Raw genomic sequence first — 144,179 nt, forward strand, 5'->3', positions numbered from 1 at the left:
TATTAGTTTAATTGTATAATTGTTTTATTATTTGATTCAATGATTGAATAATACAAACTTGTTAAGCTAACATGCAACCTTTCTTGTTTACATTTGCTGAAGATAAAATAAAAAAAATATATATATAGTTCTATTAATTTGGAATTTCTGACTCTGTATTTTTAATACAATTTGAAAAAAATATCAGGCACGTTGCATCGATTTTGAAACCTGAGGGGAGAGGGTGGGGGTAAAAAAAATTTCTAAATTCCAAATTTTATTTCATGTGAAGGGATGTGACGGTACATATTGTCGTTCTGTTCGTATTGTCGTCGGTGGCAATATGTACCTACCCACATTGCACATATTGTCGTCCATCGGTATACTTATTGTCGCCGGTGACAATTCCTTACTTTCCTTCTGCATAATGGACGATAAAGTTAATGTACAGTCAAGCATCGGCACATGCTGTCGTCTGCGACAATATGTACTGTGAACATTTGCAAATTTTGTCGCCGATAAATTATTTCATACAATTATTATTGTTGTTTTGAGTTCAATACGATGATTTAGCCACCTGAACCCGAAGGGCGAGATGAATATTGTACATCAAAGATGGCTAAATCATCGCATTGATCTCAAACAGCAATAATTGTTTTGATATATAATTCAATGATGAAATGATATAAAATCATTAAGCAGTTCATGCCATCTTACTTGTTACAAGCCAACTGCAATGAGAGAATCAGTGTTAAATAAACGTTACCAGTCGTATTAAATTGGATTTTTTGAAATCAACTCCAGTTGCTATGATAATAAAAGAAATAATGTCAGGCTCTTTGATAGGATCGATTTCGGCGGGGGGGAGGGGGGGGGCAATGGGGGCATTATCAGGAGAAAATCTTTGATTAGCCCAACGAAAATAGAATTCTCTTTACTTCAAATTTTGTTTGATGTTTGGTGGGGTTAGGGGTGGGGTATTAAGAACCATTAGTGAGGGACCAGCCTTTCAATGAACGTTTTTATTCTAATTGAATTAAAAGTAAAAATTTACGTTCAGGAAAAAGTGTTGGGGGGGGGGTCCCTTCCACCCCAAAACCATCCCCATCCAAAATTATATATTCCCTAATGTTATGCTCACCTGAGTGAAAGTCGGTAGCAAGTGAAATAGCTTTCCAAAACTATTGGTATCGAGAACATAAATCCTTATATTCACCTGGAAAATCACATGCATGTGAATATAACGTAGTGTTTTTTTCTTCTTTGTTGAATCTCAGCCAATAGGAGATATGAATTATTCAATTGTGTAATCATAGCGAATATTTACTAGGGCCGTGAAGAGATTGACAAACACACTCACACAAACACGCACGGAGGGAGACAGACAGACAGTAGAATTACTCGCAATAATGAAGGGAGAAAATTTTGTGGTAAAAATTTTTTGTCAAGGATCGGTGTACACGACTATGATTTACAAAGATTTCAGAATTCCTGAATATTCTCTTTTGTCAGTTGTCATTATATAGAGTTTTTGAGTTCAGTAGTAATATGTATCTTGATAATATTTTTTGCTATTCTTATACATGTGCCAATGTAATTATGGATGGTGGTCGGGGGGGGGGGGGGGTTCCACATTTTAGCTCACCTGAGCTGGAAGCTCAAGTGACTTTTTTAAATCACTCTTAGTGGAAAATAATCAAGAAAAGTCAAAGATATGGTAGAGTCATTAAAATCTTTTCAAGAACCACAAGACCAAAAAAAAGGTGAAACTTGTATGGAAGCTTCCTTACTTGGTGTAGATTTTAAAAGAACTGCAAAGCCATAATTAAGGAACCGTACTAAAGTGGAAAAATCCAATGGTAGAGACTAGAAATATTCATTTTTTATCAAATCACGTCCGCTGTATATAGGGTTGGGTCACAAAAGGCGATCAGAAATTTACATCCGAATACATGTACAGTGTATAGGGGGGATCTTAATGTAGAACAGCAGGCAAAGAGTTTCTCAGGTAACCCATGTGGCTCATGACCCTTTTGATTAAAAGTCTTCTCAATAAACCTGCTTCCATAGAAGCTATAGCTACATGTATGTGATATTGGTTAAATCTTCAAAAGCATTGGATATCAATGTAAGTTAAATTAATAGTAGGATGCAATTAATTTCGATAGATATTTCAGACATTTTAAATTAAAGAGATATTTCATGTATGTACAACCTGTCTTCTAGCAAGCCTTCTTAACTTTCCTCATCATTTTCATCATTAGCATTATCTTAATATGTGCATTCAGGGTACTCAAATTTTGTTGTATGCCTGCAATAAGATAGACCGACAGACGACAATATGTGGAGTTATGGAAGGTACATAAATGTCGCCGGTGACAATATTATACTGTATCAAAAAGGAAGATCAAAAAGCCTTTCCACGAACATTTTACATGTATACTTAACCGATAGTAGACATCGTTCAGAAAAAAGTGCCCCCCTTCCCTCTACGGGTGAAATAACTTTTCAGATCTAATTTTATCCATTAGGAAGTTCTCAATTTATTTTTTAGTCCAATGTAGACAAAATTCATGAGCTGCAACAACGTAGCCCTCTCCGATTTTTTTTTTTTTTTTTTTTACATCAGATGAAAAATATTGAAGAGGGCTACATTATTTCAGCTAAAAATTCATATTTTCACCTGGAAAGTCACGTGCAGGTGAACTTAAAGTTCATGTTGTATTTTTTCTATAATGTTGGATCTCAGCCAATCAGAGAGTTAAGATTATTAATTCATATAATAATAGTGATGGCCTTTGCTTTCTTTCATACTATTTTTTCTTAATAATTCTTGTAATATGTTCCCTTTTTTCCAAGACAAATCTCCCACCCTTTTCTTTATAATTGATACATTTCAGCACACCAAAGTGCTTGCTGGGATCATGACATTTACAATTAAAGTTAGTAGTTAAAATTATTTTCATATAAAAGAATTATAAGGCTTGTAACCTCACACTCATAACCAGATATCATTGAGATGGTGGCCATCTCAAAGTGCCCCGCTTTCAAAACCGAACATGAAAAGGTAAAGTAGCTGAAAAGAGTTTACTTTGAAGAGGAACATTTGTGTACTATTAAGGGATGTGTTGTTCGAGTCTAAAGGGCTTCTATGTCATCCTTGTTATAAAAAAAAATGGCATAAAGATCACGAGTGCTCCATACCCTCTATCAAAAGACAGCACACAAATCACTAATGTTGCATATCCTCTATGAAAATTGTTGCATATCCTCTATCAAAATATGGAAGGAAAATCACAAATGTTCCATACCCTAAGTCAGTTGGTAAAGTTTGAGGCTAACTGGACTCAAGGGAAAGAAATTATGCACCGAACAAAGATTTTAGACAGAGAGGCTATTTTTGACCTTGACCCTTGACCTAGAAACTTTGTTCAAGGTCACTGCACATCAATTGACCAGTGGCACTCTGCGAGTGAAGTATGAACCACATTGGACCAAGGGGAGAGAAGATATGCTCCGGACAAGGATTTTTCATATAATTCTGCTATGACCTTAACCTTAGACCTAGAAACATGGTTCAAGGTCACTGCACACCCTTTACCCAAAGACACTCTGTGGGTGAAGTATGAGCCAGATTGGGCCAAGGAGATAGAAGATATGCTGTGGACAAGAGATCTCGGACGGACGGACAGACAGACCGATTACTATACGGCGCCCGCAGAGTGGAGCCCTAATTAATTAATAATATCTGGCAACATGCAAGTAAAGAAATTCTGCTGAATATTTTAAAGTACTGTATATACTCCTTAAGGATACTATAATTTCATGAACCTTTCTCCTTCCACACAGGCCAACATTGATATTTGTGAAAGCATAAAGTAAACAATTCAAGACAGTGACATGTTTTATTCCATTCTTTGCATAGTCATTTCATCATGAAAACATTTGTACATACATGACTGTATAAAGATAAGGAATTATTTTCATTGACTGATTTAAAAATTCTTTAAATTCTCAATATATGAAAAAATATTCCTTTACAACTGTTTCTATCAAAGTGCTTAACATTAATGAACCTATTAAATGAATGCATTACTTATTGAATGATTATTTGATAAAATGCTCTATTTAACTTCTTTACTTATCTAAAGAAATATGCACTCTGATTTAACAAAAGTATATAAAGATTTATACACAACATAGTTTATATATATACCTTTCAAACACTAATTCCAAGACTTTCCCAAACTTTCTTCATCTTTAAATCAAGAAATATTTTTTTTATTTCTCATGCTCCAATACATAAGTGTATACTAGTACAACACAAATAACAGAGACAAAAATATTGTTGGACAATCTTTTTTTTGTATATTGCTGCATTGTACTTTACACAGGTACAGTCCTTTTTCTTGCAATTTTAAGTATAATCATAAGCATTTAATGTCCAAACAATAAAAAGCTGTTTTGTTGGTGTTACACAAGATGTGATGGTTTTTTAACATTGCCCTTGCTCTACATGTATACATGATGGAGGAATTGTGATACAGGGAACACAGTTGGAACAAAAGTCATGCATGAACATGCATTTAATATAATTAGTAGGCAAGAAAATCCATTTCCAGATCTGTGTTGTCGCTGACAACTTGACATAATATTCAAAACTCTTTGAACTTCTTTTCTTTTAATCAATGTCTTCATTTTTTCTTCCTATATATTGATTTTAATTTTTTGATGGTAGTGCTTTGGGTGTTGTTATGTAAAGATAAATCGGAAATAGGCAGTCCTCTTTTTTCCCCTGTTGTTTGATGTTTTTAGGTAATATCTGAAAAGAAAGCATTGGTCATGAGCATTTAAAGCAATGTAGGAAATATCAGCAAAAAATACAACTAATTGCCAATTTTTGTAATTGCACACCCCGCACCCGAGATGTAAATTGCATTTGGCAGTATTCTAAGTTTGTCAAATGGCACAGAGTATTTGTGAAATACCAACTACAAAATCATGATCTTAGTAGGCATTCAAATGATAAGCATATTAGAAACTTAAATATTATAAATCTCACAGAATGAAAAGACAACAAAGATGTCCATAGGACATGAATGCCCAGTCGCGGGTATATTAGTAATGCAACATTAAAAGAGCTATATAAACCCCCCCCCTTAAATGTCATATTTTTAAAATTTCTTGAAATGTCCTGAATTGTATATATTGTATGAACTAGATGTGTCGAACGCCATGAATGCCTCTGCAGTTAATTTCTTAATTTTTTCTAAGTTCAAGAGAGATAACTTTGTCAAAAATCATCGGACCATGACCAAATTTGAACTTGACCTGTATTTTTTGGTAAAATACCTGCACATGCAATTTCAACCTTATATATACATCCCTACAAAAGTAAGAGAGTGGAAACTGAACATTTCTATTTTTTCTAAGTTCAAGAGGAATAACTCTGTCAAAAATCATCGGACCATAACCAAATTCGACCTTGACCTGCATTTATAAATATATCCATATGTCAAATTTGCGTTGAATGTGTGCAACTGTTGCAGAGATAATGAATGGGAAGTGAATGATGATGGAATGATGGAACAGAGTAACACTATATTCCCCTGCCCATTTTATGGCGGGGGCAGAAAAATCAGAATTAACAAAAAATATCGTGGTTTCAAAGCAGGTCATTGGCAATTTTTGTTTCTAGGACACCACAGATTATTTAGATTTTGTGTTATTTATCAGAAAGAGGACAAAATGTACACAATTTGTTCAATTTTTACTCTAAAATTTAAAAAGCGCAAATCTGCTCCATAACAATATTAACATATTTCACTGATACAGTCCATTATCATCTTACAAAAGTTATGGAAAATTTGACTATAGGTCATCTTCCTGATGTCATATCTAACATATGATGTCATGGCTGATGAAAATATATCCCCCTGTTTTAGAACATAATTATGCATTTCTCTGTCAAAGTTTGATTTTGGGGGCATTAATATCAATTGGTCATTATCAAATAGTAGTGTATGAATTTTGACTTTTACTCGACACTCAGGGCCAATGAGCAGTGAGGGATCTTTATAGTGCCAATGCCTGCCGTGACACGGGGCCTCAGTTTTTAAGGTCTCATCCAAAGGACCCACAACTTTCACTTCAAAGTGCTGATCGCATGGCAAAGGAACAGTTGCTACCCATTTTTTTATCGACTTAGGTCAGTCGCAGCCGAGATTCGAACTCACGACCTCCCGATCACGGAGCGAGCACTCTACTGATTGAGCTACTGTGAACGGTCTTCAAAATTGAAATTGAAATCTAAAAAAAAAGATATAGTTGATAAATTCTCACCAAATTCTGTTTAAGTGTATAAGCTTATGTAGAAATATCTTAAATGCTTTCTTTCAAACTAAGCAAAATACAAATTTTAGAAAGTGAGGTCAAAGGAAAGGTTAAAGTAAAAAAAGGTTGATGCCCTTCAAAAGCTTACTTCATTTTGTATCAGCATATGAAGTTTGATAACACTGTCCAGAATGGTTTCTTAAAAACTGAGCTAAATACTAATTTAAGAAAAGTGAAGTCAAGGTCAAAGGAAATGTCAAGGTAAAAAAAAATGTTGATGCAGTTGAATAGCTCTCATCAGTATGTATCAGCATATGAAGTTTGGTAAAAATATCTTGAATAGTTTCTTTAAAACTGAGCTAAACACTTATTTAAGAAAAGTAAGTCAAGGTCAAAGGAAAGGTCATGATCATGAAATGTTGATGCAGTTGAATAGTTTTCCTCCGTGTGTATCAGCATATGAAGTTTGATAAAAAGATCCTGTCATAGCTTCTTTGAAACTGAGCTTTAAACTGTTCTAAATACAAAGCATAACGGAAGGACAGAAAGACGGAAGATAGACATGACAAACTCTATATGTCCTAACCATATTCATGTATTCTGATGCAATGTATTTAAAGACTCATCTATAAATGTCTTTATAGTACTGATACATGTCCCCCAAAAATGGCTAACCAGTAATCTGAAATGAAGAACTTTGCGATCTTGCTAAAAAAAATAATAATACAGTCAGGGTTTAACACTAAGGCACGTCAGACCAACTTGGTTAAATGAATGGTATGGTTGTGTGCAATGTATGTGAACTAGACATTTTGGTCAGGTTGATAACTGTTAAATCCTTTTCAGTCTTTTGAATAAATATATACAAAATTGTAAAAAAAAAAATTATCTTATTTGTACAAATGTAAGCACAACCTTTGCTCTACATGTTGAAATCCCTTCATAACACAATTGTTATTTTTAGCAATAAAATTTTTTATAATATATATTTTTAGCTGTAGTAGACAAGTCTGGGTTGAAACGTATCAATTGATATGGTATAAATACTTACCAAGTAAAACTTTCTGTATTTATTAATATTTAGGATAATCATTTTAGTAAAGTTTGTTGAATGTCTTTAAGGCTCATAATTTTCATGTCCCAATTAATGAACCAGACTCAAAATGGCTACTCTGTCAGAATCTTGACATGCATGAGAGGTAGTTTCAAAAGTTACCAATTAAAATTAACAATTATAAGAAGTTTGGTCAGGGCAAGTGATTTTATGGTTAGTAATTCAAATTATGGAAGGTAGCCTGACATGTCTAGTACTTGTTAAAATAAATGTCAAACCTGATACTCAAACCCCGTTATCTCGAACTATCCATAGAACTGTGGAAAAACTTGGAGATATCGGGAAGATTCAAGATGTTAAGGGCAGTGCTCCAAGTCACACTTCCTACCAGGTCGCTAAATGACGACCTAAACTTTTTTTTGGTCGCCATTTCAGAACTTCTGGTTGCAATAAACAAATATTTCACTCGCCATTGTGAAAACATTTTGTGAAAACACATTTACATGTAGCATATAGTAAAAGCAAGGAACAACACTCATTTATGTACCTACAATGTCTTTTTAAAATTTATCAAAGATTACTTATTACTGTGACTTAATAATTTGCTAGGCTGAAGAAACCACTCATGAAATAGTAGTTCATAGAACCACCAGTATGGTTGTGCAATGAAGAACACAAGTGTTTTATCCTAGAATTAAAATTAATGCAAATGAAATTGTAGCAAGTTTGCCTGATGCATAAGTTTGAACTATACAGATCTGACTTCGTCAGCTGTTTGTTATGTTTATTTTATGAACCTATGTGTTAAACAGTTGTTGTCCACATCACCAAAACATGATGATATTCAAGCTATATTAGCCAAATGCTCCATTAACAAGATCAGGTTTTAAAAAGAATACAACATTTTGACAGCTGTTCTGTTGACTGTACAGCATGCTGGCATATCATTACGTAATCTCAGTCTTTGCGACGCTTAACAAAGTTTTAGGAATTTCCTCAAACATTTTCTTGACAGAGAAGCTTGGGAAAAAAGTAATCTTGATCCCAATCATAAAAATTGACAATCGCCAGCCCAAATTTTCTCAGTCGCAATAATGCGAGTTAGTTTTAATTTCCAGTCGCAAATTTAAATTTTTGGTCGCAAATGCGACCATTTTAGTCGCAACTTGGAGCACTGAAGGGTAAAATACTTATTAAATATAATAAAAGATTGGGACTTAAAAATTACTGACATATCCACTGTATTCGAGATATCAGTATTCAAAATACCTATGTTTAACTGCAAAATCATGTATTCTGTAAATCAACTATTATTCCCGACAATTTTTATTCAGGATTCTTTACCCTGAAATCCATCTGCAACAGTAAGCATTAATTTTTCCAGTGAAGGAAACATTCTACCATAATACAATAGTTGTCACAACTTATGATTGGTTTGTGATGAGAAATATTTCTAGTAAGTAATGAAGGTTGCAAAAATTGCAGATCTTTCTTGCAGGCAAGTTAAAGTTGATTTACAGTATATCATGTTTATATACTGAACTTTACAGGGTATAATAATCAAATCTTACCATTCAAAGTAATTTAATGTTTCCCTAAGTATGACATCTTCTTTCATCAACTGCCATCAGAAGTTCGAATACTTAAGCCAGTTCCAATGTCCTCCTTTGCAAACCCTGGTATTCCATGTGAACTGACATTGGGTCTCCATCTGATTCTTAGCCACTCCAATTCTCCCCATATCTTCAAAGAGAAAAAGAAGTCAACTCTACCTAAGATCAATAGCTTCCTTAAGCTGAAGTCTTCTTAAATAAAAGATGATCTAAAAGAGGTTTAATATACAACAATGCTCACTTGAGCCATTTCAGCTCTGCTGTTCTTCAGAAACTTTTTTATCTCCATGAAAAATTGTGACCTCATAATGTGACCTAACCTAGCTCCAATAATACTGCATCTTTGCTTGCTTTGTAACATACAAATTAATAATTAACAAGCACTCTGAGAGTATTGCATTAGCAATACTAGTCCCCTACCGCCAAGTGTAATCTGGCTCCCGTTAAGAATTGAAAATGCCATAATTCCGTCAAAAATCAATGAAGCAGGACGAAATGCAAATTTGATCCACAACTTATCAAGGTAAAGTCACATAACAAAAATCAGCTCAATATCTGAAAGCGTTTAGAAGAAAATTGCGGAAAACCCTTAAAAATTGAAAAGGCCGTAATTCTGTCAAAATCAATGAAGCGGAACGAAATGCAAACTGATCTGTAACTCATCAAGATACACTCACATACCAAAAATCACTCAATATCTGCAAGCGTTTAGGAAAAAAGTACGGAAAACCAAGTGGGACAGACAGACAGAGGGACAGACAGACAGACAGACAGACGGACAGACTCAGAGGAAACCTAAAACTTATAGTCCCCTCCGGTTGCACCGGTAGGGGACCAATTACTAAAAAAAAAATTGCGGGGGGGGGACTACTTTAACACTTTCCACCACCATACATCCAATACATGTTTTTAAACCCAGAAAGACCAGCAGGGGGAACAACGTAAACATGTGGCATATTTCTCTCTTATAATGTACAGTGGGGTATTTTTTGTGTGGAATGATTATTTTAGGGTTTTACAGATTTATTCCTATGGTACACCTGATAAATAAGTGTAATAAATATAATTTCTGAAAAAACTGGCTTTTGGAGAAATGCATTATTTTACTTCACATTTACATTAAAAAGTGTAATAAATATAATTTCTGAAAAAAAAGTCCAAGTCCTAAGGGAGGGGGGGGGTCCTATCCATAAGTACCTGTGCTGTTGACTTGTGGGGAATAATTTTCACTTTTTAGCCCTGTTGACTTGTGGGGAATATTTATCACTATTGACTTATGGGGAATATTTATCACTATTTATCATTGTTGACATGTGGGGAATATTTATCACTGTGGGCTTGTGGGGAATATTTATTATCATTGTTGACTTGTGGGGAATATTTATCATTTTTGACTCGTGAGGAATATTTATCACTGTCTACTGGCTTTTGGAGAAATGCATTATTTTACTTAATATTTACATTAAAAATACAAATTATTTTTTCAATAAATATCTACCAAATCTAAATTTAAAGAATCAATCATCATATAAATGTACTGAAACTAAATAATGTTCATAAGTCCTCTAAATCAAAGCACATTAAACATGTTTGATATGCTGCATATAGAGTTCCCTTAACTAGATTTTAATTTTTTCTTGCATAAAACTGTTTTCAATTCAGAGCTTATAAGTCAGTCTATGCGAAAGTTTTTTTGACCACACTGGACATTCAGTCCTGTGTAATTTTTAATTAATGCAATGAATACAAAGGAAAAACCTCTTAAGTATAGGCCCAACAGCTTTTCTTTTACCAGGGATCGCTCCCACATAATTCTGTAGACAGTCCATGTGTCTTAATGATGTTTATTTATGCATTTGGAATTGTATATTTTCTACTTATAAAAAAAAACGTTGAAATGACTGCGTCGAAATAGTTAAGCTCAAAACCAAACTCTGAGACATCAGACATTCCGGTCCGGTGTAAAAATAACACATCAGGCCAGAGGCACTGTATCCAGGGATAGACATTAACTTTCAGATTCACTTGCCCTTTGGGCAAGTGATCTCAAACTTTGACTTGTCTCAATGCAAAACTTGGTTGCCCAAAATTAGGAAAGAACTTAATAAGCAAAAAATTAATTTCTGTAAACGTTATGATAAGAAAAAATGTGATCAAATATCAGTATATACATGTATACCAGTCAGTGAAAAAAAAAAAAATGATGCTGCATTTGTACATAAATGTATACAACTGTACTTGTAAATTTAACCTTCTAACACACACTGCCATGCAGCAATAACCATTTCCTTTTAATTTCCTTATACATGTAATAAAATTCATATTTTAAAAAAATTATTTTCGGTAGGATCCTTTTGTGAATCGTGATTTTCAGAGATAACTCTGAAGCAACGCTAAAGGAAGATACATGTAGTTGCTACGAAACATACATCTTATCTTGATCAGGATACATTATGTTACGCTGTACATACATTCTGTGCGTGAATAAATAATCTAATTTCCTAATAAGAAGTTAACAAAATATTGTTAGACGTAGAGCTTATTTACTACAAAGGAAAATAACGAACCTGATTTTAAAATGAATGGTATAATCCAGAAACGCTACCAAGGAAACATTGTCAATCAGGTGCGTGGCGGAAATCAAGTGTTCAATTTATTGTTTTATTAATAAATTAATGTAATCTAAATAAATATGTGCATTTGCATGAACAAAATCACTTGCTCGATCGGACAAGTACTTTGACAATTTCACTTGCCCAAACTGAGAATTTACTTGTCTCAGGCAATTGGACAACCATTAATGTCGATCCCTGGCACCAATTGATTACTCTCCATTATAATCAATCATTTATTAGTAGATATTGTAAAATTTTCTGATAATTCAATATTTATCAACATGGTTATATCTTCACAAAGAATTTTGGCTGAAGTAAGTCGGAGGTTAGAGTGATCTGTTCTGAATGAATCATGGTAATATTGTTACCCTCATCATTAACAACATATTTTGCAATGGGTAACATCATATAAATAGTGCTTATTTTTTAGGGTAAAACAAGAGGCCCCTGGACCACAATGCTAACCTGAGTAACTTTGGCCCCGCTGTTCTTCATCTGATTTCCCCCCTTGTAATACCTATTGTGGCCCCGCCCTACCCCAAGGGGTCATGATTTGAACAATTTAGAATCTTCCACATTAGTTTCAGCTTTTTGGTTCTTGAAAATAAGATTTTTAAAGATATTTTCTACATATTTCAATGTAAAACTTGGATTCCCTATTGTGGCCCCGCCCTATCCTAGGGGTCATGATTTGTATAATTTAGAATCTACACTACCCAAGGATGCTTCCACATAAGTTTCAGCTTTTCTGGCTAAGTGGTTCTTGAGAAGAAGATTTTTAAAGATATTTCCTACATATTTCAATGTAAAAATTGGATTCCCTATTGTGACCCCGCCCTACCCCCGGGGGTCATGATTTGAAGAATTTAGAATCTACCCTACCCCAGGATGCTTCCACATAAGTTTCGGCTTTTCTGGTTCAGTCGTTCTTGAGAAGAAGATTTTTTAATGACCTCACCCTATTTTTGTCTTTTCTTGATTATCTCCCCTTGAAAGGGGGCTTGGCCCTTTATTCTTATAATTTAAACTCCCCTTCACTCAAGAATGCTTTGTACCAATTTTGGTTAAAATTGGCCCAGTGGTTCTTGAGAAGAAGTTGAAAATGTGAAAAGTTTACAGACTGACGGACAGACAGCTAGAGGGATGACGGACAACGGGTGATCAGAAAAGCTCACTTGAGCTTTCAGCTCAGGTGAGCTTAAATGACATACTGAGAGAAAAATATTTTCAACTGATGCATCAGTATGTACACTACAGTGTATTATACAGCTGAATGTCTGATTGATAAATAAAACAAAAAAATTCTACATCAGAATTAATTTAAAAAGGCATTTAAACACTCTGCATAGGTTTTTTATGCCAGTCCTATACCCCAAGGAATCATGATTGAAAAAAAAAAAACAAAAAAACTTGAGTCTACCTGAAGATGCAACCATATGAATATGACTAACCAAGGTTTTATTTTTCTTGAACAGTTAATTTTTATTTAAAGATTTTTCCTATGTTTTTCTATGTAAAACTTTGATCCAAAATTGTGGCCCCACTCAACCATTACACCTGGGGTTCATGATTTGAACAAACTTAAATCTGTGGCAGTGCTACCTGAGGATGCTCCCATATGAATATGACTACCCATGGTTTTGCTGTTCTCGAGAAGACATTTAAAGATCTTTAGCTATATATTCCTCTGTAAAACTTTCATTTCCCATTGTGGTCCCGCTCTACAAAGGGGTCATGATTTGAGCAAAACTAAATCTAAGGGCAAGAGAAAGAAAAACCCCTGACCCTAGGGCCATGAAATTCATAATTTTGGAACTCAGGAAGAGGCACTTTGCTCATTTAAAGACAGACGATACGTTCCTCAATATATATAATTTTTTCTAAGATTTTGTCATTGAAGTATTGCTACTTTAACATGTTTACTCACAAAAAATTAAGGTACCTTACCAGGCATTTGTGCAAGATACCAGAGGATGTTTTTCCTATAAAGTCCTCTTGGGAAAAAACTCAATTAGCCAATAACACATTTTTTGGTCTTTCATTTTTTAAAGACAATTAGAAATCAGTTTAGAAATCAGAAGGTTATTAAAATTTTGAATATTTTCCACATAATTCGAAGGAATACCAAAACAGATATTTGAGGAATGTATCGTCTGACCTTAATAGTCTGTCTGTTTAATACCCAGGAGAAGAAAAGATTTTCAAAAATATTAAGGAATTTTCACTATATAAATTCAATAGACAACTCCATCTTCAAACATAAGAGCTGCTGACCCTGGAGCTACAAATTTCACAGATCTGGAAGAGGTACCCTTGATTAATATAACCATGGGCTCAGTTTATCTGCTTTATACCGAGAAGCAGGAAAGATTTTCAAAAAATTAATGCATTTTCACTGTATATTCAATAGAACCATGCCTTAGCACCAGAATCCCGAACCAAGTGGCCATGATATTCACAATTTTGAAAGAGACACTGTTACTTATCATAACTATGTACTAAGATTGGTATAAATCTGATGCACATGATCAAAGAAGGAAGATTTTTAGAGAAATAATGCATTTTCACTATATAACCAATAGGGCCCTGCCCTAACACCAAAACTAATGACCCCTTGGGGAATAAAATTCAAAATTATGGAAAAGGCAACTTTATTCATCATAACCATGAACTTCGTATTGTTTTCAACACTCAGGAGCAGAAAAGAAATTTTCAAAGAAATAATGCATTTTCACTATACCTGTATTATCCATAGACCACACCCTCCAACCTCTCATCCAGGGGCTATGAAATTCACAATTTTCAAAGAAGCACCCTTGCTCATTATAACCTGCACTTAGTTTTTTCACCTTAGTAATCAGAGACAGAGAAGAAGATTCCCAAAGAATTAATGCATTTTCACTATAATTATCACTAAAGCCCCATCCTAACACCACAACCCAAGGGCCATGAAATTAATAATTTTGGAAGAGGTGCTCATCATAACTTTGTACTTCATATCCAGGAGCAGAGAAGAATATTTTCAAAGAAATAATGCATTTTTACCATATTTAATCAATGGAGCTCCACCCTTACACCAGAACCCCTGACCTTGGGGCAATGAATTTCAAAATTTTGACAGAGGGCTTAATGCTTATTCAACCATAGCAGCAATTCAACTGCTTAATTTCCAGTAGTAAAAAAAAGAAGATTTTAAAAGATTGAAATAATTTTAATAAGTTTAGCCCTATCCCTCAGGCCAAAGGGAGGGGGGGGGGGGTGGCAGATATAATGAAATTCAAAATTTTTATTCCCCTTCATCATACTAGATATTGGTTGAAATTGGTTCATCAGTTCCAGAGAAGAAGCTAAAAATATTCAAATGTTAAAGAAGGATGGACAAAAGCAGATAGCAAATAGGTCAGTGAGTGACTTAGGTTTTCATTTGAAAAAAGGGCTAAAATTAGCACAGAGTTAATTGGAGTTTCCTTTCAAGTAAGATCGATTGAAAACAAAAAAAGTGCATTTCAAAGACTGAATAACCATAAGGTCAGCAAATGAAGTCAGTGAATGTTTTTTTTATGGTAATGGAAGCATAGATTTCAAAATGAGAACTTAAATGATAATTGTTTACTTATGATCTATTACTGTAATCTTGACTTACCAAAGCCTTCTGTCACCATACAGAAATCCAGACAGAATGCATTCAGTTATATACTTGTATCCTCCAATTCCATGCAGAGTTGTCTGTTTACACATCTGCCTCTCAGTCTCCAACATTTTCAAGAATAAAGTCACCTTAAGTTTGCTCTTGTTGTGAAAACTCCAAAATCTGCAATAATAGTTTTGCTCTGCATTACACAATTTAATTTAATTTTTTTCATCAGTATATGTGTATATTTTTACCCATGATTACAAGAAAAGTCTACATCACTCAACACCTGATTTTTGACCCCAATAGCAAATATAATTTGTTAGTGCTCTCAATACAACTGACCTTGTCTCGACACACAAGAACAGTTAAGAAATAAAATATATTATTATACTTTCATGTTAAATACTAAAATCTGATTGGTTTAAACGCATTTAACAATCCGTAATGTTACCCTCAGCGTTAGCAACACACTTGACAACGGGTAACATTAAGAAAATATCACATGCGTTCAAATCATGCGCGTACGGTTCACCGTAGAATTCTCAAAACGTCGGTTGTGCGTTTGAAAGAAGCCGAATTAACGACGTCAATAAAAGCTTGCGTCCGATGTAGCTTACTTGAAAACAACAAACGACAGACGAAACATCCTTGCGAGTGCAAAGTTTAGATGATAAAGGACTTTTTGAGTAGCAAACAAGCAATAGAGAGGTTGGTAAATCTTTTCCGAAGCTTTCTTATTGAGAAAAATAGAACTGGGGAGTTTGAAAGCTTTCTAAGCGTGAACTTAACGACGATCTCCGAATTTTTTTTATGACATCCGAAATCAATAAGACATTCAGTATAATAAAATAAATAGTGCACGTTTTCGAGGGTAACAGTTGAAATTGACACCCCTCGGAAAACCATTGTCAACCTCCGCTGACGCGTCGGTTGACAATGGTTTTCCTTGGAGACAGAGTGTCAATTTCAACTGTTACCCTCAAAAACGTGCACTATTTATATAATATGTAATCTTTGCATCAACTTAGATAGTTTTAAAAGACATTTTGCTTTATCTGGAGGGGCGAGATCAAGTCCGACATCTGGGATTGAATCATTCATCTTTTTTGTACTGTTTAAACTTTTCACATTTTTTTAAAAAAATACATGTACTGGTATAATTTAAAGATTGTGACCCCTTGAACTTTTGAGATTTCAACCTTTTCTAAAAAAAAAATTTGAAATATTGTTCATGTCGATAACAAATAAAGTTGCAAGACTGGTGCAAATTTAAGTATCATGTACACAACAGGTCTTCCTGGTTCTTCTTTTCTTCTTCAATGAGTACCTATATGATGATCACCATCAATTTGAAAGCAATTGAGTTCATCAAAAGCAAACATTTTTATAGAGGTGGGACAAAACAGGTAGATCTTGTGATATGATACGTATCTCAATACATAAACAAGTAACATGATATGATATGTATCTCAATATTATAATAAATATATATGAAAACTATAAAATTAAAACTAGAGTGTTTCAAGGAACACATGTGTCGCCTGCTCTGTAGCTTCCTTAAAGGTGACAAAAATCTAAAATTGGTCAGCTTTTTATTTACTTTTAGCATGATAGTTCAATACATGCATTTGCCTGCAGAGAAAAACTGGCACCTATGGATAGTATAAGACTCTGATAGAATCTGACAATCAAAGAAAATATGGTTCTTTAACCCTCAAATGAATAATTTAATTGAAATTAATTAATTATTAGAAATATCTACTTATCATTTTATTAAGACATATTTCCAACAATTAATCCTCCAAAACAGATTTCAGTCTGTCCTTACTGCAATTGTCACTCTACACGATCCATGGTGGAATACCGATCCCAATGTATTTTCATTGTAACTATTTACATATGTGTTAACTGAATTTCAGGCCTAGATAATAAATTGTGGGTTTCCGGTTCCCCATCAACCCTAAAATATATGAGCCGACCCTGAAAAATTTATCCGCGGATATCTTTCCAGAAGTAAACAATTCCTCTTCACTATTAGAAATCCCAATCTCGATCACTTCGGTGTTAAAATAAAATAAAATGTTTTCCCTACCTACCTACCCTATTTTTTCTCGGGTTGGAATAGGAAACACACTATTTATTTATCTTGGCCTCATACATTTTCAAAGTACATCCATTGTGGAATAACGATCCCGATGTATTTGCATAGTATTTAATTAAAATATGTGGTAACTGAACATCATACAGATTCAAATTACAGTATCATGAGCTCATAAACATGTATAAATGCTAATTATCAAAATCCTGTCTCTCAAATTTCAGAAGTCATAAATTAAACTAAACTTCCCGAGGTATTTTTTGCTGGTATTTTTCATATTGTGTTACGACAAACATGCTAAATGGCATAGAAATACCTCTTAAATGTCAAAAATATGCTGTAAATCAGCCCTATGAACTACATTGTATTTTGAAAAGTAGGTCAAAGGTCAAGGTCAAGAGGTCGGTAATCATGGTAATTTACAAAAGCCATAGTGCCTAGCAATATATGTGCAAAATATAAAATCCATACCTCTTACAGATCTTGAGATATAGGGTGTGACAGAAGGACAGACAGATGCCAGGTAAAGTGATCTCTTAGTGCCGCTCTGCTCTGCAGGCGATACAAAAATTTAGCATTTCATTTCAATGTCTTTGACAATAAATCAAGATTCTATATCAAATCAAATGTGCTTTGAAATTGATACTTGAAGTTCATCAATTTCATTGACTAAAAATTTACAAAACAATATTCCAGGGCATATTTACTACCGATATTCGGACTTATTTTTCAAGAGAAAATTTCCCCTAATATCCCATTTTCCCCTTTTGATGAGTACAAAATTCCCCTTACAATAATGAAAAGCACAAATAATTTTTTTTCCTTCAAAAAATTTTCATCAGATGTGAAATATGGTATACTTTGCTATTTTATGCACTCTAAATGTCATTAAAATGCTGAAATTGGGCCCCCCACATGGCCGTAGGAACCGGGGGGGGCATGGGGGGGGCATGGGGGGGGCCATGCCCCCCCAATAATTTTGCTGATATATAGAACACTATAGAAAACATAGCTGCTACATGCTTGTGCCCCCTCAATAATAACGTCTGATGACCTTTTTTTTTTTTTTTTTTTTTTTGCTTGTCAGGGAATTTTGGTAGTTGATAGTGCCCCTTCAACTGAAAATGTATGGTTGTGCCCCCTCAAAGTGAAATTGCTTCCTACGGGCCTGCCCCAGCAGGGCTTGCCAGTGAAAGTGGCCCACAGACCCCAGCTGATTTTCCCAATTTCTCCAAAAAGGGTAATTTCCAATTTGTTTCAAAATTTCAATCCAAGCTTTGTTATTGGCTGTTAGTGCAGATGGCCACTAACAAAATAATATTAACTGTTGTTACGATTAACTGTTAACGATACTTTTTGATGCTTTACATACTGAACTTTTCTCTGTACAGTACCATCTTCCGAGGATGCTCAAGAGTGAAAATGTTTTCCCTCTTATCTATGACTTATTAGATGTAAAGAGTGTTTACAATATCAATATCATCTCTTCACTTTGTACAAGCAGCCATTTTCAATTTTTTGATAGGTCGTTCATGTATCGTTTCGTACCGATATTTCAATGCATGTATCATAAACCATAACTAAGCCAGAAAATATCAGTATGTATTGGTTTATCGATATATCATCCCACCTCTACATTTTAAAAAATTAATATTTATATATAAGATTATAACACTAATGTACTAGAGACATAATTTTGTGTCTTTAACTGAATTTGAACCCATCCCTGGCATGCCAGTCCATTGTTCTATCAATTGAGGTACAAGTTTAACCCACAAGCCTAAGCCAGTATTAAAGAAGCTGTGTATCATACACTACCATACCAGGGTTCGACACTAACTTTTTCAGGCTTTAGTCCAGCCGGACAAGTGCTTCATTACATTTAGTAGTCCGCACGCGATTTTATTAGTCCGTCAAAAAAAAAGAAACATCAATGTTTTTAACAATAATTTAACGTGACAATTAATATACGTATTATTTTTTGAAATAAACAAAGTATTTACGTGAAATATATTATACCACAGATTCATTGAAATCTCGCAATCAGCAATTACGATTGTTTTCCCGATCTCGTTTTTTTTTTTTTTTTTTGTCTTTACATTACATGCAGAACGTCCAACATCTTACTTAAAAGTGTCATACTAAATCATGATCGCTAACACTTTATACTTCATATCGATCAGTCGGAAAAATTAAGCGCTGAATTGACCTGGCTTTTGCGTAACTACCCACCACAGCTAGAAATCTAAAAAATACACACGGGGTTTTCCAGTAAAAGTTGTCGAGAATCGGACATCGGTAATTTATTCATATTGTTTTTCAGTTTTTATTGGTCCGTTCGGACTAATTAGCCACATATTTTATTAGTCCGAATGAAAATGTATTAGTCTGAGACTAACGGACTAACGTTAGTGTCGAACCCTGCATACTAACACAAGTATATAAAAAAAAATAACTGTTTTGAATCCTTAGTTATTTAATAATGTTCCGTAAGTGATTTATCATCATGCTCACTTTAAGCTTTTTTTATTACTTGTTCTGAAGGGGAAACACCTTCTTTAGCAGGGTTGTCCCTAAGAATTGAAATAGCAGGGGACATTTAAAAAGTAGAGGGGTTTTTCGGGTTCCTCCCTAACGGAGGGGTTGAGGGGGAATACCAGAATAAGCGGGGGATTACATCATTATAGGTGGGGAAATTCCCCGGCCCCCGGATTTTAGGGACAACCCTGTTTAGATGCAAATTTATAACTACAGTGAAGCACGCTTATAATGATGGAAGTGCAAGAGACAGATGAGTATGCTTTGTTATAATTTATTTTACATATATGTATTAAGTTTACAATATATTTTAAAGTCACTGGGATTGTAAGCGTCAATTCATTAAACATGTTTGTGCTTTACTGTAGTGCTTTTCGTAGGCGCTCGTTTTATAAAGTACATGCAAAGAGGTACAGCGTCCTTTCCCACTATTGAACATTTTCAGAATCTCAGACACCCGACAACATGCAGACTTTGAACTGCAGACTTTACACTTAAGGAAACATGTCAAAAGAGTAATTTGAATGATACATTCGAGTATATTTTATTGAATTTGATAATCAAATTTTGTTCTTATTTGTACAAGTTATACATCTCTACATAAACACATGGTGTGGGTGGAAGGGAGCAAGGAGGCTGCCCCCACCTTTTTCTGAGAATACTTTTTTGCTGTTTCCCAATAACTTTTTTCCTTTTATAAATCAATAACAACAAACTCCCAACAACAAATAGAAAACAAGGATCTTCACAGGGGCTGACAAATCCCATTGCCCGATGCCCGGGGCTAGTGAATTTTAGGGTTGGGCTAGTGAAATTTTATCAACCACTTGCCTGTGGGCAAGTGACTTAAAAAAAAATTAAATCCACGTATAAGTCAAATAAACAACTGAATAAAGCTAGGCACAGGGGCTTGCATTATATTCTTATTAGGGATGTCAACGAATAGTCGACTATTCGACTATCAGTCGATTGGACCGACGATCGAATAATGAAACGACATTCGAATATTATTATTATTATTATTAAATAAATGCAAAAAAGTGGGATAACGAGATGGAATTCTCATCTCAAAACCGAGAAACCCTCAGTCTTCAGAGACAGTCGATAATTTTCCTCCACAAAATATTGATTTTCCATGTACATATATAGAAAGTACACTAATTGTTAATGCTTCACAATCGTGAGAATTATTTGTCCGTATTGTTTTTGTAGTAAATTAGGGATCAAATTACTCTGTTTTCTTTGTAAAAATATTAATTGACGTTGATCCTAAACCGTGTACCAATTATATTTAGTTATTTCAAGATTGCTCAAATGCAAGGAACAGACCATAGCCGTGCTTTGTTTTGACACTTCGATAATTATTAAAACAATTCGCTTACATTTTACGAATAGTAGTAACAATCAATAATTGAATAAGCAGTATATAACTGTGTAACAATATCACAAGCACCTGATGTTTCATGATTCATTACGTGGTGAGCTTTAAAAAATATCGGCTGGCAATTTTTAAATGCTTTTTAATGCTTACTAAAATAAAAATTTACTGTGCAGACCGATTTATGAATTCGATCGACGGGGAAATTTGTTTATATAATTATGCTTTCCACACGTCACGTTGCATTAATTTTGATGTTACATTTTAAATACATTTAAATGAAAGGGTTTTTGAGTAACAAATACGTCATATACCATTGCGAATATTCGACTATCGTTCGAATAATGCAATCGAATAATCGACTATGAAAAATAAATATTTTGACATCCCTAATTCTTATAGTATAATTACATATATAATATACATGTATATGTAATATATATATTTATCTTCCTATTTTTTGAAATATATATATATATATATATAGTATTAATTTATGGTCACGATGGTGGGGCAAGCAAAAATTCAGGTAGGGCAAGTGAATATTGACCATGCATTTGCCCTTAGACAAGTGCCTAAAAAATCTATTTGTCAGCCCCTGCTTCAAGAGCTAAGAAAATTTTATAAACTTGTATCTTTATATAGATACATGTATGTTATGGAGGGCACAATCTGTAAATAAAAAGTGAATATTAAATTTTTCTTTCTTTTATATATGTATCAGTCGAAAACAAGATATTCAAAAACAGCTTATGGAGTCAAAAGAGTAAGGGCGAAACGATTACACGTGTAAACCGCGACATTTCGATTAAATGCTCTAAATGTTTACAAATTGAGTAAACGTTTACACAAAGGTCATTATCAATGTATATCAGAAGTAAAGATAAATACAAACAAGTTGTTTTATTTCATATTTACCAATGAAATTATTGTTTTCTGTTTTAATCGATACCAGAAACATTATTAAACAGAACTACCTAAAACCCAATACCGTCTAACATATTTAATTCCGATTTCTGAGTAGCGAATACTAACGATGTATTATGATTTTATTTATCCAAGTATAAAACTTGATTTACTTTGATTAAATAAATATACACTGTAATACGTTTTCCCCCATCTTTGAAAAGTGTTTCAATACAGTCAGCAGATCGCGGTTTACTTACTTCAGGATTAAAAGATCCAATTTGACAATGCTTCTTCTACGTCCAGTATGTAGCCAAATAAACTATTAAAGCAATATTGTGTGACGGTGTAAAAAGTGAATGAGTTTTATGTGCTTCTATCTTTTCGTCATAAAAACCAACAAATAAATAGTTATAACAATTCATACTTACATTATAATGAAAGAATAGAGTATTAAATTAGTGTTTCATGAGTAATTCAACACAAAATATTCTCCCGTTTAAATGGTAACATTTCGTTTACTGCTGTTCGTTTTAACGTTTACAAAATTCAATAAACATTTCACCCTTACAAAAGTGTTACATTTATCAATAACATACAGTGCATATTAGAATACAAAAATATGAAAAAGATGTCAGACCCAGATTTATCAAGAAAAAAAAATGGAAAAGAGGGGAGGGGGTCCATGCCCCAACTGCCTGTGGCTTCGACAAGCTCTACCACTTAGCTTGCTACACTTTGCAACTGGTAGAGCTATATAGTAAATTAAAGACAGATTTATCAATCTAATAATTTTTAACACCTGAATACTAGTACTGGTTTACTGGTTAACTTATTATATATCTTTTCATGGAATATATCATATCACTTGCACCACCTTTTATTGAATCTGGATAATAATTAGATTTTATAGGTTGTATCCTAGCTGTGCAGAATCTCAAGTAATATGTGATTAATATCTTAAAAGTTTCATTTGGGTATTCTTTCATTCATAATATGATTATTAGAAAGCAAAAATTCTATAATAGGAAATGTATGTCATCTCTTGAAATAAAACTCCAAAAGGCTTATTTTTTTTAGCTTAAGACCGTTCACAGTAGCTCAGTCGGTAGAGCGCTCGCTCCGTGATCGGGAGGTCGTGAGTTCGAATCTCGGCCACAACTGACCTAAGCCGATAAAAAATTAGTAGCAACTGTTCCTTTGCCATGCGCTCAGCGCTTTAAAGTGAAAGTTGCGGGTCCTTTGGATGAGACCTTAAAAACCAAGGCCCCGTGTCACGGTAGGCATTGGAATGATAAAGATCCCTCACTGCTCAATGGCCCTGAGAGCCGAGTGAAGGTCCAAATTTGAAGCCCTTCACCGGTATATGGTGACGTCTCTATATGAGTGAAAAATTCTCGAATGGGAATTAAAACAGCATACAATCAATCAATCAATCAATCTCTTAGCTTCATGAGAATTGCATGATTATCCTGTTTGTTATTTTTTATACTCAGGTATTGTAAAAAGTATGGCCCTTTTATCTTATGAGAAATGTATAATTCATAATTAAGCGAGAATTCTTTTTAAACTTACCATGGAAGGTGTAGATCTTCCTTTTAACACCCAATCATATCTATGCACTATATTACTATGATTTAACTATGCTACAACAAAAAGTGGGGAGAGGGCAAGTATGCAGCCTTCACCGAACATTTAAAATATTTAACAAAATTTTCACTCTCTGATACTATAACACAGTGTTATAGCACTGTGGATAGCACAAATGTTGTGATTTGAACGGTTGCTTTCTCAATGGCTCCGCCTTCACTAACGGTCGCACCATCTAACATATTTCTACATGCATGGGCATGTTTCGCCAAAAAAAAAAAAAAAAAAAAGGAACAACCTTCCAACGCCTATCAGGTCCCGGGGGTAAAATATTGAATATAAATTTCCCCCCCTTTTTTTTTTTTACAGGATTAGCATTATAAAATAAAATCGACGATCTGAAGTGGGCCAAAGTTTCACGTTACACTACATGGTTGTTACTTTTCTACTACGAACTACATGTACATGTACTACTATATGCATTACTTCACGCATGATTTACGTGTCTAAAACTAAGCAGGTTGTTGTAAGCCTAATTAATAATAAAAATCTAACTATAGATGTACTTACCGCATGACTGTCACCTCGGAGCCGCCATTACCCGCAATAAGTTGGTTTTCCGCTCCTTGTTAGCCTTTGAAAGTTTACGATGTTAGGGGGACCAGTTTAAACCCCGCTGCATTCCGAATGAACATTTCCCAGCATCCCCAAACATTCGTTTTACGGTGGAGTGAGAACACAGAATGTGGGTTATTTTTACCGACTTATGGGGATTTTTTCGAAAATAAAAACAAATCGATTAAATTTTATCAGTAGACTACGTAGAATCCAAAAATACCCATGACCATATTTGTGGGGAACGAGAGATTTCCCCACAATTCTCAACTTTCCCCGGAAGAAAGGTCCTTTGTCAGGTGTGAGTTCCCCACAAGTCGGTAAACGCGGGTGCTATCTCTCTTTCTCAGACATGTAACATATTATTGGGCACTTGTGCGTACATTTTGACTTATTCTTAGCATTTGAAACAGTTCTTTCTTAGGTGTATGTATGGTATAAAATAAAGAAAAGGACAACAACTTACCATCTTACTACATTTTCAACAAATGAAGCTGTAAATAACACATTCTTGCACCATGTCAACATCCGTTTCTAGAGGAAATGCGTGACCTCAATATCCACAACTTGTACTGCATTGAATTCGGATTATTTTCTCTCATTTTATGAGAAAACTCGTCAAAATATATTTGAATGCAAAACAATACTTATATTATTTACCAAATCACATTGAATTACTTTCGTTGAATTTTCAGGATTTTTTGTAATTTTAATTTGGAAAGAACGACTACTCCCTCGATAAACTGGTTTCCTGCCCCGTGATCTTGACGCTAATGGACGAGTTTACCATGTTAAATCCCCGTAGACTTTGAATTTACCGCCGTGTCAATACACCGGTTGAACTCGAGGGTTCGGATAAATGCAGGAAGTTTGGAAAAAAAATGATCTATCGATCGAACCTAGTTTGAAGGCCAAGGTATTTATACATTTTGAGATATGAGGCGAAAAGTGAGGTCCTTGGTACCGTGGGACAGACTATTAGTATACATTTAGCATCTTACTTCCGCGCTCCCTAACTAAGCGACAGTGATCCGAGTCAGACTATATCTAGACGTTAGGTGGTTGAAAAAAGTAGCAGTTCATAAAGAAATGCAGTATTTACACTTGTCGTATAAATATTATTTTACATCTAGTTTATTTATTACCCAGTGCCTGTGTCCATATTCATGGCAAGCTGAACATTATGAAAAAATATACGTCATTTTTGAAAATTGACGTCACAATGGTTTCGCCGATCTATTTGGCCTTTTAGGAAAATGGACCATTTACATGTACAAGGACATGATTTTCTGAGCTATTATAGTGAAAATTAGAGGCTAAATTTCCAAGTTAGAAGACAATTAAATTGGCAAAATATCACAATAGATTTAAGGATACACCAAAGGTTTCCAAATGCCAGAATTTAATTTGCATGTAATTCTTTCATTATCAAAGATAACATAATAAAAGTATATATCATTTGAAAGTTTGTTAAATTTACTATTTAATTATCCTAATTTCAACTTTGATTAATAACTTATTTAAAAATTATTTAAATATTAATGTAAATTTTAGTGCATAAATATTTTATTAATCAACTTTTTTGTATTTAACCCCTCAAAGTGGTCATTTTGCCTAAAGGTAGATTAAAGATTGAACTTAAAAACTGTATATCGATTTTTGATACATTTTCTAATTCAAAAGTTACAGCCATTTGCCCTTCAATGTTACCAATTTATTAGCCTAATTTAACAGTTCACTCAATAATTCCAAAACTAAGCTAGATATCAAAAATCTGAGATACAGTTTTGTGACCACACATTTGAGAAGCAACCCATCCAATTTTCAGAGAAATTGGTCAATAAATAAGGGAGCTGAATCCTTTGAAATAATACCACAAACTGTCTGATCTTACTTTACAGTAGAGGGCAAAAACCCATTACACAACAAAATCTGCCAAAGCTAGGAATATATGACACCTTGGAGATTCAGCTTTGGATACCTGTCATTAGCCATATTTCCCATGCATATTCACAAGAATGGGAGGTTCTTTTCTCTATTTAGATGCTTTTAATAAAGTAAAAATAGGTTCAAATCTGAATCAGAAAGATTTCCCGGCAAAATGGCAAGAGCTAAGCTCCACCTCCTATTTTATGGTCATCAGTGATCTGTTAGATCTCTTTCTCTAAATCTAGAGTCCCTGTAGTTTAATTACTGATAACCTCTGTGTGGCTAGTGAAGAATTCCCCAAGTGGTCACAATGATTTATTGCGTCTTTCACGAGCAGGCAGTCACAGATCAAATCAGAAGCTTCAATAACGGGACATTCACATGAGGCAGTTTTTATGTTTCATTATTGTTAAATAATTAGAAAATCATTTCATAATTACCAAGAATTTAACATGCACTATAAAGCAGTGATTAACTTCTTTTTCTTGGCCAAATATCTCAAAATTGTTGAAAATCTTGAAAAAAGCCTTTGGTGTATCCTTAACAATGCCCCTCTCAGTATAAAATATGTGCAATGTAGATCAGTTCCGAAGATAATATAAATGTTTTATCAATGACTTCAGTTAGCTTTTTTGAAGAGTTCTATAAAAAATACCCGTAAAATCATATCAATTTATTTTGGTCAAATCCATTTCTCGAGATGGTCAAAAACACTGAAAAGGGTAATATCCGAATCTGCGCGCACATGCAAAACTTAAATTCTGACTTGTTTACTAAAACAGATATTAATCTTTGCTAAGAAATGATAAGTATATATCCACTGATATCTATGCATAAGTGAAATATTCTCGAACGGCGCTCGTACATGTAATGCAGTGATCGTAGAAAATGTAGCTGATTTTATTCTTGTTAATTATTTCAACTGGAGGGAAAAATTAAAATAAGATATAAACAGGGTGTCATAGAACATAGAAAATGATTTATTTAATAAATGAGCATTGGATTTATTGTGAAATGGATTCCACGGTGCTGGATTTTGTAGAAAATGTCGTTCTCACCATGCTTACTGGTTATTGAAATAATGACTTCCAGGATATCAATATCAACAATCTAGTACGTACATGTATTCAAAGGCGGATCCAGCACCAGCGTGCCGGGCGTCCCCCCTTTTTGTTTGAGATATTTTTTTTTTTTTTTTGCTTGTGTACATGTCGTTTGTTTAACCTGTCTATACTCTCAATTTATCCACACGTAACGTTCAGGCACGTAGTTTCCCTGCTGATTCGAATTGGAAAAATATTTCATGTCAAAAAATCTTAACCTACCCCTTACATGTGTAAATGGTAAAGTTATACTTGAAATTTCATCACCACGATGAACATAATGATACTTTTCCCACGACAACTTTTTTTACTTTTTTAATTTTTGTCATCTTGAAAATATACATTTAATTAATTATCAATAGACTGAATGTGGAACTATTTTGATTTAATTTCTACGCCTACAATATGTGATACAGGAACTAAAAATATTTCATGTAATCAAAGTCCCCATTGAATAGACCCCCCCCCCCCATAAAACATGTAAAAAAAAAAAAAGTACTCAAAAAAAAAAAAACTGTACTGTCTGCTTCTTTTCCCCCGAATAACACAATAAAATTAATATTGCTTTCTGTTTGTTATGAACAAAAGGCCATCTACTTTCAAGGGTTAACTTACGTTCACAGTATTAAATTGTGGTATTCTTAACATTATATTAGACCAAGATAAAGTACATGTAATTGAATACAGTATTTACATATTGATTACCAATATAAGTAAACAACAGTGAAATCTGTTCACTAACACTTGATTGTCTTTGAACAATTTTCCTGGGGAAATAATTTAAGGCAGGCACATTATCCTTGAAATAATTAGACTAGCTCATAATGTACACCTTTATATGATAAAATGTTCTCAAAGTCTACAAAATGTTTTTTTTTCCTAATTGGTGTTTAGAGCGTCCTTAAAACAACGCTTCCTTAGGTTGTCATAAAGGTATCGATTACTTAGAGGAAGTAGTAAGGGACCCGCAGGGGGGGGGGGGGATATCCGCATCCTAACACCCACCACTTGTATTAAATTCATATAGTATAATACCAAAAATATGAAAGTTTAAGAAAACTTTGTAACGTTTGTAAGATATGTAGGAAGGTAAAGTGACATCCCCCCTTTCAAAATAGGTTTTTCAGGTTTGGGTTAGTTTTCTTTTTTTAAATAAATTTTCTCCTTTGGGTGTCGATCTTTTATTTATTTATTTATTTTTATTTTATTTTTTTTTTTTTTTTTTTGAGTTGGTATGGAACACATCACTCCCTTTTCTGGGAAAAATTACAGGAAAATTCCTCAATTACGCTTTTTTTCCGCGAGCCGGCATTGCTTTTCCGCGAAAAATCCTTCTTCACCGTGAAGTACTATTATTTTTTTTCTTTTCCGCGAAATCCTCTATGAACCAGGTAGTACCTTTTGCTCCTTGTCTACCACAGGGATGAATTTATGTGAAAGTCTCTTAAACATCGTTAAAAGACCAAGTAGATTGTAGGTCATCTACGCATTAACCTATACATCTTCACAATGTCAAGGTTTTGTGAAATCCTTCCTATTTGAAAAAAGGTTTGAAGAGAAACTTTGACATTGTGAAGATGTATAGCTTAATACGTATAAAACATGCATCATTAAAACATTGTTTGTCTGTTCAATAACCCGTACTGTACATGTACACTCCTTTTTTTCCCTTATGATTCAAAAAATTTCAAAGCCAGCCATACCGATTGATTTAAAGATTTGTCTTTAATTATGAAAAATAATTTAGAAAGCATGATATCCTATCACATGTATACCAATACATTGAAATGTACGTTTATGAAAATGAGATTTAATTAACGTACATAATAAAATATACATGTAAGCTGGATTTGTTTTTAAACATGACGTTAAATTCTTGTTCATGACATCGCATAAAGCAACGTCAAAATATCGCAACGTTATCGTAAACTATGCTACCTTTACGTTTATATAAAACAAAAATAAAGCTTTGTTCATGCATATATTGATAATTTCAGGAAAATATATACTCTCTCAAAGAGTTTTGAGGAATATTATTTAATTTTGACACGGGGCCGAATTTTGCACCAAACGCACCTTGTCCTTTCAATGAAATTTTCTTTCAGATAATATTGTCCACAGGCATCGCCCACAAAGATTTTGAGATATATGATTTTTCAAAGAATTTTACACAACATATCCGAAAATTAAAGTGGACGACGGTTGTGGACACTATTTTCTTAAGGAAAATAACCCTTGAAATGGGTTAGTTTGAGGCTCTTTCTGTTTAAAATAGAGAAATGCATCAAATTAATGACGCAATATTTCCAAAATGGTACTCCTTCATGCCACATTCTTACCCGATTTATCACAGTCATGTACTCAACTAATATTTGAGCCAGTTTCAAAACTTTTTGACAAAATTTAATTTTAGGGCACAATAAAGCTAAAACCGTACCTTCTTCTTTGTCAGGAGTCCAACCGCAACGTGTTGACTCAAGACCCCTGACGTTGTGAGGATGATTTTTAATCAGAATTTATAATTAAATTATTATCCCCTCACAACGAAGTTAGACAGGATCTATAGTAATGCGCTTGTGTGTGTGTGTGTGGGGGGGGGGGGGGGATGAGTGTAATGGAAGTACGCACGTAATAATTTGTATCGAGATCGATGTGCTCTCTTGCGAGGGGGATGCTCCGCTTTGTGCTACCCTTGTTTAATTTAAGACTCGAAATAAATTTATTACATGAAATTCTAATGTACGAGGCCCATGAGCGACAAGCTCACCTGAACATTTTATGCTCAATTTGATACATGTATTTTTATGTAAATTACAGAATAACTATTGTTCCTTCTTCACTAGATACTGTGGTATACGAAGGACAGTACATTTAGAGGCAAATACTTGCGCGTGGGTATTATACTGTCTTTTGACAGCATCTTATTTTATGTACTAGTATTTTATTTACCTTCTGAACAGAAAATAAACTCACAATTAAACCACTGCCAAATAAGTTGTCACAGGACCTCAGAGAGACTTCGCAGTTAACCTACATATAAAGGGTTACAGACAGGATGTTGACCTTGGTGCATGCAATTCTTATCAATCCTGACATCAAAGATTCAGCCAAAATTCTATACATTCAGTTCTGCCATAGCCACATAACTTGGAACGGCAATGACTAATATGAAATAACCAAGATTGCATCTTGGGTTGGCCACGATTTACATAGAACACATGATGACTTGAGGGTCTCCATTTGGCTCTCCATACCAATTGTATTCTTTATAAGAATGTATTGATTTAAGCTAGATGCCCGAGGAGTGTAAGTGCTTCATTCTTTGTACAATATGGGCGTAGAGAGTGGCAGTCAAGTACAGAGTTTTGATGGGGATATCGCAGAGAAGAGCGGCCCACATCAGCGTAATACAAGCTTGGTATGAACAGAACTGAAAAGAAGCATGTTTAAACAGCAATTGTTAGGACTGTCTAGAATTTTATTTCAATTGATCAAATACAGAGTTCTAAGTAGCATTAAAAGGGTGGACATACCGGGTAATCAAATTTTATGAAGTCTGCATCTTGAAATTGATACTTGACATTTAAAACCCAACATTACCAGAAACTGCGACTGTCTTAAAATTTCATTCTACAGCAGGATTTTGCAGGCTATAAAAATGAAATAAACAAAAGCAGTGTGTTCCTTCAATTTTAAGTGCGCACACACTTGGATTTCTTAAATTTCAGTCGTATGTCCTGATCATGCATAAATATTATCACATTTAGGTTACTAGTTATACTCACAGTGCCATCACATACCATACATCACTTCCTCAAATATGACTTAGTTTAGCGAATAATTTATTCTCTCTCTCACACAAATATCATTTTGACAGTGCACAGTTTCTAAATCGAACTCTCTTCTATAAAATATATCTGCCACAAAATTAAGAGAAAATTGTACTAAGTTACAAATATCATGAAACATCGTGTACAACAGTCGGTGGATCTAACATTGTTTCCTCGTAGGAGGGTGGAGGGTCTGGGATCATGTCTAAGTTTTTGATTGCGTCTTCGTACGACGGAAGGCCTTCTGGATATAAATGCGCCATGTTTAATTCACCCCTCCCTTGTTCAGTGTCATTTGTAGTCTCTGCTCTTCCTGTAATGTTTCGAATTCGCGAGATCACAGTTGAAACCCAAGTGTTTGTCAGGAATGTTTGTAATTGGTCGTCTGTTTCTTGTGCTGCCTGCTGGTCGTTGGTTTCTGGGGCGTTTGATTGGACCATTGTATTCACGTGACCTCTTTCAGCATCTGATAAACTTGCATCATTTGTTGGCGACTCTGTTGTTATGCGTCTGGTGTCGGTATTTTTTACCCTACATCCTCCATTTTTCTTGCAGAATAATGCACAATACAGCATTAAGATCACTAAGTGACCAAGTCCAGCTGATATCGCAACGGCGAGAATGAATTCCATGGATTTTTATCACATATCCCTCTAAAGATATTTCTGTACCCAAGATGGCATTAGTTCCCATAAAAATCCTATGCATATCTATAAAATAAAGGAACAATTAGCATTCAGTAAAAAGAACGTTCTTTGAAATGTATTTGCCATCAGATTTCGACGTTAATTTCAATACCACTTTTAACTTTTGTACAGAAATTACAAGAAACACAATTGAGGGTCATAAGATTCAGAATGCGTCACACACAAAACTAGTTATAATTGTAACGGGGACCGTTACAGATGTTCCCCAAACGCTCCCCAACACCCTTTTGGTGTCTTATTTCCTGTAAGCTTCATTAGATAAGCCAATGAAGTATATTGATAATTTTTGCATTTCACGCGCGCGCACGTGCATGCATGTGCAGGATGACCATGTCATCTCATCTATACTATTAATGCATCTTTATATTCTCAGTATTAAAACATTTCATCAAAAAATAAATAAGTTCCAGCTATATCAAGTATATTGGTCATCTTAGCATTGCACGCATGCGCACCTGCATGCATGTTCATAATGACCATGCCATTTTGTCTACACATATAATATGTCGATTTATTCTTAGTATCAAAGCTTTTCATAAAAAAAATATAAAAGTTATGGCTACATTAAGTATATTGGTCATTTAACACATTGCACGCGCGCGCATGTGTATTCATGAGCATGATGTCCACATCATCTTGTCTACACTTTTAATATATCTGTATATTCTTAATATCAAAGCTTTTCATAAAAAAATATAAAAATTACAGCTATATTAAGTATATTGGTCATTTAACACATTGCACGCACGCGCACGTGCATGCATGCATGCATGCATGTGCACGATGACCATGTCGTCTTGTCTACACTTTTAATATATATAAAAATTTTGAGTATCAAAGCATCTCATCAAAAAGTATAAAAGTTACGAGTATATCAAGTATATTTGTCATTTTACGCTTTGCGCGTGCGCACACGTGCATGCATGTGCATGTTGACCATGTCATCTTGTTTACACTTTTAATATATCCTTATATTCTGAGTATCAAAGCATTTCATCAAAAAATATGAAAGTTACAGCTATATCAAGTATATTGGTCATTTTACGCATTGCACGTGCACGCACGTGCATGCACGTGTGCTCAAAATGACCTTGATTCCGCAAATCTACATAACATGCCTATTAACCCTAAAAAGGTTTCACCTCAATCGGATGAGTGGTTGACGAGATCACTCGCGGACAAAAAAGTACCCAGGAAGAAGAAGAAGAAGAAAAATAATAATAACTAGAAACTCATTACTAGTAATGAGAAGGTCTTCCGTTATACGACTTCCTGTTTGCATGAACAGGTCTTTTCCAGCGTCGGAATTAGCCTAAAACTTACGTAGAAACAAAATAACGTAAAATAAATTACTTTTTTGCTTCGATTCCTGTCACGACCGGAAGTAATGACGACACACGATATCTACACGATGCAAATGAACTGATTACTGACTATAAGTCCTGAAAGTTTTAGACTACAGTCTTTTACTGTTGCCGAACAATTGTGAGAACAAATTCTAATTTTGAGGACAGGAAAACACACGACCGGAAGTGAACTGAATAAAAATCTCTGAATTTTCTCTTGACTTTTGCAGTATCTACGGCATATGTAAAAAATATTTCAAATACTTATCTATAAGTGATATTTATGAGAAAGTTAAACCACGAAATAACGTCGTTTATCTCTTAAAACCGGAAGTTTAAAGTTTCTGTTTCCAGTGCAATCTTACATATTTCAAAACAGCGGAAGAGAAGCAATAAAGTGATGAAAGTTTTAATTTTAAAAAGAAAAGTTGAAATTTTCGATTTTTTCGATCACTTCCTGTCACGACCGGAAGTGACAGCTGACGCTTTTAACCCTATGTGTTTTGCCTTCTCACCAAGGTTTTTTACTCCTATAAGTTTGGTGTCTTAATCTCATGCTGTTTCCGAGATCTCGCTGAAATAACTTTTCATATTGAGGACAAGAAAACACGCGACCGGAAGTGAATTTTACTAAGATTTTTCACGTCACTCTAGACATCTGAAGTCTCAATAACATATATATAAATCATTTCAAGAACTCTATCTATAGGGGAAATGTATGGGAAAATTAAAAACCCCTTTTATGTAGTTTTTCTCTTATAACCGGAAGTTGTCGTTTTTTGTTTCCGGTGGGACCAACACATATCGTAACTGTGAAAAGGATACAATTATATGATGTAAGTCTTATTCCAAAAGAGAAAAGTTGAAATTTTTGATTTCTTTGATCACTTCCTGTGACGACCGGAAGTGACAACTGACGCTCTTAACCCAAATGGTTTTGTCTACTCCTCAAGGTCTAATATTCCTATAAGTTTGGTGTCTAAATCTCTTACAGTTTCTGAGATCTTACTCGGACAAGTTTTCAATTTGGGGACATTTAAACGTGCGACCGGAAGTGAATTTTACAAAGATATTTGACGTCACTCTAGACATTTGCAGTCTTGATAACATATTCAAAAATCAGTTCAAATACCTTACCTATAAAAAATATTTATGGGAAAGTAAAATACTAAAATTATGCAGTTTTTTGCTTATAGCCGGAAGTTGACGTTTTTGTTTCCGGTGGGACTGACATATTTCGAAACTACAAATGAGATTTAATAATGTGATGCAAAAAAAGATTCAAAAAAGAAAAGTTGAAATTTTCGATTTCTATTATCACTTCCTGTGACGAACGGAAGTGACGGCTGACGCTCTTAACCCAAATGGTTTTGCCTACTCCTCAAGATCTATTAACCACATAAGTTTGGTGTCTTAATCTCTTACCGTTTCTGAGATATGACTGGGACAAAATATTTTTGAAAAAAACGGAAATCGGACATATCTGACGACCGGAAGTGAATTTTGAAAAAATGAAAAAAACGCCTGGGCGTATTTTTATTTTCTATCATCCCTGAAAATTTCAAGAAAATCCGTCCAGCCATCTCTGAGAAATCGCCCGGAAAAGAAAAGGGGAAAAAAAAAAATAATAATAAAGAAGAAACAGTAGAATCACTATAAGGTCTTCCGTCTGAAACGGAAGACCTTAATAAACAGTACAATCACTATAAGGTCTAAACTATAAGGACTGAAACGGAAGACCTTAAATAAACAGTACAATCACTATAAGGTCTAAACTATAAGGACTGAAACGGAAGACCTTAAATAGAAGAAACAGTAGAATCACTATAAGGTCTTCCGTCTGAAACGAGAGACCTTAATAACAGAATGCGGTGTAAGGTTCACGTCAAAACATGGTTGACGCAAAACAATTCCTGAATTTTCCCCTTCAATTCGAGCATTTCTGCATTGGACAGGGCTGATGGTTGTTTATGAGATGAAAAACTATGTGTAAGCTTTCTTAGTTTAGCGGAATCAGGAACATTTTCGGCGTGATGAATAATTTGTTTACAGTAGTGATGAGGCTTTCGCGCACCTGCAGGAGCGGATCCAAGGATTTACAAATGAATAAAATTTAATAGAAATGAAGTTTTAATACTTTTAAATATTACTTAATGAAATTATTAATATGCAAGTAATAGATATACGAGAAAACGCGAAATGCTAATGAATGCAGCTGACAATCACTACTTTCTAAAGATAAATTAATTCTAAATAAAATAATTATAAATTCTAAAGACAAAACAGAAGAAGAATGAATGGTAGTAAAATATCAAATCACATCAGGGGAACCGAACTTTATTAATGAAACTCTTAAGAAGTTCCTTATAAGTTGTAAATTTTATATCTGTGTATTCTACCTGGTTTCTTCCAGGAAGGGGGGGGGGGGGGGTCTTGAACATAAACATGTAAATTAGCATTACTTTGTAGAAAGAATTAAGGCTTATAATTTTAAAAACGTCAAGAAGAGTTGTTTGTGATATGAAAGTCAAGGTCATTTTATAAAGAATGCAAAACATAAAAGCGAAAAAGAGAAAAAGGGGGTGGGGGTGTAAAGATGGCAATGTCTTCTACAGTTGACAAATATAGGGGCGAATAAAATGCACACACACATATCATATACAACCGTTTTTATTTAATATAAACTCGTTTCCATGGCAACGGCAAGGTTTTTCTGGCCTATCCCAATCACCCAGTAGGTTTTAACTCTACACCAGTTCCTACGTAAATGAGCACTGAGCAGTCCTCGCAAACTATATATACGGGGGAAAAATCAATATTCTGTAGTGTTTAAGAAACGTTGGTCCTACGTTTTCGGAAATTCTAAGATATTTAAAGATATTTAATTCCTTCTTAATCCTATCAGGAAACTGGTAATACGTAAAATCTTCAAAGAGGGGCCTTTACATACCCTATGAATATTACAGAAAAAAGAAGTTAGAAAGACGAAGAAATAGAAAAAATCGACTTTTTAATCCAATTTCTGTGACGACCGGAAGTAATGACGACGGAAAGAATATTCATGGTGACATCTACAAGTCATTATCTATGATATCTGACAAAGTTAACTTTCATATCTTAAGCTGTTCTGGAGAAATGGAGCGGACATAGTCCTTTACCAAATTTCGTCTATACAATAATATTAAGAATATAACAGAATGCGGTGTAAGGTTCACGTCAAAACATGGTTGACGCAAAACAATTCCTGAATTTTCCCCTTCAATTCGAGCATTTCTGCATTGGACAGGGCTGATGGTTGTTTATGAGATGAAAAACTATGTGTAAGCTTTCTTAGTTTAGCGGAATCAGGAACATTTTCGGCGTGATGAATAATTTGTTTACAGTAGTGATGAGGCTTTCGCGCACCTGCAGGAGCGGATCCAAGGATTTACAAATGAATAAAATTTAATAGAAATGAAGTTTTAATACTTTTAAATATTATTTAATGAAATTATTAATATGCAAGTAATAGATATAGAAGAAAACGCGAAATGCTAATGAATGCAGCTGACAATCACTACTTTCTAAAGATAAATTAATTCTAAATAAAATAATTATAAATTCTAAAGACAAAACAGAAGAAGAATGAATGGTAGTAAAATATCAAATCACATCAGGGGAACCGAACTTTATTAATGAAACTCTTAAGAAGTTCCTTATAAGTTGTAAATTTTATATCTGTGTATTCTACCTGGTTGCTTCGAGGAAAGGGTGGGGGGGGGGGGGGTCTTGAACATAAACATGTAAATTAGCATTACTTTGTAGAAAGAATTAAGGCTTATAATTTTAAAAACGTCAAGAAGAGTATTTTGTGATATGAAAGTCAAGGTCATTTTATAAAGAATGCAAAACATAAAAGCGAAAAAGAGAAAAAGGGGGTGGGGGTGTAAAGATGGCAATGTCTTCTACAGTTGACAAATATAGGGGCGAATAAAATGCACACACACATATCATATACAACCGTTTTTATTTAATATAAACTCGTTTCCATGGCAACGGCAAGGTTTTTCTGGCCTATCCCAATCACCCAGTAGGTTTTAACTCTACACCAGTTCCTACGTAAATGAGCACTGAGCAGTCCTCGCAAACTATATATACGGGGCAAAAATCAATATTCTGTAGTGTTTAAGAAACGTTGGTCCTACGTTTTCGGAAATTCTAAGATATTTAAAGATGTTTAATTCCTTCTTAATCCTATCAGGAAACTGGTAATACGTAAAATCTTCAAAGAGGGGCCTTTACATACCCTATGAATATTACAGAAAAAAGAAGTTAGAAAGACGAAGAAATAGAAAAAATCGACTTTTTAATCCAATTTCTGTGACGACCGGAAGTAATGACGACGGAAAGAATATTCATGGTGACATCTACAAGTCATTATCTATGATATCTGACAAAGTTAACTTTCATATCTTAAGCTGTTCTGGAGAAATGGAGCGGACATAGTCCTTTACCAAATTTCGTCTATACAATAATATTAAGAATACTAGAAACTCATTACTAGTAATGAGAAGGTCTTCCGTTATACGACTTCCTGTTTGCATGAACATGTCTTTTCCAACGTCGGTATTAGCCTAAAACTTATGTAGAAACCAAATAACTTAAAATATACTTTTTTGCTTCGTTTCCTCTCACGACCGGAAGTAATGACGACACACGATTTTTACACCAAGCAAATGAACTGATGACTGACTATAAGTCCTGAAAGTTTTAGAGTTCAGTCTTTTACTGTTGCCGAACAATTGTGAGAACAAATTCTAATTTTGAGGACAAGAAAACACACGACCGGAAGTGAACTGAATAAAAATCTCTGAATTTTCTCTTGACTTTTGCAGTATCTACAGCATATGTAAAAAAAAAAAAAAAAAAAAAAAAAAAAAAAACATTTCAATTACTTATCTATAAGTGATATTTATGAGAAAGCTAAACCACGAAATAACGTAGTTTATCTTTTAAAACCGGAAGTTTAAAGTTTTTTTCCGGTGGAATTTAACATATTTTAAAACAGCGAAAGGGAAGCAATAAAGTGATGAAAATTTTAATTTTAAAAAGAAAAGTTGAAATTTTCGATTTCTTCGATCACTTCCTGTGATGACCGGAAATGACGGCTGACGCTTTTAACCCTATGTGTTTTGCCTTCTCACCAAGTTTTATTACTCCTACAAGTTTGGTGTTTTACTTTCATGCCGTTTCCGAGATCTCGCTGAAATAACTTTTCATTTTGTGGACAAGAAAACACGCGACCGGAAGTGAATTTTATTAAGATATTTCATGTCAATCTAGACAACTGCAGTCTCAATAACATATATAAAAATCATTTAAAGAACTCTATCTATAAGCGATATGTTGGGGGAAATTCAAAACCCCTATTATGTAGTTTTTCTCTTAAAACCGAAAGTTGTCGTTTTTTGTTTCCGGTGGAACCAAGACATCTCGTAACTGTGAAAAAGATACAATTATATGATGCAAGTCTTATTTCAAAAGAGAAAATTTGAAATTTTCGATTTCTTTGATCACTTCCTGTGACGACCGGAAGTGACGACTGACGCTCTTAAGCCAAATTGTTTTGTCTACTTCTCAAGGTTTAATACTCTTATCAGTTTGGTGTCTAAATCTCTTACCGTTTCTGAGATCTCACTCGGACAAGTTCTCATTTTGCGGACATTTAAACGCGCGACCGGAAGTGAATTTTACAAAGATATTTGACGTTACTCTAGACATTTGCAGTCTTGATAACATATTCAAAAATCAGTTCAAATACATTATGTATAAAAAATATTTATGGGAAAGTAAAATACTCAAATTATGCAGTTTTTCACTTATAGCCGGAAGTTGACGTTTTTGGTTCCGGTAAGACTAACATATTTCGAATCTACAAATAAGATGCAACAATGTAATGAAAGAAAAAAATCAAAAAAGAAAAGTTGAAAATTTCGATTTCTTTGATCACTTCCTGTGACGACCGGAAGTGACGGCTGACGCTCTTAACCCAAATGGTTTTGCCTACTCCTCAAGATCTATTAACCGTATAGGTTTGGTGTCTTAATCTCTTACCTTTTCTGAGATATGACTGGGACAAAATATTTTTGAAAAAAACGGAAATCGGACATATCTGACGACCGGAAGTGAATTTTGAAAAAATGAAAAAAACGCCTAGGGGTATTTTCATTCTCTATCATCCCTGAAAATTTCAAGAAAATCCGTCCAGCCATCTCTGAGAAAACGCTCCGACAAGAAAAGGGGAAAAAAAAAATAATAATAAAAAGAAACAGTAGAATCACTATAAGGTCTTCCGTCTGAAACGGAAGACCTTAATAATAATAAGAAACAGAGTAAAAACAATATGTTCCCCAACTTCGTTTGGGGAACATAATAAAGTGCTTTGAAAAGACGTCTGTGTGCGCAACAAAATAAATAAATGTAGTTTTCACGTTAAATGTATTTAACAACAATGCAGAAAATCTTAATAAGCAGAGTAGTAGTAACTACACGGTTTTTATAACTACAGAACAAAGTAAGTTAAAAGCATATTGGGCCCATTAATAATCGGAAGTTTGGAAGTTTAATCTGACGAGACTGTAGCTCTAGATACTGATATATACTAAGAGTTAAAATAGTTTCACCTGGACTTGAAACACTCTTAAATTTTATATTTACAGAATTATGTATTCCGTTGTTTTCAGAAGTATTATTGAAATCAAATCAACGCTGCAGGTACAATTGATAACATTTTGAAAGAATTTTACAAATTATTGTAATTTAGTAACCATGGCAACACCTTTCATCAATCTCAAACCAATAAAAAGAATTATGAACCCTAGAATAGTTTATTTGTAGACTTACTTTTATTGATATCAAACGAAATCTAGAGGAGGAGTAGAATGTTTAAATTGTATTTTAGTTACCATGGCAGTCCCGTTATTGCGCAAAGACATAGTTTTTGGGTCGCCCGCGTGGCGCAGTGGTTAGAGCGTCTGCTCTAGAGTCGCGGAGGAAGGAATTGATCCTTACGTCGCGGGTTCGAATCCCACTGTGGGACGTGAAGACCGGTCCTTCGGATGAGACCTTATAAACCAAGGTCCCGTGTCGCAGAAGGTGCTGGTACAAAAAAGATCCCTCACTGCTCAATGGTCCTAAGTGCCGAGTATAGGTCTAAATTTGCAGCTCTTCACCGACAAGTGGTGGTGTCTCCATATGAGTGAAAAATTCTCGAGAGGGACGTTAAACAACAAACAAACAAACATAGTTTTATGTTGTTTACAGTATTTTTGCTACAGAAATTAAGATCTTTTATGATGAAAAAGGTCGAGAAAACAGTGATCATCTCATAAATCCAGTAAGGAATATCAATTGTGAACAGCGCAAAAAGGACCACCTGGAAACACCGAAGATGGGATCAGGTGTCTAGGAGGAGTAAGCATCCCATGTCGATCGGTAACATTCCCCGTGAGCCCCCTGTTTTGATCAGATAAACGGAGTAATCAAAATTATATATAGTATAAAATCAATGGTTTGACAAATGCTACAAAACATGAAAGTCACAGTCCGACCAAGCTGTGGGTTGTGTTTTGCAAATAAGATTATAATAACGACCATAGAAATTGCAAAATGCTGACTTTTATAAACGGTATTGATGATAGCCCTGTACCCTCGATCACTTCATTTGTGAAATGCATGCTTCGGTGTAAAAATTGATCGTACTTAGAACATGCGTGTTCTTGCCTACCAAATAAGGTAACAGTGAATATTACTAAATCATCTGGGGAAGTTGTCTTTTATTTATTTAAGTTCACGGGAATATATCGAGTCGAGTTATGAATGAAAATGAATATTGATAATCATAATAAAACGTCGTTGATATTTCTGAATGACAAATTGGAGATCACGGCAAGAGTTCTCTTTTTTGATGAAGAAGCTTTTTTGTGTAACTTCTGCACGCTTCATAAGAATAACACAATCGAGTCGGCTAATAAAGGAGCACAAGTTGTTCCCATGTTGTTGTGAATTCCAACAGATTTTTGGAAGGCCTAGTATCCAGAGAATACATAATTATTATCTACGAGGAACTCTAGCATCTTTTTAATATCAACTTCAAAGTATTTATTGTGGAATCAGAACGAATTTCATAACAAAGTAGCTTGTAAATAACCAATGACAAGTTATTTATATCATAATAAACGTTCCATTTTAACCTAAGAAGAAGTTGCCTGTGATGTCAAAATTAAAGCATGCTCGTCAATTTTCCTAGAGGGATGGTTACATGTAAGTGTTGAAAAGACTTGTTTGGATGATGTTAATGTTAGAGAAAAAAAATATATTGTGATTTCATATTTTATAGAAATTGATTGGGTGGATTTGTTGTTGTTGTTGTTTTTGAATATCCACATTTTGATTTACACCAATTCTTGAATATTTTGTAGCAGAATACGCCTGGAGTTTTCCTTTCACATCAGTTGATATTTTTGTGAGGAGTGAAGGTATGGGCTATATAGGTAGAACATTCACGGAATCCTGCAATGTATCTTTGTAAGGATTTTAAGGAAGTTTTGGAATCCTGTACCAGTGTTATTACAGATACTCAAATTCACTTCCGTTAATTGGGACATTGAAAATTTTTGAAACCGAAACGTAATTTTGAAGAATTTTAACTTCTGAAAGGACACTGTGGGTACAAGTTAGATAACAAAAATATGAGGTTAAACCATTTTTTCTGAAATGCAATTGTCATAATAAACCTTACAGGCATACTGTGTTGTTACAAGCTTTGGAAGTTGGAACCAATTCATATTGTTTTTAAGTCTTTTAAATTCTTTTATCACTTCCATTCTACTGGAATGTTATCAATAAATACAATTAACTCGAAAGATCGCGTTTGAAAACACGGTATTTGTTCCAAATGCGATTGAGGCTATATGAATAAATCTTCATTGTCGGCGGCAAAAACTTAGCTTTCCTAAAAAAAAAAAAAAATATCTGCTTCAGTTTATGAAATGAGTTTGTTTCTATAGTTTCACATTTTCAATTCTTTTAATATTAATAGAATCCATTATTTTATTTATTTTTGCCTTTTTTTATGGCCAAATCGTGAACACATATACATAATTTTGTACGCGATATAGTCTGCTAGTGAAGCAAGTTCCATTGAATGCAGATCTAAAATGTATCATTTTGAAAGGTTTTCACAGAATTTTCTATATGTAACCAAACTGAGAAATTAGTAACCTTGGCAAAACCAATCATCGAAATCAAAGATCCAACTAAACTACAGTAAAACACGCTTATAACGAAGTGCCAGGGAGGACGATTTTGCTTCGTTATAATAGTAATCTGTTATATCCATAAGTTCACAGTATATTTTAAAGCCACGGGAATGAAAATCGCTTTACTGTAAGCGTCAATTCATTATAAGTGTGTTCGCCATAAGCGTGTTTCACTGTATATGACATCTGAATGACTTCAGCTTTTCGTCGTCAGTTTTTCGTATACTTGCTGACACTAGTGCACAAAATAAGCGATATGGCAAATGATCTTGCAAAGGGAAGTGTGTCAACTATCAGATCACTTCCGCAGTGTACTCAACAGGTACAGAGACAAGACTCTGTACAGGACCAGCAGCATTGCAGCTGACAAGCCTAACTCGTTCTATCCATATAGACATTCTTTTTATCTTATATCTAGCTATTAAATTAATTAAGAGGATTCTTAAGTGTTTTTTTTTTTTGCAGAATATTTATAATTCATAAAGGGTTTCAAATGATATACACGTATACAAACATAATCTGCTGATTATTAAATATTCTCTTGATAAGAAGGATCAGGGGCCTATATACTAGTATATAGGTCCCTGGAAGGATATACGGAAAGTAAGATTTGGGTCAGACTGTTAATATATTTACGGTCTTCGACTCAGGCCTAGGAAACTCTTCCACAAGGGGCACTATACACGTTATAGGTACTACGGAACTTAAAATGAATATAAAAGGGGGAGGCCTTCATTAATAAATACTTTGCTACCGAAACCCTAAATAATTTAAAAGCATAGGGAAAAATGTCCATTCATGTACAGAAAACGATTACTGCTTACATCTTTAAGAGATTCCCACACATCGGAGGATTCCAAATGAAAGGAAAACTGGGAACAAGGAAGTGGACAAAGTTTAACATTGAATTCAAAGATAAATTACTCGTTGCTTTGTACAGAGTGAATACGCGTGCCAAAGGTGTCAAGAGTTCTGTTCCAGAATTTGACCAGGTGAAAATAAACATTTAACCATACACCTGTGAATTTTTATAAAGTATATATTGTGATAATATTTTGAAATTAAGAATGTCATGAATACTTACACTAATTTACGTAATATTCCGTTCACATACAGGTAAACTATAAACTTCCATTGTGTCTTTTGTTTGTTTACATTGGACAGTCAGCTGATCGCTGATAAGATGGCAAATAGGTAAAAATCCTGCGTTACCTCTCAATATCAATGAACGCTGAAAAAATAACTTTAAAAAAAGTCCTTTTGCTATTTATTCGGAAAATAAAATATCACTTCAAATTACAGGGATATATCTTATTTCAGAGAGATATCTCTAGAAAAACTTGGATATATCTCAACTTAAAGGGTTATCTCTCTAAGAAAGAGATATCTCTTTACGTGACCCCCTAAATTTCCAGTCAGGTGCTCTACCAGCTGAGCTATCTGGCCACCGGCGATCGAACCCGTCTGACCGCCATAACTGTAACCAGAAAGAATAAAATGTGATGGACCAGACCAGGATCCAAACATGGGCCCCCTGAATCACTAGTCAGGTTGACCACCAGGTCTGACCTTCCTTATAGGTCAAAATGGCTCCTCCCTGGTAGGTCTTTCACCTGTCACTTCCAGGGCATGGTCAACGCACCAAATATAACAGGGAAGGAGAAATATGCAATGGATCAGACCAGCATTGGAACACGGGCCTCCTGAATCACTGTCAGTTACTCTACCAACTTGAGCTATCTGACCATTGGTGATCGAACCTGTCTGATTGTCACCATAATCATGTGAACAGTTTACCTGTTACATGTAAATGAGTATAAAAGAAGATTATATTTGATATAACACAAATAGAATTTTCATAATCTAATTCAGCTTCTCCCTGAGGTCTGAACCATGGGCCCATTGGCCATGAATTTCACATTTTTTAAAGACAAGGTAGCAGTTTGCCTGCTAAATTCCTATGAGTAGAGAGGTATTTCATATATATGACCAACTACGTCCCAGCCTGTGGACTAAACCATAGATTCAGGAGCCATGAATTTCAGATATTGAGTCAATATTTTCGGTGAAATTAGAGGGAGGTCTGTAGATGCAGATGGGTGTCCAAAACTTACTTGCCCAAAAGGCGCCGAAGCTCAGTAGGGCTAAAAAAATGACTCGGAAACATCTCACAAAATTTGATACGTTTTCTTTTGTATCGTTATACCTGTAAATATTTTCTTAAAACGTATTTAACACAAGAGGCCCATGGGCCACATCGCTCACCTGAGCACATTGGCTAGGCAAAAGCACAAATCAGTTCAGTATTGAAAAGATTATGGGGGGGGGGGGGGTTGGGCTTGAATTTTAAACTACCTGATGATGCTTACATGTCAGTATAACAAATGGCTTTGTAATGGCTTTGTTGTACTTGAGAAGAACTTGAAAGTTTTCCCATATATTCCTTTGTAAAAATTTGATCCACCACTGTGGCTCCTCCCTATCCCAGAGGTCATCATTTTAACAAACTTGAATCTACACTACCTGAGGATGCTTCCATATCAATATGACTAAGCATAGCTTTACAGTTCTTCAGAAGAAATATTTTTTCTATATGTTCTTATGTAAAAATTTTTAATCCCCCATTGGGCCCCACCCTACCCCCGGGGGTCATCATTTGAACAAAATTGAATTTACACTAACTGAGGATGCTTCCATATCAAAATGACTAAACATGATTTTCAGTTCTTTAGAAGAAGATATTTTCCTATATGTTCCTATGTAAAATTTTCTATCCCCCATTGTGGCCCATCCCTATCCCAAGGGGTCATCAATTAAAAAACTTGAATCTACACTACCTGAGGATGCTTCCATATCAGAATGACTAATCATGGCTTTGCTGTTCTTCATCAGAATATATTTTCCTATATATTTCTATTTAAGACTTTGATCCTCCATTGTGGCCCCACCCTACCCCAGGGGGTCATGATTTGAACAAACTTGAATTTACACTACCTGAGGATACTTCCACATAAATATGATCAATCAGGGCTTTGCTGTTCTTGAGAAGAAGATTTTTAAAATATTTCCTATATATTTCTATGTAAAACTTTGATCCTCCATTGTGGCCCCGCCCTTCCCCCAGGGGTCATGATTTGAACAAACTTGAATCTACACTACCTGATGATGCTTCCATATAAATATGACCAATCAGGGCTTTGCTGTTCTTGAGAAGAAGATTTTTAAAGATTTTTCCTACATATTTCTATATAAAACTTTGATCCTCCATTGTGGCCCCGCCCTACCCCCAGGGGTCATGATTTGAACAATTTGAATCTACACTACCTGAGGATGCTTCCATATAAATATGACCAATCAGGGCTTTGCTGTTCTTGAGAAGAAGATTTTTAAAGATTTTTCCTATATATTCCTATGTAAAACTTTGATCCTCCATTGTGGCCCCGCCCTACTCCCAGGGGTCATGATTTGAACAAACTTGAATCTACACTACCTGCTGATGCTTCCATATAAATATGACCAATCAGGGCTTTGCTGTTCTTGAGGAGAAGATTTTTCCTATATATTTCTATGTAAAACTTTGATCCTCCATTGTGGCCCCGCCCTTCCCCCAGGGGTCATGATTTGAACAAACTTGAATCTACACTACCTGAGGATGCTTCCACATGAGTTTCATCTTCCCTGGCTCTGTGGTTCTTGAGAAGAAGATTTTTAAAAGATGCCATTAATTTTTCACTAATTCTTTATTATCTCCCCTTGAAAGAGGACATGGCCCTTCATTTGAACAAACTTGAATCCCCTTCACCCAAGGATACTTTGTGGCAAGTTTGGTTGAAATTGGCCCAGTGGTTCTTGAGAAGAAGTCAAAAATGTGAAAAGTTTACAGACGGACGGACAGACAGATGGACGGACAGACGGACTACAGACAAAATGTGATCAGAAAAGCTCACTTGAGCCTTCGGCTCAGGTGAGCTAAAAAGTTGTGATAATTGATGAGAGCTTTCATTTGATATCAGGAAAAAAGGGCTGACCCCTCTATTTAGGGGCCCAGAGGGGCCAAAAGGCTTTTATCTATAACTCTTTAACGATCAATATTTTGTTATGAATTACTGTAGCAAAAATGTTTATACTAACAATTTGCAACTATATAAGATTTTGATCATATTAATATTATTACTAATCAAGGGGGCCAGAATACTAAATCTTTGACGCTTTATATCTCGAAAAGGGAAATATTTTGATAAGCAGTATTGAACAAAAGATGTTAAAAAATAATGTTCTTAACAATATGCACCTTTCAATTTTTGCAAAACGGCCCCATTAAGGACTTCAAGGGCTGGCCACTATATATTTCTATTCTAATATCAGGTTATACAGAAATAATTTGTGTTCCGTTTTGGATATTAACCAATCAGAGGTTAGAATACAAACAAAATTAAATTATTCAAAAATAGCAAACAAATTACGAAAATGGACAAAAACATTTATGCAGTTATTGTAACATACTAAATGCAATATGAAGCAAATCTCATTACTTGCAAGTTATCAGATATCATGGTTCACATTTACAAATTCATAATCATGAGTGGTGAATAACAAAATTCCTTTATGCTACTTCATAGTTCAACACTCAGTATCATGATCACCTGACTAAGTAACAAAGCCTGACCTAGACATTGCAGCTAAAATTAAACATTGACAGTCACTATAAGAGATACAGTGCTGTACTTCACTACTTCATTATCTCTGATTTTTTTCTTATTGTTTGCTTCTTACTTTTTTTTTAATTAGGAAATGGATTCTAAAAAAATATAGACACCAGAAAGTTTTATAAATTTATTTTTGTTTGAACATTAACATAATTCAAGGTATGACCTGTACCTCTGAAGTATGTAACAAAAATGTAACAAAAATAGACATTTAATACCTTTTTTTCCTTTTAGATATTAAATCCCCAAGAAATGCAACTTATTTTATAAAAAAAATCATGATATTTTTCCTCCCAGCCCATTAAGGGTTGTATATATAGCTGGCATCAATCTAACTTGTACATGTATATTACTGTATCATTTCTTCTCTACCAGTAAAAATCCTCCGTCAGAAGATTTACAAAATTTTGTTATCAGGTGATAAGAAAACAAATGGTAAATTCCTTTTCATGATAAGAGAAGCTTAACCTCATCTACTGAGCTGGAATGAGAGATGAAGATTGTATTGAGGTCCTTTTAGATCTACAATTTATATACTAGTAACTTCATATTAAGAGGTTATAAACCCCTGAATACTTGAACAACATACAGAAATAAAGTCAGTCTGTCTTTTGAGCTGCCTCTTTTAACATTTATTACAACACAGATATTTTTGTTTCATCTTCTTCGTTTTGGAGGCGGGACATCAGGAGTAGCGGGACTGGCATTTGCTGAAGGCGTGTTTCTCGTTCTTTTCCTCTTTGGTGAGTTTTCTGGAGTGTTTGCATGAAGAACATTGCTTGTGTGTTTGTTTTCAATTTGCTTGGATTCATTTTTCTCCGATTTTCCATGTTTTGTTCCTACTGATATAATAAGTAATGCAGTGAGGTGGAAACACATTAATTACATGATACATGTAGTGATTCCAATTTTAAAACAAGAATCCTGATTTATACATATATACCTGAGTCAGATTTTGATTCCGATTTAAAACATACATGTATACCTGATTTAAAACATACATGTATACCTGATTTAAAACATACAGTATACCTGAGCCAGACTTTAATTAAGATTTAAACATATTCCTGAGTCAGACATTGATTCTTATTTAGTTATTTACCTGAGTCAGAAAGCATTTACCTGAGTCAGACTTTGATTCTGATTTAAACATATTTCTGAGTCAGACTTTGATTTAGTTATTTACCTGAGTCTAATTTTGATTCTGATTTAAACATTTACCTGAGTCAGACTTTGATTCTGATTTGTCTTCTTGTGAAAAATCAGTAGCATTTCTGGAAGTGTCTTTGACCTTGAAATCTTCTCCAGGGAGGTCAAAATCAGACTCTTTGTTTGGGAATGGTATGATTTCTGATTCATTCTTAAGAGAAATAAATTCAGAGATTTAACATATTGTATAGTACCAAATTAACAGGAATAGCCATGATCTATGTTTATTAATCATTCACATTGCTGAAGGGAAAATATGGAGAAAACCAAAGCATCACAAAAATTGTGCATATTATACTTTTTTTATTACAGTGAATCTCATTTAGTATGAACATTGATATAGTGAATTTACACTGTTGAATCCCCTGTAAAATTCTTTACAATTCTTTGTCAAATTTTACTGATTTAATGAACTCAGATATAGTGAATTTACGGATATGGAGAATTGATTTTGTGTCCCAAGAAGTTAAAAATAACGAAATTTACATATTTTATAACAAACTTTTAAAGATCTTAATATTAAAATATTGATCTGAATTTTTATGTTGTAATTTTACATTTAAAATTCAATTCATCCAAAAACTTTTGCACTCCACAATAACTTTTGTATTTAATTCTTCCCAAAATACATTTGGTAGGCATACTTGAAGGAAAAAATCTATATTATGAAATCGCTATACACATATATAGTTTTAGAAATTCTTTTTATGGATATAATGAATTATGTATATAGCAAAGTAAATTCACAGGTCCCAAGGACTTTGGAATAACCAAGTGTTACTGTATTGTTATTTATTTATGTAAATATGTTATACAGTCAAACTTCATTATCTCAATCTCAATGGGACTGAGAAAAACTTTTAGATATCCAAAGGTTTGAGATATTGAGAGTAAAATACTTAAAAAAAATGCTTGGGACTTCCAAATCACTTCAACATATCCATGGTATTTGAGATATTTGTGTATTGTGAGATACCACAGTTCAGCTGATTGTGTATACTAACAAACATCAATATAAAAATTAACGGTAGCACACTATAACTTGCAGATGCCTGCGACTAGCATGAGATGGTGATCATGATTATTGTTCTAATGAATACAGTGTGAACAGACCGAAGGTCAACTTTTAAGATGTTAATGGCAATATGTCTTATGTTGAACTAAATTCAACATACCAGTAAATAAACACATCAATAATATGTGCAAACAATCCTGGACTGAGATGTGCAGCTTGATTAACCGATGTCTGTTTAAGGTTTCTGCATTTATAACCAAGTACTAGACTAACTGCTTTTGAACAGGTGACATTTCTATAGTTTAAGAACATATTCTTAACATTGTTAATATATTTATGGATTTTTAACATAGCAATTGTGCTTGAGAAGTATTAAGTGATATAAGAAATATCAATACAAGAGGCCCATGGGCTATAATGCTCACCTGAGTAAGTTATACCCTGCTAGTCTTTTCAGATTTTTTTCTTTATATGAGAATTGTTACCCCATATTGTAACCTAGCTCTATCTTAAGGGGTCTCTGAATCTACACAACATGGGAAAGCTTCAACATCAGCATGACTAACAAGGCCTTCCAGTTATCAAGATTTTTTTTTCTATTATGACTCAAATAAGGTATAATCCCTATCAACCACCCCTGCCCCTATAAGCGCCCCCTAGGTCTTTTTCAATTGTCAGGAAATAAGGCCCCCCCCCCCCCCACAGTGATTAAAATCATCTAGAATCGTATCGAAAGTGTGCCATAATTTGAAGAAAGTGAAACTGAAACTTGATTATTGGGTAACTCTTACATAAAGTATTACTGATAGTGAAAGATTTTTAGAACGACCTAATAATTATGTATTTCTGAAAGTGAAAGTTACCTTCAAAATTTGTTCTCCTTGTCTATTCTCTAATTTCTTGGTGGAAAAATGAAACATTTAGCATAATTTGAGTGGATTATCTTAACTTAAAGGAAAATTAGACAATCTTTTAGTTGTTCTCTGAATTCATTTTTTTTTTCCACAAGATTTTTTGAAGTTAAAATATGACATTAAATATCATAAAGAGAATACCAAAATAAATGCCCCCTTTTCGCAATTTTCTATGCGCCCAGGGCGGTTAATAGGGATTATATGGTAACTCACAAGATTTGAATAGAAATCTCACACCGAGCACTCTGGTGTTTAGAATTTCATTGAACCTAACTTCCTGTTGCATTAATTACCTGATTCATGTTAATCAATAAGACACCAAAGATAATTTCTTACCAGTGCCTGTAAGTCATACATAGAACTAAGGTGATCCCAGATGTCTTTGGATGAAATTTTCCTGCTGGATGAGCTGTTCAGCTTTTCATGAATAAACAACATTTGAAAATGCTTGTTAACACCTGTAAATAAAAATTACTCTATCAGTTATGCAGTCTTTTATACTGCAACATTGAACGAGCAATAACAACAAACCACTGATGATGATTTGATTTATTTGGAGTGGTGTATTTAAAAAAGTCACACTTTCCTGACGCAATACTGTGGAATCATTTTAATTCGTGGGGGTCAATGTTCGTGGACAAGCAAAATTTTACTTGTTCGAGGGGACATAATTTCGTGGGTTACTCGTTTATACGGTAGATTCAATTAATCAATATGTTTACAAAATAAACGTTCGTGGGGATGTAAATTCGTGGGTAAGGGTGACCCACGAAATCCACGAACATTGGTCCCCCACGAACAATGATGATTGCACAGTAATTTTCAACTTTGCACTGTTCTAAACACAATCGAGGGAAAAATTGCTTTTCAAAGTGTGATTCCTTCAGAGCATTTACAATCAAAGTTCTTAAAGTTTTGGGCTATTTGGGACCAAACAGTTAATTATGAAGGAAGGCCAATTCTGGTGAACAAGAAAATTGATTGGTAATAATTCAGCAATGTGAAGTAATCATACTTATCTATGACTTACCATACATGACATTGTGCAGCTTTTTAATTTCATGCAGTCATATTTACGACATTGCACCTTTCTCAAATATTGTGATTTTAATACAAAATTAACATTATCTGTAATGCCTATGGGTCTGAAATTGTGCTTTTACGACAATAATTAGGAAAAAAACAATCAAATGGCTCTAACGACATCACTGTTTTCCGATTTTGTAAGCAATGCATGACGCTGAAGAATGACATATGACTCGCTTGTATATTCAAAACCTCCATGGATATATATATTTTAATAAAAACTGTTGACAGAACATCAAAATAAACATACTAGGAATCTAAACATTGCTATTTTTTACCAAAATAATTCATCTGTGCAAATAATTCATCTGCACAGAAATATGCATATACTGCAATATTGCAATTTTAGAGGTATTGGGCATTGTAAAAATAAACTTTGTAACTATTCCTACACCAACCTAGATGGTCAACTTTTTTGAAATTTCACAATTTGGCGACTTTTTACAATAAATTTCATGTACTTGGCTGAAAAAGAAATCTCTAGGGCAGAAATAAAAAAAATATGGAAAAATGTGATAATTTGGCGCTTTTCTAGCAAATTCCCATAGGGTCCTATAGTAAAATTTGACAATTTTTGAGATGGCCCCATAAGAAAGCGGGACGGTAAACATTCGTTAATCTTAAAACAATTAATACAATAGTACATATTTATTCAAGAAAATTTATCAAAATCTCTAGGGTAGAAAAAATTAGACTTGGCCTCGATAAATAAATCATGCTCACAATTTACAAAAGTACCAGATGCATAAAACAAAATGCCAATTGCAAGATATTTGTAAGACAATGAGTGTTCAATTTCATTACCTTTGAATAAGTTTGTCAATTTTGTATTTTTATAAAAAGAATTTCAATCTTTGTCTATTTTAATTTTACATTTAGACAATATTTATGACAAAAATTAGACTATTTATTTAGACAACAACAGAGATCCCCCTGACTTGATGACAATAATACAAAAGCATCAGCACACAGTAAACAACTAAGAGATTCATTATTAAGAGAAACTTGGTCATCTTGACAGTCAAATTTATCTGAATTTTAAATAGATTTGGACTAAAGTTACCTCCCTTATTAAGAAACCTCTCTACACCCCCCCCCCCCTCCAGCAATCACAAGCGTCTAAATAGCGTAAGTTCAATATAATCATCACGATCAGACAACTTTACGTCGCAAAATTAGATCAACTATTACATACCAACTGGCTTGTGACCCCTCATCGCATGAAACAAGCTTACTTCTGCGTCCACAGGCCAATTTCCTTTCTCCAGTTCCACCATTTTTATACTCACTTACTTTCGTATAAATAGTTTTGATTTAGAAAATAGTTTATTGAACCTTTTAACACTCTACTGCATTTACATATTATTATTGTTATTAATAATGCACTATATATCAATGCTTTTAAAAAATCATTCCTGAAACCAACGTGTATAAGTTTTTTACGCAAGTAAATGATATCTAGCTTTACTTGCCTCCATGCGGCAGATTTCCCTCGAAATTTCAATTTGTGTGCAAGTTTTATCGTGAATAATGTATGAAGAGGAAGATTGGGATGCAGAATTAGAGGGCGGAACAACATCAACTATAACAGTAAAACCTCAGTATTGTGCTTGGGATAACACCTACACTCAGTCTCCCTCTGGCAGTCAACGGCATTCACCACAGAAAATGCAACCTGAAAGTTCAAACGGATTTGTACGGTCACGGGGCAGAGGGAATTGGTCTACAGGGAGATCTGACAGAAGTGACTGGCGAAATCGTGACGAGGAAGATTCTTTTGAAAGCAGAGGGTTTGGTCGAGGGGATAGAGGGCGGGGTAGAGAAAATGGGCATCGCGGAAGACGGGGAGGATCATTTGGTGGTGGACGGTCACAGAGAAATGAGAGCAGTGATAGATCAAATGGAAATAGCTCAGCAGTGTATGTTGAATCCTCCCTAGTAGGAAGAATCATAGGTAATTGTAAGGATATTTGTTGCAATGGAAGTAAATACAATAAGGCCAAACAAAAAAATATGTGTGGTTCCGGTTACACCTCCAAAAAAATTAGGGTAGGTAGGTAGGGATTTTTTTTTTTTTTTTTTTAACAAAATGATTTTCTTAATTTTTCTAAATAATACTTATCACTACTTTGCAAATGACATTTAGATGTGGTGTGATAATATACTAGTCAATATTGGTAGGGGACACCTACATGCTAGCTTGCTTTGGATTTAACACTAATAAACACTTGCACTATGTTGTGCAAGGGGGCCGTCATTGCTGAAACTAAAACTTAAACCGGAGCCATTGATGGAAATTGGGGGAAATTCCGGAAAACACATGAAAATTGCCAAAAAAAAGTTTAGGGTCGGGGGTATAAAATAGGGACGGTCGGGTAACCGGAACCACACATATTTTTTTATTTGGCCTAAGCATGAAACCATATGAAGCAGAACAAGTCCAGCTCAATCTCTTGATTAGGTTTGGACCAATCTTCCAAATGGGATAGAATATCCAAACGCGTTATTATGACCCAATTGAGCTATAAGTAAATACATGTATTCCCAATGGGCTGTACACTGCAATATTTTTTATCTACAATAGAAAGACTTGTACGTTTCCACAAGATGTTCAGTGCAGTGGTAAAGAACAATATATATACTTATCGTGTACTCTGAAAGAAAATTTACATGGTATTCATCCCTATTTATCATAATAGCTCATATCCTGAAGTATGTGCTATGTATTGTGCATAATGACCTTTGCAGCTGCAATGTCCACAAATTAACAAAAGTGTCTGTGATTTTTAGCTCACCTCAACGAAGTTGGGGGAGCTTATGTAATACCCTCGGCGTCAGCGTCCCAGGTTAAGGTTTTTGGAGCAGTTTTCTTTTCAAGTACTTCTATGGCCAATATTAGTCAGAGATTCATGGAGGGTGCTTCTAGTGTGTTTTATTGTACCAGTCAAGGTTTCAGATGCTGCGATTTCAGCTAAAGAATGACCAGGTTAATGTTTTTGGAGCAGGTTAAAGTTTTTGGAGTAGATCTCATTTCCAAGTAACTATAAGCCCTATATTGACCAAACTTGCATGGATGATACATCTAAGGATGCACACTACTGGACTTGCTTGGATGCTGGATCTGACCTATATTTTCCGGATGAGTGACCAGGTTAAGGTTTTTGGAGCAGATGTCATTTCCAAGTAACTAAAAGCCCTACATTGACCAAACTTGCATGGATGATACATCTAACTAAGGATGCACACTACTGGACTTGCTTCGGATGCTGAATCTGACCTATTTTTTATGGATGAGTGACCAGGTTAAAGTTTTTGGAGCAGATGTCATTTCCAATTATCTATAAACCCTATATTGACCAAACTTGCATGTATGATACATCTAAGGATGTACACTACTGGACTTGCTTCGGATGCTGAATCTGACCTATATTTTATGGATGAGTGACCAGGTTAAAGTTTTTGGAGCAGATGTCATTTCCAATTATCTATAAACCCTATATTGACCAAACTTGCATGTATGATACATCTAAGGATGTACACTACTGGACTTGCTTCGGATGCTGGATCTGACCTACATTTTCCGGATGAGTAACCAGGTTAAAGTTTTTGGAGCAGATGTCATTTCCAAGTAACTATAAGGCCTATCTGAACCAAACTTGCATGGATGATGCATCAAGGGACGAACAATCTCAAAACTTGCTTCGGATGTTGGATTAGACTTACATTTTCTGGATGAGAGACTAGTTTTAAGCTTTCAGATAAGTCTATTCCCAAGTAACTCAAACCCTATCAGACCAAAATTGCATAAATGTTGCATCTAGGGATGCACACTCCTAGATTATTAGTTTAGTGTGAGACTTTGCCTTACTTAAAGACAACATTCGTTGAGGTGAGCTCTGTAATCTCTGATTACCTATGTTTTTTCAACAAACAATCTGGTAGATATCTTGAACAATTAGTTATCACGATATGAAATAATCACAAATGGATATGATCTTTGTCATGCTTCAAACTTGGATTAAATATATAGAGCACCATTACAACTTACATTGTAATGATACATATCTTTCAGAGGAAAAGAAAATGTAATTAGTTGCCAAAATTGAATAATATCATCACCTTTAGATAGATTCTTTAATTTTGTGCATAATCTATGATATATTTTACAAACTAAATTCTCATTTTAAATAATTTGAGTTTTTTAAAAAGAGAACTGCAAAAGGTGGACATTTATTAAAAGACAGTCAAAAAAGTACAGGAAGTATGACATTTTCATATATACGGAAATGCAGAATATTTCTATTTGCATACTTACAAATACTGTTGGTTAATTGGGAAGTGCACTGGTTTGAAAAAATCGAAATTTGAAATTGTAAACTCCCTGTTTTTTTACAAGATAAAATTTGAGCTTGAAAAACACAACTGCACCAACAAATATTTGATACTCATCAGAAAATGCTTGTAGGGTTAATTGAACAAGAACATGAAGAAGGTGAGTTCAGCTCCATTTCATGTTCATGGAATACAAAACAATCTTTTCTTTTAACATGTAAGACGGGGATTACCTATGAAAGAGACTGATATATATACCCTCTGGTATGATCTGATGCTTGTATAGGCTAGAGTTTAATGCCTTGTTTCTTACTTAAACTACAGGCAAAGGTGGATCTAAAATCAGAGAATTACAGGACAACAGTCAAGCAAGAATTCAGGTCTGTAAATATATCAGCAATAACATGTTGCCTGTTGTAACAGATGAAAGAACTTTGGATATGAATTCATTTTCAACATACATTAACTAAACTTATGTTACATTTTAGTCACACTTTTAAATAATGCATAATTCTAATTATGCAACCAGTAGAGTTCTCATGTTAATCAAATGAACATCACAAGTCCATTTCCTCTTTGGATTGTTTTCAATGACTGCAAATACCTTTTATATTAAACCATATTATTGTGGTGGATATTTTTTAGGTTACGAGAGAAGAAAATGATGACGGAGAGATTAAGGTGGATATATCAGGATCTCCCGAGGCCATAGCAAAAGCTAAAGAACTGATAGATGAAACTATCAACCCAGTGAGCAGAGTGACAAAATCTTTTGGAAGTAAGACAATGTGACTGAGTATGTATATGTAGCATCTAACACAGTTAACAAATCATTGATTCATTCAGCCTTCAATCATGACTCTCTTGAACAGAATCTGTTCATTTATTTGGACAATTGTAGATCCCGCAAACTAAAGAATCAAGTGATCGTTTGATACTGTTGTTTGTTTTAGGTCTTTCTTCTTTCTCTTTGTAATTCTTCACATTTCAATTTGCCTATAACAACTGCATACCCAATGTTGCAAGTTTGAAAGATGTTCTTCTGACAAAAATTTTGTAACGTTTAAGTAAACAGACAAAGTTTTGTATGATTTAGACAGGGTGAGCTGATTATACATGTACTTGCACCTTTGCTCAACACTAATTTTGAGGTATTGTTCCTATAGAAGTCTTAATCCAGACTATTTCTGTGGAATCCAAAGTTCACAGTCATTCTCCTTGTTCGCTCAGACATTATTTGGAAATCCTGTACATTGCCCATTATTTGTATTAACTTAATTAACAGGTACTTACAAATATACAGTAAAACATGATACTAGCAAAGTGCCAGGGACCAACAAGTTTGATTTGTGACAAACATAATTCGTTATGTCCTTTCAGTTCACAACAAATTTTAAATGAAAATCACTTCGCTGTAAGCGTAAATTCATTATAAGCATGTTCACTATAACCATGTTTTACTATATTCGATATGTCTCGTTTATTTTGTATTGTAGATGTAACTTTCATTTGTATTTGTGAGATTTACAGTTTGATGATTCATTTTGTGTCTTGCTTCTTATTGAATGAACATTGAGGTCAATACCAGTTACAGAATTGAGGAGAACTTTCGAAATGATTATTCACAAATAATGTAGTTAGCCTATTAAAGTAATTTAAACTTTTGTAGGGATGAACACTGATCAAACGGATTCCAGCAATGGCAGTAACCCAGCACCGATGATAAACTGGGCGATGATACGAGCCAATAAGGAGGCCAATGAGAAAATAAAATTTGAAGGTTCTGTCACAATTCTTCAGGAATTCCATGTTTTTTTGTGATCTTTTTTCAATATTCTACATGTAGATCTGTCACAAACACCTTTATTCCTTGTCAGCCATCATAAATTTGTGTCACGTTCACACCTTATATTTACTGTTAATACAACAAAGTCAAGAACCATGTATTCATTATAATGTAAATCTTCCTTTCATGTAATCTGATATATATATCTAGGTCTCCCAGAAATAAGAAAGAATTTCTATATAGAAGATCCAGCTGTAGCTAACATGCATCCAGAGGAGGTGGCCCACATAAGGTAGGGGACCATTTGTTTCCGAAACTTCATAAAAATCCTTACAAACAAAGATACATAGCGGGTTCCAGTAAATGTTCAACCAAGCCTCTATCTTTACTCCTCACTAAGATATTAACAGTGGTGAAGGAGAAACTTCAAGAATACTGTGCAACAATATATTCGAGAAGTGGTGTAAATCAGATGTGGATACTTAAAAATTCCAAGGAACTTTTGGAAAATTTGAAATCACAAGATTTTACCAAAATCAACAGCTTAAAAACTTACGACTTTTCAACTTTGTACACAACCATTCCCCACGATAAAGTCCAGGCTTTTTGATATCATTGACAGCTGCTTTTTCAATAAAAATGGAACTCGTAAATATACTTACCTTGTCATTGGTCATTTGCAAAATTATTTTGTTAAAAAACATTCTGATTGTTCACACAAGTACTCTGAAGTTGACATTAAAATGATGCTTGAGTTTCTGATTGACAATATCTATGTGGTTTTTGGAGACCAGGTCTTCCAACAATCTATTGGAATTCCCATGGGTACCAATTGCGCCCCGTTATTAGCAGACCTTTTTTTTGTATTCATATGAAGCAGAATTTGTCCAAAATCTTGTACGTGAAAAGAAGAAAACACTTGCTGTGGCCTTCAACTCGACATTTAGATATATCGACGACGTATTGTCAATTAACAATAGCTATTTCCATTCTTATGTCGATATATCCTTGTGAACTTGAGATAAAAGATACCACGGAGTCTGACACATCTGTTTCATATTTGGATATTTTACTTGAAAAAGACGTTAATGGTAATCTAACAACCAAGCTTTATGATAAACGTGATGACTTTAACTTTTCAATCGTCAACTTCCCTTACTTATGCAGCAATATACCTTCATCACCTGCATACGGGGTATATATCTCTCAGTTGATTCGATACGCAAGAGCATGCTCTACGTATGTACAATTTCTAAAACGAGGTAAATTATTGACAAATAAGTTGATGAAACAAGAATATCAGCTGTCTCGTTTAAAGTCATCATTTCGTAAGTTCTATGGTCGATACAATGACCTTGTCAGCAAATACAATTTATCATTGAGTCAAATGCTGACTGACGTTTTTCACACTAATTGTTAGGCCATTATTTACACACTGAATTGTCGACGGATTTTTCCGTTATTTCCCGATCATGACAAGGAGCACACGGCGGGTGTGACCGGTCGGCAGGGGATGCTCACTCCTCCATGGCACCTGATCCCACCTCTGATGTTTGAAGGTCCGTGTTTGCCCTGCTCCCAATTTGTATTGATTAATGGACTTTTGAGCTTGAATACTGTTCGTTATCTCCATATATTTCATGCACAAGATTTCCAACCTCCTACAACCTACTACATAGGACTCACTGCGGGTGTGACCATTTGACAGGGGATGCTTACTCCTCCTAGGCACCTGATCCCACTTGTGGTGTCTCCAGGGGCCCATGTTTTGGCCATGTTCTTGATTCATTTTGTCTACAGTATTTAAGAGATTGATCACTGTTTTTCGTCTTCACCTTATATACATGCAGGTAACTGCCCTTATCTGGCAGGTGGTCTTACTTGTATATTATATACATGCAGGTAACTGCCCATATCAGGCAGGTGGCCTTTTATATATATGCAGGTAACCGTCCCTATCAGGCAGGTGACATTTATATAGTTACATGCAGGTAACTGGCCATATCAGGCACGTGGCCTTACTTATATATAGTTACATGCAGGTAACTGCCCATATCAGGCAGGTGGCCTTTTATATACATGCAGGTAACTGTCCCTATCAGGCAGGTGGCCTTACTTTTATATACATGCAGGTAACTGTCCATATCAGACAGGTGGCCTTTTATATACATGCAGGTAACTGTCCATATCAGACAGGTGGCCTTTTATATACATGCAGGTAACTGTCCATATCAGGCAGGTGGCCTTTTATATACATGCAGGTAACTGTCCCTATCAGGCAGGTGGCCTTTTATATACATGCAGGTAACTGTCCCTATCAGGCAGATGGCCTTACTTTTATATACATGCAGGTAACTGTCCCTATCAGGCAGGTGGCCTTTTATATACATGCAGGTAACTGTCTATATCAGGCAGGTGGCCTTTTATATACATGCAGGTAACTGTCCATATCAAGCAGGTGATCTTACTTTTGATGTACATAAATGTGATTGCCCATAGCAAACAGGAAATACAAGTCAGTCCTTAGCATTTGTCTTTGCAGATGTTTATTTTGATTAGAAATAAAGCAACTTATTGTTCAAATGTGATTTTTATAACCTTTTCAATTAAGGTAAAGGAATTATTAAGAATAGGATATTTGTCCATCAGGAAAAAATTATGCAAGCATCCACTATTTTCAGATGTTTTAAAATTATTAAAATACTAACACATTTTTTGAACCTTCCAGTCTAAACTAATTTCTAAAATAAATGCTCTACTGTTTGTTTTTTGTTCATTACAGAAAGACAAATAACAATGTTATTGTGAAGGACCTGAGTAAAGAGGGAAATAAAAGGATCCCTAATCCAGTCAGAACCTTTGAGGAGGCTTTCCAACATTACCGTCAGTCATATTTAGAGTTCTAATGACAAATCTGGGACAATTATATGAATGTATTAATTTATCTAGAGCAGAGAATAATTTTAAAGCATCTGTTAATACATGTACTTGTATTTATTTTGTAGCTGAAATTCTGGACACCATTTATAACCAGAATTTTAAAGAACCATCACCCATCCAGGTGAATGAATTTTGAAGATACCTTTATTTATACTTATCTGGAAGTGATTATTTCATTACAAAAGGTTTTTTGCCTCAAAACCTGGGTAAATCGTCCATATTAATTAAGTGTCCAGATTATTGAAAAGTAACTTTATGACTGTTAGATTTAAATCCCTGCTTTGTATGGATTATTGGTTGAGGCTCCACTGTACAGGAGTTTGTGTTCTTGGGAATAATTACCTTAGAAGTAAAATAGAAAATAGATATGTTGTGTTTTCCCAAACCTTTTTGACCCAGCTTTTTTGTACCAACTCTCAAAATTTTACTTTTATGCTTATTTTTATTGTGAATTTTATTTTCTACCCAGAAACAAGCATGGCCTGTGCTGTTACAAGGAGATGACTTGATAGGAATAGCACAGGTAAGGCACATTAAGTACAAACAAGTAAACAAAATATATACTGAGCATACACTTAATGAATTTTACTTTTTCAGACTGGAACAGGGAAAACTCTGGCATTCTTATTACCAGCATTTATACACATAGACCAGCAGCCAATGTAAGTTTTAAATTGATCTTATGGTGTTGGCAAACTCATTTATAACTTAAAATGGCTAGTCCTGTAGAAGTACATTTCTAAATTCTCTTAACTTTCTCTAAAATTTACAGACCACGAGAGGAGAGAGGTGGACCAAATGTCTTGGTTTTATCACCAACTCGTGAGTTAGCTCTACAGATAGAGGCAGAGGTTAAGAAATTCCACTACAGAGGAATAAAAAGGTGAGCATAATGCTATATATTCTGCTAAGCATTTGAGTTACTCTGTAAATTTACATTTTTTGGTTTCAAACTTGCTACCCTTCATTTAGGATTTATTTTTATGAAAATACCTTATAGACATGATGTTTTTCATGTAAAAGCTCTAAGTTTGTGTGGGAATTAATCTTACAAATTTTCTCTGATTACAAAATTTACAAAGGATTACCACATGTAAACTCTTTACCATAGATGTTAGTATATTGCTTGTGAAACTACATATTGTATTCAAAGTTATAACATCTTTGAGGTATAGTCTCTGAGATAATCTTGGATGGAGAAAATTGCAGAGATGGTCAAGTAAACAATATGTGAAGTTTGTATTCTGTATTTCCAGTCTTTGTGTATATGGTATGTGAAGTTTGTATTCTGTATTTCCAGTGTTTGTGTATATGGGGGAGGAAACAGACGGGAGCAGATTAATGTTGTGACCAAAGGAGTAGAAATCATTGTTGCCACCCCAGGGCGCTTGAATGACCTTGTCATGAACAAGATTGTAGATGTCAAGTCTGTAACTTACTTGGTAAGTAGAGCTGCTCATTGAATGGTATGGGATATGTTCATGTCCAGTACCAAATAAAATTATTCTTTCCTCTATTAGCTTTTGTGTAACATATGCATGTATACTTGGTGGACACAATACAGAGAATACCATTCTTCTTTTTTGTCCCTTACTTGCTACAGTGATGGTCGGTGGCCAGAGTTTAAGCTTCTTAAATCAAAGGTCAAAAGGCAAGGTCAAAGATATATATGAGTGTTCACAATGTTGTGGATACAAAGAGTAATATAAGATCTTTAATCTCTTTGCAGAGATGTTTGATAGCCAGGGGAAGAAGCTTTTTATTTCAGGGTCAAAGTTCAGATCCAAGTCCAAAAAACAAAAAAATTTAAAATCCCTCTGACTTTTCGTTCTCTTTCCCACTACAAAGCTATACCAGACAGCCAGAGGAGGAAGTTTATTGTGTTTAGCCACAGAAGATCAAGATTAGAGACCTGTGTGATAGGTTATAACAATAGTATGGACATCATTTTATAACTGTCTTGTATGCACACAATCTCTACTTGATGCAGTGGGGAAAACAAGATGTCCAGAATGAAATTTTAATGATTACCAAATCAATTCAATATTTGAGAAATCATATTCTTTAAATAAACAAAAACTTTGTTGTGCCCTTATTGGAATCTATTCTTATATATCTATTTCCTGTCCTTGTAAGAATCTATTCTTATACATGTATATCTATTTCCTACTTTGAAGGTTCTGGATGAAGCAGATCGAATGTTAGACATGGGGTTTGAACCAGAAATTAAGAAAATTTTACTGGACATTAGACCAGACCGACAAACGGTCATGACAAGGTTTGTTTTAAATAAATCCAAATAATTTTAAGAACATACAAGATATCTTTGAATGATTCAAAACTTTTCTGAATTACGGACAAAAAAGGGAAATAGTGGTAGGTGTCATCAGAATTTAAAGTTCAGGTTGAAAAAAGATCAAATTTTATCTAATTATTACAATGCATGTTCTATAATGTAAGGTAACCCTAATGAAAAATGAAAATCTTAGTTTTGTAATTTAACAATATCAGATGCTGATAGATCTCACCTTTTATTTCTCCAAACTGAAAAAACCCAGAGATATTTAATCTCTGGAGTTTTTTCAGACCCTCTGAGATACTGAAGTATTTTGGAATACATGTATTATGCATACTTTCTGTTTGTAGTGCTACTTGGCCACCGGGAGTCAGAAGATTAGGAGAGAGCTACCTCAGGGACCCCATACAAGTGTTTGTTGGCTCCCTAGATTTAGCAGTAAGTGACTACTATTCTGATCAAAGGCTTAGTACACTGAACTCGGAAAACTACAGCAACTGAATTTTAAAATTGCCATTTTACTACCCAGTATCTCATGGAGATGCCGCAGATAAATGAGGACAGAGCTAGAAATATGGTACATGTGCATGCACTCTATATGCAGCATATATGGGAGTGTCTTATGCAATGATTAATCATAGATTTTTGGGAAAATGAAGATGACAATTTTGCAGATTCAGTATGAATTTAAGTCTAAAAATTGCTTCCAAATTTGATGCTAAATCAGAATTTTAGAGTCAATTTTATATTTAATTAGAAAATTCATACTTGAGATTTCTTTCATGGTGTATTAGCCAGTATAACATTATGTGTATCATAGGTATTTGTGTGTTTACTTATCTGATGAAAGTTTCATCATATGGGAATTATTTCTTTGCAATTAACACCACTGATGTAGGTGGCTGATTAATTATTACCAGCATTTCTTCTTACCTCACACTTGTCATTCTGTCACGCAGTACATAAAAATTGTTGATTAAAGTGAATTACTAGATACACTTTTCTTTACAGACTTGTCATTCTGTCACACAGTATATAGAAATTGTTGACCAAGAAGAAAAGAAGGAGAGGGTAACTCTTCTGTTTATTTATTTGTATTTATGTAATATTTACAGGAATGTAAAATTTATTTGAGAATGAAATTTTTATCATAAGAATTGATTGATTGATTGTATGTTGTTTTACATCCCATTCGAGAATTTTCCACTAATATAGAGACGTCACCATATACTGGTGAAGGGCTTCAAATTTTGACCTTGGCACTCAGGGTCATTGAGCAGTGAGGGATCTTTATCTTGCCAACGCCTGCTGTGACATGGGGCCTCGGTTTTTAAGGTCTCATCCGAAGGACCCACAACTTTCACTTCAAAGTGCCGAGTGCATGGCGAAGAAACAGTTGCTACCCATTTTTATCAACTTAGGTCTGTTGCGGCTGAGATTCGAAATCACGACCTCCCGATCACAGAGTGAGCTCTAACGACGGAGCTACCGTGAATGGTCCATAAGAATTGAAGAGACAGTTATGTGTGTGCTTTGTTTTGTAGGTTGTTAGATTTATATTGGAGGAAATGGAAGAGGAAGATAAAGTCTTGATTTTTGTGGGTAAAAAACTGACGTAAGTAGAATTGTTTTCCTTTTCATACTTGATTTTTGTGGGTAAAAAACTGACGTAAGTAGAATTGTTTTCCTTTTCATACTTGATTTTTGTGGGTAAAAAACTAACATAAGTAGAATTGTTTTCCTTTTCATTCTTGAACTTTTTTCAGAAAGACATTTTACATAAAGTATGCAAGATAGAATAGGCATTGTTTGAAGATTTGGTTGACATTTCTATAGTCAGAGAATGCATTAGATGTACATGGATATTTTTTTTTCCAAAAGTTACAGTTAAAGACTTTGGGATTGACTGCTTCCTAAGATATAAAATGTTTCCTTTTTCAGAGCTGATGATCTGTCCAGTGATTTATCTCTGAAAATGATCAACTGTCAGTGTATTCATGGAGATAGGTGAGGAAGCCAAGCCCCCTTATAAGGGGAGATAATCAAGAAAAGACAAAAATAGGGTGGGGTCATTAAAAAAATCTTCTTCTCAAGAACCACTGGGCCACAAAAAGCTGAAACTTATGTGTAAGCTTCCTGAGGTATTGTAGATCTTAAATTGTTCAAATCATATCCCCCGGCATAAGAGTGGGGCCACAATAGGGAATCAAAGTTTTACATTGAAATATATAGGAAAAATCTTTAAAAATCTTCTTAAGAACCACTGGGCCTGAAAAGCCGAAACATAAGTGGAAGCTTCCTGGGGGTAGAGTAGATTCTAAGTTGTTCAAATCATGGCCCCCGGGGGTAGGATGAGGCCACAATAGGGAATTTTACATTGCAATATATAGGAAAATCTATGAAAATCTTCTCAAGAACCACTGGGCCAGAAAAGGTGAAACTTATACAGACCCTAAAACGTGCTACTACACCTCAGAAACGTACCGTACCATTCCGTGCAAGAAGCGTACCGTTCCGTGCAAGAAGCGTACCGTAACGTACACAAAACGAACCGTACCGTGCACAAAACGAACCGTACCGTGCAAGAAGCGTACCGTACCGTGCACAAAGCGAACCGTACCGTAAACAAAGCGTACCGTTCCGTGCAGGAAGCTTACCGTACCGTGCACAAAGCGAACCGTACCGTTCATGAATAATTTTTTAAATGATTATGCAAACCACGCCCCGAAAGCATTCCGAATCTTGCAATGACCAATTACAGTAAGTAATTTTCTTTTATTTCTTTCAACACAGCGCCCGTTAAAGAAGGACGGAAAATAACCCTAGAGATTCAAATTATTATTATTAAGTACCATGCATCTGGACTTACATCTGTTAATATATGGAAACTACTCAAAACTAGTTAACGACTTCAAAACAACTCGACAGATAGTCCGAAATATCTGACGTTTTCCAGGCTTTTTCACGATTTTGATATTTTACGTGCCAGGAAAACGTCAGAACCGGCGCCATTACAAAAACTGGAAATTCGCCGCCTCCAACTGGAGGCGGCATTGTCGGGTTGATTTTCGATACTTGTTAACCAAATTAAATGCTGAATTCACAACTTATCAGTAGTACAATGCCTTCAGTACTCACCAACATCGTTTATATGGGTTTGTTTATGAAATATACAATCTGGTGAAAACATTTTATCAGAGGATCGAGTTTTCTTTTCATTTCGTGCATTTTAAATTCTTGCAAGACCAAATCGAAATGTGGAGTGATATTTTCTTTTCATCGATATTGGTGAGTACTAGAAGCATTGTGCTACTGATAAATTGTAAGTTCGGCATTTAATTCAGTTCGCAAGTATCGAAAATCAGCTCCGGTTGGAGACGGTGAAATTTCCAGTTTTCGTAATGGCGCCGGTTCTGACGTTTTCCTGGCATGTAATATATCAAAATCGTGAAAAAAGCCTGGAAAACGTCAGATATTTCGGACTACTCGACAGAGTGTGAGGCGGTTCCTTATTCGCTATGCGTGATCGGGTTGTGCTTGACTAACATTTTTTTTCATATTTAATGCAGCATCGTAATATTTTCGTGTACAATTTATAATAAATAAAAGTGAATTATATACTTTATCGTTTATTTCTATAGCTTTTATCTACCGTATTCTTGTCTCTATTCAAACGTTCTCGGAAACCAAGACACATTGAAAAATGTATTAGGATTCTGTGCTATTTTCTGAAATCAAGCCCTTAAAATCATTTTTTATTAATGTAATAGTTTTTGGGAGAAATGCAACAACAACAACAAAAATCAAAAAAAAAAAAAAAAAAAAAAAAAAAAAAACCGGGCTAAATTGTCAATTTGAAAGCGGACATGTTAAAATGTAAACGCCTCTCAATCACTAGAAAGAAATAAATAAAAGCGATGTATATATAAATAATATGTGTTGGTTTACACTCATCTGACCAACCCAAGATGTTATCGCCAATAAAACATACTGTCAAAAGTTCGATCGCCACATTTTCGCATGGAATTTTCAGTTTAATACACGTAATCAAAAACAATCTGGATATTTTTTTTTTTTATAGAAACACTACAGTTCTTGCCATGGTCTCGTTATCTAGACTGACGTCTTTCTATACTTTCGTTATTTACTCAAAAACATTTGAATATATCGATCAAGTATTGTCATCACACGTGCACAGGTAAAAACTTAAGCTGTGTATATTGAACCGTATCTAACCAAGTTAGTCCAGATAAGCCTACATTTACACGTGTATCTACAGTTCCTGTCTTAAACAGTAAGTCTACAACAATGAACCAGTTTTAATCGGCAGATAAACAGAAATCTATGTGCAGTCAGCTTTTCTTCTAGACCTTATAAAAAAAGTTGAGTTTGACAGGGAAACAAAGGGGGGGGGGGGGTTAGCGCCCGGCATGGGCAAATTATTCATTTTCAAAGTTTTTGAGGACATGCATGGCTGCATATTATTTATTTTTTACATAATTGAAACCGGACTATTTATTTCTATCATTTTGACATATTATTAATTTAGGAAATCTGTCTTGAAGTCAATATAAATTATATACATTTATACATTGTAGATGGAATTGTAGCTGTCTTAACCGTTTTCGTGATTGTAACCCTTTCGAAATGCGATTTAACACATTGATGGAAAATTTATGCAAAAAGGAAAACAATTACGCGCACAAAAAATGAAGTAATATTTTGCACTAATTGTGTGCACTTCTACCGATTACTTTTCAATGTATTTTTCCTAGTGAGCCATACACCAAAGAAATCTATGTAAAAAGAAAATTATAATTCCTCGCAAATAAAAAAATGAAAAAAATAACTTACCTTTTTTATTATTTGTCTGATCATTCGGTCAAGAGAAAAAATGTTTTTGTTTGTTTGTTTTTTGTTTTTGTTTTGTTTTGTTTTGTTTTGTTTTTGTTTTTTTTTTTAATGTTTTTTTTAATGAAGCAGCAGTAACAAGAACGTAAAAAGAATGGTAAACGAAATGAAAGGATGAAGGATTTATAAAATCAAACTCTTTTGTTTGAAAGTGTGATAAGTGAATATTTAAAATAATAATTGTATTCAAATAGGAAATTAAAAAAAAAACAGATGCACGTTTATTCTTTTAAAAAAATACAGAAAGGCCTATATGGCGACGCAACCAAAATATTTTTTTCATCCTTGTTATCCTTGTCATCCAGTGTTTGTTGATATGTTCGATTTATTTCCAAGTTATTGAACCATAAGGCGATAGTGTACAAAATAAGATAATAAATTGACAACTAAAATTATTTTATTTTAAAAATTGAAAGTAGTTCAAAGAGAAAGTAAATTAAAAAAAAAGATACAGTTAATAAGACGACTAGTTACACGTAATAACGAAAATATAGCTGTAAAAAGGAAATATTTATAACAGCTTTAACTTAAAAAAAAACTTATTAATAAATGCTTGCAACACCGTCCTTCCATTTACATATATAAAATAAAGATATTTTATCTTTATAAAGAAATAAACGACTTAATGAAATAGCCAATCATAAACTAAAGCGTACAGGCTCCGCCCACTTAATTTACATACCGTTCACCAAAGCGTATCGTTCACAAAACGAACCGTTCCGTGCAAGAAGCGTACCGTACCGTGCACAAAACGAACCGTACCGTATACAAAGCGTACCGTTCCGTGCAAGAAGCGTACCGTACCGTGCACAAAGCGAACCGTACCGTACACAAAGCGTACCGTTCCGTGCAAGAAGCGAACCGTACCGTACACGAAACGAACCGTACCGTGCAAGTGGTGTATTAGCACATTTTAGGGTCTGTATGGAAGCTTCCTGAGGTAGTGTAGATCTAAATTATTCAAATCATGACCCCCGGGGTAGGGTGGGGCCACAGGTATTACAAGGGAGGAATTCTGGTAAACAACAGGGCCAAAGTTACTCAAGTGAGCTCTGTGGCCCATGGGCCTCTTGTCCAAATGATTGAACAGGTTAAAGTTTTAGGAGTAAGTGCATTGCCAAGTTACTCTAAACCATGACCAAACTTGCATGGATGATATGTAAGTCCTACATGGACCAAACTTGCAAGGAAGATGCATCTATGGATGGAAACAATCACACTACCAGACTGGCTTTTGATACTTGGTCTGACCTTCATTTTCCAAATGATTGAACAGTAAAATTTTAGGAGTAAGTCAATTCTCAAGTAACTAAAAGCCCTATCATGATAAACTTGCATGGATGATGCGTCTAGGGATGATTATACCAGACATGCTTGAGATGTTGGATCTGATCTACATTATGTTGATGACTAAATAGTTAAAGGTTTTTTAGCAGGTCCATTCCCAAGTAACTTAAAGTCCAATTCAGACCAAACTTGCATGGATGATTTATCTTTTGATGCAATTACCAGAACATTCATTTGGTCTAAGATTTTGCCTTATTAAAGATAACTTGTGGAGGTGAGCTTTGTTATCTTTGATAACCTATGTTTTGTCAATAAAGTCAAAAATGTCATGAATCCTGAAAAACTCAAGTTACTCAGGCGAGCTATGTGGCCCATTGGCCTCTGGATGATTGGTGCTAGGCTAGGGCCTTCATATTTCACATGTGTATTCTTTGTGAGGAGACCTTATTTAGGTACCAACATTTTTGACATCATGTCCTTGATCTTGGAGTTTGACATACTCTTTAAAGAAACTTTAACTTTGGCCATAACTTTTAAATGGTTGGTGCTAGGACTTGCAAATTTCACAAGTACATTCCTTGTGACAAGATGTTTGGGTGCCAATAGTTTGACCTCATAACCTTTGACCAGCAAGTACATTGTTTATATTGTTTATCTATTGAATTAATTTAACAGAAATAATTTTAATTGTGGTTTACTTGATGTATAGAGAACAGTGTGATAGGGAGCAAGCTTTAGAAGATTTTAAGCAGGGACACACAAGGATCCTTGTGGCCACGGATGTTGCTTCCAGAGGTCTTGATGTAAAAGACATTACGTAAGTGAAAAGGTGTAAAAGACATTACGTAAGTGAAAAGGTGTAAAAGACATTACGTAAGTGAAAAGTAAAAACATTCTCTTTGTCATGTTTACAGTGTTTGAAGAAAAAAAAATGAATATCATGGTCTCCATTTTATACAATTTTCAAACATATCTTCTTCCTCCTGGCCTTAATAACACAGTATATGAGGGTCATTAAAAAAATATGTAGAAATGTCACTCTTCGTAATTCATTTTGTTGATGTATGCAGTTTCATTTTATTTTATTTTATCAAATGGAAGTCTTGTTACATTATTTGAGCATCAGCTTGTTTTGTCACCACTCTTATCAAAAGTGTTTTGATTAGTTTCTCAAAAATACATGTACACTACCTCTTCTTTTCACACACAGTCTGTGGCACCTTACCCTTTTATTAAAATTTTTTTTATACCACTTAATTCTTTTTTTTGCTAACAGTTATTTAAATATATGATAATTTATCCATGTCTTCAATTTTGTTAACTCATAACTCTGCTTCCATTCCTTTCCATGATTGAGAAAAAAGGAATTCCTTCCCTCTCCATCATGGAGAGGAATATGCTAACAGTTATTTAAATATATGATAATTCATCCATGTCTTCAATTTTGTTAACTCATAACTCTGCTTCCATTCCTTTCCATGATTGAGAAAAAAGGAATTCCTTCCCTCTCCATCATGGAGAGGAATATGCCATGGAAATGGGATATTCCTTTCCATGTTGTTGCTATAGGGTTTGACTCTGGATTTTTACTGTTAATTAATATTTGGAAGCCATTCATCGTCCAATATAGAGTAACTAAAACTCAATAAAATTTTTTTAAATGTGTCATTGAAACAGATGCACAGCTAATTTTTAGCTCACCTGAATGAAGTTGGGGGAGCTTATGTAATATTGTGAGCGTTGGCGTCCCAGGTTAAAGTTTTTGGTGCAGTTTTCTTTTCAAGTACATATGTGCCTATTTTAATCAGAGATGCATGGAGGATGCTTCTAGTATGTTTCATTGAACCAGTCAAGGTTTCAGATGCTGCAATTTCAGCTGAAGAATGACCAGATTCTTTTCTTTGAGCAGATTAAAGTTCTTAGAGCAGGTTAAAGTTTTTGGAGCAGGTCTCATTTCCAAGTAACAATAAGCCCTATATTGACCAAACTTGCATGGATGATACATCTAAGGATGCACACTACTGGACTTGCTTCGGATGCTGGATCTGACCTACATTTTGCAGATGAGTGACCAGGTTAAAGTTTTTGGAGCAGGTCTCATTTCCAAGTAACAATAAGTCCTATGTTGACCAAACTTGCATGGATGATACAACTAAGGATGCACACTACTGGACTTGCTTCGGATACTTGATCTGACCTACATTTTCTGGATGAGTGATCAGGTTAAAGTTTTTAGGGCAGGTGTCATTTCTAAGTAACTTTAAGGCCTCTGTTGACCAAACTTGCATGGATGATACATCTGAAGATGCACACTACTGGACTTGCTTCGGATGCTGTATCTAATGGACATTTTCCAGATGAATGACCAGGTTAAAGTAAACTATATTAGCTATCTGAACCAAACTTGCATGGATGATGCATCACAGGATGAACACTCTCAAACTTGCTTCAGATGCTGGATGTGACTTACATTTTCTGGATGAGTGACTAGTTTAAAGTTTTTATGTAAGTCTATTCCCAAGTAACTGCAAGCCCTATTGGACCAAAATTGCATAAATGTTACATCTGGGGAGGCACACTACTAGATTATTAGTTTGGGACTTTGCCTTACTTAAAGACAGCAGTCTTTGAGATGAGCTCTGTAATCTCTGATTACCTATGTATGATACATTTTCTGCTTCCCTCAGCCTTTTCTGAGTTTGTTCTGGAAATTTCCGGAGTGCAACTCATAATTGTATCTACTCACTTCTCCTTGAAGTTGTCCAACATCATTTTTTTTTTGTCCTTTTCAAATCTGTATTTTTTGAATGACCCTTGTATGCATGGTGGTAAAATTAAAGCCATGTCCTTTAGGAAGTTTGTGAAAACTTATTTCCTGTGGGTTCAGGGTGAGGCTAAGATGATAATGTGGAAAAAATACAACATACATATATCTGTAAAATATTCTTCCTCATTTATACCTTGATTTTGATTACAATCAAAAAAATATGTTTAATGATAATGGGGTATCAGCTCTCTTCATGTATCCTGACTCCATGGTTGACTCCATGCAGGACCAGTCTAAGTAAATAAATAGATTTTTGAAACAGCAAGTCTGTAATTGTAAATCTTGCTTCAAACCTCAATATAACCTGATTTTAAATTGATGAAATCATGGCCTTTGATTTTACAGCCACAATAAGGGATTTCATGTATCTATGTATTCATTTGTCATGAATGGAAATGTGACTAGGGTGAGCATTGTGGCCCACAGGCCTCTTATTTTACAGTTCACTGTATTAATTTAAATAATAGTAATCAAATGTTACAGAGAGATATCAATCAACCTAAATAAGTAATTTTTTGTGTTTTTCTTTTTTGACAGACATGTTTTTAATTATGATTTCCCTCGGAACATGGAGGAATATGTTCACAGAGTTGGTAGAACCGGTAGAGCAGGGTAAGTGTTGTCACTGAAGGTTCAGTCAAAATTGATCTCTGAAAAATCAGTATAAATAAAAAGACGATTTGTTCCAAAAAAGTTTTATTGCTATTTATATAAATATGCAAAAAAACCCAAAAAACCCTAGAAGATATAAAAGGGATGTAATGTGAAAGTAAAAGTTGTAAATAAATGATTTAATGAAGAGTAAAAGGGATGTATACATGTATATAAAGTATTTTCTGACGATGTCACTTTTACATATATTTAATATGTAGCTGGTTGAAGATTGAGTGGGGGTACTTTTAGTGTCGATTGTTCTTAAAAAACACATAGCTTTTCCTCATGTTCATATGTTAGTTTGGATTCTGAGAAATACAGAACATGATAAGTTGTTTTTATTTATATGCAGTGTATAGACCATCATTGTAATTTTTGATTTAATTATCATTCACCAGTTTTCAGCATCTCTTTCCAAGAATTACATCCTACCTACATGTATACTATATTTTAGCATAAATTTCCTCAGCTTATGTTTATATATATTAAGTAATTAAAGTATCAAGAAAGAGGACCTTCTTTAATAAAACAAATTCTGTACTAACGTCATCTTCAGAAAGGGTTCATGTTTAAAGTTTTGTTCTTTATCCAAAATTACTTTTTTTACTTTTACATCTGACAATATTTTTTTACAAGCCCTCATCTGCAAATGACAAAAGTTTCAAATGCTCTTTAGGATGAAGGACTTCTCTTCTCATTACTATGTCTTACTGACGGGATAAAATCTATTTTCAGTAAAACGGGTAAATCCATTTCTCTGTTAACGCGTTCTGACTGGAGGTCTGCGACTCACCTGATCGAGATTCTGGAGGAGGCTAATCAGGTAAACAAACCCTGGACGGTGTTCTAACTAGTTATCTTAAAGATGACGTAATATTAATCAGTTGATATACCGGTACATGCAAGAGTAGCTGTAACTTTATGATGCTCACGTTTTGTTTAAATCAGAGAGATTGTGTTTAAACTTTGACAGATCGTGCCAGATGAGCTGGCAAGTATGGCAGAGAGATATGAAGCTCACAAACAGAAACTCAACGAGGAGCGTGCCAATGGTATATTTCGTCCTCGGGGTGGGGGAAGAGGTCGACGGAGAGAGGAAGGGGTATACCTATGTATGGACGGCGTACCGTGAAGTCCCCAATGTTTAGTCGTAGGAACCTTGCAGAAGTAAAAAGTCCATTGTGCCAAAATGATGACAGTAAATGCCTAAATCCAGTAATTACACACTTGTAAATCTTAAAGTGTGCGATACTTTGTACTAACCTGAAATTTAAGTCGTCGCAAATGGACCATATATTGTTATTTTTTTGTTTGAGAAAATTGAGTACATGTATCTCATTCTTTTTTATTTTTGATGAAACATTCAGATAAATGTATTTTACCAATGATTAATCAAAAGCATGTAGTTTGTTCTCAGTGTACCTAGGCTTTAAACATCAGATGAACATTGGTGATTATTAATATTTAACGGATAGCTTTTGTTTTATATTCTGTTCCAATACAAATGCATTACTACGACATGTATGTACAAGTAATAATCTTTAAACTGCTTTAGTTTCTCCATCATTATTGCCACAAAAAGGATTAAATGACATTAAGGCAGTAGTTTTATAATGAATTATAAAAGTTAATGGTTGTGAATTGATAAGATCGTACAAAGTTTGTATTCTGTTTCTATGTTTATAAACACTCTCCTACAAAGAAAGGCATAGTTTAGTCCTGTCTTTATCTAGTCTTGGTTCTAAATCTGCATTGAATCTAAAAATTGCAGTTTAACCTGTTTTTTGAATATTATTTAAAATTTTTCTAATGGGACAATATGTCCTCCTTTGTATATACGTATAAAAGATTTATTGTAGCAAAATATTTGTCTCCGGCGGAGTTGATATCAAGTAGAACTGACTTAACCACACAATAATAAGACAGCATGGTCATCTTTGTCATATGTATTTTGATCCTGTTGTGTACTTTGACTTTATTATTGAATAAAGTTATAATTTAAAAATGCACTTGTAACTTTTCTTTTTATATCTGTTTATCAGAATTTCAGTTCTTAAAGTGTAGTTTTGATAGGGATAGCAAACAAAGAGAAAAGGGGGAGGGGTTAGCTTAAAATTGTTCCAGTGAGCTGTCCAGGTTAAACAGATTGTATCAGAAGTTTTCTCCTGTTTTTTTAAGTATGATTCAGTGTATATATATGCTAGGTGCTTTTTATGTGTATGTGTGTGTCCCTGGATAATGTCTCTATTTATCTACTATTTTGAATATCCATTGTTTATAAATTTCGGTACTCTCAAATATCAATGCAGTATTTAACTCGGTTTAAAACCAAAGGCCACATACTTCAAGCATCATAACCAATGTAATTCTGTTCCACAGTGTCAAAGCCTTTACAACACCAGTTAAGACGGATGAGCCACATTTATTTCCTGAACTGGTGACACGAAACATCGACAACATATTTTAATGTGAATTTTTATACACTTGATTGTATTCTAATTGTTAAGCATTGACAGTTTAGTACAATTCATTCTTCAGCTATCTTGTCAAATTTTGGCTAAAAAATTTATCTACAGCTTTTCAGAAATTTAAAGCAATATCCATTTTTCCACACAAATGTGATGACTACTTGACATGGATCATATGAAAAGTTTGGTCCATTTCTGCCTTTCTCCCTGACAACACTACTATATCCTTGACAACACTACTGTGGAGACACTATAGTATCCCTGACAATTTTACTGTATCACTGACAACACTACTGTGTCACTGACAACACTAATATTACTGAAAACACTATCCCTTACAACACTATTGTATCCCTAACAACACTATTATATTACTGACAACACATATCCTGTAAAACACTAGTGTATCTCTGACATCATTGTATCCTTGACAACACTATACTGTATTCCTGATAATATTACTGTATCCTTGACAACACTACTGTATCCCTGACAACATTATACTGTATTCCTGATAATATTACTATATCATTGACAACACTATTGCATCCATGACAACACTATTGTATCACTGACAACACTTGTATCACTGACAACACTACTGTATCCCCCCAAAAGCTGTTAAATCCCTGTTTACACCATTGTATGCCTGTCAAAATTGCTGTATACCTTAAAACACTACTATATTGGGGTGAATTCACCATTGATTCGACACCTTCTTTAGAAATACATGTAATTAGAAGTTTATAACTTATACAGTGGTATTTCTTTTGAAGATGAGTTAAAATAGAGTAATTCAAGGGTACTTCTACATTTTGGAATGGATAACTGGATATTCTTGAATAATGCAGAAAAAAGGACTTCACCATGGACTGGACATTATTGACATGTTTAAGTATATTATTACAAACTTCACGAACAATACATCGAGAAATAAAATCTAATATGTTCTACATAAACCAACATTGCAGTTTTCGAAATCAGTGTAAAAAAAAACAATAATCTGAGGTGTGAAGCTTCATTTTTGTCTGCAAATGTACATTAAATAATTAACAAAAGGTCCAATTTGAATTTTGAATATATACTCCAAATTAAGCTTTTTTATGACAACTAAAATCTTAGACACTACTATGTCCTTGACAACTCTACTGTGTCCCACTGCCAGACAACAATACCGTATCCTTGACAACACTACTGTGTTATAGACAACAATACTGTATCTTACACAACACTGCTGTATCCTTGACAACACTAGTGTTACAGACAACAAAACTATCTTACACAACACTACTGTAAACTGTATCCTAGACAACACTACTGTATCCTTGACAACTCTTCTGTGTCTCAGACAACACTACTGTATCCTAGACAATACTGTGTATCCTTGACAGCTCTTCTGTGTCTCAGACAACACTACTGTATCCTAGACAACACTGTGTATCCTTGACAACACTACTGTATCCTTGACAACACTACTGTATCCTAGATAACACTGTGTATCCTTGACAACTCTTGTGTCTCAGACAACACTACTGTATCCTAGACAACACTGTATATCCTTGACAACACTGTATATCCTTGACAACACTACTGTATCCTTGACAATCTACTGTATCCTAGACAACACTACTGTATCCTTGACAACACTACTGTATCCTTGACAATCTACCGTATCCTAGACAACACTACTGTGTCCTTGACAACTCTACTGTATCACAACACTACTGTATCCTTGACAACTCTACTGTATCCTTGACTACTGTGTCCTTGACAACTCTACTGTATTCCTGACAACTCTACTGTATCCTTGACAACTCTACTGTATTCCTGACAACTCTACTGTATCCTTGACAACACTATTGTATCCCTGAGAGTTGTACTGAATTCATACCAAATAATGATAACACACAAAAAGTACGCAAGATTTATTATAGAAAAGTATAATTAACATAAACAATGGATTTATTATAGAAAAGTAGAATTAACATAAACAATTTGGAATTGGCACAATGAACAAGCATCTAGTTACATAAAACATAAACAGATTCAATAACATAAAATAATCTGCAAAATGCCAGTATATATTTGTGGAAGAGGATTTCTTATCATTTCTTATCAAACCAAATTTTAACTAACATGTTAATTATGATCTACAGGTATGAATGAACTGTACATGTTATCAAATATTGCACTCAAAAAAATATTGCAGTTTTAAAATGTACATATATGTACCAACATTTGAGACAGGTATTGAAAAGTTAATCATCTTAAAGCCATCCATTTAAAAAAAGTAATAAATTTATTGCACATATTCATGGCAAAACCTTTGGCCTGTTGCTTTGGAGTTTTGCCGCAGTTATTAATATATTAACAAATGTTTATAGACATCAAATCTAAAAACAAATAAAAGGAGGGTTCTGCACTCTGTTCCTAAATATTCCTTTGTCATTAATTCTTCATGATAGTATCGTCTTTTAAATAAAAAGGTATTAAAAAGGCTACATCATAGCTAGTTGTAAAAATGATCAGATTAAATAATAAAATAAGTAAATCTGGTGGGAATGTCATAAATAGTTACTCAAATATAAATGAATTCTGAAATTTTAATTCAAATGGGGAATGATCATACCCATTTTTTAAAGTATCTTTTTGGCATGTACATATAGATAACTAGTCTGATATTGAATATCAACACCTGTTTCTGCCAAACCTATTATTATTATCTATGCAGAGGTAAAGAGCAGACATTTCTATGTGCAGATGCTCTTCTATCCTGCAGGAGTGGTGTGTAGCTCTTCACAAGAGTGAGGTTTAAATGGTGGTCTGTGGCTCTCTATTGCTGGGTGGATCAAAAGGATCATCTGATGATTTACTCACAGCTCCAACATTTGAATATATTTCACCAGGCCCCTGCTTACCACCTTGACCTGATTAAAATTAAAATATCATTAACACAATTACATATTAATTCATGATTGCAAATCAAATCACTAATCATAGCCTTACTGTTCTTAAGAAGATTTCTAGATATTTTCCTATATATTCCCATATAAAACTTTACAATGTGTATTTTTGCCCAACGCTACTCTTAGGGGACCATATTTTAAACAAACTCAAATCTGCACTACCTGAGGATGCTTTCAATTAAAAAATCACTGATCTTGGCCCTGCTGTGCTTGAGCAAAAGATTTGTTAAGATTTTTCCCAATATATTCCATAAAATTTGATAACCGCTCTGCCCCTGGGGAGCCCTGATTTGAACAAACTACTGTACGTGTACAATAATTGGTGTATTCAAAATTTAGCGCAGTCACTGGGTTTTGAGGAGTTGGCATAATCATGAATTAGTGCTACACATGTACGTGCCATGTATTGTATATATAAATGATTTCTTAGCGGTATTCATAAATTAGCCCATCATTGACTACGCCAAAGCTTAACTAAATACTGATGCAGACATACTTCTTTTTGTGTGGGATTAATTTATGCTATGTACTCAATTAATTTCATGCAGAAATTTGCTACAGCATACTTTAGTGCATTTAATTCATACAAAAGAAATTTAAGACACGTAATTTTCTACCCGCACATTGAACAGAAATTGTGATTCCTCAGAGTAATGACCCTGTGGAGTACATTTACAGTATATTGGTTTCAATGTACTGTATGTGTACTTAAAAAAGCAGGCTTCAAATTTTAGCACCTTTGGCACAGAAATTAATGCACTATTTACTGAATACCGCTAAAAAATCATATATTAATACAATATAGGGCACGGAAGTGTGTAAGCACTAATTCATGAATACGCCTACAACTCAATACCCAGTGATTGCGCTAAATTTTGAATACACCAATTTATGTACACGAACAGTATTCAGATTATGGTTGAATTAAGTTGATAGATGGGCGCATTCTTTAACATCCATTAAATTTAATGCAGACTGTATTCATAGTACAATTACAGTGAATTCTTATGAAATCTGACAAACCTTTCAGCTTTATTAATGGATCTTTTTCTAGGGAGAGTCGGACATCCCCCACATTGGCATACTCTGTTTCCCTCTCCTCCTCTGTCGTGTTCTCGTACACGTCACCGGGATTCAGGTAGTTAAGAGCTACCTGGTAACAATACTGGTACTGAGTCTGTAGTGAGAAAACAAGGCTAGTCTCACTTTTAGAGAAAACAAGGCTTATCTACTGATACTTGTCTCACTTGTAGAGAAAGAAAACAAGGCTTATCTACTGATACTAGTTTCACTTATAAAGAGAGAAAACAAGGCTTATCTACTGATATGAGTCTCACTTATAAAGAGAGAAAACAAGGCTTATCTACTGATACTAGTCTCACTTATAGAGAAAACAAGGCTTATCTACTGATACTAGTCTCACTTATAGAGAAAACAAGGCTTATCTACTGATACTAGTCTCACTTATAAAAAGAAATTTACCCAACATTTCTGTGAAATTGTGGATAGACAGTCATTCTAAACCATAACGAGAGGCCCTTGGGCCACAGTGCTCACCTGAGCAATTTTAAGCCCTGCTGGTGGTTCTTAAGATTTTTAAAATATTTTTCTCCTTTATATTCCCATGAAAATTTGTGACCCCATATTAAAGCCAGACACTGACTTTTAGGGGTCTTTGAATGGACTCAACATGAATATGCTTCAGTGTCGATATGACTAACATGGCCTTGCATTACAGAGAAGAACAAGCTTTTCCTGTATATATGCAAATTGTAAAATTTGATCCCAATTTAAGCCATAACCTATGGTCCTCAATTTGAAAAAAAATTGAATCCAATGACATACAACTTGGAAATGTTTGCAAATCAATGCTTCTATTGTGGTTTTGAGAGGATTTTTGAAATTTTTCTTATATAATCCAATGTAAGTTTTGATCTCCTATTGTGGCCCCATCCAATCCCTGGGGGCCATGATTTGAACACTTTGGAATCTGCATTACCTCAGAAAGTTTTCACACAAGTTCTATCCTTTCTGCCCAGTGGTTATTGAGAATTTTTTTAATGATCCCATCCTATTTTTGTCTTTTCTTGATTATCTCCCTTTAAAAGGAGGCTTGGTCCTTCTTTTGAACAATTTAGAATCCCTTAAACCAAGAATGATTTGACCCAACTTTGGTTAAAATTGGACCTGTGGTTTCTCAAGAAGTCAAAAATGTGAAAAGTTTACAGACAAACAGATGCCAGACAATGGCTTATCAGAAGGGAAAATCCCCAATTTACTGGATTTGTCCTTGAAATGTAGATCCTCATTTTATACAAGTACTTAATAATGTGAAATGACTCCTCGATGTTGGTACATGCATTTACATATGACTGTTGATCTACAGCTTTAACATTTACAGCATTATAAACATAGGTAATCAAAGATTGTAAAGCTCACCTTGATGAATAATATATCTAAGACTGATTCTTACACCAAATAAATGTTATGGTAACGTGCATCCCTAGATGCAATATCTACAATATCTACATAAATTTGGTCCAAGTAGGACCTATATATATATATATATATATATATATATATATATATATATATATATATATATATATATATATATATATATATATATATATATATAGTCCCTGAAACGTTCTACTTTCCCACTTGAAAGGTGAGCGAACGCTGAACGAACGCTGAACGAACTGTGAGTGAACGATGTGTGAATGCTGAATGCAACTTGGTGAACGATGTGTGAACGGTGAACGAACGCAGAACGCGAACGGAGCGCAAACGCGAATGCAAAGTGAACGGTGAACGCAAGATGAAAGATATATTCGGAATGCCTCTGATCTTTTCCTTGCATTGAAACTAATTTATTGTATTATAATGTCAGGTGCCAAAAAAAAAAAATAATAATAAATAAGTAAACAAATAAATGAATGAATAATTAAGTCAGTAAAATAAATTCTCCAAAATTGTCCTCAGAAAGACGATGCATGCACATTAAGTTTTTAATCACACGATTTTTATCGCATTAAAACATTGCAATTGTTGCCGAACGCTGAAGTATAAAAGATATTGTTTTTAGTTGGAAAATAAAAATGTTTATTCTTAGTTGATAACAAATCAGAGAAATCTTATGATTTATAGAATGAATTAAAGCGGTTGTAACTTATATTCATATATATATATATCTCCGTGTCAAGGCGATTTCGTGTAAAGTAATGAAAAAATAAATTAATTACATTTATACGCTTGTATTTTAAATATTTAAAACAATAATATATTATGTGTCATTTCTATTTTTCATTATGATTTATTGAGCAGACGTCTACATGCATCTCTAGATGGCCGTGATTATACTCGGACAAGATCATGATGATACAAAGATACATATTCATATTATTTGTTATAAATTCAATTTTCAGAACTTGATATTGAAGTAATATGGTGTTATAGTTTTTATTAAACAGACAAATGAGAGAGAGAGAGAGAGAGAGAGAGAGAGAATAATATTCAGTTTTAGCCCCCCCCCTCCTTTCAGGCTTCACCAAATGTTTGTACCTATATCAAACAAAAACTCAGAAATTTTTTTTCTAAATATATCAGACAGTGAAAGTAATTTTTTTTTTTTATCAACAAATCATATCCATTTGTTTGACAGTCATACTCGTTTTTTATTTTCCTGCTTCAAGTTCACACGAAGTCCACGTGCTTGTCCTGTCAATCAAAATCATTCGACACTGTGCAGTTGTGAAAGTTTCGTCACATCGAAGATGAAGTGTGAGTATTTCCAACAAGTTATAACATTTATTTTTATCATTTCTAGATTTGATTCTAACATTTGAATAATAAATTAGTAAAATACATTAGGCATTAACACTTGAATGTGAAACATACTCTCTGCCAATTTCAAATACCACCGCTGACACGTGTACATTTTGATCTACTATTGTTTTGTGACTTTTTTAGATGCATGTTTGTTTTGAGACTGAAATTTTTGTTCTAAAAAAGACCATAGCTTTTTTTAAAATGTTAATTAAAACATTCTGGAAATACGGTACTGACTAAGTCACCGATTTCGGGGTGGGTGGTGGGGGGGGTGGGGGGGGGGGTATTAATCATATCGATTAGCAAACATATAAAGTTACGGTGAAGAAAGTTTTTTTTCTCTATAACTATAGACTTTACATATTACAGTAGAGAAATTCTGTAGTGCATTACATTTTAAATAAATATTTTCTTTAACCACACTATCAATTTAATTCGTTCTAAAGATAATAAATTAACAGGATATCCGCAGTACTATGTATAACTCTCAGAACTAGTACTAGTTCTATTATATTTTCTGTAGTAATTGAAAAAAAAAAACTTATTAGAAATAAATATTTTCATAATTTTGCTGCGTAATTATTTGACTTGAATAATTATATCTCCATTAATGATTTGTCGTCTTTAACAAAACAACAAAATGTTGCAGTGCTTGAAGTATTTGCACATTGCCCTTAGTTAAATTTAATATTTCAGCATCGTTCTACATAGGTACAGAATGTGCTTGTAACAACATTTATTTTCCAGAGTAATTTAATAAATAACCTGACAGCTAAATTAAAATAATAAAAATATATATCGTAGATATTTTTCCTCATGAAATAATGATTCTTCAAACACGATATGTTGTTAATAAATTAAAAAAAAAAACCTGTAACTCCTTAACTACAAAAAAATAAGTCCTTCGGAGTTCCAAATGGCAATGAAAACTGAACGATAGGTGAACGCTGAACGCAAGGTGAACGCAAAGTGAACAGAACGAAGAGCGAACGCTGAACGCTTTGTGAACGGTGAACGCGAGCGCACGGTGAACGCAAAACTGTGAACGGAGAGCGAACGATGAACGTACGGTGAATGAACGGTGAATGCACGCTGAACGAACGGTGAGCGAACGGAAAAATGGGAAAGTAGAACGTTTCAGGGACTGTATATATATATATATATATATATATATATATATATATATATATATATATATATATATCTTGAAAATGAACCTGCTCCAAATATATCCAGCTTCCAAAGCATACCTGGTAGTTGTTCATCCCTAGTAACATGCATAATCAATGCAAGTTGGCTTATAGTTTCTAGGGCTCTAAAACTTTAACCTGTTCATTCACCTGGAAAATTTTGGTCAGATCCAGCATCTGAAGCAAATCTGTAGTGTGCAAACCTAGATACATCATGCAAACAAGTTTGGTAACCAAAGAACTTATACTTATTTTGGAATTCACCTGCTTCAAAAATTTAACCTGATCACTGATCCAGAAAAAGTAGGTCAGATCCAGCATTAGCTGCAGAACTGTAGTTCCAAACAGCCCTAAATGACCTTGGAATGTCAGTTTTAAAAATTCACATTCCAACATCCATGTTGGGGTCATGGTAAAATTATTTATCTATCAAAGAATATACACATGCCAAAAAAATTAAATATTGTCAATCAAGTCATCTATATCTTCTATAAAAGAGGACAATATGTATATAAAAAAGAAATTAGATATAAACTTAGGTATGTTATTGCTACCTGACATGGACGTCAGAATGCCAATAGGACTGTTTGGAACTGTTGAAAGATAAAGTAACAAGATTATGAGTAACATGTATGCTTAATTAACACATACTATGCTTTCCTTTTTCTTAAGGGGGTGGGAGGGGGGCAAATGCATATGATATAAGAAATACATGTAACACCTGAACTGAGCGACAAAAAAGTGTCGACGTAAAATCAAAGGCTTTATCGATGCTTAGATCTGTAGCTCTCTGGTTTGTCTATTCGAATTTCCTCAACCAGAAAGCTACAGTTCTTCAGCTCATCCAGCATCTGAAGCAAGTCTAGTAGTATGCAAGTTTGGTTCAGATAGGGCTTTTAGTTTCTTGGGCATGGACCTGCTCCAAAAACTTAAACCTGGTCACAGATCCAGATATGTAGGTCAGATCCAGCATCCGAAGCAGGTCTGATAGTGTCCATCTCAAGATGCATCATCCCTCCAAGTTTGGTCAAGGTAGGTCATATAGTGACTGGGGATTGGACTTGCTCCTAAAACTTTAACCATGACACTCAGGCTAATGCCTAAACTGGGGATATGGCATAAGCTCATCTTGACTTTGTTTTTTTATTTTGCAAGTGGTGCTTCTTGTAAAATTGCATGATATAAATTTCTCACATATATTTCAAAATCTACAGTATATAGGTTTTTATTCCTGACCTTTGACCTTATGACCTCTGGCTTCCTGATCTGAAGCTGTCGTACACAGTGATAGATGTTTACTTCATTGTACCAGTCTATCCCATCCAGAATATTACACACAGCACAGTAAAGACCACTCTGTGTAGCTCCATTCCTAAAATCAAAGTTTATTAAGATAATTAAGTTTTCCACAAGGGATAAACATTAAAAACATTTCACAAAGTTAAAGGTTTCTTTATTTCCAAAAGCCCAGTACAACGATTTTTCCTTTTCCCTGAGGTTTACAGAATTTCAATAATAATACATGGATTTTTTTAAATTTTCCAGAGGTTTACAGAATTTTGATAACTGGTTTTTGTTTCAAAATATTATGTGCCTAATTAAGCAATACTCATATTTGGTAAAATCATTATTGCACTAATTCATTTAAATTCCATGATAATGTAATTAATATATCAAATACTGATGGTTCTAATATTCCTATATCATGTACTTGTTCCAAATAATTCATGATCTGCATATATGCTGACACTTGAGCAAAGATAAAATAAAATTTGAGCAGTACTAAAATAAGAACATTATGACTAATTCAATCAGAGACCTGCATATGACGACCACCGGTTTCTGTTCTCCTAGCTGGGTTTGACGTTTCTGAACTTCGTAATGCAAGCAGTGCAGCAGCTTCTGAGCTTCAGGTAGTTCATTGGTTGACCTCCAACCGCTGCCCACGAATATCTTAACCTCCATCTCCAACTCATTCTCTATATCCTATGTAAAGTAGGACTCTAGACAAACTCTTGTATAAACATTTACAAGCAACCGAAATCTATATAAATGCTTACCTATTAAGAATGCAAATTTATTGATAGAGTTTAAATTTTGGATTTCATAACTTGAGAAGCAAAGTCAATGAATTTCACAGAGGGACATTCAGGACACATTTTCTTTAAAGTCTTGATCAGCTATGCTTGATGAACATTGAGCAAGGGAAATTCAAATAAAATAATTTATTTACCACCAAACCACTTTATATTTGAACTGTATGCTAAAGATTTGGAATTTTATTATGGGTCCTTTAAACAATATATATAGTATTTAATACATATAGATCAAATAGCTTTGCCCTCTGAGTGCAGATAAAACTGGTAAAACATTAATATACCACAACATTTTTTTCTTTCCCTGCTCAACTTTAGTTTACTAAAAATGAGTGGGAGTGGGGGGGGGGGGGGGAGGGGTATTTTGATTTGATAGGTAACATTTCTACTGCCAGCAGTGATATCTATATAAATATCATTACACTGTTAGAATCCAATGACAAATGAGGAAGCCATTCAGTATACTGTATACATTTGTATTTTAACTTGACTCACATTCGGCAATTAATATGCTTTATCACGAGTGTGCTTTTTCATGATTGCCATAAGCGTAAAAATCTATGTAGAATCTCTTGATTTCTATAAACTTGAATATGAATAGCACAATATCATGATAATACTCAGAAGTCTACTTGATACACACTATACTTTGACTATGCTATAAGTTCATATACAGGAATTATGTAGCAGGTTATTGGAAAGCTATGCTGAACTACAACGTTAACAGAATACAAAATACAGTAAAACTCATCTCGTACAAACACGGATATTGCGAATTCACAGATATAGCGAAGTTTTCTTGGATTCCCAGTTATATAAATTAAATGAATTCCTTATACGGATATAACGAATTGCGGATATAGCGAAGTAATTTCACAGATCCTAGTGACTTCGTTATAAGCGAGTTTTACTGTATTTGATATGCTGTGTAAACATTATGAAGCAATCAAGCAAATGCCCCATTAATAAGGCATGATAAATTTCTTGTCACACAAAAGAAAACCTGTATGCATATATTTATGGGAATATTATTCATTATATGTTTTTTTTTTTAAATTTCACTTGGCATGGATATGCTTGCTGTCTCCTTACCTCGTCATTGTCAATGGCATTTTGCTATAAAGATGATGTCAACAAATTATCATAACAACACAAACTCAGTCTACGGAGAGTGGAAATTGCAGTATTTGAAATTTCACTATTATAAGAGAAATACCTCCCCTAAGACTTTCATCTTCAGTAAAAATTTGTTTTACATTTTGCTTTTATTTAAGTACACTTAAAACACATAAAAATATGTAGCAGTAAAATGTGTCCAGCATTTACTCCTTATAGGTTTTCTGTGGCCTTTGTATGCATACCTTGTTTGTGAGATTTACTGTGAGCTCGGTCACACAGTCCTGAGGTTCGGATACCCCGTTGTCTGTAGATACATACCGTGTTCGTTATGTTTACTGTGAGCTCGGTTACACAGTCCTGGGGTTTGGATACCACCGTTGTCTGTAGATACATACCGTGTTTGTTATGTTTACTGTGAGCTCAGTCACACAGTCCTGGGGTTCGGACACCCCCGTTGTCTGTAGCACCAGACGACCCCATTCTGATGTCTGTTCTAAAGCTGGGAAGAAACATTCCTCATAGTCCTGTAAAAAATACACAGCATCTCGTAAAAAAAAGATCTATTCTAGATACAGTTGAACCTCTTTATTCAAACTCGATGGGACTGAGAAAAACTTAGTGATATCTGCCGATTCAAGATATCGAGGTTAAAATAGATGAAGAAAATTGGCTGAGACATCTAACTCACTTTGACTTATCCAAGGTATTTAAGTTAATGAACCAAAGTTCAACTACACATCAAACCAAAAATTTGTAAAAGTGCTTAGCATAGTTTCATAAATTTCTGGTTAAAACTCTTTATAAATAAATGTTTAAGGAAATTTTACACAGTGTCAGTCCCAACATTTTTTTTCGAAAACAAGTCTATATATTTTAGTATATATTACGTAACATGTTTTAAACTTAAACATGTATAACCTTGCATACACTTGATTCTGTCTACCTTCCAGATTACAGGGCCTAGGGATTGGACAAAACTGACTCTAAACTATGTAAGGATACTTGCAATATGTGTTAATGTAGACATTTTTGGAATGGATGTTTTCATAGTAAATTTTTCAAATAACATTTCTGTCTTCATATTACAATGTATGATTTTGAACTGCAACAGTAACCCCATCCTTATTCTAGAGGTTACAACTTGAAAACTAAATTATTCTAGATGCAATGCTTGTAAACAGCTATTTACTGTTTTAACTAATTTCAACCTAGTGCTCTTTCTGGTATTACAGATCTTTAAGATTTCCAATTATATTCTTGGGTTTTAAAAAATTGTCCTTTATGCTTTTACCTGCAAAAATAAATTCCAGTTTTAATCATTAATGAACAAAGTTAATAAAAAAAAATTTTGAATCTCTATTGTGGTCCCATAAAGGATCCAGGGCCATGGTTTTGAACAAACTTAAATCTATGCTTTATATTACTTTTTAGCTGAATGTTTATTACCTTTTCTGACTTTGAAGTGAATGATTAAAATTTTAAAATTTTAGATTTTAAGAACCTACCCTATTTTCTTTCTTTTTTTTTTTACGAACTCCTATAGGAACTTTGCAATTGGTTAGACAGACAGACAGACAATAAACAAACTTTGGTCAGGAAAGCTCACCTGAGCCTCCTGCTCCATTAAGTTTAATATAACAAATCTGACAGAACAAGTCTTTTGTAAATAATCCAATGATATAACTTACTTCTTCATCCAGAAGAACAATAGATGAGCACTGGTAATCATAGACCATGGACCAGAAGTCTGCAATGGTAGATGGAAGGGGGTACTGAGTAACCAGGAATCCCTCCCTGTTCCAACTCGTCTGAAATACACAAGTCCACAAGGTTTTAAATAAATGTCATCCTACAGATATTGGTTATCAATACCATCAATGGTAAAAAAAATGTTTGTTTTAAACACAAAGTTTCATTATAAATTTAGCAATACAGCATTTACCCTGTATTCAGAGAAGGGGGGTTAAATTAATATAAAGGCCACAAATTTCAAGGTAATATGATCAACATAAGAACAATAATACTCAAGTGTTTTTCATCATGTGAGACACTAAAACATAATTTTCTTTTACATTTAAAGACCTAAATGAGAAAGACTGCTAAGATGGTTAGACTTCATCTGAAGCCTGAGTCAACAAAGAAGAAATGTAGGGATATGCAGTTAACAAAGTAAATATTCATAAATGTTAAAGTAAATATTATACTGTATATATCTAATAAACTATGTAAACTCACAGGCATTATCACAGCATTGATATAGTCAGCATCCTCTCCATAATTAGAGTCTAAACGAACCCGATAATTATCAACTGAAAAATAAAATTACATAAAAAAAGGATTTATTTAAAAATGATTTTATATCCTGCACATATAATTATGTTTATTATTTTTTTTAACAGTTTCTTGTACATGTAAATGAATAAAGATGATTGTAAAATTATTGTTCCCAAAAATGAACTTCAAGTTAGTAATGGTCTCCTCAACTCTCTTACTAACATTTCTTACTTCAACAATGTGTTGCAGAAATTAAAACTTTTACATGTACAAGCAAATTTACCTGGGAGATTATCCTGGGATCTATTTTTAGACTGATTACTGGGATGAAGAGCATCTTGGTAATCTGTCATCTGATATTCAGGTCGCAGCGCATTCAATCTCTATAACAGGATATCAATAATGAATCAGAGCACTATATTTTTGTCCACTAAATATCTGTAATTTAATTTGAATCAATATTTTGTTTCCCACTAAGTACCTCAAATTCTGTACTAATTCTTTGGACAACTTTAGGATCTTTGACTCCTTTGAATTTGGCGACCATTTCTCCAGATATTGCTGCATCAGGATTAGCAAATGCCTCCATCAAAATGAAGTGTAGGAAAGTGAACTGATCCTAAAACAGACAGCGGAGATTTGAATAGTTTAGAGAGTCGGTACAATGAAACCTGCTACAATGTATATTATTACAAAAGAACAAGAGTGCGCAATGAGATTTAAGCACATTTAGCTGCAGAATGATATTTATATAACCCCAATATAACTTTATCCAAATTTAACATTATCAAATTCTTAGCAGCCTAGACTTTGTTTGAAGATGTAAAAATGAGCAACAAGTTCCAAAATTCCAGAATGACAACATACCAGAGTCTGAATCATCTTTGTCCTGTTCTTCCTCATAGTTTTGGCAAAGCGGACAATGTCTACAGACCCGGTTTTACGTCCCTGTTTCCACAAGGCATCAAGTCCTATATAGGTGCCTGTTCTTCCTACCCCCGCACTGTAACAGACATCAATGATTTAAACATAAACTAAATGGTCACCCGCACTGTAACAGACATCAATGATTTAAACATAAACTAAATGGTCACCTGTCATTCCATTTATCGCTCAAAATTTGAGTTGAATTTTTTTTAAATAAAGGAAATTTTAAAAATACAAAAACTAGAAATATGTCCATAGGACATGAATGCCCCGCCGAGGGTATATTAGTAATGCAACATTTTAACACAAATTGAGAAAAGTGAGGTCAAGGTCAAAGGAAAGGTAAAGGTCAAAAAACATTGATGCAGTTGAATAGCTCTCATCGGTATGTATCAGCATATGAAGTTTGACACTAATTTAAGAAAAGTGAGGTCAAGGTCAGAGGAAAGGTCAAGGTCAAAAAATGTTGATGCAGTTGAAAAGGTTACATCAGTATGTATAAGCATATGAAGTTTGATGAAAATATTATGAATGGTTTCTTTAAAAATGAGCTAAACACTAATTTAAGAAAAGTGAGGTCAAGGTCAAAGAAAAGGTCAAGGTCAAAATATATTGATGCAGTTGAATAGCTCTTATCGGTATGTATCAGCATATGAAGTTTGACACTAATTTAAGAAAAGTGAGGTCAAGGTCAGAGGAAAGGTCAAGGTCAAAAAATGTTGATGCAGTTGAAAAGGTTACATCAGTATGTATCAGGATATGAAGTTTGTTAAAAATATCTTGAATGGTTTCATTAAAACTGAGCTTAACTCTAATTTAAGGAAAGTGAGGTCAAGGTCAAAAGAAAAGTCAAGGTCAAAAAATGTTGATGCAGTTGAATAGCTTACATCAGTATGTATCAACATATGAAGTTTGATTACACTTTCTTGAATGGTATCTTTAAAACTGAGCTAAACACTAATTTAAGAAAAGTGAGGTCAAGGTCAAAAGAAAGGTCAAGGTCAAAAAATGTTGATGCAGTTGAATAGCTTACGTCAGTAGGTATCAACATATGAAGTTTCATTACACTATCTTGAATGGTATCTTTAAAACTGAGCTAAACACTAATTTAAGAAAAGTGAGGTCAAGGTCAAAGGAAAGGTCAAGGTCAAAAAATGTTGATGCTGTTGCATAGCCCTCATCAATATCTATCAGCATATGAAGTTTGATAAAAATATCTTGGATAGTTTCTTTGAAACTGAGCTTTGAACAGAGCTAAACGCAAAGTGTGACGGAAGGACAGACGGAAGGACAGAAGGACGGAAGGACGGAAGGACGGAAGACGGACATGACAAACACTATATGCCCCGGCCATATTCATGGCGGGGCATAAAAATTACCTCAAATACTCCATGCAAATACTTTGTCCTTTATTTAACAGTATATCATTTAATGGAATATAATTCATCATTACTACCTCAAGTTGTTTATACATAATTATCAAGTCATTCTTCCTACATGAAGCATATCACTTAATTTACAGCTAACCTGCAATGAACCACAGTGGGCCGCGCTTCATACTCTGTACTGTTTCCTGTGACCTTTCGGAAAAACTGTAGAAGCTGGAAGGCATCCGGAACTCCGTGGTCCGGCCACGCTGTAAAGTGGTACTGAGTCACTATCCTACTCTCATCAGTCTAAAAAAGGGGTATTCCAAGGGTGTAAATATCAGTGTGTAAGGTCAAGGCTATCAGGTATTTGGGTCAATTAACATTACAGTACAGATACCAATGTTAACATCAATTTTTTATTTTGATTTTGGGCATTACTATACATGTACATGATTTCAACTGAAGGGTAAATATATTTTAGTAAATGTTACCTAACTATTAGGTATTCAAATTACATATAGTCTATAAAGTCCCACATATTGGAAGTCATGTTTTCTGTTTTATTTCACTAACTTTAATTCAAAAAGGTTACTGATATTTTTCAACAAATTATGTCCTTAACAGAGGTTTTGTATTTCCACATAGTAACATGAAACAGTATGTAAAATTTACAATGAGAAAATAAAAATAGTCTTCCTTGTAATAAAATAACTTATAGCAGGAAACTCTAAAGAGAATCAATAACACGGATCTAACATCTTGTTAAATAATGGCAACTAGAAGGAAGTCTGTGAAAGTAAATAGTCCTCATGTTTCTAAAGCAACAGGCTTCTTTTACATTAATATACTTACCTTTGCAAAAGGCCCATAAGCCTTGATGGCTAACAAAGTATCACAAATGTCTTGAGCAACTATAAGGAATCTGTGAAATATTGCATTTATATACATACCTTTTAAATTTAAATAAAAACTTCCAAACTTTAGACATTTAGAACTTGCCTTATTTTCAATGACAATTTAGTTGGAATCAGCTGCAAATTCTGTCCTTTTTTCTGCCTTCAGGGCTTTTATTTTTTTCTGTGATCTTGAATTTCCTGCAGGGCTTTTATTTTTTATCTGTGACCTTGAATTTCCTGCAGGGCTTTTATTTTTTATTTGTGACCTTGAATTTCCTGCAGGGTCTTTATTTTTTATCTGTGACCTTGAATTTCCTGCAGGCCTTTCTTTTTATCTGTGACCTTGAATTTCCTGTAGAGTCTTTATTTTTTATTTGTGACCTTGAATTTCCTGCAGGGTCTTTATTTTTTAATCTGTGACCTTGAATTTCCTGCAGGCCTTTCTTTTTTATCTGTGACCTTGAATTTCCTGCAGGGCTTTCATTTTTTATTTGTGACCTTGATTTTCCTGCAGGGCCTTTATTTTATATCTGTGACCTTGAATTTCCTGCAGGGTCTTTATTTTTTATCTGTGACCTTGAATTTCCTGCAGGGTCTTTATTTTTTATCTGTGACCTTGAATTTCCTGCAGGCCTTTCTTTTTATCTGTAACCTTGAATTTCCTGCAGGGCTTTAATTTTTTATTTGTGACCTTGAATTTCCTGTAGAGTCTTTATTTTTTATTTGTGACCTTGAATTTCCTGCAGGGTCTTTATTTTTTAATCTGTGACCTTGAATTTCCTGCAGGCCTTTCTTTTTTATCTGTGACCTTGAATTTCCTGCAGGGCTTTCATTTTTTATTTGTGACCTTGATTTTCCTGCAGGGCCTTTATTTTATATCTGTGACCTTGAATTTCCTGCAGGGCTTTCATTTTTTATTTGTGACCTTGATTTTCCTGCAGGGCTTACTTTTACATCTGAAATCTTGATTTCCTACAGGGCCTTACCATTATTTATGTGGGCTTGATTTTCCTGCAGGGCTTTACCTTTATATCTATGAGCTTGATTTTTTTGATGGGTCACACCATTTTAAATGTGAGCTTTATTTTCCTGTAGGGCCTTACTTTTTTTTTTTATTTGTGAGCTTGATTTTCGTGATGGGGAATTACCTTTACATCTGTGAGCTTGATTTTCCTGACTACAAATACTGGGAACACATTTTCAGAATCAGTGACGACTCTCAGCTTGTCGTAGCAGTTCATGGCTTTCTTTTCTTGTGGCCAATACTGATGGCATTTAAGCTATAGACAAGACAGAAAGCAAGTACAGTTAATCAGTTTAACAAAAAATTAAAACATGTCTCATTTATGCTATTAATGAAGTCATTTTATTTCATTTCAAGAAGTATACGTGTACTTCAAATAATGGTTTATTAATTGGATATAATGAATTTAAATATCACTGAAAATTGCTTTATACCTGCATATTTGCTTCCTATTACATGTACATTCATGTTTGATGGGATGAATATGTGAGTAGCTTTGAGTGTCAAAACAACACAGTTTTATCCTATGTATTTGTGAAACAACTCTCAAACAAAAGGGGGTGTATACCTACCCTATTCTTTTCTTTGAGGTTTGTTACCATGACAATTTTTCGGACATCTTCTTGCCAGACCATACTCCAAAAATCAGCTGTTGTACTTTTCAAAGGACCTGATAATTCAGATTTATTAAATTGCATGTAGTATGAATCAAGATTTAACTATAAATCTTCTTTTTGATAATTATAGCATTAGGGTTGGACACAGGTACTTAGCGATAAAGTGCATGTTTACACTGCTGAAACTATTTATTCTTAGCTAGAATGCTAAAAAAAGTTTTTTCTTGAGCTCTTTGTAGCTGTGTCTTTTAGCATCACTGTAATCATGACAACAGCTTGAAGCAGTTTATGTGAAACTTGCATTTCATAGCCAAAATGAACATTATTATTTTTGATAATATTTTTAAATTAACTTGTTTGTTGATCTCTTGTAAAATAAAGTTTACATAAAATCAGATGTTATAGTCTTTTATACATATGTTAATGTACGTACTCAAATCACATATGTTACATATCATATATTTTGATCAATAGATCCAGGTATCATTAAAATGTACTACATCAATTAAAAAAAATTTAGAAATAGTACCATGCCGTTTAGTGATGTTCCAATTAATCCATTAAATCGATTATGTAATCAAAATGGCCCCCGATTATAGATAATCGATGAAAATTTTGATAATCATTTAAGAGCTAAAAGTAAATTATTCCTAGGATTTCTTGATTCATTTTTCTTTTAAATTAACTAAAACTTAAATAATATCATAAATGAATCCAATGATACAAAACACATCAAAAATGCATTTTAGAAATCATTCCGGATTTTTTTTTTTACTTATTTACACTTCATTCAAAGTTTAACAAATTTAATACTTGAAATTAATCAATTATTAATCAATTATGGTGAATCCCATTATTCCAATAATCGATTATAAAAAAATATGATTTCCCATCACTAATACTGTTTCATCTTTAAGGGTATCCAAACCTACATAAAAAATCATTCAATGAGCTGAATTCCTAAGTGAAAAGCTTATTCCAATGAACATGAGCTGCACAGTGCCTTCTACATTCGATAATCTTGCCCATAGAAATAAATGCTGATTAGTCAAAATCAAAAAGCTGGAATATTCTTAAATTAGACAATGGAAAAACAACACATTTTACACAAATTTAATCAAAAAAATAAATTAAAACTCTAAGCAAATTCTTCAGTGCATAGTGCTTTAAAAATTTAACCAGATGTCTCTGATGAGACTGTAGCTCTACTGCTGGGTACTTGGACAGTCTTATTGAAATCTGACTGAAACTATAAAAAGAGTAGCATTTTTTAGAAAATTTCACAGGAATTTTAATTTTTTAAAACCTTGACAACATGGTTTGTCAAAATCAAAAAACCCATAAAAGTATTATGCATTTTAGTCTAGTCCACTTGTGTACCAAGTCCAAAACTAGTGGAGGAGTAATGTTTTGTAAAGGATACACAGAATTTAATTTTTATAAACCATGACAACCTTGTTTGTCAGAATCAAAACATAGGTAATCAGAGATTACAGAGCTCACCTCAACGAATGTTGCCTTTAAGTAAGGCAAAGTCCCACACTAAACTAATAATCTAGGAGTGTGCATCCCTAGATGCAACATTTATGCAATTTTGGTCTGATAGGGCTTGCAGTTACTTGGTAATAGACTTATCTGAAAACTTAAAACTAGTCACTCATCCAGAAAATGTAAGTCAAAACCAGCATCCGAAGCAAGTTTTGAGATTGTTCGTCCCTTGATGCATCATCCATGCAAGTTTTGATCAGATAGGCCTTATAGTTACTTGGAAATGAGATCTGCTCCAAAAATTTTAATCTGGTTATTCATCCGGAAAATGTAAGTCAGATCCAGCATCCAAAGCAAGTCCAGTAGTGTGAATCCTTAGATGTATCATCCATGCAAGTTTGGTCAATATAGGGTTTATAGTTACTTAGAAATGACATCTGCTCCAAAAACTTTGACCTGGTCACTCATCTGGAAAAAATAGGTCAGATCCAGCATCCGAAGCAAGTCCAGTAGTGTGCATCCTTAGATGTATCATCCATGCAAGTTTGGTCAATATAGGGCTTATAGTTACTTGGAAATGAGATCTGCTCCAAAAACCTTAACCTGGTCACTCTTCCAGAAAATATAGGTCAGATCCAGCATCTGAAGCAAGTCCAGTAGTGTGCATCCTTAGATGTATCATCCATGCAAGTTTGGTCAATATAGGGTTTATAGATACTTGGAAATGAGATCTGCTCCAAAAACCTTAACCTGGTCACTCATCCGGAAAATATAGGTCAGATCCAGCATCTGAAGCAAGTCCAGTAGTGTGCATCCTTAAATGTATCATCCATGCAAGTTTGGTCAATATAGGGCTTTTAGTTACTTGGAAATGAGATCTGCTCCAAAAACCTTAACCTGGTCACTCATCAGGAAAATATAGGTCAGATCCAGCATCTGAAGCAAGTTCAGTAGTGTGCATCCTTAGATGTATCATCCATGCAAGTTTGGTCAATATAGGGCTTATAGTTACTTGGAAATGAGATCTGCTCCAAAAACCTTAACCTGGTCACTCATCCGGAAAATGTAGGTCAGATCCAGCATCTGAAGCAAGTCCAGTAGTGTGCATCCTTAGACGTATCATCCATGCAAGTTTGGTCAATATAGGGCTTATAGTTACTTGGAAATGAGACTTGCTCCAAAAACTTTAACCTGCTCCAAAAACTTTAACCTGCTCCAAAAACATTAACTTGGTCATTCTTTAGCTGAAATTGCAGCATCTGAAACCTTGACTGGTACAATGAAACACACTAGAAGCATCCTCCATGCATCTCTGACTAATATAGGCCATAGAAGTACTTGAAAAGAAAACTGCTCCAAAAACCTTAACCTGGGACGCCGACGCCGAGGGTATTACATAAGCTCCCCCAACTTCGTTGAGGTGAGCTAAAAACCATCAAAATCTTTATGTATCTTAGTGTAGTGAGCTTGTGCACAAAGTCATCTTGATATTGGACTGAAACTATAAGAGGAGTAGGGTTTTGAATGAATTTCACATTTCTATTTTAGTAACCATGGCAATACCATTTGTCAAAATCAAAAACCAGTATTATGTATCTTAGTACAGTGTACTTGTGTACCAAGACTTACTGAAATTGGACAAAAACTGTAGGAGGAGTAGCATATTGAGAGAATTTCACAGAAATTCCTGTTTAGTAACCATAGCAACACTGTTTGAAAAAAAATCAAAACCAATAACAAGAATTATGTATCCTAGAAAAGTGTTCTCTTGTACCAATCTTATTGAAATCAGACCAATAATGTTGGAGGAGTAGTGTATTGAAAGAATTTAACAGAAATTTCTATTTTTAGTAACATGGTAAAACCGTTTAATGAAATCAAAAACAGATAAACAGAATTATGTATCTAAGTATAGTTACTTGTGTACCAAATCTTACTGAAATTCGACGAAAATTGTAAAAGGAGTAGTGTTCTGAAAGAATTTTTGAGAAATTTCTATTTTCAGTAACCATGGCAACATCATTTGACAAACTAAAAAGCTGATAAAAAGCATTATGTATCTGAGTATAATGTTCTTGTGTACCAAGTCTTATTGAAATTGGACCAAAACTGTAAGAGGAGTAGTAATTTGAAAAAGGGACACCTTATTATAGCAAAGCTCTTCTGGTCTCTGACCAGTAGAGCTAAAAATTAGTGTTAAAAAAAGTAAACATTAAATTAACTAGAACTGTCCAAAAGGGACAAATACCCCCCGCTGGGTTTTTTAGAGAAGGTGCCAAATTACTAATATTTTATGGATCTAAGTGGTTATATTCACAATTTTCTTATAAACATTTAGAGTAAAAATATAATTGCTCATTATATTTTTTAAATGAATGAAACTAAGGTGCAACCTAATAAAATAGCAACACTAATACATTGTAATTACTTTGTTTTTTAATACATTGCAACTATCTTTCATCTTTGTGGGACATGACACTGAAATTGATTGTTGAAAAAAAACAACATACATGTATTATACAAAATCAAATTAATCTTGATAACTTTATATTAAATTTATTTTAAAAATAAAAGGCTGGTCAGTACTTTGACAGACAATAAATTACAATTAAGAGAATTAGAGAACAGAAATCTTTAATTCTTTTGCCAAATTCCCAGGAGATATAGATAACGCCTGCTTGATCAGAGATGCCCTAACAACTTCCCACACTGAACTCATTAATTAATCTTTAACTGGATGCATGTCCATTCATTACTCCCAAGGGACAAATGGATTTACACTATCTGCTGTGTAATGTAAAAACTGTTTTTAATACCTGGTGATGCTTTTTTTTTTTAGTTTTAATGAGTAGTTTTAAGCTGTAGTTCACATTTTTGTACACTTCAGATGTTCTAGATTCTATGTCTCAAACCTTAGACATTTATAAACCCATAATGACTAAGTCAATAAAAATGAAAAAAAAAAAATCTGTAAAATGCAGAAAAATTATCCAATAATGTTGAAAATACCAGGTGTACATCTTCATATGGTAGATAATGAGTGTACAAATTTTCATACAAATCTATGCAATAGCCTCTGAGAACAGGTCCGGACAAAACCATACAATAAAAATGAAAAAACACCTGTAAAATGCAGAAAAATTATCCAATCATGATGAAAAAACCAGGTGCACACCTTCATATGGTGAATAATAAGTGTACAAATTTTCAGACAAATCCTTGCAATAGTTTCCGAGAAACAGCCTGGACAAAATCTCGTCTACAGACAGACGGACAGACAGACGGACATGGTGATTCCAATATACCCCCCCTAAACTTCGTTTGCGGGGGGGTATAAAAAACATGTTCTTTAAGTTTCACTGAAGAACTGTACTTTTGTCAAAGCATTACATGGAGAATACATACCTTGTGTTGCAATATATGCCTTCTTTTTCTTAAAACCCTGCATTTAGAAATAAATTTTCTATTAATCCACTTATATAAAACCAGAAGTCTCTGATGAGACTGTGGCTCTACTGGTTTGTACTTACATTAGAGGAAAAGTTGCATCTGTATTATAGTTTTATAAATACATGCATCCTATTCACACATAAACTGCAGAATTTTTTTTTTTACAATGAGATAACAGACACCATACTATAGAGCTGATAGACATGCATGTACATCACACATTTTCTCTACATAATACTTCATTGGATGCTTTGAAGGTACCGAGCTGATACTCACATCTATATAATTAGCATTAATATAATCTGTGTGTCCTGGAGGTAAACCTCTTAATTTAACTCGGGAGTGATCATCTACAAATGAAAAGATTCAGATTATATGACTTAAGATTCAGGATGTGGTGGAAAAATCATATTTTCAACACATTATTATAGAATTTCATAATGAACACAGTCCTCAATCCATTCCCTAAAGAATGAATAATGAACAGTTAAGTAACAGTTTTAGCATTATAAATTTGCTGAGAGTTGATCAAACGTTGAGAATTCAAAATATCATCAACTCTGAATCCTTTGATATTTTCGATATTATTTTGCAAAAGTGAACACTTCAGAATGTCAAATGAAGACTTTTCGAAAGGAAATCTTGTCATCTCTATGTCAATTTTAGAGACATTCCTAACAAAAGTTTTAGCATGCAACACCTAGAGTAAAATACTTACATGCTAGCATATTTGTGTATCTATTCTTGGGCATATTTTCTTCCAGTTTGCTATCCTTTGTTGGTAGAAACATTCCATCTGGCAAGTCCTTTATACAGAAACAAAACTTATCATTACTTTATGTATTTAATGAAAGGAATACTCCATGAATGTAAAAATATAAGCTATACTAGGCAAAAAAAAAGACCTCCAGTTTACATCTTATTACATTTAAAAAATCTGGTACATGTAATGTGAAAATAATTCTACTCTCTATCTTTCATGTTGATTAAAATATCACAGAAAACATGAAATATGACAAATCTTACTTGTCATTACTATAAATGAGTACAGACCTGGTAGTCAATGGCAAACTGATTATCTTCCTGTAGCTTGATAACATGACCTTGAATGTCCTTGACAGGAATAGAGTAACCTTGAGGTGGCCCATCATAAACCAGATCACCATCTTCATCATACTTGTAGGGGAGAGAGTCATCAAAATCTATGTACAGAAAAAAAAAGTCCGAAGGAATTTAAGTACTGAACAAATTACATATATAGGATCTCCCATGATTTGTAGTTGGATATGATTTTTATCCAACGAGTTGTGTGTTTTTTATCCCTGAGCCTTGGCGAGGGGATAAAAACACGAGTTGGATAAAAGTCATATCCAACTACAAATCATGGGAGATTCTTTTTATCCCATGTTTAATACTTCACAACCAATGTTTTACACTGTTTTATATAGGACTCCACTTTATTCTACTTCATCACGCTAACGCAAAAACCATTGTGATGTCACAACTGCACTTAACTATGGGTTATGAAAAAAATATCCAATGAGTCATATCCACGGGATAAAGGGGTAAACATGGGATAAATACATATATCTAAATCTGCTTTTGGTGAACTCATTAATATTACTCTAGCCTAAATACCTTTATAAACATATATACATTTAATTGATTCACTCAGAAACCTGAGATTTGATACTGTGCTACAACTGGTACAATGTATATAATGAAACTTTTCATCCATTATCCTAACCTTTTTTTACGGCACCATTGGTTCCATTAGGTATGGGTGTTAATGGCATCATATCAGTAATGACGACATCATTGCCTGCTATCTCTTCATCAGAAATTTTCTGGCGATTGCGTTTCCTAAAATAGGAATTATCTAGTGATTAGACACTGACTTCTTCTTGCAGTTATATGGATAAAAACACTATCTTAAGTATTATGATATTAAAAATTACTAAAGGTAAAATTCAGGTTTCATGTACAAAGTGGAAGTAAGAATATATTAAAATGCAGTTCAATATTAACATATTGGATCAAAGTCATGATAAAAACATGGACAGTAACAATAATGTTACATTATTACAATAAGATACATTAGTTATTTTGCAAGTTTCTCTTAATTGTCAATATAGAAAGTCTCATGTTTAGTCCTTTGAGGTCTTGTGATAATTGTGTAAGTAATATTGTACTAGATGTAGTGTAAACTTACTTGATGATGAAAAATCCTGAGAAAAGAACAGCCAGAATGATAATAAACAAGAGGAGAGAGGGAATTACAATAGCTACCAGAGAACTCACAGGCACTGAAAAAAAAAATCACATTACTTATTACTGCTAAGATTAAAGATAAACATTTTTTCACAATCTCAAAAAAAAAAAATAAATAAATAAATTATGTGCTGATAAATTCTAGTATCTAGCAATCTTTCATTCACATATCTCTGTCTCCTAAGGTAACAATATATAAACCAATATTACAACACTTACATGTTTCTGAGGACAATATAGATGTTGTTGATGAGCTAACAAAGGTGGTCTGTGTTGGAACAAAAGTTGATGTAACTGCCGTTGATTCAACTGTTGTAGTCTCTGGAGTTGAAGTTGTTGTTGCCACAGTCTGTGTTGGAGTTGTAGACCTTGAAGAAATTGTTCTTGCTGTGGTTTCTGTAATACCAGAGGTTATCTCTATAGTTGATGTTGTAGAAGTTGATAACACTGTTGACACTGTAGTTGATTCTGCAGGAGTTGTAGTGTTTATCTGTTGTGTAGTTAGTTCTGGGGGGAGGGTAAAGTTTGTTGGTTGTGTCGTTGATTCTGTAGAGAGTGTAGTGTTGATTGTTTGCCCTGGAGAGGTTGTGCTCTCTGTTGCTAACAAAGTTGTCTCTGTTGTCCCAGTAGCCTCTTCTGAAGTAAAAGTTATAACCGTGGTTTCTGTTGCAGTTGAAGGTAAAGTTGATTCAGAAGTTTCTACAACTTGTGTACTTATTGTAGATGGATGTGTGGTTGATTCAGAAAATGGTGTTGTTGACTGTGATGTTGAGATAGTGGAGATCTCCATTTCATTTGATGGCTCTGTTGATTCAGAAGTTGTTGACTCCAGTATTTGTGTTGTTGTTCCTGATGTCTGTATTGTTGAGCTGGAGGGCGGTGCTGTTGATTCAAATGACTCTGTTGTTGATCCAGAAAATGTTGTAGTTGATTGAGTTGTTTCAATTGTTGTTAGGGATTCCCCTGTAGTTGATGTAACATTTCCTGTTTCTGTTGATGTTGTTCCAGTAAATTCATCCACTGATGTTGATACTGATGATCTGGTTGAGCTTTCAGTTGAAGCCAGGGCTGTTGATTGAGAAGACACTTCAGATGGCAATTCTGAACTTGAAACTGGAGGCACTGTTGTTGATAGTACAGTAGTCTCAAATTCTGTTGTCGTAGCCGCTGTTGTTGGTGGCATAGGGGTTAATGTTGATTCACTAGAAGTCACTGTTTGAACAGCAGAAGTACTTGATTTTTCCATTGTAGTTAAGTCTGATCCAGTTGTAGAAACTGTGGTTTGACCTTCATATGTGGTCACTGATAATTCAGTTGAAAAAGCAGATTCAGTGCTCAATGTCTGTGTTGAATCAGTAACACCTATAATTGATGTACCTGTTGTCTGTCCTTGTGTAGATGGGAACGTAGAACTTCCTTTTGTCTGAGATTCATCAGATATGAGTAGTTCTGTACTTGACTGGGTTGTGAACATGGAAGTTGTTAATGTGGGAACACTTCCTCTTGTTAGTGATGTGCTTTCAATGCCAGCTGTTGTTACAGATCCTTTGGTTGTGCTAGCACTCTCTGTCTGTGTATTCATACTGTCACTTGTGGTGGATTGAGCCCCCATTGTAGTTTTTGTGGTTATTTGACTTTCAGATGTTGTTTTAATTTCACTTGTGGTACTGTTTAATGGCCCAATTGTAGACTGAACCTCAGTACTTGTTGACTGTGTTCCAGTTGTGCCTGGACTTTCTGATGTTGTTCCAGCTTTAGCAGTAGTATCTACACTTTGTGTAGAAGTCGTATGATCACCAGTTGTGGTAGGAGTACTACCAGAAGTTGTCACTGGATTTTCAGTGGTGGTTTTTTGGACTGTGGTTGTAATTTCACCAACTGTGGAGGCCATACTAGACGTACCATTTGCTGTAGATGTAGTTTGGATTTCAGATGTAGTCACACTTTCAGCAGTTGCTATCGAGCTAGTAACATTAGCAATCAAGGTAATGTCTTCAGTTACTGTAGATTTACTAGAAGTTGTTGTATCTTCCATTGTGGACATGCTAATTTTCGTAACACTTGCAGAAGTGGTTTCACTAGTGGGGGCACTTGTTGTTGCTGCAGTTGTACTGCCTGTACTGCTTGTAGATGAGGTTGACATACTTGTACTTACTGATTTAGTTGTCATTTCATCATCAGTTGTTGTTTCACTCTCACTGCTTGTTGTGTAAGGAGTTGTAGGAACTGTTGTGATTTCATTAGCAGTAGTTGTTTCTGAAGCAGTAGTTAATTCCTCTGCAGTAGTTAATTCTTCAGTAACACTTGTTATTTCACTAGCACCAGTTGTTGTTGCAATAAAAGCACTTGTTATTTCATTAGCACCAGTTGTTGCAATATTAGCACTTGTTATTTCATTAACTTTAGTTGTTATTTCATTTACATTAGTTGTTATTTCATTCACAGTTGATGTTATTTTATCATCAGTAGTGATATCAGTTTCTTCGGTTGTGATTCTACTAGTAGTTATTGCTTCACTTACAGTTGTTATTTCACTATTAGTAGTTATTTCATTCACATTAGTTGTTATTTTCTCAGCATCAGTTGAACTATCAGATTCTTCTGTTGTAATTTTACTATTGATTACACTTGTTATTTCATCACTACTAGTTGTTATTCTGTCAATATTAGTTGTGATTTCATTCCCAGTAGTTGTTATTGAGTCTTCTTCAGTTGTGATATCACTGACACTAGTTGTTATTGAGTCTTCTTCAGTTGTGATATCATTTATACTAGTTGTTATTGAGTCTTCTTCAGTTGTGATATCACTGACACTAGTTGTTATTGAGTCTTCTTCAGTTGTGATATCACTGACACTAGTTAATACTGAGTCTTCTTCAGTTGTGATATCACTGACACTAGTTGTTATTGAGTCTTCTTCAGTTGTGATATCACTGACACTAGTTGTTATTGAGTATTCAGTTGTGATATCATTTACACTAGTTGTTATTGAGTCTACAGTTGTGATATCACTGACACTAGTTGTTATTGAGTCTACAGTTGTGATATCACTGACACTAGTTGTTATTAAGTCTTCTTGAGTTGTGATATCATTTACACTAGTTGTTATTGAGTCTTCTTCAGTTGTGATATCACTGACACTAGTTGTTACTGAGTCTTCAGTTGAGTTTTCATTTACACTAGTTGTTATTGAGTCTTCAGTTGTGATTTCGTTTACCGTATCAGTAACAGAGGACTGTGATGAAGAAGAGTTGTTTATGTCCGCAGCCAGAGGTACAGGCTTCTCCTCAGTTGTCACCTCATAGCCCTCCTCATCATATTGTGCTGGAAAAGATCAAATAAGAAGTGAAGATTCTGTGGAGTTTACTAAAGCACTAACCAGAAGTTTCCAATAAGACTGCATCTACCGGTATACTGGTTTGTTCTTATAATTAAGGAAGAGAAAAGCTGCATCTGAACTTCAATCACTTTTAATTTACATTTATAGCATTACGTATTTGAATGTTTATGGAAATCAAATTTATAGAATGAGGTATTTAAATATTTATGGAAATCAAATTTATAGTATGAGGTATTTAAATATTTATGGAAATCAAACCAAAACTAGAAAAAGTGACATTTTAAAAGAATAGAACTAAGAGACTTCAATCTATAATAAATTTTCAATATATGATCAAGTTTATTCCATCCAAAAACCAATGTACAAAACATCTGATGTTCTTTGGTTCCATTCCTCTGGGTCAGGGACCATATTCAAATTTGTTCCCAATTATTTTGTTCAGCTACTTCAGAAAATTTACAAATGATGGGCAGGTACTGATAGCAATAGGTAACCTTTGTGACTTAGATGTTTATGTAAAGTAATGGTAAAAACTGATAAGTAAAGATAGGAACTGATGAAAAAAGTTTCAATCACTGACTTATTGCATGCCTTTTTGTCCTTGCAATCTTAAATGGCTTGGTGGTTCGCCTTAGATGCTATAAATGTAACAAAGGAAATGCTCATGAGATTGATAAAAAGATTAATGCTTTAAAAGTAAATTTGCACTTCCAGTGTACAAAATAAAAATACACCAGCTTAAGAAGCATGGGAAAATTGAATCAGATTTATGAATAGTTTAATATTGCTGAGACGCCAGTATATTTCCTGTTGATGACCTTCAAGTACTTTGAATCTTTGAATGTACAGCCCAATGTTCATACAATGAAGGTAACCCCAATCACACAGTTCTGTACAGAATGGGCTAAATGACCACCTACTTATACAAAGGGTATGCCAAAAAACTTAATTAACAAGAATTATATAAGATAGTTCAAACTTAGTTAGAACAACTGGCATAAAAGAACATTTAGTAATATATGCAAACTCTGCTGTTTTTCTTCCAAAAACTCTGCCAAATTGCAACAAAAATTTCCAGTTTTATGATGCAGTCTCCTCAGTTTGATATAGGAATGGATTCAGATTAATTTTTTTGACCTATAAAATATTTATCATAATGACATAAATGAAATATATTAAATGTTTTTAATTTGTATACAACAGAAAAAAATATAGTACAAGTGTAATAAATATTATTTTGGACAAATTTTGAATCTCTCTGTCATTTGCAATCTCTGAACAATTATAAATTTTGACATTTTTTACTGACTAGACATCTAGTTTCTGTTTATACTTAAATCCATCCTTTCTTGACCTGAAGTAAACAAGTTTGTTCCAGGATACAGTTAAATATACTTTTTTTCCGAATTGAAATTAATAAACCAAAAAGGAAATGTAAGGCAATGATAATTTCTAGTGACACACTAATGCATTTTGAAGAGTCTCCTTAAACACTTGTCCATATGCTCTTCCTTAACAATAACTCAGTACTTTTATTGTATGTTTAGTGAGAATGTGTAGGAAATATAAGTTATTGTATTTATTTTCTACTTCTACACATTATCTTACACTGCTGCACTCTATTGTATCTGAAGAGATAAAAAGCTTTTCTCTGAACAAATCTCAAATAGAAACAAACCTTGATATTTTCAATATCCAATAAGCATAAACAATTTAGGTAACACTGTATTTTATTCTGTGTATATAAACATGCATCTATCATATGACTTTCCTAAAATAACACATTCTATATCACTTCATAACTATACCTGTCAGTGGTGATGGACTACATGTACAAATGAACAACACTCAACTTTTCCCACTTCTATATATGTTATCTACTTCACTAGTGTGACAAATATCCACATTTCCTAAATGTTGGTCAATCTTAAATCCTCTCACATTATTTTTGTCCTCAAGACAAAGCTCAAGTTCAAAAATAAAACATTCTGTGGACCAAGCCCTCTTCATAAGGGCCATCAAGCACAATACTGAATCCCCAAAATAAATACATTTACAGGTTTTATAAAGTATATTATTTCATGATTATATCTTTAAATTGACAATTTGAAGATATTAATGTGTGCATCAACTAAACTTTTTACAGCTGATAAACAGACATACAAAAGAACTCAATAATGCAGAATCCCAATCAACGGTCCAAAATTTCATATCAAAAACTGAAATAAATACAGAAAAATTTCTCAGACAGATATCAAATTATTCACAATATAAAAAAAAATTAAGGTTCATCTATCTGAATGAAAATTAAGGTTCTCCTCCAAAAGTCAATTTGTACTCCAAACAAACAGACAGATAAACAGGGGGGGGGGGGGGGGGGGAGGGGAGAGGGGTCAATCAAGGGAACAGAGTGCTGGATGTGGGATAAAAGTTCCTCCCCTCTTCTGACAATTAACATGTAAATGTCAACATTTTAAAACATCAAACAGGAAGTCAGGATGAGTTTTTCTTTGTTACAGTACTAAGTGAGTATTGACATCCAGAGAAGGATGTTTAGAAGACACATAATCCTAGGATATGATATAATTTATATAAAAAAATAATAATAATAATAGAAGATATATATGATAATATCCAACAGATGAAAGCTGACATGTCAACTACAGCCAAACTTCCTTTATAGTAAAAAAAAATCTTGTTATCGATGTACATTAAGGGATGCATTATTGCCGTCAAAATTAACAAGTTTTGCGTGTCAATCAGTACTGGTCCACTTAAAAAGCTGACATCGATAAGCTAAGACCACTGACCAATTAAGTGACCACTTCCTCCTAATAACAAATGTAACTTGTGGTACATAAAATTAACTTACTAGTGTATGTAACCACCTAGGTTCACTAATCCTCAATTATATTTCACAGTTTATCTCCCAGGAGGAAATCGTAAGAAGTGTGTGGTCGAAATCAAGTAATCAAGGAAGTACGACAGAAAAACAAAGGTTAAGCTGAATTTATTATTGGGGGGATACAAAGGTAAAAGCAATACAAATGTATATAGGCAACAAGATTCTTTAATTAGGGGATATAAAATGACAAAAATGTTATTTAGTGCAGAAGGTACAAAAGCAATGTACACGTATATGTTTCTGGAAAGAAATGCATTAGGCAAATATGTCTTCAGGGGGAAAATGGGGGTGAGAGTGGGATTAAATGAGCACATTTTTCTATCTTATGGAGATACACTGTACAATGAAGAAGCAACTACATGGTGACAAACATACTGTGGGACTGATACAATGGCAACATGGGAGGGGGCATGTTGGACAGAGATGTCAAAGAAAATTATGTGTGTTCCATTGGAAGAAATACCATGCATGACAACTGCCTCTATCTTAAATGGTCACAGGTTGGGGAGATAAACAGAAAATGTCCCATTAGGAAAGATACAAGCTTAGGCAATATGGGGGGGGGGGGGGGAGAAGTGGGAGGGGTGTTACAAAGGAAACATGCTAATCTTACTAAAGGACATACAAAGGAAACATCTGTGTCCCATTGGAAGAAAAGTTTCATGCATATCTTAACCTAGAGTTGGGATTAAGTGCATATCACAAGTGAGATCGAGATACAAAAGCAACATCTTAACTGATGAGGTATCCTAAAACATAATAAATGCTGATTTCTAAAATTGTGATGCTGTCTATTAAAGTATTTATGCTCAATAAAATACTTTATATTTTTTTTTACAAACATTTCAATACACTATGTACACAGCCTAAGGAGAGGATAAACAAAAGCTAATTATCTCAATATAAATGAAAGTAACTATATATGCTCTCAAATTTCTCCTTTAATTAGATGTGTCAAAAATTCCAAAATCTATAACAAATACTGTACCATAACTTTATAACATTGTCCCCCAGAAAACAAAGCACACCTTTCTACTTTTAACCTTGAATGTCTGTAGTTGGGATATAATGTCCCCTTTCATGTCTGACATGTAGACTGTGAAATGAAGGAAGTGCTGGGTATTCCGTTGTCAGTAATGGTCCTCTGTGTGGGTAGCTGTGAGGGGATTACATCTAATAAATCACTAATCTTACAAGTAAAACTGGGCCCAGCCATTTATACCTACATCCTATACTTACTAAACAAACCCAATGCTTCTCTGTAGTGTGTAGCTTACAAAGTTTGGCAGTTCACTGTATCTTTATTAAAAATTGTTTAAAAAATTTGGTTTAAAAAAATCATCTTTCAATTGCTCTTTGATAGTGGCCCACAATTAAAATACTTTGTAAATGATTATTTTCCTTAATTCATTTAAGCATTTTAGTATTCACGTGCATATAACAAAAGATAACTTCTTGAACAAGTGTTAACTAATACCTTAATAGAATGAAATTAAACTCCATAATAATATAGTAAACAAAGGCACAAACTTTAAGATGGTTTAAATGAGGAAGTTTTTTTTTCCAGTGATCAGACACACAAATCTTTTCAACAAACCTGCATCTATTTGTTCACACAATTTAGGACAGAAATCAGCTGATTTGTCTATCCTTCCCCCATCCCTCTGCTAGACTGGAAAGGTTTGTTTATGTATATACACACTGAGAGCTAGAAGCTGGAAATGTTTAACTTAATCTTTATTAGTTTATAACAACTGGCTGTTATAACATAGAGTTATATACATCTTGCATTCCTTTAACATAAGGGTAATGAATTGGAGTTGTATATTCTGGGTCAAGTGAAAATTGCCTAGGATTGGGGTATCGTAAAAGTTACAAGTGGCACTGGATTTTTGTGTGCCCAATGCTGTTTGCCAAGTCCAAAATAAAACTTTTATTTCATATTCATTTCAATTATTCCCGACATAAATAATCTGCAGATAATAGCCTTCTTCCTAAACTAATAATGATATTTAGTCCAAAATAGTATCTCTTCCTAAATTTACTCTCATCTAGCTAGCAAAGTACTTTAAATCAAGTAATGCTCAAGATTTCTTATTAAACTTTCTTTAAAGTAAACATTTAGAAAGTACCTTCATCTGAGTTAAAAAATTTAATGAAGAATAAGATCCATTGCAAAAAAAAAAAAAATCTTAGCTGATTTTATAATGAAATTAATTACAAAGCATTACTGATGTACATCAAAGGTACATCAAAGTACTACATAATAAACAAAAATATTTATGTTATTCATAGGTTTTCAAAAATGAAATGTTTATTTTTTTTAATTCACCACAATAAAAAAAAAATCCTCCTTTAAAATGATTTGTCTTATAATGACATAAATTGTCCCTCTTTCTTGAACTTCAGGAACTGAAATTTGCTTTTTATTTCAAGAGTTCCAACAATGGAAAATCATTTGAAATTTGTCTATTGGTAACTTTACCAGTCATGGAAACTAACCACTTACAAAAGCTAACATTTTTTTTTTTTTACAGAAGAAATTGTAATTGTGTAGGAATGGGTAGGGGTAATAAAGGCTTGGTTTGATTTGGATATGTGACCATATCCACATATCCAAAGACAACAGACTCTGAGACTGCATGCCTGTGCAATAGCAGCAAATTTACTTACATAGTTGCCTTATATGCATTTACACTCAAAAATATTTTATTTTTCAAAATCTTTTATAACAAGATTAAAATTTAATGATGAATATTGTCTTAGTTCAAATCTCAGACTCACCTTGATCCCATGAAAATGTCTCCTAATTCATTGGAACATGAAAACATGAAAACAGCTAAATTGAGTTTCCTCTCAGGAAATATTGAGGTAATTACAAAAAATTAAAGCCTACTACCTTGCTTTCACTCGGCATTAATCTGAGAACAGAGGAGAATTTACTGCAGGAAGAAATCTCTCACACACGGCTCACAAATTGCTTAACATGTAAACACAGGAAGTAATGGGTGGATTTCAACTTTCAACATTATTTTTGATGAGATGATAAAAGTTATAGAAAAATAAATCCTTAGACCATAAGTCCTCAGTCATAACAATTAAGGAGTATATGCCACTGGTTCTGATGATCACAAGGTCATCTAGTGCAACAATCACAATTATTTTCCAAATCCCAAAACTACTGCTGTTAACACTCTCAGACTTTAGCTTCTCCAGCATTTGATCAAACAAAGAAGATGATTTATAATAAACCTTAATTACTGAAGGAGCATAAAACATTTACCTCATCTTTTTACTCTGGCTTTCTAGAATTTTATATTATATGGTATGATACTCAATTTCCATTGCACTAATTGTGAGGCAGCGCATTGACCATTTTGAGAAATTCTTTATAAAATGTGACTTTTAGAAGTTTTCTAAAGAAACCAAATCTGACTTTATGGAGGACATATTCAAAAGTCAACAAGTGTGTCCTTAATTATTATCACCAACTGATGCGAAAATCATTTGATGTTAGTATTGTACCAAAAAGTTCACAGAACAATGGTGTAAAATCAAGGGAAGTAAACCAGTGCTTTGAAATACAACCTTAACATAATGTGTGACAATTAGGTGTGACTTTGTCTGCTGGTGGTACTCAAAGAATATTTCTAAGAAGTTGATTGATAAAAAAAATGGTTCCTAGATTAGTATTATACATATCTATAATCCTAAATGTACATTTTAGAGACATATTAAACACAAATCTGTAATATATTCGTTGAGAATTTGAAAGTCTTAAATTTCTTATTAAATACAATTGTTTTACAATTGTTGTAAATACAATCGTTGGTCGACAAAAATAAGGAAATCAATTAGTAGCCACATTCCTAACGAGGAAATACCATGCACACAATAGCTGTTATGTATATAACATGTTTACAATAAATGATTAAGAAGCAGGATCCCCTAAATAAGCAACATAGATTCCAAAGATTTTAAAAGTAATTCATTGTCTCATTGCCCACTAAGATATGACTTTGAATAAAGATCATTATATACCACATCTATGGACAACACCATTCTTCAGTTTGTATCCATTCCAGTCAAGGTTTGAGAGTTATAGCTCAAATACTCTTTCACCATCTTGTTGCCATGTGACCTTGGCCTTAAAGATCTGACCTTAAATCAGAATCCTGATACGTCATGGCTTAATAACCTGTGCATCCAGGTCTGGTAAAAGGACCCCATCCCAATTGAAAATTTACCCTTTTTTTCCAAAAATTTAGGTAAAAAATTCTCAGATTGAAAATCAGAAAATCAGATTGAATTTTGCAGTGCTTATTATATTTAAAAAAATCTTGAATTCTGAAATTTTAATGATTCATAAAGCTGTGAATAGGGAATAAGCTTCCAATCTAACTCTTTATTCAACAGTAAAACAAAATATAAGACATCAGTTTTTCCAAATTTTGCCACTTTTTTTCGTTTTAGAATTCCCAATGGAAAGGGTACATACAGAACCCTGTACCAAAAAGGGTTAATAATGCCCTGTACACTTATGAAACTATGAGAAATAACAATCTAAATGTTTAAACCCCTTCCGATCAAGCACTTTTGTGTTATAGCCTGGTCAATTTTAACAGAGACAGACAAACATACAGCTACACTGACAAACACACAATCATGCCGAAACCAAATTATACGTCTTTTCTCAATGGGGAAGACATAGGTTTTTCTTATTGCATAATAACATGATAGGGGATTTTCTTTAAATCTACCATGATAGTATTACTAAGTGTCAAATGATATGAAAAAAAAACAACAGCAAAACACCAGGAAAATTTTATTACAAATTAGCTGTCCACAAGACCCCACCTAGCTGAATGTATTTAGATTTTTATAAATAATTTTGCAAAGAAGGACACCATTCATCAGGTGATGTCTGAAAGGTTAATCCAAAGCCAGTGTTGGAATACTGAGTACCCGGTCCCTCTGTTAAATGATACATCAGACTATGACAATGCTGTGTTTGTTTTCCATCTCATCAAACTACTGATCTTAATTAATTATGATCAGTCATTATTGCTCTTTAAAATGTGATGATTCTGCATAAAATTAGCATCATTAGAGATTTCACGTAGTACTTGATTTTTTTTAACCTCTTGGCAACTAAATTGAAAGGAAGTCACAATCACCAGAATCTTTGAGTCAGAGTTGCTGACATCATAGATAACTGTCCAATGACACAACGCCTCTAATATTCACACTTCGCATAACTGCGAAGCTTATAATTTTGTGAGCTATTTTTGTTCAAAATTATAAAATGAAGTTCCAATGACCCATAAAACACATTTTTTTTAGTTTAAATAATACATCTTCTCAGCTCAACATCAATCACTATTACATGATGCCCATAAATATTATAATTATAGAGTACTTTAGAATTTCTCATAATAATTTTGTTAATGGAGATGTGTAAAGGGCAATAACTCTGACAAAGAAATTTTTTTTACCTTCTGACAAGCTCAGCTACTAATATATATAATCACGCTTTATTTTCTTAAGCCTCTTATGTAACCTTTGTTAACTTGCTTTAGAACACTATCAAAGCTTACGTGAGACACATACTAAGAAATGAATCTGTCAACTTACTTCAATAAACCAAAACTGTTCACTCCAAACACTTAATATCATGATGTGTGCCTAATTTTCTAATTAATGACATTTTTGTTTTCATTGAAAAGATTAATCTTTAAAACAGCTCCTTATTCAAAAAATTTGGACATGCGCATTATAAAAAGGTTAATGTCGGAATACCTTTCCATTCCTTAAAAGTAGTTGAGGTCCCAAATGGGTTGAGGTCAAGCACTTTAAAGGAATGGAGAGATACAATGCTGATCTACTTAAAAAATCTACTATTCTAAATGCTCATAATTATTGTTTGTCAACATATAACATAGAATTTTTTAATATTAGATAGAAATATATACACTGAAATTATTAGTATGCTGTCCTATATGGTACGACAAACAAAAGTGTTCTGAAGTTATTTAAATTATGCACAATTGACATCGGTTTCAGTTGCGTAATGTAGTGAGTACTCAATCACAATGCAGAAGACACCAGGTTTAATACCAGGTATTCCCACGCTTTTTCTTGTGAATATATAACTAACTTTATAAAATTTTCTATATTGTAACAAATAAGCTAAGCACCAACAGAGGCAGGGAGAGGAAAACTTGTACATGATAAAAAAAACTGACGTAATTTGTAAATCTCCATTTCTGAAAAATTATGAAGTGCTTGATGAAATTTGTGACATCAAAAGTGGATTTTAAAATGAAACTAGTAGACTAATTGTTCTCGAACAATTAGAGGTCTTTCCACCTTCTTTAAATTTCATATATTCTTCACATTTAACTCTCTACTGTTTATTTTTATAGGAAAGAAACCAGAAATGGCTTAAGAGATGGAAAAAATGAAAATTTTAAAAATTTTGAAATGACCTTGACCTTTGACCTTGAACACATATTCAAGGTCAAAGGTCAAGGGTCACATTGCAATTAACCCCATGCTTCAACGACTTTTAGTTTTAAAGTTATAAGGTTTACTAGTAAGCAAAAAGACGTTAAAGGGCGATAACTCATATAAGGGGTCACCAGATACTTTCGCACTGAATAGATTGAAGTTGTGTCTAAAGACCCTGAGTACATTAGTGAAGATTTCGTGTCTCTGCTGTTTACGGTTTCTGAGGAGTAGCGATAACAATGTTTTTCGCACAAGGGGCAATAACTTTTAAAAGGGTTAAGCTTAGGGGACAAGATTGAAATCTTTGAAATAGTTTTAAAAGTACATATAAAAGATGCAAAGATGTACTGTATATGTTGAAAGACAAAAGAGCTATAAAAATAGCTTTATTTCTCATATTTGGAGTGACCTTGGCCTTTGACCTTGACATAATCTTCAAGGTCTAGGGTTAAAAAATCTAATGCAGTTGGTTTCATGTCTCTAAGACTTATCGTTTTGAAAATTTTTCATTATTTGTAAACTTCAAAAACTTTCAGGGGCAATAACTCATAAAAGGGGTCGACGAATACTTTCGCAATGAATAGATTGAAGAGTCTTCTCAATTAGTCGAAGACATTGGTGAAGGTTTCATAACTCTACGGTTTACGGTTTCGGAGGAGTAGTGATAACAAGGTTTCTAGTGAAAGGGGCAATAACTGCGAAAGGGGTCATAGGTTATACGCGTTGGGTCAAATTTGTTCATAACTTTTTATGACCTTTACGATGAACAAAAAATCTTTTCGATAAATGTCGAAACAAAAAATCAGCGGAAGAAAAATAATAATAATTAGAAGAAGACTAGTAGACTAATTGTTCTCGAACAATTAGAGGTCTTTCCACCTTCTTTAAATTTCATATATTCTTCACATTTAACTCTCTACTGCTTATTTTTATACAAAAGAAACCAGAAATGGCTTGAGAGATGGAAAAAATGAAAATTTTAAATTTTTTTGAAATGACCTTGACCTTTGACCTTGAACAAATATTCAAGGTCAAAGGTCAAGGGTCACATTGCAATTAACCCCATGCTTCTATGACTTTAAGTTTTAAAGTTATAAGGTTTACTAGTAAGCGCAAAGATATTAAAGGGCGATAACTCATATAAGGGGTCACCGGATACTTTCGCACTGAATAGATTAAAGTTGTGCCTAAAGACCCTGAATACATTAATGAAGGTTTCGTGTCTCTGCGGTTTACAGTTTCGGAGGAGTGGCGATAACAAGTTTTTTTGCACAAGGGGAAATAACTTTTAAAAGGTTTAAGCTTAGGGGACAAGATTGAAATCTTTGAAATAGTTTTAAAAGTACATATAAAAGATGCAAAGATATACTGTATATGTTGAAAGACAAAAAAGCTCTAAAAAGAGCTTTATTTCTCATATTTGGAGTGACCTTGACCTTTGACCTTGACATAATCTTCAAGGTCTAGGGTTAAAGAATCTAATGCAGTTGGTTTCATGTCTCTACGACTTATCATTTTGAAAATTTTTCATTATTTGTAAACTTCAAAAACTTTCAGGGGCAATAACTCATAAAAGGGCTCAACAAATCCTTTTGTAATGAATAGATTGAAGAGTCTTCTCAATTAGTCGAACACATTGGTGAAGGTTTCGTAACTCTACGGTTTACGGTTTCGGAGGAGTAGCGATAACAAGGTTTTTTGCACAAGGGGCAATAACTTTTAAAAGGGTTAAGCTTAGGGGACAAGATTGAAATCTTTGAAATAGTTTTAAAAGTACATATAAAAGATGCAAAGATATACTGTATATGTTGAAAGACAAAAAAGCTCTAAAAAGAGCTTTATTTCTCATATTTGGAGTGACCTTGACCTTTGACCTTGACATAATCTTCAAGGTCTAGGGTTAAAGAATCTAATGCAGTTGGTTTCATGTCTCTACGACTTATCGTTTTGAAAATTTTTCATTATTTGTAAACTTCAAAAACTTTCAGGGGCAATAACTCATAAAAGGGCTCAACAAATCCTTTCGTAATGAATAGATTGAAGAGTCTTCTCAATTAGTCGAACACATTGGTGAAGGTTTCGTAACTCTACGGTTTACGGTTTCGGAGGAGTAGCGATAACAAGGTTTCTAGTGAAAGGGGCAATAACTGCGAAAGGGGTCATAGGTAATACGCGTTGGGTCAAATTTGTTCATAACTTTTTATGACCTTTACGATGAACAAAAAGTCTTTTCGATAAATGTCGAAACAAAAAATCAGCGGAAGAAAAATAATAATAAGAAGAATAAGAAGAAGAAGAAGAATAATAACTAGTAGACTAATTGTTCTAGAACAATTAGAGGTCTTTCCACCTTCTTTAAATTTCATATATTCTTCACATTTAACTCTCTACTGTTTATTTTTATACAGGAGAAACCAGAGATGGCTTGAGAGATGGAAAATATTAAAATTTTAGAAATTTGGAAATGACCTTGACCTTTGACCTTGAACAAATATTCAAGGTCAAAGGTCAAGGGTCACATTGGACTTAACCCCATCCTTCTACAACTTTTAGTTTTAAAATTATAAGGTTTAATAGTAAGTGCAAAGACGTTAAAGGGCAATAACTCATATAAGGGGTCAGCAGATCCTTTTGCACTAATAGACTGAAGTTGTGACTAAAGACCCTGAAGACATTAGTGAAGGTTTCGTGTCTCTGCGATTTACGGTTTAGGAGAAGTAGCGATAACAAAGTTTTTCGCACAAGGGGCAGTAACTTTCAAAGGGGCTAAGCTTAGGGGACAAGAATGAAATCTTTGGGATAGATTTAAGAGTACATATTAATGATGCAAAGACCAATAGTATATATTGAAAGACAAAAGAGCTGTAAAAAGAGCTTAATTTCTCATTTTTGGAATGACCTTGACCTTTGACCTTTACATATATTTTTAGGTCAAAGGTCAATGAATCTTATGCAGTTGGTCCCATGTCTCTACGACTTATCGTTTTGAAAATTTTTCATTATTCATAAATATCAAAGACTTTCAGGGGCAATAACTCATAAAAGGGGTGCACGAATACTTTCGCAATGAAAAGATTGAAGAGTCCCCTCAATTAGTCGAAGACATTGGTGAAGGTTCCATACCTCTACGGTTTACGGTTTCGAAGGAGTAGCGATAACAAGGTTTTATTGCGAAAGGGGTTGTAACTCCTTAAGAGGTCAAAGTTCATACACGCAGGGTCAACTACAAAAATCTTTTAAAGAGTACATTCTTATAGACTATAAATCTTTTTGATATATCTTGAAACATAGAATCACATCAGGGGGTGGAAAAATAATAATAATAATAATAATAATAATAATAATAATAAACAGAAGAATATCAATAGGTCTTTCCACAGAAAGGTGGAAAGACCTAATAAACAGAAGAAAATCAATAGGTCTTTCCACAGAAAGGTGGAAAGACCTAAATAATAATAACTAGTAGACTAATTGTTCACAGAACAATTAGAGGTCTTTCCACCTTTTTAAGTGTTTCCATGTAATTTGGGCTGTAAAAAAAGAAGAAAAATGCCAAAAAAAAAAAAAAAAAAAAAAAAAAAAAAAAGTTCTTCCAGCAGGGATCGAACTCAGAACCCTTAGCTTGAAAGGCAGACGCGCTAACCACTACGCCACGAATTCGGATGAAGATGTATGCAGTAAACTACCTATTTAGGAATTTTAAAAAAATTGTTGTACAACATAGTTATCGGAATTGAATAGTTTTGAGAAACATGTTTCCATATCATTTGGCTTTCAAAAGAACAAAAGAAAGAAGAAGAAAAATACAAGAAAATAAATAAACTCAAAAATTCGTCTTTTGCTATAGATTTATAGTCGGGCTCGTTTCTCCGTAGAGTTCAAAAGGTCTTCGCGCAGCTCCAAAAAAAGATGTTTTTTTTTTTTTTTTTTTTTTTTTTTTTTTGGCGATTTAGGGGCCAATTTTTCTCTCTTTCCCCTTCTCTCTTCCTTTCTCTTCTTCTCTCTTCCTTTCTCTCTCTCTCTCTCTTTTCTTTTTGCTTCCGTGTTGATGGCATTTGTTTACATAGTTACCATGGAAGTACAATGCATGCATGACATGTGTTTTACTGTGCATATCGTAATTCTATTTTTGTGCACTGTGCATTCGAAGGTTTAATTTGAGGTGTTAAATGTTCTGATTTAGTTAAACTACTTAGAAAAGTGCCGATGAAATAAATCGGACTCGAGGCTAATGGTATGTAGGTCGTCATATAGGAAAACATGGACTGGACTCAAAGCGACCTGACTGCGGATCCTAAGATTGTTGCAGGCTCAGTAAGAAGATTCCTGAATGAAACAAGCTTCCATGTGGGTTATATTAAATGCAGCTATGATAAATAAAATGATCTACATGCATTTTAAGAAGAAAACAAGATAATTAAAGCGTGGAATAGTTTATTTCATACATTTATATTGGTTTAACACCCCCCCCCCCCCTTTCATATATTCTGTATTTCTCGTATTTTGGATGACCTTGACCTTTGACCTTGACCTAATTTTCAAGGTCAAAGTTTCTAAAGTAGTCGAAGACACTGTCGAAGGTTTCGCATCTCTACGGTCAATGGTTTCGGAGGAGTAGCGATAACAAGGTTTTTCGCACAAGGGGCAAGAACTTTTTAATGCGTCAGGCTTAGGGGTTGAAAAGTGAAATCTGAAAATAGTTTTAAAAGGACATATGATGTATTTAATGTTATGTAATATATGTTGTAAGACAAAAGAGATTTTAAAAGAGCTATATTTCTCATATTTAGAGTGACCTTGACCTTTGACCTTGAACAGATTTTGAAGGTCAAATGATGAAGAATCCAATGCAGTTGGTTTCGTGTCTCTACGATTAATCGTTTAAATTTTTTTCATTATACATAAAGAACAAAAACTTTCAGGGGGCAATTACTCTTCAAAGTGCTCGATCTATCATTTCGCAATACCAAGATTGAAAAGTATTCTTAAGTAGTCGAAGACATCGGTGAAGGTTTCGTAACTCTAGGGTTTACGGTTTCGGAGGAGTAGCGATAACAAGGATTTATTGCGAAAGGGGTTATAACTCCTCGAGGGTTCAAAGTTCATATACGCAGGGTCAACTGCAAAAATCTTTTACCAAGTACATTCTTATGGACCATGAATCTTTTCGATAAATCTTGAAACTCAAAAACACGCGGCGGAAAAATAATAATAATCATAAACAGAACAATTTCAATAGGACTTTCCACAGAAAGGTGGAAAGCCCTAATAATAAACAGAAGAAAATCAATAGGTCTTTCCACAGAAAGGTGGAAAGACCTAATTACTATCACTGTCAATGACTTCAGCAAACAGGACTTGTAGACACATGATAAAATAGGTCTTACTCAAGTGTAAAACACAGGTGTGACTCACCAATGAGTGAGGATTTACAGGTAGTTTCTGGGTGGCAGCCCCTGGGACACACTCCAGTGTCTGGGTCACACTTCTCATCATCAGCACAATTACACGGCCTCTCACACTGCGTCCCCCAAAACCCCGCCTGGCACACTGTAGAACAAAGAATTACTGATTACTCATATTTTGGAAAGTAATCCCTACTTCAGAGTTATTGACCAGAACTCTCTGACGAGACTGTAGCTCTACCTGTGATATACATTAACAGTTGTCAGGTTGCTCAGTACAAGTAAGATCATAAGTAAGTAAATCAGTATGTTTAAAATGTTTATTCTGAATGCAAAGTAATAAGTAACAGAGTAAAAAAAACATAACTGTACATCACACAACATTTTGATCTTGACCAAGAATGGCAACAACCTTTACTCTTTGGATGCAATTTGTTACTGTACAAGTAGGATTTTTTTTATAATGTTAACCTAGTATTTCAAAAGAATATCATACATTCTGTTATTTTTAGAGACCATGGAAACACTGTTTATCGATATCAAACATAGGTAATCAGAGATTACAGAGCTCACCTCAACGAATGTTGTCTTTAAGTAAGGCAAAGTCCAAAACTAAAAATCTAGTAGTGTGCCTCCCTAGATGTAACATTTATGCAATTTTGGTCCAATAGGACTAGCAGTTACTTGGGAATGGACTTGCCTAAAAACTTTAAAGTAGTCACTCATCCAGAAAATGCAAGTCATATCCAGCATCTGAAGCAAGTTTGAGAGTGTTCATCCTATGATGCATCATCCATGCAAGTTTGGTTCAGATAGCCCTTATATTTTGGTCACTCATCTGGAAAATGTAGGTCAGATATAGCATCCAAAGCAAGCCTGGTAGTGTGCATCTTTAGAAGTATCATCCATGCAAGTTTGGTCAACATATGGCTTAAAGTTACTTGGAAATGAGACCTGCTCCAAAAACTTTAACCTGGTCCAGCATATGAAGCAAGTCCAGTAGTGAGCATCCTTAGATGTATCATCCATGCAAGTTTGGTCAATATAGGGCTTATAGTTACTTGGAAATGAGACCTGCTCCAAGAACTTTAACCTGCTCCAAAAACATTAACCTGGTCATTCTTCAGCTGAAATTGCAGCATTTGAAACCTTGACTGGTACAATGAAACATACTAAAAGCATCCTCCATGCATCTCTGATTATTATAGGGCAAAGAAGTACATGAAAAGAAAACTTCACCAAAAACTTTAACCTGGGACATCAACACTGATGCCGAGGGTATTACAAAAGCTCCCCCAACTTCGTTGAGGTGAGCTAAAAACTGATAAACAGAATGATGTTTATTGGTGTAGACTAACACTGTACCAAGTTTCATTAAAATCACTCCAACACTTGAGGTGGAATATCAGTTTGATAAATTGTTTACAGATAAACAGACCAACAGCTTGAGAGGCAGAAGATAGACACCTTACCAATGTATAAGCTGTTGTACTCTCTTATAAGTAGAGCTAAAACTGTAATCTGCTAATAAAAGCCAAGTACCTGTAAACATTTAATCCAGAAAGCAAAATGATTTCTTAAATTCATTAATGCAATTAGAAATTAATATAAAATTTCATGTATATATATATATATATATATATATATATATATAGATAGATAGATAGATAGATAGATAGATAGATAGATAGATAGATAGATAGATAGATAGATAGATAGATAGATAGATAGATAGTCATTAGTTTTTTTCCTTTTGAAAATGTACAACAACCAAAGTGTCTAGTAATCTGATTTAAGAAAATGTTTGTTTATGACATAAAATGTTTGACTGAATAGTTCATGCATTTCATGTAATATTTTAAATCTTTACCATATATTTCCACCTCACAGATGAAGAGAAAGTAAGGAGGATATTTCTTGCGAACAAACACAGTTGTGGCCTTTCCTCGACAAGATGTGTCAATTCTGCCAGTTTCAGCAATTTCCTTGGACTGTGTATAGCAAACAGAACCTCCACCTACATTTTCAGTTTCCGATAGAACTACATCAAACCCTTGCATTTTTCTGCGATTGCTTTCTGAACCTAATTAAAAATACAAACAATAATAAATAAAATGTATTTCAATCCAATCACATAAACTTTTTACATGCAAGTATGGGCAATTTAGGATTGCTGTCAAAACAGAAACATACAATTGCTTTTTAACAAATTTTGTTAGAATACTAGTCAAATATTTCTATTCTAATTTTGGGTTTCTATCTGTATGACTGCAAGGCCATCACGGTTTATAGGGTGGGCCGGATACAGCTTTTGAAGCAAGTCCAGAATATGCATCCCTAAATGCACCATCCAAAAAAGTTTTTGGTCTATGTACAGCTTCTTCAATGTAGGAATGGAACCTTCTCCAATATCCAGTAAAGATAGTGTCCATGTATTGGAACAAAGTAAGTCAACTTCATTTAAGGCCCAGCAAGGAAAAATATTCTCTATTATAACAAGAAGTCTGTGAGCCAATGTTCACTTATAATACACCCGCTCTGATGTGAATATACAAGTTCAGTTATGGACAGACATAGTGAAACTCAGGAAGTTGACAGTGGATCTGTACAAAAATGAATCCCAACATATGGCATGCTTAAACAAAGAGTGTGCTAAAATTTCAAGCATCTGTGATGAGTAGTTGCTGAGAAAACTGCTACCAAAATTTGTTATGTATGGTACATATATGGACAGACGCACGAATAAACAGGAAGTTGACATCGGAATTCATACAGAAATGAATTCCACCATATGGCATGCATAAACAAAGAGTGTGCTAAAATTTCAAGCATCTGTGATGAGTAGTTGCTAAGAAAACAGCGACCAAAATTTGTTATGTATGGTACGGACAGACGCATGGATAAACAGGAAGTTGACATCAGATTCGTACAAAAATGAATCCCACCATATGGCATGCCTAACAAAGAGTGTGCTAAAATTTCAAGCATCTGCAATGAGTAGTTGCTGAGAAAACTGCAACCAAAATTTGTTACTGAAAGATGCATGGAGAGACAGACATACAAGGGTAAACAGTATACTCCCCTCTCCTTTGGAGCGGGGGTATAATAACAGTATACTAATCATTGCTACAAACTTGTCATAAAATACTGATGGTCTGTTAACAGGGGGGAAGGGGGTGGGTTCAAGAGATTATAGCTGTGAAATATTGAAGATCGATGTAGATGGTTAAAAGAAGGGAGTTTAGGTTATTATGAATCTAAAATGTTAACCACTGTACTTTAACAGTTTAAGGGTGAGGGGGATCAAGCTATTATAGTTGTGAAATACTGAATACCCTAAAAAATAAGATGGAGAAAGTCAGAATTTTGTAGTTTCATCATGACCAGAAATACCCCCCCCCCCCCAAAAAAAAAGTGAAGAGGGTTTGAAATACTGACCCCTTGTTTTAGTTTAATGGTTACAGAATGGGGTTCAAAATTAAAGCTGAAAATGTAATCATCAGATTTGTCCTAAAAATCAAATTTGTAGAATTGTGGTTATGATATACATAGTATAGTGTAAAGTTACAAGTACTTTCAACAAATTTAGAACCACACAACTTACTGTTAGAGAACAGAATGATATCATTAATGTTGTAATTCTCCTCCAGTATTATTCTCAGTCTCATCACCTCCTTAGAACTGTTAAACAATGTACAGTCATTTCTCTTTCCATTAACTGTATCATTTCCATAGTTTTTTCCGTAACTTTTTGCTTTTGTTTTTTGTTTTAAGCCAACATTTTCTGTATGAATAAAAAAAAGTCTCAATGTAGTGTACATAACATCTGATATATTTGAGTCAAACAATTAAATTTATAACATAGGTAATCAAAGATTACAAAGCTCACCTCAAAGAATTTTTCTATCAGAAAGACAAAGTCTCAAATCAATTGAATGTTTTATAAATTTCCATGCCTGGATACATTTAACATTCCATACAAGTTTGGTCTGGGAGGACCTACAGTAACTTGGGTATGTACCTATTAAAAACTACTCAGTCATCAATCAAGGGCATATTCAGCATCCAAAGCAGGTCTGGTAGTGTGAATCCTTCTATGCAAGTTTATTAAAGGAAGGTCTTTAGTTACTATGACATAGATATGTTTCAAAAACTTAGAACTGGTCACTCTTAAGGAAAATGCAGGTCAGACCCAGCATCCAATTTAAGCATGTTGGCTAATGTGCATTCTTAGATGCATCATTAATGCAAGTTTAATTACAAAATGGCTTGAAGGTTACTTGGAAATAGATCTTCTCTGAAAACTTCAGCCTGTTAAGTGTTTCATCGTCTGGAAAATGTACCAGATAGATCAGATCCAGCATCCAAAACAAATCTAGTAGTACAATGATACCTCCTCCATGCAAGTTATATCACCATATGGCTTGAAAGTTACTTGGCGATAGTCTTGCTCCAAAAACGTAAACAACTGGAAAAATGTATGTCAGATCCAGCATCCGGAGCAAGTCGGGTAATGTGCCTCCCTAGTTGCAACTTGCAACACCTACGCCAACGCTGAAGCTGAGGGTAGAGCATTAACTCCCCCCGTCTGTTAATCTGTTTGTCTGCAAAAACCAGTTGCCCATAACTTTTGAATGATTGGTGCTAGAGCTTCAATATTTCACATGTGAATTCCATGTGTACAGACCTTTCTTTGGGTACCAACATTTTCTGGCTTTCAACTTTGACTTTGAGTTTGACCTACTTTTGAAAAACTTCAACCTTGCCTCTTTTAAACGGTAGGTGCTATGACTTTCATATATCACGGCATTTTTGTGACAAGACCTTTCTTTGAGTAGCAACATTTTTTATCTCATGACCTTATCACCTTAGAGTTTGATCTACATCTGAAAAAATACAATCTTGCTGTTAGAGCTTTCATATTTCACTTATGCATTCCTTGTGATAAGACCTTTCCTTTCGTACCATTATGTTTCGTCCTCATGACACTGACCTTGGAGTATGATCTACTTTTTGAGAACTTTAACCTTGGCCATATTTTCTGAATGGTCAGTATTAGGGTTAAATATATTTCACATGTGTATTCCTTGTAACAAGACCTTTCTTCGGGTATCAACATTTTTGAACTCGACCTTGGTGTTTGACCTACATTTGAAAAACTTTAACCTTGGCCTTGAGCTGCCATACATGGGATTATTGTTTTACAAACACATCTTTTTTGGGGTTGGTTTGTTTTCTTGGGGGGAGGTCATAATTACCTTTGTGTCAACTGCCAGAAACAAATAAATTTATGGACAAAAGGGTGAATTCTTTCACCACTTGCATTTGCAGTATGAAAATATGTAAAAAATATTTGATTGAAATTAGTTCAATGGATAACAGACTGAACATCCCTTGATCAGGAAAAGCTAAGGACATAAACAACAGGAATTTAATTCATCGCTGATAAAATACAGAAATGAAATTCATGCATTTATTTCACACCACATTAAGTTAAGTGGATTTATTCTGTTTAACAGATTGTTGAATTGTTTGAACTTACACTTCCAATAAAATTTTAGATTTTCACACTTTCTGAAACTTATCTAGAGAAACTAAAGCATAAGGGTATGCAATGTCTCATTTTACAATGATGTAGGATATGATTTCTTACTCATTTGACAGTTTGGCCCATGCCAGCCTTCCATACATTGGGTGCAGGACCCGGTATCTCTATCACAGGCTGTTTTACAATGGCACTCATGACACTGTACCCCAAAGGTATTAACTGGACATTCTACAAAACAAAGTTATTCAAATGCATTTAACTAGACAATCTTAAAACAAAGTTATCCAATGTAATAAGCGGACATTCTACAAAACAAAGGTAATAAAAAAAAAACAAACAAAAGTAATTATAGCAAATTAAATTATAAATGCACTAGAAATTTTAAAAAAAAAGGGGACAGCTGTACTATATGAAATGAAATCTTGACAACTGTGGACAATTGCTAAGTAGACACTAGTGATGTACCGATAAATCGATTATCTAATCGAAATGGTCCCCGATTATAGATAATCGATTATAATTTTGATAATCGATTACTCAAAATATTAGTTAAAAGCAGATTATTCCTTTGATTTTTGATTCATTCTTCTTTGAATTTAACTAAATCCTAAATAATAATCTAAGAAATGAATCCAATGATACAAAATATTTCAAAAATGACTCTAGAAATCACTCCAGAATTTCTAACCAATTTATTCTTGATTCAAAAATGAACAAATATAATATTTGAAATTGATCGATTTTTAATCCATTATAGTGCAACCGATTATTCCGATAATCAATTATGAAAAAAATCCCGATTTCCCATCGCTAGTAGACACCTCCCACCTCTCAGGCAGATAAAGGTGGACCACCCCACACAGAAAAAAGATAATATTTAGTACATAAAAATTTACAGTCAGATAAGGACCCTTCAACATCCACCTGTAACAGAGGCAAATCTTACACCACCATATTTCATGTAATAGGCATTCCTATACATTTTCAACAGTTTCCTAAATTTTATGCATTTTATTTCCCAGGTTTTTTATTTGTTTTGAGATTATGCTTGGTGTAAATTTCAAGCTTAGTGGTTCAGTATTAAAACACTTTGCATCAAGCACAACAAAAACATCCATTTTAATAAACAACGATATACCAATATACATTTATTGACTATAAAACATGCAATTTTGGTCTAGGTTGGCTTTTAAACTGTTTTCTCATCTGGAAAATGTGGGTCAGATTAAGCATCTGAAGCAAGTCTGGTAGTGTGCATTGCTTGATACATCATCTGTGCAACTTTGGACCAAGCAAGGCTTATAGTTATTTGGGAATGAACTTACTCCAAAAATTCAACCTGTACAATCATCTGTAATAGTACATCAAATCCAGTATCCAAAGCCAGTCTGATAGTATGCATCTCTAGATGCATCATCAATGCAAGTTTGCTTCAGGTAAGCTTCCAGTTACTTGGGTATGACCCTGCTCCAAAAACTTTAACCTCGTCACTCCTCTAGAAAATGTAGGTCAGATCCAGCATCTGCAGCCAATCTAGAAGTATGCATTCCTAATTTCCTAGATGCATCATCCATGCATGTTTCATCCAGGTAGGGCTTATAGATACATGAGACTGTTCATTCATCTGGAAAATGTTTGTCTCCATGCAGCTTTCAGGGATATGAAATCTCATTTGTTTGTCTTTCTGTCACAAAAACTTTAACATTAGTCAGGCCTCTCACACCACTTTTTTGGGACTTGGGTCGGGGTTATATAAAATTGGAAAATTAGGGACTTTTGGAAATTTCTGAAAACTTTTTACATTTAAATTATTATTATTATGTAATGGTTTTCTGTTGTTTGCTGTTGACTAAATTTCTGTTTTACAATACAGATGTATATGAGTAGCAAGTTAAGTTATTTAATACTCAACAATATGTTATTTGATTTTGGGGAGAAATGACTATTGGGAAAATTAACACATTCAGTCGGGACCTTTTCTGATTTGGGAAAGGGCCTTTGAACGGCCCCAATTATAGACAATTGTGAGCCCTGTCAAAACTTTTGAGAGAAGACAGGGCTTTCATATTTCACACCTTCATTGTCTGTGACCTTTCCAAAGGCAGCATGACTTTTGAATTCAGGACCTTGAAGTTTGACCTTTTTTTATGAAATTTCGACATTAGTAATAGTTATTTAATGAGAATAGGGCTTTAACATTTCACATGATTGTGCATTACTTAAACCCTTCGAATTGTACTATGAATTTTGACCTCATGACCTAGACCTTGGGGTTTTATCTATTTTCAACAATTTCAACATAATAGCTTTTGAATGAGAGAAGACTTTTATTTGTATTTTATGTGTTCATTACCTGTGACAAGACATTTCAGAATACTGGGAATATACCAAGGCATTTGACCTCCCGAGCTTGCAGCTTGACACGCTTTTCAAAAATTTAACCTTGGTCATAGTTTTTGTACTTTTGAGACGAGGCTTCCATATTTTTCGTACTTATACATGTGCATTACCTGGAAAAAACTTAAAGACCCAATGTTTTTACTGTACAGTTACCTGAGAAGGGGGAGTGGTTTTAATAGTACATGTACTGGTGTTATTTACCTGGAGACCCCAAATACTCAAGATGTCAAAAATCCCTACACACGCTGCACAGGAAGTCTGTCTTTGGTAATCAGGGTCAACATAATTCATGCCTAATTTTGAGTGAAACTACTTAAAATAATTCATATACTGTAATATAAAAATTGTAAAATTGACGTTTCATTGATGTCTTTTGAAGAAAAAATTTTAAATATCATTCTAAAAAAATGTAAAAATTATAAAAATCATGAGTGAAAACTACAAAGCAATCAATATTTTTTAATTATCAGTAAATAAATCAGTATTAATTAAGTGTGAATTTTGAAATGAAAAGATTCCACTTATCGTGTGGAAATTTATGACGATCAGAATATCATTTATTTTTCTAGCCAACAGTTGTGCCCAAAATATTCATCATTTTCAAGTTTTTGGTTTTTGTTTTTATGCCCCTTTCACAGATTTGTATGATTTTTTTAAGACTGACCGATCACTGTTCGTTATCTTCACTCTTTTATATTACAAAAATAGATGGTAGAGGAAATTCGAACAATATTTGTGACATTTCTTTCACCATGGTCAATAAGAATTTTTCGTAATTCATGCCATTATAAGTGCTAAATATTTTGTTCTAATTTATTCTATTCCATTTTGTAATAATTTTAATTGGTGGGGAGGGGGTCTTCCAATTACGGCAAATTGAGTTTCTGTGTTGATCTACCCAAGTGCAAGGATAACATGGGGCATTATGGACATTCTTAAAATCAAGGCTCAGGTTGAATAAGAGGGTTCGGAAAATTATCAGTCTGAGCTGCTACAGAACTTTCTTCCCTCTTCGGATCCCAGTCCCAGTCATTGAAGAAAGAAAGGGCCCAAAGTCTGCTAGCTTTCTTCAAAGAGTTCTATAGTTTAAGATTTTGGATGTCATCTCGATTATAAGTACAAATCAGCAGTAGAGAGAATTGATGAATTCAAGGTCTATAATTATCTACTCTCAATTAATTTTTTGTAATAAAATTACCCACCAATATAACAGTGACTTCATTTTTTTTAACTAGAATGTATACAAAGCGACTATTCACATGGTACATGAAAGCATTTGGCACGTGACGAAGTAATTGTTTTCAAAACAATCAAAGGTGGCAAAGGTAGCTGGCCTGTCAATCAAATCAGTAGCTATTGTTTTTTTTTAATGATTGACAGGCGGTTTATTATTGATCTTGAATCAGGTAGATTTTGGGGACGTTAACTTAAAATTGGGTGTTTCAGAATGCCTTACATTTTTTTAACTCATGACTTTGATTAAAGCATAGATTGATTTAATTTCATTGAAGTTAAATCAATCTATGCTTCAAGTGCATGTGGTTTTGATAGACAAGTTTTACCAGGGATATATCTACTTACGTTAGTATATAGGTCCCTGGTTTTACATTCTTTAAAGTTATCTTCCGTTGTCGGCATAACACTCATTTTTCTCACTATATCCTTTGTTATTTTCTTCTAAATATTTTTTTAATCTTCAAACTCTATCGGACAATTTTGATGTGCTCCTGTATTGCCATAGTATGGAGCAACTTAATAAACATAACAAACATATTCATACACATTTCATTTGTAAGACATTGCCCAATATAGTTGGTAATGTTTTAGAGGTTCGCCGGTTGACCCTGGATCGACACCACAAACGGAAAAAAAAACTTGTACTATTCTTAAAAGCTATTTTGAATAGCATGTATAACTGTCTGTTAACAGTAGCAATGCGAAAGCTCGCTAGGCGGCGCTGTCGATTGTAAATAAGATAATGGCGCAATCCTGACCTCGGTTTACATCGTTTGTATTACGGGGTTTTTTCCTATGAAAACGCCAGAGGTGTCCAAATGTACCAGCTATTTTTAGTGGAAAATCCTTTCTGCGTGACGTATTTGGTAAAAATTTCCCCGAGCTTTGTCAAGAAGTAAGTATAAAACCTCTCTGAATTTTTTATCGATGTTTTTATTTTACTTTAAAGGAAAATACGCATACGTAATGCACATCAAAATGTTGTTTACATACGTAAGTGAACATATCAAAACAAGTTTGTCTTAGAATGAAGCGTAATAGTGGGGAAAATACGCTTTTTCGTGCAGCCACGGAAATTCAAGAACGATAACTCCATCCTTGCAGTTAACGCTGATAACAACAAAATATGTGTCAATAAATGATTGCAAACAATTAAGAAGTGATATAAAAGTGGAAATTACAATATTTTAACTAACTTGAACAATTCAAGACAGTTATGCAATTATATTATAGTTTATACATGAATTTATCACAACTGAAGTCAATTCTAAATTAATTTTTAGTGGACTATTAACAACTGTTATTTTCGGATACAGAGGAGAGTGAGACTGATTCACAGGTAGTTTAATGAAATATTTGTTTTATAGAGTTCTTTGTAGTTAATTATTCAGGATATACTCCAGTATAATTGTTTGGCAAAGTCAAGTCCTTTTTTTAATTTTAAGGATCTTCACTTAAAACAGTAAAAAAGTTTCAGTGGTTTATATTTGTTTTACTATCATGTTCTCACAGGTAGTGAGTTTTTATAGCATGTTCTCTCAGAAGACAAGTTCTTATGACTAAAAATCTATAATTTACATCTCCAGACAGAGAAAATTTACATCAAACACAAGAGTGTCTCCTGTTCCCTCTTCATTTTTATATGGCTAATTTAATATAATGTCAATAATATCATTTATTTACATATTTTTTCATTTAATTTAAAATTCTAATATCTGTTCTAATATGTTATTGTTATGTCAATAATGAGATATCTAATTTTTTAAAATTAAAATTCTATGTTGAAAAAAAATATATGTTGACTGCATATTTAATGAAATTTGATCCATATAAAATTTCCTTTTTATTTTAAGTAATACCATTTTTTTTTTTTTACTTGTAGGTACCATAAGTTTTCCATGATTGAAGATATCTATAGATACATTTCTGGTTTCCTCCATAATTTTAGAATTACCTTGACTTGGTAAGTATTAAAAAAAATAATTTTATTATTAAAAATTTGCAATTGTTTGTATTTGTTTTTATTATACTTCTTTTGAGAATTAGTCAATTACAAGAAATTAATTAGTATTGCACTTTTTATACAGGAAATTAATTAGCATTGCACTTTTAATTATATGAATTGAGGTTGTGTATTAAAAGGAAAATGTTTAACATTAAGTTTCATTAATGTTTTAGAAAGAAGATTCAAGTTCCATTGACTGATTTTGGGAAAACATTATATAAGTGGCAGATTTTCGTGATGAAGCATCAGCTAATTAGCTTAATTATGTCATTCACAGACTGTAAATTCATACTTTATTAGTTTTTTTCTTTGAGCTTACAAACTAATGAACAAATCCTGAAAATTTGAAGAAGAAACATCCATAAATAAAAAAGTTATAGACATTGGTTACTTTTTCTTCCTTTTCTAAATCGAGCCTAAAATGGTTACAAATATTTCAAAATGTTCACATACCCATAACTTTGTCAATTTTAAGTTATTGAGCTCAAATAAACTGTAATAAGTTTTATTTGATCAACTGATGAAAGAAACATGCTAAAAAACTGTTTTAGTAAAGGTAAAAAAATTCATGTGGCATTGCTATTAACAGGTTAAAGCTAGATCTGGACAACTGGCCTGGAGCTTAATCAATTCAACGGTCGGACTTACTACACACTTTACAGTCTTACTGATATAGAAATCAAGATTCTGCTTCTTCAAGTTCTTAAGAATGATGCTCCTTTCGAATTTGACATTTTCCCGCGACGCTATGACTTCCGGTTACACACCCAAAGTAGGTCGGTTTTTAAATGATTCGTTCCTTAAGCTAGGCTTAACATCAAACGGCCGAGTGATGTTCATAAAACATTTGCATATAAGTTAACGAAATGATCCTTCTATCTTTAACAATAATTGTCCATCTTATTCTTAATAAAGTTCAGAGATAAGGAGCAACCCCGTATCAGCGGTTTCAAGGGGGGGGGGGGGGGCTATGTTTTTTTTGTTATATATATATATATATATATATATATATATAAGATGTTGAAGTAAAACAAATTGTTAAAAATTTACACAAATACTGATGATTTAATGTTTTGCAAAGGTCTTATTATCAGATATTATGAAGTAGTTAAATTGATTCATGTGACTGTGTGTCCTTCTTTCCCTTAAGCTAGCTTCTGAAACCGTTTCTGTCAAATTCAGACGAGAAAAAAAAATTAAAAAAAATAAAAAATCATAAAACTCCGCAAAAACAAGAGAGAGGACGGGGCAGTTACAGTACATTAGATAGTATGGATGTGCCATTTGAATGGGTCAGCATTTTCCGCTTCAGAAAATATGGCTGATTTAATAATGTCTTAGCTGAACACCTGCCCCACTAACCCTTCCCAGGATGCAGAATGAAGTCTATCAAACTATTTCTTTTATTCCCCCATTTCCCCTTAAATAAAAAGTTACTTTACAGAACAGCTTCGTACAGAGTTTTGTGGAAATTATAGGAACGTAAAATTAAATTCAGAGCAATTTACAGAAATATGTTCTAGATAGAACATTACATTACTTGATTACATGGCCGTAGGAAACGGGGGGGGGGGGGGGCACGGGGGGGCGTGCCCCCCCCCCCAATAATTTTGCCGATATAAAGAATACTATAGAAAACATAGTTACTACATGCTGCCTCATTAATAACGTCTGATTTTTTTGCTTGTCAAGGAATTTTGGTAGTCGATAGTGCCCCCTCAACTGAAAATTTATGGTTGTTCCCCCTCAAAGTGAAATTGCTTCCTACGGGCCTGGATTAATAATTCCCTATATTTTTTATAGATAGTTATACTCTTTTTTTCATCCCTGTGGATAGTAAAATTAAATAAAATGACTGTTCCCTCTTATGTTTGTTACGATATATAGAGATACGTTCTGGAATCAATGTCGGAATATATTTGAAAGTAAATAAGCTTACCGTTTTTGGAATGCCCCCCATCTGTAAGACACAAAACACATTGTGACAGGAAAATCAGAATCACTAACTCTAAAGTTTTCATACTCTCCACTATCAAGAATTCCACTCAAATATCACCCGGGAACTCAAAAGTAAATTTTATATCCAAATTCAACAGATAAAATCACATCGTTCATGGATATCTGTATGATCGTATAGTCTTTTTTTGTAAATGTCTGTATTTTCTGACTTTTGATGAAGGAAAAACGGAAATCTACAGCGGAAGACGAGTTATCACAAACACAAGTAACCAGGATGTTAAAATGGACATAAGAATGAATAACTCTCTCTCTCTCTCTCTCTCTCTCATCCAGCGGTAAATGAAGATGATGAAAAAATACTATTAGTTTCAATAATTATTCACGAAGTTTTTATGCATGAGCTATATTTTTGAAATGTATTTCCAGACATATTTAAAGAAGAAGGAAAAAATGAAGCGAGTTTTGGTGCACATGAAGTATATAGAACCCCTAATCTCTGAGTACTTTTGTCAGTCAGGGTGTGTACGTCCCATACCAGGAAGAGATTTTCTACAATATAGTACAAAGATGCTCTTAAGTGTGTACGAGTTCGTAAAAAGTTCACTCTTAATAAAGTGGGTATATCTACTAAGCGTGAACCAGTGAAGTATATCATTTACTTCAATGTACAATTATTCCTGTATTTGGTATATGAAACAGGTAATTTATTGTTATTAGACATGCATTCTTTTATTAAAGCCACGAGGATTCAAAAACCACTGAAGTTGTCTTTTTTTGTTGTCTTCTTTTTTTTATTTAATCTTGATACTTGTAGTGTATACTCAACATGTAATTGTATGCAAGTCAAGAAAACAGGGCCATATAGAGGGGAAATATATGTCACAGCGACATTCAGGCACGTAGTATCGTTTTTGAAAGGAGGACAGCCAAAAAACAAAAATTAATAATTACAACTTAATACCTGAGGAAAACTTTGACTAGCTAAAATATAAGAAAAAAGAAAAGAACATATGAAGGAAGATTGTCCAAACTTGAATATCCTAGTTAGCAAGGGTGAGGGTGGGGGGTTATTGTTACGTTCCAACTTCTCTAACAGACATATTTTATTCAAACGTACATTGCCACACCCCGATTTGACTATACTGTAACAAAAAGTGGGAGGGGGAAGCAACCAGCCTTTCACTGAACATTTTCAACAGTAGAAGGTTGCAATTGTGTTTGGAAAAAAAGTGGGGGACATGCCTCCCCCCTCCCCCCCAATACTACGTGCCTGACATTTAAATAACAATCTCACACCCCTCGAGAAATGTTACAAATAATAACCTATGGATTTAGGTGAGCAACTCGTCACGGAAGGTTATTCATAACATTAACATATATCTGTTATATAGCGTAGACAGTGACCTGTCCACGAGGGGAACATGTCTCTGACTAATCATTTAATTACATCACTGACATGTAATTGTTTTAGGACGTGACATAGTCCTGGTCATATTTTTATGTAATAACACTAAGACTGGATTAATAATGGGATTGACTTTTTTTTTAGAATTTGAAAAAATTCGGTAGTCATAATCGATCTGCATGGTTTCTTTCAACCTTAAATAGTATGTCGTGTGATCATTGTTAAAATGAGCAATCTCTGTACCAATTGTTATACTATTCATTGACATACCTTTTTCTAGTATCCTCTTTGTGTAAGAAAACAGATTTAAAATACAAGAAACCATGATTCATAATTATAAAAATGCTCGACAAAACTTTAGGAGAAGCAATAAGGTTGTAAAAAAAAAAATGGAGGGGAATTTCTTTAAGCTGACCTGTATGAAAAAGAAAAAAAATGTATCAGAAAAAAATTTTAAAAAATGCAAACATTTCATATAGAGTGGGAATGAAAAAAAAACTTGTTAATTTAAGAACAAAAACCCCAAGGAATACTGGAAAATCCTGAACAATCTGCAATAAGCAAAGGTATCATGCTGATTTGAATGTATAAAGAATGCTGTAATGAAATTTTAATGAAGAAGAGCCAGAGTCCACAGTATTAACACAAGAAGAGCTTGATATTTTAGCTGACGGTCAACTCAATTATCACATTAACCAACAAATAACTCATGACGAAGTATCAAGAGTATTAATATGCTGAAAAATAACAAGCCCATGGAGATGATAGAATCTTTAATGACTATATGAAAAGTACATGTGTTTGCATTTTGAATTTATACACTGAATTATTCAACTTTTTTTTTTTACTCTTGTGTAACCTCCCCCCCCCCCCCCACACACACACAGTGGGCTTGTGGAAACATAATCCCAGTATATAAAATATAAAGAAGACAATACTGAACCTAGAATGATAGACCTATTACGCTTCTTAGTTGTCTAGGGTAATTGTTTACTGTTATTATTAATGAAAGATTGAATTCATATACTGATAATATTAATGTAAAACCTATTCTAGAAAACCAAGCAGGTTTTCGCAGAAGTATGAGTACAGTAGATAATATTTTTCATTTATATTCTCTTATAGAACTTTTGAAAAAAAAACACAAAGTGAAATTATACGGTGTGTTTATAGATTTTGAGAAAGCATTTGAATCTGTCTGGCATGTCGGACTGTGGAATACAGTACTGATGGAAAATATTTTAAGATTATAACTCACATGTATAAAGGTATCAAATCAAAATTAGTAGTTAGTGGAATATGCTCAGAAATGCTTGAATGTAGTACTGGAGTTAGACAAGGGGATAATTTGTCACCATTCTTATTTTCATTGTACTTAAGAATTTTTAGCTAGAATTATCTTGTCTGTCTGAAAAACTCAAGAGAGCTTAATCTTCACTTACATCTTTTTATTTTATGCAGATGATACTATCTTGTTGTCAGAAAACTCAGAGGATTTTCAGTACATACTCAATACTTTTTCTAAATATAGCAAGAAGTGGGCCTTAAGATTAATTGTAAGAAAACCGAAGTTGTAATATTTGGTAGAGGTAAAAACAATACCTTTTTTTTTTTTTTTAAACATTTGAAGGTTCCCAACTTGATATAGTTGATAACTTTAAATATTTAAGTGTTACATTTTGTGAAAGCAATTCTTTTTATTTAAATATACCAAAAAGATATATGAAACAGCTAGCATAGCTATATGTGTAGTGTTATTGGTAGATATAGAAAATATAATTTGGGAATTGATTGTAGATTAGAAATGTTTGAAAAATTATCAAATGTAAATCGTATACGGTACCAGTTTTGATGCACCAGATACCAATACTCCTAAATGAATGTCAAGTGTGGGGTTATAACGATACTAAACTTATCGAGAAGTCACATCTTACATTTTGTAAACATATTTTGAGCTTGAAAACCTCAACACCAAACTTTATGGTGTATGAGAAACTTGGCAGGTATCCTTTAATAATTGATATCAAAGTTAGGATGATTTTATTTTGGGGTAAGCTACTTAATGCTCTGAGCTCTAAATTGTGTGCAAAACTTTTATTTGCATTGAAAATATATAGAAATCTATGGTGTGATATTGTTCAGAAAATTTTAAATGAATGTGGATTGACCTATGTGTGGTATGAAAATTCAAATAATATATCTTGGTTAAAAAATACGATATTTACCATGTACTCTTTTAGATCAGTTTAAGCAATCATGGTTTTGTGAAGTACTAACTTCGCCTAAAGGTTTGAATCATAGAATTTTTAAAAAATCATTAATGTTTGAAGAATATTTGTTGAATTTGCCTCTTAAACAATTCAAGAAATATTATGTATTTAGAAGTGGGAATACAAAATTACGTATAGAGACTGGAAGATGGTTTAACATTACTAGAGGGAATAGAATTTGTAAATTTTGTAACTGCAATGAAATTGGGGATGTATTTATTTCATTACTTATTCAAATGTACTGTCAAGTATCTATAAGGAACTCTCGAGTTTTGTATTTACCAAAATATTTTCAATCAAATCCAAATGTTTTGAAATTTGAAATGCTTTTGAATACAGTGAAATATGGAGAATACAAACATTATTCAAGCTCAAAGTTCATTTAAACAATACAAATCGGGAGCAGAGCAAACACAGACCTCCAAAAACATCAGAGGTGGGATCAGGTGCCATGGAGGAGTGGGCATCCCCCGCCGACCGGTCACACCCTCCATGTGCTCCTTGTCATGATTCCGTTTTTACCAATCATGACAATAATAACGTAAAAACGTCTTTTGGAAAGGCGTAGTAATGCCTTTTGGAAAGGCGTAATAACGTCTTTTGGAAAGGCGTAATAACGCCTTTTGGAAAGGCGTAATTACGCCTTTTTCCGCATTATAACGCCTTCTAAAGAGGCGTTATTACGCCTTTTTCGCGTTATAACGCCTTTTGAAGTTATACGCCTTTTAATTTTTTTTTTACCGTAGTTTGATCCTAATAGGCTTTCGTACTAAACAATGCATGCCTCAAATATGAAATCAAAAAGCCCTGTAGTTGTAGCAGGGACCTATATACTCAATATATAGTTAGTACATGTATATAGGTCCCTGGTTGTAGTAGTGGCCTGGGGGGTTGAAATCAACTATTTATTAGTGATTTAATCTTAACTACGGTGTTTATTGAGGATAGATATAAATATATACATTGCTATTTGACTATACTACAAAAAAGTGAGTGGACGGTCTTTCATTGAACATTATTTATTGAAACCAATCTGGAGTCCTTGAGCTGTTGGGGGCATGCACACGTAAAGAGGAACACACATAAGGGTGCAAAACACAGTTTTAAGTATGACGTTATCATGACGTTACTAAATGAGGGACATGCTAAAGTGACCCCCATAAAGAAATAATATGAAGACTTGCTACATAGACTTCTATATATCAATAGAAAGATAAAATTGTGAATTTTATAAATATATAAATATATTGCATTTATCTCTCACTAATAAGGTGTATTTGACACATGAAACATGGGGGAAATAGGGAAGTTTATGCGTCTAATTGTAGTACACCTATGCATTTTTAGCTCCCTTGATCACAAACAGCGCAGAAATCAGAAAATATAAGTGCTGTGCATTTAACAGAGCAAGTCCTTAGGTTTCTTTTTGTTGTACTTTCAGGGTACATTTTCCAGCTTTTTAAAGAGCTACTTTACTTGCTACTCATGTCATGCAATTCTGCACATGTGAAAAATGGGTGATTTTAGAGTTATCTCCCACTATTAAAAAGTCACACAGAAAATAATTCTCAAAAAATATTTGTATACTTTTTTCATTTAATCTTAAGATAAGATTCTACTTTATGCAAATAAAAATAAAAAAGCTGCAATTTTCATGTACACTGCATAAAAATAGCAGGGAAATCCCTACCCATCATGCTTTTCTCTGAGGAAAACCCCTGGATTTTATACGAAACTGTGTTTAGCTACCTAAGAAGAAAGTCAAAATCGATAGCATCAACATGTCGACATGTAAAAGCCCCAATCGCATCATCTCGGGCCTTTCCGTCAGAGGTCATTTTTAATCTACCGTTGTTTTTCCGACCTCTGACGGAAAGGCCCGAGATGATGCGATTGATACCCCCATACCTAGTGACAAAACGACGAAACATTTTATGAACGAGTTAATAAAAAATTCATGGCTGCTCCTCCGAAACCATGGGAAAGAGCAGGGATAAACTATCAGAATTCTGGGAGTTTGCCTGTAAATGAAATGTCAGGGTACGTAAAACTTGATATTTTACATGTGTCTGAAATGTTTATTAGTAGAAGAGAATTATGAAAATGGATATTCCACGAGAAGCAGCACGAGGTAGTGCAGAAGTGTGCCCCGAAGTGTGCGTCACTGTTCGAAGTTCGTTACTTTATCAGATCAGGGACATATATATAGTTCCCTGGTCAGATCAAGCGAGAAAAATGTATTAAATTTGCTTAAACGTCATATATCTATTTTTATATTGTTAATTAAAGAATTCTGTATAACTTTTTTAATATCAGAAGAGGAAATTCTATCTGACCCGTTCTAGATCTAGACCCCTTGTTGATAACGCAAATGCATCCACTTTCATTTTGAACTGTTTGAAACATTACAAAATTTGAATCACTTCTGCTTATAATAGAGTTTAAACAATTTTTAAGGGCTTGATTTTTCTTAGGTTATTTTCAATTTCTTGCAAATGTAATAAGGTCCAGTCCAAAGACTATTTGTAGCTATTAATAGCTACCTAGGTATTTGAAATAAAACTTATTCCAGGTATTTTTAAATACTTTTTGATTTACATGCATTTTAAGGCCAAATGCAGGAATGTCGCAATATGGTGAGTACCAAATTTCCTGATACTGATGATGAAGAAGACAAGAAAAATTTGGCCAATTTTAAAAAAATGATTACTTTCTAAGTTATCAATTATGCATCAATATTTACATTTGCTATGTTTTTCTACTAAGCCAACAGTGAAATTGATTTGAATGCCATTTTCGTGTATACTCGCATGTAGAAATATACACGGTGAAACTCACGCTAAAGTGATGTCACAATGAGCTACAGAGACGTTAATAAAAATGTAACGATATAGGGCAGCGAATAATTTAAACATTGAGTATATTTTTGGTGCATTTGAACATGTAAAATGTAAATATAAGAAATGTTTTAAAGTTCAGTGTGAATAATTGGTGTGTAAATCACACAGACTTATTGGTAAGAAATCTGGAAGTAAAATGTCTTAGTTACAAATCTGTATTAATTTTAAAACTTGCCTTCTTGCATCCTTTGGTAAAAGGTTTCTGGATGATTCTTCAATATAATATTGTAGTCCATACAGAGGATTAATAATTTTAGTTGATCTTATCAAAGAGAATCTCTGCTAATGTGATATAATAAAACATACTTTTGAAATGACAACTTAAAGAAAAGAACAGTTTTTGAAATTTTAAATAGTCTAGGGCATACTTTATTTGTCTCTCTCTAAGAAATACTTCATTTACCAGGGTATTTTGATACATTTTAAGGACATTGGCAAGGTTCCTGGTTATTGTATAGAATTTTTCTAGAACTTTTGAGTAGGTTTAAATGCACTAAATATGCTATATTCTGGATCGTTTTACCTACCAATCCAACATTCTTTTTTAGATTTTGTCAAATTAGTGTTTTTACAATTCTTAATGCATTTCCTATGTAAAATGTTGATAAAAGGGACCTACAAAATTTTTCAACATAATATTTCTTCAAAACTCATTTATTTCATACAGTTTTTGTATTATATACATTATTGTATCTTCATTTCCTATGACTTCTAAATATTCTGGCTGAAAATGTATATATAGAAACAAGACATGGATATCGATCATCATTTTTGAGTTGCGTCCCTTAACAGCTAAAATTGGTCAAGAGACTGGTTGATTGTTTTTATCATGTAATTGACTGAATTGATTGAAACACATTGTCATAAAAATATTGGCATGGATTTATTTTTAACTTTATTCATAATTACTAAATGCTGATTCCTTCACACGACCTAAGAACTGTTCTCAGTCGGCATGGTCGACCTACCTTTCAGTATATGTGACATCCAGCATACTGAGCATTACAATGGTAAATGACGACCTGTTGGCTCTTTGTCCCTGAATACAATGTACAACAAAGCCATTACTACTTTTCTTTCTTGTTGTATAGATGATTCTACCCGTTGAAGGAATGCACATGCTTTTGTTTACCTCTGTAACATACGCTTTATTAGTTTTCACCGCTCAGAGAATTCTACACAGGAGATCACTCTCAATCACTATTTTATAAGGGAAAAAACCCATGTATTAAACCTTTTTTCTCCGGAAAACCCTGACTTGCCAATGTCCTTAAGTAGGGATGCGCGATTTTATCGGTATACTGGTATATTGCAATTTTTTATTGCGTGATACGTATCGTGATATGGAGACTAAAATACCAATATTTGGTACATAACTATAAATTCCGGAACTTATTCATTAATTTGTGCAAACTATTGAATGACAATTATTACAGAAAGCGTAAAAAATGTTGAAAACAGTTAAACAACGGCATCCAAACATGCTTTATATTAAATAAATAGAAATTTAAAAAGTAAAGATATGTTTTTATTGCATATTTTTAAGAAATATCAAGGAAATTCATTTGAAATTGTAGTAAAAATTGTATGTAAAAATATCACGATTTATCTTGATATTTTTGGGAAAAAATCGTGATATATCATGATACAAATTTTTTGCTGATACCCATCCCTAATTTTTAGTGATGCGAAACATCATTATTTATAGTTTGTGGGCTCTATTTTTAGAAAAAAGTTTTTATTATACAGTGCTCCATTTGTTGAGGTGGATTGAAAATGAATTTCAAACTAGAATTTCAGTCCAATGTTTTCTTAGACATTATGTCGAATTATACATTTCATTGTCTATAATCAAATGTTTTGACTGTAATAGATGGAAATGACAAAAGCTACATATTTCCAATCTTGCCAGTTAATGTTCCTGGTCTTATATGTTTAAAAATTTTAAATTACTCTATTTTTTAACTCATTTTCAAAAGAAATACACTGTTCTATATCCCTCTAATTATTCTTTAAAGTAAGAGGGTGTTCTTGAATTCTGGGGAATTCACCCTATTATATTATGTGTCATGGTATGACAGCCATGATGATGTTACACAATATATTCATTTCCCTTCAAGCTGTTCTTTCGCCCAAAAATTAGACAGATGTCAGTGTAAAGTTTTCTCCTTTACAGAATACCTGTAGGAACTACAGATGGTGTGCCCCCATGTTGTGCCCCAAATGCTTCCGCTGGTGCAGGGGGAAGAGCTCCTCCTCCCTTACCCTCACGTCCAGCACAGAGCACCATGGGTAGCCGTTTCTCCTCACCTTATGGTGGATATAGTGGTCTCTCTCCCTACAGTAGCTTTGGCATGAGTGGATATGGAGGATACAGTCCATACAGTAGCTATGGATCATCATATGGTTATGGATATGGTGGTATAGGCGGATACAATAGAATGGGCTATGGTGATGATTATGGACAAAATAGCTTAGCAAGACTGGCGGAGGAAAGTTCCAGGCCTGCCTTCCAGTCCATTGAGAGTATTGTCAATGCCTTCACCTCTGTTAGTATGATGCTGGATTCCACCTTTCAGGCCATGTACAACTCATTCCGAGCTGTTGTGGGGGTAGCTGACAATTTCACTCGTCTGAAGTCTCAGATCGGTCAAGTACTGTCAGCTTTTGCTGTATTTCGGTTCTTGAAGTATTTATATCGTAAGTTGTTGGTGCTCCTAAGATTGCGACCTCAAGGATATGCAGAGGAAGCTTGGGCTAAGGCTTCTGATGTGTTGAGTCAGCTTCCAGAGGAAGGAGGAGCTCCCAAAAAGAGCACCTGGCCCATCATGCTGTTCTTTGGAGTCATTATGGGAGGGCCGTGGCTCATTTGGAGGATGATATCCAGCTTAAGTGGACCTTCTGGTAGGTGTTGATGAACTCTAAGAAAGCTCTACAATATTTTTGATTTATCCTTGTGTAATGTATAGTGAAAAGAAGCTCTGCAGTCTATTACAAAAACCTTTTAACTGATATTATTTCATGTATAGTACAATGTTCCATTATATAAGCTATTACATGTATATTACAATTTTCCCTTATACACATGTAAAGCTATAGAAAAATTTTTTTACATTAAGTCTACGTAATGGAAAAGTGTAATATAGATTCTATTGTAAAGACATCAAGTCTTACCCTATTTATCCTTAATTATGAGGTATAAGTTTCCAACTGATGGGAGTTAAATGCAGGTTTCAGATTTTTTTATCATAATTGGAGAGGTACCTGTCACTAACCTCGTTTTATAGGAAACCATATGAATTATAACACGTGTAGTACCATTCACAGCACATTAATGTATTGAATGGAAATATATACATAAAATGAGATGGAATTTATTTTACTTTTGTATTCATCCTTTTAATAATGAAATGTTATTTGAATACTTTTTGGATAGATGGTAGATGTACTTGCTTTCACTATAACTATTGTATTAGTACTTAAATGATATTTTTAGTAAAAGCCTGGGCTTCTGGTGAAGATGACCACTTTGTGGCCAGAGCAGAGTTTGACTTCAATGGAAGTGGTGAGGAGGAACTTTCATTTACAGCAGGGCAGCTCATCAAAGTAGCCCCTAAAGGTAAACCATTAAGTATTTACAGCAGGGCAACTCATCAAAGTAGCCCCAAAAGGTAAACCATTAAGTATTTACAGCAGGGCAACTCATCAAAGTAGCCCCAAAAGGTAAACCATTAAGTATTTACAGCAGGACAGTTCATCAAAATAGCCCCAAAAGGTAAACCATAAAGTATTTACAGCAGGGCAACTCATCAAAATAGCCCCAAAAAGATTCATTAACAGCAAGACAGCTCATCAACGTAACCCAAAAGGTAAACCGTAAAGTATTTACAGCAGGGCAACTCATCAAAGTAGTCCCAAAAGGTAAACCGTAAAGTATTTACAGCAGGGCAACTCATCAAAGTAGCCCCAAAAGGTAAACTACACTGGATTTCTGGGTACATTATTGTATTCTGGATCTTTATGCCTGTTCATGCTTTTAGGGTTTAATCTGTTATAATAGGGGTAACAGTGAGATTTTATGTCATGCTCACAAAGGTTAATGAAGCATTAAGAATTACAGTGTGGGAATGATAAAGGTGTTATATTGAAAATAAATCATACTTAGTAGATCCTATCATCCAGATTGGAATAGAAGAATTTCAAACAATTCCTTTCTTTTGCATATATATATAAATATATATACATACATACATACATGTATTTCATTTCAAGAAAATCAAAAAGTTTAGAAACAGTTTTTTTTCCTGATGAGGAAATGTATGTACATGTATCTCAAATTTTCAGAAATTCAACCAAGAATGAGAGGTTGGCTCTTGGCATCAGTAGATGGACAGAAAGTGGGAATCATTCCTGCAAATTATGTCAAAGTTTTGGGGAAAAAGAGGGGCACAAAAAATCAAACACAGTCTGTCCCATCAAATCGAACTGTTCCCCCGCCCACAGCAGTGACCAGTGCCTCCACCCCAGATCTGTTGTCAGGAACAAGCACCTGTTGTAAAAAGTCATGTGATCAGTCAGCGAATTTAGAAAAAGTACAGATAAAACCAGCGGCAAGTGCTCCATGTATGGATAGTGTTAATTCTTTAGAAATGGAAAACAATACTTCATTTGCTAATTTAGAGGATGCTTTTTCAAATGATTCAAATTCAGAAAGCAAATCCAACAGTGAACCAGAGAATATGAATGCCAAGGATATTTTGGAGGCCACTGACAATAACGTAATAAGTTAAACTTGATGTGTTACATATTGATTTTTATTTCCAGACCTTAAAAATAGAGATGTATTAAATTGGTGATAATTTTACATTTGTTTTTATTTTAATTTATGCTGCAGATAATTATGTACAATGTACATTGTATTTATGAGAATGGCTTAAATTATAATTGATAACATAAATGCAGAATGTATTTGTTTATACTTATACGTTAATCAGCAATGTTATTAAATAGATGATGTATATAAATAAACAATCTAATTAAAATTCGACGTTCTGAATCTCTACCACTTCTCAAACATCTAATAACATCCCATACAGGGTCAGCACAACTTTTCAGTTTTAAATAAACATGAAAATTTTGATCAATCAGATTCAAACTTCAGTGTACATGTCCTACTCTAAAAATAGATCCACAGTGACATCTATACATTTCTGATGCTCAGTAGTGTGTCTTGCTGATTGTGGTATAAATTGAAATGTATAGCCCATCTATTCACCATTCTTTCTTGAATAATACAAACAAAAATGCATAAACTATACAAGATATCCTGCACATGACATTTAGTTTTGTTTACTATGAAACTCCTCAGGCTTTTAGATTTGGCTGTGAAAAAGAAACACATCTAAACTATAAGCCAAGATTGGGGCAGCAGTGATTTTCATTGGCTAATTGAAGGTCACTCTAACATGACCCTGAATGTAATGTTATTAGATGCTGGAGAAGTGGTAGCAGATTCGGATCACCTAATTTTAATTAGATTGACAAATAAAACAAATACAGTCAAACTTGATGATCTCAAACTCGATGAACTGAGAAAAAAACGGAGATATCCGAGGATTAGTGATATCCAGGGTAAAATACTTAAAGAATACTGAATAAGGGTTGGGACTTCCAGATCACTTCGGTATATCCATTTTATTGGAGATGCTGAAGTTTAACTGTATTGGAAAATGACAAACATCCCTTGTTGTCTTTAGTAATTAAGTTACAGTGTAATAAT

At 33.9% G+C, this 144,179-nt stretch overlaps 4 protein-coding genes and 1 long non-coding RNA gene across 6 annotated transcripts in view; 2 read left to right on the forward strand and 3 right to left on the reverse strand.

Annotated features, from left to right (window-relative positions):
* Positions 1-4,648: 4,648 nt before the first annotated feature.
* LOC133175046 (uncharacterized) lies at positions 4,649-15,412 on the reverse strand. Its single transcript, XR_009719216.1, has 3 exons — positions 15,238-15,412; positions 8,938-9,109; positions 4,649-4,801 (listed from the first exon to the last, which is right to left on the reverse strand). It is a non-coding gene; the product is annotated as an uncharacterized LOC133175046 (long non-coding RNA).
* A 31,973-nt stretch (positions 15,413-47,385) lies between these two features.
* LOC133174857 (MRG/MORF4L-binding protein-like) lies at positions 47,386-52,789 on the reverse strand. Of its 2 annotated transcripts, none has more exons than XM_061309964.1 (4): positions 52,693-52,789; positions 50,748-50,869; positions 48,495-48,633; positions 47,386-48,112 (listed from the first exon to the last, which is right to left on the reverse strand). In XM_061309964.1, the coding sequence occupies exons 1-4, from the start codon at positions 52,772-52,774 to the stop codon at positions 47,931-47,933; spliced, it is 525 nt and encodes a 174-aa protein (XP_061165948.1). In that variant the 5' UTR covers positions 52,775-52,789; the 3' UTR covers positions 47,386-47,930. The 2 variants fall into 2 exon arrangements, with proteins under 2 accessions (XP_061165948.1, XP_061165947.1); XM_061309963.1 differs by having other exon boundaries at positions 47,386-48,115.
* Positions 52,790-52,968: 179 nt separating this feature from the next.
* LOC133175038 (probable ATP-dependent RNA helicase DDX43) lies at positions 52,969-74,539 on the forward strand. The gene is made up of 20 exons (XM_061310125.1): positions 52,969-53,451; positions 56,154-56,209; positions 56,475-56,607; positions 57,499-57,609; positions 57,826-57,907; positions 60,398-60,498; positions 60,621-60,676; positions 61,025-61,078; positions 61,153-61,217; positions 61,328-61,438; positions 61,856-61,997; positions 62,733-62,833; positions 63,202-63,289; positions 63,863-63,922; positions 64,396-64,466; positions 64,793-64,858; positions 69,759-69,866; positions 72,414-72,488; positions 73,266-73,353; positions 73,504-74,539. Exons 1-20 carry the CDS (start codon positions 53,028-53,030, stop codon positions 73,660-73,662), a joined length of 2,151 nt encoding a protein of 716 aa, XP_061166109.1. The 5' UTR covers positions 52,969-53,027; the 3' UTR covers positions 73,663-74,539.
* A 2,369-nt stretch (positions 74,540-76,908) lies between these two features.
* LOC133174954 (mucin-22-like) lies at positions 76,909-120,753 on the reverse strand. Its single transcript, XM_061310046.1, has 24 exons — positions 120,548-120,753; positions 118,688-118,822; positions 101,924-103,841; positions 100,737-101,851; positions 100,459-100,552; positions 99,994-100,109; positions 99,300-99,448; positions 98,965-99,052; positions 98,523-98,596; positions 98,202-98,238; positions 93,264-93,361; positions 92,816-92,947; positions 90,929-91,077; positions 89,342-89,477; positions 88,956-89,093; positions 88,758-88,857; positions 88,436-88,509; positions 87,889-88,008; positions 86,596-86,724; positions 86,174-86,197; positions 84,805-84,971; positions 84,222-84,357; positions 78,988-79,141; positions 76,909-77,925 (listed from the first exon to the last, which is right to left on the reverse strand). The coding sequence occupies exons 1-24, from the start codon at positions 120,735-120,737 to the stop codon at positions 77,810-77,812; spliced, it is 5,589 nt and encodes a 1,862-aa protein (XP_061166030.1). The 5' UTR covers positions 120,738-120,753; the 3' UTR covers positions 76,909-77,809.
* Positions 120,754-137,422: 16,669 nt separating this feature from the next.
* Positions 137,423-144,179, forward strand: part of LOC133174870 (peroxisomal membrane protein PEX13-like) — a 6,871-nt gene continuing 114 nt past the window's right edge. Inside the window, exons 1-4 of the mRNA XM_061309977.1 lie at positions 137,423-137,540; positions 140,577-141,304; positions 141,897-142,019; positions 142,745-144,179. The exon at positions 142,745-144,179 is cut by the window's right edge and continues 114 nt beyond it. Of these exons, the coding sequence (XP_061165961.1) occupies positions 137,458-137,540; positions 140,577-141,304; positions 141,897-142,019; positions 142,745-143,190 (1,380 nt within the window). The 5' untranslated portion in view covers positions 137,423-137,457 and the 3' untranslated portion in view covers positions 143,191-144,179. The remainder of the gene's footprint in view (positions 137,541-140,576; positions 141,305-141,896; positions 142,020-142,744) is intronic.

Source organism: Saccostrea echinata, unplaced genomic scaffold, assembly GCF_033153115.1.
Source record: "Saccostrea echinata isolate AGI-Se365-2 ecotype Australia unplaced genomic scaffold, CSIRO_AGI_Sech_v1 ptg000060l, whole genome shotgun sequence".
Lineage (NCBI taxonomy): Eukaryota > Metazoa > Mollusca > Bivalvia > Ostreida > Ostreidae > Saccostrea > Saccostrea echinata.

Coding starts and splice junctions, on each gene's coding strand:
- LOC133174954 (XM_061310046.1), bottom strand. CDS start 120,737: ATGCAAGGGTTTGATGTAGTTCTATCGGAAACTGAAAATGTAGGTGGA. Junction 103,842..118,687: donor CTGTAAATCCTCACTCATTG/GTGAGTCACACC, acceptor GATCTTTTCCAG/CACAATATGATGAGGAGGGC. Junction 92,948..93,263: donor ACCTCAAAGAAAAGAATAGG/GTAGGTATACAC, acceptor TCTTGTCTATAG/CTTAAATGCCATCAGTATTG.
- LOC133175038 (XM_061310125.1), top strand. CDS start 53,028: ATGTATGAAGAGGAAGATTGGGATGCAGAATTAGAGGGCGGAACAACA. Junction 61,218..61,327: donor CACATAGACCAGCAGCCAAT/GTAAGTTTTAAA, acceptor TAAAATTTACAG/ACCACGAGAGGAGAGAGGTG. Junction 61,998..62,732: donor TCAAGTCTGTAACTTACTTG/GTAAGTAGAGCT, acceptor CCTACTTTGAAG/GTTCTGGATGAAGCAGATCG.
- LOC133174857 (XM_061309963.1), bottom strand. CDS start 52,774: ATGGTGGAACTGGAGAAAGGAAATTGGCCTGTGGACGCAGAAGTAAGC. Junction 50,870..52,692: donor GAGGGGTCACAAGCCAGTTG/GTATGTAATAGT, acceptor TTTTATTTACAG/GTGTTAACAAGCATTTTCAA. Junction 48,634..50,747: donor TGTATGACTTACAGGCACTG/GTAAGAAATTAT, acceptor ATTTCTCTTAAG/AATGAATCAGAAATCATACC.